The sequence below is a fragment of the Chrysemys picta genome, chromosome 5, assembly GCF_011386835.1.
Source record: "Chrysemys picta bellii isolate R12L10 chromosome 5, ASM1138683v2, whole genome shotgun sequence".
NCBI classification, from domain to species: Eukaryota; Metazoa; Chordata; order Testudines; family Emydidae; genus Chrysemys; species Chrysemys picta.
Window position 1 is genome coordinate 70,585,370 of NC_088795.1, and position 117,706 is coordinate 70,703,075.

A 117,706-nucleotide genomic window follows, 5' to 3' on the forward strand; every position below is an offset into this window, starting at 1 on the left:
AAACCATGTGTAATATTTACAAAGGTACACTCACCAGAGGTCTCCTGTGTGCCCTCAGGGTCTTGGGTGAGTTCGGGGGTTACTGGTTCCAGGTCCAGGGTGACAAACATATCCTGGCTGTTGGGGATACCAGTTTCTCCACTTCCTTGCTGCTGTGAGCTACCTACATTACCTCCATCCTCATCTTCCTCGTTCTCCAAACCCTCTTCCCTGTGTGTTTCTCCATTGACGGAGTCATAGCACACGGTTGGGGTAGTGGTGGCTGCACCCCCTAGAATGGCATGCAGCTCCGTGTAGAAGCGGCAAGTTTGCGGCTCTGCCCCGGACCTTCCATTTGCTTCTCTGGCTTTGTGGTAGGCTTGCCGTAGCTCCTTAATTTTCACGCGGCACTGCTGTGTGTCCCTGTTATGGCCTCGGTCCTTCATGGCCTTGGAGACCTTTTCTAATACTTTGCCATTTCTTTTACTGCTACGGAGTTCAGCTAGCACTGATTCATCTCCCCATATGGCGAGCAGATCCCGTACCTCCCGTTCGGTCCATGCTGGAGCTCTTTTGCGATCCTGGGACTCCATCGCGGTTACCTGTGCTGATGAGCTCTGCGTGGTTACCTGTGCTCTCCACACTGGGCAAACAGGAAATGAAATTCAAAAGTTCGTGGGGCTTTTCCTGTCTACCTGGTCAGTGCATCTGAGTTGAGAGTGCTGTCCAGAGCGGTCACAATGAAGCACTGTGGGATAGCTCCCGGAGGCCAATAACGTCGAATTCCATCCACACTACCCCAATTCCGACCCGCAAAGGCCGATTTTATCGCTAATCCCCTCGTCGAAGGTGGTGTAAAGAAACCGGTTTAAAGGGCCCTTTAAGTTGAAAGAAAGGGCTTCGTTGTGTGAACGTGTCCAGGCTTAATTCGATTTAATGCTGCTAAAGTCGACCTAAACCCGTAGTGTAGACCAGGCCAGTCTTCCTGGGAAGGGGATCCAGGGCCGGCTTTAGGCCGATTCGGCTGAATTGGGCCCCGCGCCAAGAGGGCCCCGCGCTGCAGCTGTCCACCCCGCCCCCAGCTCACTTCCCCCTCCTCCCCTCCCCTGAACGCTCCGCCCCCTCCCCTGCTTCCCGCGAATCAGAGATTCGCGGGAAGTCTGAGACGAAGCAGGGGCGGGCCGGCAGCACAAGGTAAGCTGGGGTGGTGGGGGCGGGAGAAGGGCTCCGGGGAGGCGCGGCCCGTTCCCGCAGGCCCCAGCGGCTCTGGCCCGGCTTGGCTCCAGCCCGGCCCCCGCGGACCGGCTCCGGCTTGGCTCGGCCCCCGCGGCGCGGCGCGGCGCGGCTCGGGTCCCCCCCCGCGGCGCGGCTCGGGTCTCCCCGTCCCCCCGCGGCGCGGGTCCCCCCGTCCCCCGTCCCCCCCCCCGCGGCCTGGCTCTGGTCTCCCCCCCCCCCCCCCGCGGCGCGGGTCTCCCCGTTCCCCCCGCGGTGCGGCTCGGGTCTCCCCCCCCCCACGGCGCGGGTCTCCCCATCCCCCCCCCCGCTGCGCGGCTCGGATCCCCCCGCCCCCCCGCGGCGCGGCGCGGGTCTCCCCCCCCCCCCCCGCGGTGCGGCTCGGGTCCCCCCGTCCCCCCGTCCCCCCTCGCGGCGCGGCTCGGGTCTCCCCGTTTCTCATCCCCACCCGCGGCGCGGCTCGGGTCTCCCCGTCCGCCGTCCCCCCCGCGGCGCGGCTCGGGTCTCCCCAGGAATCGGGCCCCGCTCTTGCTAAAGCTGGCCCTGAGGGGATCTAGTAATTAAAAGAGAAACAGTCTCCAGCCTGCCAGACCTATTAGCACAAACTGAAACTGTTAAAGAGCCATTCAAGGGGTAATGAAGACATTTAACAGGCATTTGCCAACCCCCAGGTATCTACTGTCAGTTTCTGAATGTACTGACAAAAACAGTTGTGCATGACTGTAATATTTACTCAGAACATCCGAAGAAGTGGGCTGTAGCCCACGAAAACTTATGCTCTAATAAATTTGTTAGTCTCTAAGGTGCCGCAAGTACTCCTGTTCTTTTTGCGGATACAGACTAACACGGCTGCTACTCTGAAATTACTCAGAACATGTCAGTCTACAGGACCTTAGTGCAAAATTTGCTTTAAAAATATTTCATTAATGAGTTGGTGAAGATTATAAAAATCACATCTCTAAAATATCCTTGCATAGATTTTTAGATGCACAATCATCTTTAGCCTTAAATGCTTGGATCTTCAGACATATGGTTTTTTAAATAAATTCTTCAAAAGACCACCCTTATCTAAAATACACATTTTAATTACTATAGTAAAAAAACTTACTTCCAAAGTCTTCCTGTCCTTTCTGTCCATCCATTTCTCCCTTCATCTCCTCTTCCCCCTCCCCCCTCATTGAAGGAAGCAACAGCCCTTTGCTTCCAGCTAGCTGGACAGAGTTTCTCTTTCTTTACTTCTGACTATCTGATGAACTAGTTTTCAGCAAAATCAGTACCTTAGTAAGATATAAAATCCTTTGTTATGCCTAAAATCTTTGGAAACATATTTTTTAAAGTTGGTGAAATTTCATAAACATGTGTATTGTTATGGAGATCACACACAGTAAATTAGTGTTCCCTTTTTCTAAAAGCAATGAACATTGTTATGAACACACTAAACCTCTGTGACTTATTAATTTAAAATAATGTCTGTTTCAGTGAGTTAAATATGTAGTAATCTGGAATGATTACTTTATGAAGGCTTACGAGTACATTTAAAATATAAAATCAGCTTAGAAATACTGATTAAGAAAATATAAAACAGAGAAGAGCTACATCATGTATTCCATAATATTTAATGTTGTATTCAGCTGCTACTCTGAAACAAGACAGCTGACTCACCCTTACTACAAAGTTCTTGCAAATAAATGTCTGACAAACTTCAGGGCATATCAAAAAACCTGCGACTGACATTTTTTATTCCCAAGTTTAGTGCTTTTAATTAGGTACGTTCTGCATGTACATTCTGAGTGAGGGAGAGAGTACAGGGGTCTCTGTGGAGAACTGTGACTCTCTGCCACCATGAGGCAGGCCAGGCGTCTTGTTGTTCTTTCTGCCTTGTCTCCCTGCCCCCGCTCGGCTGCAAGCTCAGGCTGCCTTCGGGCATAGGGGCACCAGTTTAATAATACTGCATAGGGCTTGCGGGGGCGGTGAGCCCTAGCCATGGAGGAGCCGGTGCGGTGCAGGGGGGCAGGAGCCCTGCAAAGTTGGCGTCGCTGCTAACGGGGAGCAGCTGTGCCCCCCCATCCATCCTGCCCAGGCTGCGGCCTGGCACCCCCCGGGTGCCCCTTCAGACTGCAGCAGATGCATGCAGGCAGAGGCCCCCGTGGGCTCCCCTCCCCCCGTCCCTCTTCGCCACGCTCAGGCTCTGTGGCTCCTGGGCACGTGAGCCACTGCCGGGGCGTGAGGCCCTGAGACTGCTCGGGGAGGGGCAGCTCACACTCCTGGGAGCCGCAGAGCCCAAGCGCGGTGAGGTGGGAGCTGGGGGAGGTGCACAGGGGCCTCTACCCACATGCATCTGCTGCAGGAGCCCCCAGAAGGCAGCTCCTCCCTGCTGAGTTGCTGCAGTGGCCCAAGCCTGGCAAAGCCAGTGAGTGGACTCAGGGCAGCTTGGGGAGGGCTCACGGGGAGGGGGGCTGTGCATCCTCCAGGGGAGGTGGGGGGGGGGCGGGGAACCTGGTCTGGGGAGCAGCCCCTGGGTATGGCTGGCCCCTGAGGTCTATAAAGGCTCGCTGGGATTTGCCCCTCAATGAACCAATGTTACCGGGGGGGAGACGCAAGGTGGAAGTTTCGCCTAGGGTACAAAATATCCTTGCACGGGCCCTGCCTATAGACACTAGGATGTGAGAGTCATAGGGAACCTACACCAATTAATTATTGCTCAGGCACTCTACACAGGTACACTCCCTGCCCTTCAGAGATCACAAGACATAGGGCTTTGGTTGTGATTTTTCAGCACATAAACACCCCTGCTTGCGGTGCAGCTCACAGCCATTCCGCGCTGCCTGTCCGCTCACTTCGGGGAGCGAGGCGCCCCCCCGAGTACAGGGCCTGCAGCTCTTCCAGGCCCTTATACAGGAGAAGGACGCTCCTGATTTCCTCCCCAACCCCCCCTGTGCCCGGCCACACACCGGTAGGGCCAGGCAAAAGCCCAGCTAGTTGCGCCATGGGGGGGACCCTTTAGCAGTGGGCTTACGCCCGCCCACTTCCTGAAGCCCAATAGGTAGTTGCGCCACCCACCCAGATCTCGCGCTTCCGCTGGAGCTGCTACACAGGCTACAGCTCGCGCGCGCCACCAGCCCGTGAGAAACCGTCGCTGCCACAGCCCAGCGTCCCAGTTCAAACCTCCTACTGGGCAGGGCTGCTTTTGTCCCGCCCCTTTCATTGTGATACGATTGGTGTTTCCCCTAGCCCTATGTTTAGCGTTGTCAATCTCCTACCTTCCTCCAATCACAGCCGCCCCCCGCCCCGAAGTTCCGCAGCCGCTCTTCCCAACCTCGTCCAGGCTGGAGCGCGAGGCAGGCGGTTGAAGTTTAGGGGGCTGCCGTGCCCGGCCGGGGCGAGCGCGTAGCTGGCCGCGAGTTGCTCCGCCGGGGGCGAGCTCCGTGGGAGCTGGCCGCAGCGTGGCGGCTCTAGCCCCCGTGGGAGCGGGTCTCTGCGGCCCGCCGCGCCGCCGGCTTGGCCTCGATGGAGGCCAGCCTGACCTGCGCCGTCTGCCTCGGCCTCTTTGAGGATCCGGTCACATTGCCGCTCTGCTCCCACAACTTCTGCAAGGGCTGCGTGCTGGAGTGTCTGGCCTCCGGGGAGCCCGGCGCGCTCCCCTCGCCCCGCCTGGGCCAGGGCCAGCGCTTCTCCTGCCCGCTCTGCAGGAAGCTCTGCCCGCTGCCGCGCGGCGGCTACTCGGCGCTGCCCGTCAACACCACGCTGGCGGAGGTGGTGAAGTTGTACAGGGCCAGCGGGGGCAAGGCGGGGCCGGGGCGCGGCGAGGCGGGGGCGCTGAGCCCCCCGCCGGCGTTCGGAGCAGCCTGCGAGAAGCACCCGGCCCGGCTGGTGCAGCTGTATTGCCGGATGTGCCGCCAGGCGGGCTGCGGCCAGTGCGTGTCTGAGGCGCACCAGGGCATCTTCCACGCCGTCAACCTCCTCGACACCGTGTACCAGGAGGAGAAAGTAAGCCCCGCGACCCCTGCCAGCCGCCTGTGCCCATTGCGGGGTGAAATGGGGACCTGCCTATCCAGCCAGTGCCTCTTTTGGACTTAGCCCAGACCACCCAGCAATTCAAGCCTGGTTGGCGAACACAATAAGCTAGTCTGCCTCCTGAGAACCTGTTAGAGCCAAATGGGTCCAGTGTTGTAATAAGTCAGAGCATTCCTGTGAAAGCTGCAGGGCCAGGATGCTGCAAACAAGTTCTGGTCTTTCCTGTTTAGTGCTGCATACCTAATGCCAAGCCTTGTAGTAACATGGCAGTGCCCTGACTTAATTATCACAGTGCCCTGACAAGTGCACACTCTTCCCCACATAGATAGTTTTATGAATTTAACTGAATAGACTGTAGACTGGTTCCAGATGTTGAAGCTGATAATCTTAGGCCTGGTCTAAACCTAAAACTGTGGTTGATCTAGCTCTTGCTCAGGGTTGTGAAAAACTCTCACCCCCAGAAGATGTAGTTAAGCCAACCTGAGCCCTAGGATAGACTGCAATAGATCAACACAGAAATTATTCTGTCAACCTATCCACAGCTCCTTGAGGGAATGTATTAGCTACGACAGTGGGAGGGGGGAAAAACACTTTCTGTCATTATAGCAAGTGTCTACTGTAGACAGGCCCTTAATGTCTTGTATGTTAACCTTGTTTCCCCAAGACCAAGAATGTGCTAGTCCAGTCATCCCTACAGTCACTTACAGGTAGTCACGTTACCTATCTGCTTTTTGGCCTGATACCTTTAGATTTGGATAGTTGATGAAGGAAAAGCAATTAAGATGAAATAGACAGCTCCAGGAATATTTTAGTATGAAGAAAGCATGTCCCTCTTTTAATACTTTATCTGCAATGGATTTTTGCCAAGATAGTGGACATTCAACCACTTTTCCAAGCTCCATCTCAAATAGAAGCTGGATAGTACATTATTAAGCAGTCCTTTTATGCTTCAGTTTAAATGCACTTGCAGAATGTCCCTGGTACACGGGATGGGTATGGGGCATAGTAGAGCACATGGCACTGTGGCTGTTCTATACTGATTTTGTAACCAATACAGTGGGAACGCAGGCTGGAAGTGGGGAGGGGCAAAGGTAGCTTGTTCCCTCAGCACAGGAAAAGAGGAACAGGAAAAGAGGAACGCACAATCTGGTCCAGGGTTTAACTATACTGGTATAGTTAAAGCAGCAAAACTTTCTAGTGTAGACAAGCCTAAAGAATGCTTTTTTGAGAGAGAAAAATACCAAATGCAAGTTTCTTCATTGTCCTAAAGCATAGAGTCTTTTTATACACCTCTACCCCAATATAACGCTGTCCTCGGGAGCCAAAAAATCTTACCCCGTTATAGGTGAAACCACGTTATATTTAACTTGCTTTGATCCACCGGAGCGCACAGCCTTGCCCCCCTGGAGTGCTGCTTTACCACGTTATATCCGAATTCGTGTTCTATCGGGTTGCGTTATATTGGGGTAGAGGTGTATAAGTAATGTCTTAATAGTCTAGTTAAACTCTGTGCAGTCTGTAGATATGATTAAAGATTATAATGTAGATTTTTTTTAATTAAAAAAAAAAGTAGATTAAGCGGTTATAAACTTATGTCCTGCAGTTAACCTTCTTTAGCAGCCTGAAGAAACTGAGAGCAATAAATGAGAACTTGGTGAAGGAACTATCAAGTCATCCAAAAGATACTGAGGTGAGTTAGACATAATGACATCTGTAGAGAGAGGTGGAGCCCTGTGTTTTTTGCAGATGCGAGATAACACAAAATAAAATGACAACCTATAAACAAAACAAAATGAAAAATGTACCCTGCAGCGCCTATACTGCTGGCCCAGCCCTGTGTGGCGGGAGCCACTGCTGCAGGGTGAATATAGGGCAGGCTCATTCTGCAATGCCACCCCATTCCCACCTCCACAGAGGTGGGGAAGGATCTGATACCTTCCCTCCTCCCCACCTGGGCAAAGGTTCCCCCCCCCACACACACACACACACACCCCTCTCAAGGCTTCCTCATCCAGAGCAGCATCATAAGAAAGGCTGTATTGGGTCAGACCATGGTCCATCTCTAGCCCATCTTCTGACAGTGGCCAATGTTGGGTGCCTCAGAGGGAAAACAGAACAGGCAATCTTTGAGCTATCCACTCCCAGCTTCTGGCAGTCAGATGGTAGGGACACCCACAGCATGGGTTGTATCCCTGACCATCGAACATAAGAATGGTCATATTGGGTCAGACCAAAGGTCCATCTTGCCCAGTATCCTGTCTTCCGACCATGGCAAATGCCAGGTGCCCCAGAGGGAATGAACAGAACAGGTAATCATCAAGTGATCCATCCCCTGTCACCCATTCCCAGCTTCTGGCAAACAGATGCTAGGGACACCACCCTGGCCCATCCTGGCTAATAGCCATTGATGGACGTATCCTCCATGAATTTATCTAGTTCTTTTTTGAACCGTGTTATAGTTTTGGCCTTCACAACATCCCCTAGCAGTGAGTTCCACAGATTGGCTCTGCACTGTGTGAAGAAATATTTCCTTTTGTTTGTTTTAAACCTGCTCCCTATTAATTTCATATGGTGACCTCTGGTTCTTGTGTTATCTGGAGGTGTAAATAACAGTTTGGTATTCACTTTCTCCAAGCCATTCATGATTTTATAGACTTCTGTTGTATCCCACTTAGTCATCTCTTTCCCAAGTTGAAAAATGTCCGTGTTTTTAATCTATCTTTGTATGGAAACTGTTCCATACCCTTAATTATTTTTGTTGCCTTTCTCCTTATCCCATCTCAAAAAAGATGTATTAGAACAGGAAAAGGTAACCAGAACTGCACATTGTATTCAAGCTGTGGGTAATTTATATAGTGGCATTATGATATTTAGTGTCTTATTATCTATCCCTTGCTTAAAGGTTCATAATATTGTTCACTTTTTTTTTTGAATGCTGCTGCATATTGAGTAGATGTTTTCAGACAACTATCCATGATGACTCCAAGATCTTTCTTGAGTGGTAACATCTAATTCAGACTCTATCATTTTATATGTATAATTGGGATTATGTTTTCTAGTGTGCATTACTTTGCATTTATCAACATTGAATTTCATCTGCCATTTTGTTGCCCAGTCTCCTAGTTTTGAGAGATCCTTTTGAAGCTCTTCGCAGACTGCCTAGGACTTAATTATCTTGAATAGTTTTGTATCATCTGCAAATTTTGCAACCTCACTGTTTACCCCTTTTTCCAGATCATTTATGAATATGTTGAATAGGACTGGGTCCAGCACAGAGCCGTGGGGGACACCACTAATTACCTCTCTCCATTCTGAAAACTGACCATTTATTCCTACCCTTTTAACCTACCCTACCCTTTTAACCAGTTACCAGTCCATGAGAGGACCTTCCCTCTTAGTCCATGACAGTTTACTTTGCTTAAGAGCCTTTTGTGAGGGAACTTGTCAAAGGCTTTCTGAAAATCTAAGTATACTATATCCACTGGATCCCCTTGTCCACATGCTTGTTGACCCCCTCAAAGAGTTCTAGTACATTGGTGAGGCATGATTTCCCTTTGCAAACACTATGTTGATTCTTCCCCAACAAATTATGTTAATCTATGTGCCTGACAATTTTATTCTTAACTATATTTTCAACCAGTTTGCCCAGTACTGAAGTCAGGCTTACTGGCCTGTAATTGCTGGGATCACCTCTGGAGCCCTTTTTAAAAATTGGAGTCACATTAGCTATCCTCCAGTACAGAAGCTGAGTTAAAAGATGATAGGTTACAGACTACAGTTAATAGTTCTGCAATTTCACACTTGAGTTTCTTCAGAACTTTTGGGTGAATACCATCTGGTCCTGGTGACTTACTACTGTTTAGTTTATCAGTTTGTTCCAAAACCACCTCTGACACCTCAATCTGGAACAGTTCCTCAGATTTGTCACCTAAAAAGAATGGCTCAGGTTTGGGAATGTCCCTTACCTCCTCAGCCATGAAGACCGATGCAAAGAATTCATTTAGTTTCTCCACAATGGCCTTATCGTTCTTGAGTGCTCCTTTAGCATCTCGATCGTCCAGTGGCCCCACTGGTTATTTAGCAGGCTTCCTGCTTCTGATGTACTTTTTTTTTTCTTTTTAATTGCTATTACTTTCTGAGTCTTTGGCTAGCTGTTCTTCAAATTCTTTTTTGGCCTTTCTAGTTATATTTTTACGCTTCATTTGCCAGAGTTTATGCTCCTTGCTATTTTCCTCACTAGGATTTAACTTCCACTTTTTAAAGGGTGCCTTTTTGCCTGTCACTGCTTCTTTTACTTTGTTGTTTAGCCACGGTTGCACTTTTTTTCTGTTACTGTGTTTTTTAATTTGGGATATACATTTAAATTGAGCCTCTCTTATGGTGTCTTTAAAAAGTTGCCATGCAGCTTGCAGGGATGACGCAGTGTAAAGACTTACTGTTATCAGATCTTTGTGCAAAATACTTTGTTTCTAGATCTTGAACAAAGAAGCAGAGATAATTATGTTGGAATTTGAAGAAATTTTCAAAACTCTGGAAATGAGAAAAAAGGAATTGCTAGAAGATATTGAAAGTCAGAGAAGTAAGAAAGAGAAAGAATATCAAATTTGGAAGAAAATGAAGGAAACTCACAAGAAAACCATTGAGAGTTTCCTGAAGGATTGTGAAAAGCTTGTTGATGAATGTGATCCTGAGTGTTTCCTGGAGGTGATAACTTTTATGTTACTATTTGATAGCAAAACATTGTATGTGCATGTAACACCACCACCCCCCCGTGTTTGGGACATCCCTTGAGATACTTACTCTCAAGGTGAATTCTGTTTACATGTTACAGTGTAATCTGCTTCTCTGAACGTGTAATTCTGACAGGATTCTCACTTACTTCCCTTCAGAGTGTAGAAGAGAACATTATTTTGATTTGGCGGAGGATTTTTTTCCCCCTCTTGTATTGCGCAACCTGTTTTGAGGCACTAATTTCTAATTCACTTGAATTTTTGTGATTGACTTATCTTCTTCATTTCCAACTTAATCAGGAACTTATTGGAAAGTTCCGAGAGACTTGGTTAAAATCCTGTGAGGCACGTACTCAAAAGTAGTAGGGTGGGGCAAGTAACTGCATTATAAAACACCATAAGGCACCCTCAGTGACCAAAATTTTTACCATTTTGGGAACTCTGTCTGGACTTTATGGAGTGTGATTTCCAGTGCCCACTACCATGTTGAACATTAATTGCTTTGTATAGATGCCTTTGGTGTGCTTTAACATAGTTAGTTATTTTATAGCTGTTTTATGTTGAAGTGCCCTGGGGAGCCTTTCTTGTGCGCACCAGCAGGGTCTACATGAGGGGTGGGCAAACTATGGCCCGCAGGCCGTATTTGGCCCATCAGGGCTTTGGATCCAGCCCACGGGATTGCCCCCCCCATGGCACCGCGGGGCTAAGGCAGGTTCCCTGCCTACCCTGGCCCCACACCGCTCCCAGAAGCTCCACATGCTGCCCTCACCTGTGGGTACCTCCCCCAAAGCTCCCATTGGCCGCAGTTCCCTGTTCCTGGCCAATGGGAGCTGCGGGGGGCCTGCACGCCGAACCCTTCCTGCACCCCAACTCCCTGCTCTGAGCCCTATGCTGCACCCCTCCTGCAGCCCAGCCCTTCTGCGCCCCTGGCCCTGAGCCCCCTCTGCACCCTAGTCCCCTGCCGCACCCCATCTGCACTCCAGCCCACTGTCCTGAGCCCCTTTGTACACCCCGCACCCCCTCCTGCACCCTAACCCCTTGCCCATAGTCCCTTCCTGCACACCGCACCCCAACCACGTGCCATGGCCCTGCATACAATTTCCCCACCCAGATGTGGCCCTTGGGCCAAAAGGTTTGTCCACCCCGGTCTACATGGACCAGTTAGTGCACTCTAGAAATCACTCCCCTGTAGAGAGTGCATTACCTTACCATGTAGAAAAAGTCCCTTAGGGCTGATGAACACTAGCAGATTAGATCGACCTAGCTATGTCACTTGGGGTATGAAAAACTCACAGTCCTAAGCGCCATAGTTAGGCTGATTTAGGTCCCTGTGTAAACAGTGCTGGGTTGACAGAAGAATTCTTCCATTGACCTAAATACCACATTTCAAGTGTAGACCGACTCTTAGTCTTGCACTAAGGAGCACAAGTCCATGGTTTGAAAATCCTGCCAAAATATTTTCAAGTACATTTTGATCTCAAAGACTGCCATATGGCTTTTGCCTCATGCACAGTGTCTTGGATTTAACTTTTAGGAAAGATTTCCCCTTTGGCCTCAGAACAAAATATTACAGGGTAAGTAGTTTTCCCAGATATACACACTCCCTGTGTGTGATTATTGCTCTTTTACTTCTGTGAGTGCTAAAAGTTCTGATTATGTCTTGGTGAAATGAAGAGTTGTTTTTTAACTAGTTAATTTCTGTCAGATATTCTGGTAAAGTAATTTTGTTTGATTTTTAAATGACATCCTTAACTCTAATGCAGTTTTATTTTAATTACAGGTGGCATGTGGCTTGAATAAAAGGTACATACATTTCATGAGTTCTAGTTTCTGTGGTTTGCTAGTGTATAGTTGAGTAAAGTAATAAGATGCAACACAGTAAGTTTAGTTAATATTCATATCATGATTGTGGGGAGGGGATTCAGAGAGGAGTGTCCAGGGCATGTAGTGGATTAGTTAATATGGAGAGATACACAGAACACTTTTGAACAGTGGTAGAAGTTCTATGAATATTTGACATTTAATTTTAAAATTCTTCTAGAGTTGTTGGAATTACTATATCACTTTCACAGATTTATTATTGAACAGATACAAGTGGAGCTTAAAATAATCACTTAGGATATTAATGTTTTTCTGTTGCAGTACATGAGGTAAACACTGTCCTAAAAAAGCCTTAATACTGTCTTTTTGCTTTGTCCCAGAAAATAATAAGAACATGAGACTGGCTATAGTGGGTCAGACCAGTGGTCCATCTAGCCCAGTATTCTGTCTTCTGATAGTGGCCAATGGCAGATGCTTCAGAGGAAATGAACAGAACAGGGCAATCAAGTGATTCATTCCCTGTCTTCCAGTCCCAGTGTCCATCAGCCAGAGGCTTAGGGACAGCCTGCTGCATGGGGTTGCATCCCTGATCATCTTGGCTAATAGCCATTGATGGACCTATTCTCCATTAACTTATCTAATTCCGTTTTGAATCCAGTTATAGTTTTTTGCCTTTACAACATTCCATGGCAACCAGTTCTGCAGATTGACTGCGTTGTATGAAGAAGTACTTCCTTTTGTTTGTTTTAAACCTGCTACCTATTCATTTCATTGGGCAACCTCAGGTTCTTGCGTTATGAGAAGTGGTAAATAACACTTTGTTATTCACTTTCTCTACACCATTCATGATTTCATGGACCTCTATCATATCCTCCCTGAATCGTCTCTTTTCCAAGCTGAATAGTCTGTCTTTTTAATCTCTCCTCCTCTCGAAGCTGTTCCATACCCTTAATCATTTTTGTAGCCCTTCTCTGTACGTTTTCCGTTTCTAGTATCTTTTTTGGGATGGGGTGACTGCACACAGTATTTAAGCTGTGGGTGAATCATGGATTTATATAGTGGCATTATGTTTTTGGTCTTATCTATCCCTTTCTTAATGGTTCCTAACATGGTTAGGTTTTCGGTGGTGGTGTGTGTGGGGTTTTTTTTTCTTTTTTTTTCTGCAACTGCACATTGTGCAGATGTTGTCAGAGAACTAATCACAATGACTCCAAGATCCCTTTCTTAAGTGGTAATGGCTAATTTAGACCCCATTATTCTGTATGAGTAGTTGGGATTATGTTTGCCAATGTGCATTACTTTGCATTTATCAACATTTAATTTTATCTGCCATTTTGTTGCCCAGTCACACAGTTTTGTGAGATACCTTTGTAACCCTTGGCAGTCTGCTTTGGACTTAACTGTCTTGAGTGATTTTTTTTGTATCATCTGCAAACTTTTCCCCCTCACTGTTCACCCCTTTTTCCAGATCACTTATGAATATGTTGAACAGCGCTGGTCCCAGTACTGATCCCTGGGGAACACAGCTGTTTACCTCTCTTCGTTCTGAAAACTGACCCTTTGAATATCTTAGTCTCTTTCTGACTTAAGTTTGTGCGTTAGTTCAGTGGTTCTCAAAGCTGGTCCGCCGCTTGTTCAGGGAAAGCTCCTGGCGGGCCGGGCCAGTTTGTTTACCTGCCGCGTCCGCAGGTTCGGCCAATCGCCGCTCCAGGCCAATGGGGCCGCAGGAAGCGGCGTGGCCTGAGGGATGCGCTGGCCGCCCTTCCCGTAGCCCCCATTGGTCTGGAGCGGCAAACCGCGGCCAGTGGGAGCCAAACCTGCGGACGCGGCAGGTAAACAAACCGGCCCGGCCTTGTTTCCCTGAACAAGCGGCGGACCAGCTTTGAGAACCACTGCTTTAGTTTACCAGATGCTATACTGCTGTGGGACTGTAAAAAATCTAGTTTTTGTGGGAGTATTAAAGAAGGTTTCAGGAATTATGCTTATAGGTTCTGCTAACATAAATAGATAAAATAGCTTCTTTCCGTATGAAATGTTACTGAGACACATTATAAATTTGGTGATTTAAATTTTATATTAAATTGAATATAATTAATTTACTATATGTTGAACTGTATATTCTTGTACAGTAACTCCCCACTTAATGTCCTCTCGCTTAACGTTGTTTCGATCTTATGTCCCTGCTCAATTACAGAACATGCTCCATTTAAAGTTATGCAGTGCAGCCCCCCATCAGCTCCCCTATGGCTCCTTCTCCCCCCCCCCCTCCCCAACCCCCCACACACACAGTGCCTCCCTCCCGCCCCCGGCAGACCCCGCAGATCAGCGCCTTCCACCTCCTCCCCCCGCCTCCTGCCTGTGGCAGTCAGGAGGGAGCGGGGAGGAGCGAGAACTCGGCGCGCAGGCTCCCCCTTCCTCCCCTGCCTCCCGAACACCACAAACCAGCTGATTGCCACAGGCAGGAGAAGGAGCGGGGAGCCTGTGCACAGAGTCCTGCCCCCTGAATGTCGCAAGCCAGCTGATTCCCGTGGGCAGGAGGGAGGAGCGAGGACGCGGTGCACCTCCCACCTATCTCCCCTGCCTCCTCAGCTGGCTTGCGGTGTTCAGGAGGGATGGGGAGGCTGCGCGCCATGTCCTCGCTCCTCCCCTCTCCCTCCTGAATGCTGCAAGCCAGCTGATTGCCACGGGCAGGAGGGAGGGGGGAGGAGCGAGGACGCAGCATGCGGAGTAAAGGGGGAAGTGGGGGGAGAAGAGGCAGGTTAAGGGTGGAGGCTTGGAGGAAGGGGTGGCGTGGGTGGGCCAAGGGTTGAGCCCCCCGCCCCTGGTGCTTGCAGAGTAGGGGAAGCTGCCGCTGCTGCTGCACAACATGCTTCTAGCCTACAGCACCTTTAGCCTCCTTACCTGCCTCATTGTCTCCAATGCCAGTGGGCTGTGCCCGTGTGGGGTAAGGCGAGGGCACCTCCCAACTATAGTACTGTACTGTATGGCAAAAAAAAATTTCCTTGGACCATAACTCCTCCCCCCGCTCTCCCCAATTTTCATTCATTCTTATGGGGAAATTGGATTCGCTTAACATCGTTTCAGTTAGTCGCATTTTTCAGGAACATAACTACAACATTAAGTGAGGAGTTACTCTAATTTTCACTGAGCAAAGGAAATGCTCCAATTCACGAGTATCACATGTTTTCAAAACTATTTTTTGGATACTTTAATGAATTAGAATCAATGTTTGAGCACATACAAATTGGTTCAGTCAGCTCTAATATAATAATGGAATTAAACTTCGTATGCAAACTTTCTATAAAAAGTTTGCAAGGTTTTTTGTTTTATTTTTTGTTTAAGTAATGGAGTACAGTACCTTCTCTTGCTGATTTTAAATGTTTGCTGTGGGATACACAAAATTTCATATTTGGCTTTTTTATGGTTTTGCACTTTCATGTCTATACTTAATTGGTCTGTGTGTGTGTGTGTGTGTGTGTGTGTGTATATATATATATATAATTTATTTATTTATTTTAAAGGCTGTTACAGTAAGTGAGAACAGAACTTTAAAATTCTGTTTCACAACTGAGGCTTTTAGGAATGACCCCTGAAGAAAAAGGTGTAATTCGGGTTCAGACATAGTGTACTAACAATACCATATATACTCGTTCATAAGCTGACTATTTTTGGTAAAAAAGTGACGCACCAAAGAGCAGGGGTCAACTTATAAACAGGTCTACACCAAAATTTGATGATTTTAAACTCCTATGGAATCATTGATTTGAATATCTAATACGTTGTCATTTTGTTTACCTGGAGCGTTCACAGCCATGGAGCCCCTTAGCTCCCCGTGGCCGCGGTTTGCTGTTCCAGGTAAACACAACATCCTGGACCGCTAGAGGCTTACCCTAACTGGCCAGGAGCCAAAGTTTGCCAACCCCTGAAATATAAGGTCGGCTTATGAAAGGGGTCATGCAGTTTTTGCTAGTTTTACCTAACCAACTTGGGGGGTTGGCTTATAAACGAACGGGCTAATGAACAAGTATATACGGTACTTTATTTCTTATTACTGAAGAATATCTTTGGCAATGGTATTTCAGCACATCTCTTATATTTTCATAGTGCACGTATTAACCCTTTTCTGCTTGACTAGTTAATTATTGCAAAAACTTGTACAGGAGAGATGAAGAATTCTGGACAATAAAACTTGCAGTTTCTTCAAATTCACTTATTGCATATTTAAAATTTCTCAATGGAATGATTTGCCTCTTTGCGGATTGGTGGTTTGACAAAATTAATTGTTCCATAAGAATAAGGTGCCTTGATGTTGAATGCCTACTTCTTGTTTAAATTTCATCATGCTGGATTATGAGTCTTTAAATTTAGGGCAAACTAAACAAATGCTTAAATAACAATATCAGTTCTTCCACTCCCACCCCTCCCACGGCTTTTCCCTTCTCCCACCTCCCCAAAAAAACCTTCCTTACTGAAACGTCTTTTACTATTCATACAGCTAGAAGGGGTTAACTCTCTTTTAGGCCATAAAATACAGCTTCTTTGCCGGACAGAGATGCCTCTTGGAAGAAGAAATAGCAAACAAATCCTCAAGTGGTCTTTTCTAAGAAAGGAAATTAGAAAATTCTAAATAGAGGAAGATCAATCTCTTCAAATATTTTCTGCTATCTACTGAGTTCCTTTTTTTTAATGTAATTTTTTTATTAACTAGATATAACTTTTTTTTCCTGTTTTGAGCCCAGAGAAACACAAATAATTGTCTAAAAGATTTGTTCACCTTTTTTTCCAGAATGAAGACTCAGCTTGACCTGATGCACATAGCATCTAGCTATGAAAAAGCACCAGAGTCTACCCAAAAGCAAATGGATATCAAATCTGTGGTTAATGAAATCCTGGCCTTACAGCTGACTTCAGTTGATTCATGCATTGTTAAAGGTAGAAAAAAGATGCATATATTTTGAACACAGTGCACAGTTTATTATTTTTAACACATATATTTTGAAAATAATTCTGTTATAGTACCACAATAAACTTTACATTAAAGCAGTACTCAGTTTTCAAAATGGAAATTATTTTAGCTGCCCCGGTTTCATAACTTTGTAAGTTTACATCTGATGAGTCAAGTGTTCTTTATAAATTATTGTATTTTTTTTTTAAATAAATCAGTCTTATTTTATTCCTCTTTTCTCACAGAACTTTCTTTTGGAGGAAATGAAGGTTTAACTGGAAAGTATGCATGTACAAATAGTGCAAAACAATGGAAAGATCAGAAAAACATACACAACACATATTATGTAAGTTCTCGTTTACAAGACTTACTAAATTTTTTTTATGGTTAAGTATGTTCCTTTGGCTTTGTAAAATCCAAAATGGACAATGTCTGATGTAACTTTTTTCAGCCTGCAGTGGGACATGAGGAAACTTTGACTGACGGTAGTAAAATCTGTACTCGCTTAATGTCAATATCAGAAATGTCAACATTTCAAAACATGAGTCATGAGGTAAGAATGCATTTTGGTGTAAGTATTGCTCAGCTGCTAATAGTGTTTGGGAAAACAAGTTACTGTTTTATATCATCACAATCTTTTACTTCTCTTGGGTTTTACAACAGGCTTCCCTTTTTTTTTTTTGTTCATTATGCTTGGGGCCCTACCAAATTCACAGTCCATTATGGTCAATTTCATGGCCATAGGATTTGAAAATTGGTAAATTTCACATTTGCAGATGTTTAAATCTGAAATTTCAAGGTGATGTAGTTGGGGGTCCCAACCCAAAAGGGGATTGTGGGGGGGGTCGCAAACCTGTTTGTAGGGGGGTCATGGGATTGCTACCCTCACTTCTGTGAGAGCTGCAGAGCTTCCTGCAGCCACAGGAGGTTCCCGGAGGCTCTCTTCCCCCCCCCCCCCCCCCCCTCCCCACACTCCTCCTCAGTGCAGGGGATGGACTGGGGCGCTCCTAGGAACAAGGGAAGATCAGATCCAACTCCTCTAGCTGCAGGAACCTCTGGGACTGCTGCCCAGTCCCAGAGCATCCTACAGCACGGGGAGGCACCCGGAGGTGGGTCTGGTTCCTCCTCCCCACCACCCCCCATGCACCTGTGCAGGGCATGGACAAGTCCTGTCCCTACCCAGCCGGAGCTAGGAGCCCCCTTTTCTGGGACACTCTGAGAAACAAGAGGACATTGGCTTTCATGGGGAAGGGCTTATTTCACCGTCCATGACGTGTTTTTCACGGCCGTGAAATTGGTAGGGCCCCAATTATGCTAAACTGATACTCTTGACGGGTCAGTTACCTACTTTTAGTTAGGCTACTGCGCACTAACCTTTTTCTTAAATTCTTAAATTAAATGTAGAACTCCAACTACAACCTATTCGAAAGCTTATGCTCTAATAAATTTGTTAGTCTCTAAAGTGCCACAAGTACTCCTGTTCTTTTTGCAACTACAACCTAGTTGCTTTTATAAAAAAGGGTTAGCTGCTGTGGATTGTTTACTGTTACAAATGCAAGTGGATTATTTTTAAACTTATTTGAGAAGTTAACATTTTTTTGGCCACACTAAGTAGTCCATACTTAAAGAGAAGGTAAGGCCCAGTTTCAGTGGGAATGATATTATGATCAAACTGAAGTATGAATGAATGCCACACCTTTTCCTGAGAAATAGTTAATAGTCTGTGTTGATTTTGGGCCTATGCTTCTGTGTGCATTTAAGGTGGTAACTCATGCTAAAAATTTTAAACAGTTAGTCCCAGTAGGTTGCATGTCACAATTTCTGCAATGATGGCTTGTGTGTGTCCCCTAGTATTCCAAATTCCAGTTTCTTTTGACTGCAGTCAGTGAAGGAATATCTGAGTTGCTGCATCAAGCTTTATCAGTTGCATTGCATCATGCCTATCTATCTTCTTCCTCTAGCAGAAAATGGCTTAAAATATCTTCCCTCTGTAGTCATTTGACAGCTGTTTTGGCCTTCCATAACTAGTGCCTCTCCAGTTCCATACTCTTGAGAGTTAGAGACATTTGAGTATTATAGACATAAAATGAATCATCTTTTGCCTTGTTACCATAGATAACAGGTTTGACTGCTGTGTATCTTAATGTGACTAAGAAAAATATGAATTTAAAAATTAATTGGCCCTGGATAAAAAAGTACTACATTGGATTTAGATTTTCATTATTCTCAGAAGAAAATATTCTCTTGCATCTTAAACTGATCAATTCTGACTTTTAGCAATAATTGTTTATTAACTTAGTAGTTATAAAGATATTACTTCTGTGTAGTCTTAGACTACGTCCTCACTACGGGGGGGGTGTCGATTTAAGATACGCAAATTCAGCTACGCGAGTAGCTGAATTCGACATATCGGAGCCAACTTACCCCGCTGTGAGGACAGCGGCAAATCGACCTCCGCGGCTCCCCCATCGACGGCGCTTGCTCCTACCTCCGCTGGTGGAGTAGAAGCGTCGATTCGGGGATCGATTGTCGCTTCCCGACGAGATGCGATAATTCGATCCCCGAGAGATCGATTTCTACCCGCCGATTCAGGCGGGTAGTGTAGACCCGCCCTCAGTCTTTGATACTTATGCCATTGGATTTTGGGTTTATTTGGGTCACTTACATATTTGACTTTTTAAAAAGTAATAGATTTCTTCTAATCTGAACAGTGTGTGTATTTTTTTTCTGTTGCCTTTTAACAGTGTCAGCAAAATATTCTAAGTAAGTAAAGTAGTCTTGTATCAGAGGGGTAGCCGTGTTAGTCTGAATCTGTAAAAAAGCAACAGAGGGTCCTGTGGCACCTTTGACACTAACAGAAGTATTGGGAGCATAAGCTTTCGTGGGTAAGAACCTCACTTCTTCAGATGACTTGCATGTGAAGAAGTGAGGTTCTTACCCACGAAAGCTTATGCTCCCAATACTTCTGTTAGTCTCAAAGGTGCCACAGGACCCTCTGTTGCTTTTTAAAGTAGTCTTAGATCATATAAGCACAACAAATTAATAATTTTCCTTCACATAATATTTAAAGAACTTGCAACTTTGATGACTGACTACTTTCCCTTGTACTAAATAATTTGGTGATTTTCTACAATTGTAGGAGGTACGTTATAATTATTATATGGGTCATCGGACATCAGATCAATTGAAGATGCAGACTTCACCTGCAAATACGAAGCATACATTTGTGATAACTGATTCTTCAAAGAATACGTTCTCAGCAGTTCCCCTTCTGTCCTCACCTCCCAAAGTGAAAGATGCACAGAGAATAAGAACACAAAAATTACAAAAAGGAAGTTTTAGTAACACTAGTTTTTCCAGTTCCAGTAGTTACAGATTCAGCTTTCCACCTGTGAACTGGAATTTCTCTGAATTGAACAGTGACTTGAAGTTATTTAATGGAACAAGATCTCCGGAAGTAAGCAAACTAACCTCCCCATCAGAAAATTTCAATGGCTTGGTAATAAAAAACAAAGTAAAAATGGCTCAATCATCACCGGTTCCCATTTCTGCAAAAACACTAGCAAGTCCTAGCACTTCAACTGGCTTACCAGAATCCTCAACAAAACCTGTTCCTGTTTTAAAACCCACCTTTTTAGGTGCTCCCACACAGAGCCTTTCTGCTCCACATTTTATCCCCAATTTGGGTAATAACTCAACATTACCCAATTTAAATAAGGCTGCAGCTACATTTTTCTTCAAAAAAGAGAAGAATAATTCGGTTTTCCCCACTTTTTACGTCGGAAGGTGTGATACTCAAGATGAAATGGGCAATCAACATGGAAATTGTACAAAGTTTAACTCTTCAGCTTTAACTGAGGCTAAAGCTTCTGCTGCCTCTACAAGTCCTAAACTAGAGTCATCAGAAAGTGGAAAGCCAGTTTTTTCATTTACCTTTAGCAATTCGGAAAGAGATTGTTTTACAGTATCCAAACTCAGCAATTCATTGAAGATTTCACCATTTTCTAGCCTATCTGAGAAGCCAGCTGAACAAAGTACAATATTTCAAACCGGAAAAGAGAGCGTTTCTGTAAGCAAAGACGTAGAATATAACTGGCTAAAATCTCCTACAGTAGTCCCTCAGGAGCAGAGTGCCAGTACCCCAGATTCCACTGCTACTATAGCCTGCACTACATCTAGTAGTGACACCGGAAAAAAAGATGTTTCCAAGACCCAGCCTCTCTCCTGTAATAACACATTTTCCTTCTCATCCAATAATTGTATTCTGGAATGTAAATCTTCACCTGTAATCTCATTTGAAGGCACCGTCAAAAGTACTTCCAACTCACTATCTTCCTCCTCGATGCTGTTTTTATCTAATAATAATAAAAAAAGTGAAAGTGAAAAAATGAAAATAGAATCAATTGACAAAGCACATCTAGTTGTAGAAAAATCTACACCTCCAATATGTACAGTGGCCATATCTGAACTTACAAGTCCAAAGCGTAGCAATTCCTTTTTTTCTTTTGACCTATCTATGAACACTGAAACTGAAGACACTCTTGCTCAACAGAATTCTTTGTGTGGTCCAGCTGTAGTCAGCTCTCTATTTTCAACAGGCCTTCCTAGTAAAGAAAGCAATGTATTTTCCACTCATCCTAGTGTTGCATCAACTAAACCTCATATAGATGTGAAAGTTGAAGATAATGTAAATATTGGTGAAACCTATAAGTCACACCAAGATTTAGAAGAGATTTCTAGGAAAGAAGATGAACTTGACACTCTGCAGTTACAGAATGCAACTTGTCTTACTCCAGTGACATGTGGTGATACATTTTTGGGAGGCTCGGCACATGCAGTAGATAAAGAATGTGAAACACTAAATCATTCAGATTCTGATATAGAAGAGCTAAGTCAAGCATCAGTGTCTAGTGACTGGAGCAGTGCATCAGAATATTTTTTGGTTGCAGAAGACAAAATAACAGCTTGTGAAAAACCGGGTACATGCACCGTAGAGAATGAAACGGAAGAGAATTCCCTTCAAGGTAAATAATACTCAGATATCTGTTTAGATATGTTGGAACTAGGTAAATGTTTCTACTGAAATACATAACCAGTTTAAAAAGAGGTGATCTCCTGGGTTTTTTTTTGTTTTTTCTCCAGAGCTCTTTGTTTGCCATGAATCTTAAATGGGGTCTATCTGTAATAGGAACAACTATCACAATCAACTCGAATTCAAAAGAAAGTAGAGATACTATTTTTATGGTACAAACTGACAAAACTGAATATCAACCTCCAAAATGTCTTCCATTGTTAGAAACTATGTTTAACCCTAAATTCTATTTCCTTACGAAGGTTGAAGCTGGAACTCTAGTTTCTTGCCTCTCCACCAGTTACCCAAAATTTGGGCCTCAATCACTCATATACTGGCCTGCCTATAACCATAAACCAATTTTTAATTTGTTCTATCTCAATGGGTAATAAAGAGGTGGCTTGCCCTAGAGGAAATGCCAGACAATGTGTTTGTCTCTGGCCCGAAGAGGACTCCCCAGAGCAGACTAATTCTGCTAACCCTTGGGAGGACACGGGTACAGCCTTCTGCTCAAAGGATTGACATACAAGCAGCAATTCTTCAAAAACAGTGTCATTTATTGAAAGGAAAATAAGCAGTTACAATACATTCAGTAAAGCAAGAAAGAATATAATCTATTAAGACCTAGTAAACCACTATTAAATCTTAATTAGAAATCATACATTAAAGTGGCAAAATAAAATAAGACACAGACAGCACAGAACATATAGCATACATAGATCATGTAGCAGTTATAATGTAATATTCACGGTACATGGAGACCCCTTGTACACATGCATAAAGCCCCAACACAATTAGCAAACAGAACGTATATGTACAGGGAAGCATTACAATGTTGCATATTAAAACACATGGAGACTTCCAATTCATATGTATGAAGCCTATATGTAACATTACAGTATAATCCTAAATTTGATACAATATAGTGTACAAAGTTTCAATATATAGACATAAGAGAACATCACAGTATTACCTATTAATGAAATAGTTACTAGTTAACACTAACATCCTATCAGCATTGGCCAAATGGTTGCAGGATGGGTGTGTTGGCTCTCACAAATGCAGGCATCCAACTTTATTTACAGACACACCCAGTTATTCCTTAAGATAAAGTATAAAAATCAGATTTACACTCCTTCACTATAAAACCCCTCTGTATTGTCTTTGCTCCTTCTGCTCTATCTGAAAAAGGCGACTGTTGGCGCTGCTGCTGCTCCTCCAGTTGCTGCCTCGGAGTGCTGCTTCAGGCAGTTGCTTGCTCTCTAGAACCTTCTTTTTCTGCCTTCTCTGTTCTTATTCATCTGGCTTCTCTCTCTCACACACACCAGCCTGCTGGCTGTCAGCCTTATATTCAGTTTATGAGGCTTAACAGCACTTCCAAAATCATATTAACTATGATAATTCTGGATATTCTTGATATCCCTATACATGGCCAATTCCTTTTTTGAATCTTGTCAAATTCTTGGCCTCAACCATTTCTTGTGGCAAAGTTGTTATAAAAAATTATTTCCTTTGATCAGGTTTTAATTAGCCACCTTTTCAGTTTCGATTAATCTCTCCTTGTGTATTGAGCTGGAGAGTATAGAATTTCCTGTTCGATCTATCTTTTCTATACCATTTATTATTTTATATATTTATCACATGCCCTCTATTAATCTTTCTAAGATAAAATCCCAGTCTTTTCGGTCTCTTATGAGTTTTTCCCATACCCTGGATTATTCTTGTCATCCTTTTCTGAACCCCCTCTTATTCTGCAATATCCTTTTTTGGTGACCAGTATTACACCCCATCTGCTGACCTTGTTTGCGGAAAGCTGCAAACTGAAATTGCCACAGGATAAGAGCTGATCATGGAGCTAAAGGACTGAGCATGGATGGACTGGGGCATGTATATATGGAGGGTGCTGGCTGAGGCCCCTATTTTGTACAGGGCTCCTCAAATCATAGAAACGGCCATGTCACTAAAACTTCATATAACTGCAACCTATATGATTTATAGACCTAAATGTTTACTAGGTAGATCAATCTAGTTTATAGCAGAAACATTCTGAAGAGTTAATATGTACATTCAAAAAATTAAATATGTATTGTATGTCTCTCTTCACAGGACAGGAAATTAAGTCTACATCCATACAGAACAGTTGGTCAGAAATGTAAATGAATTTTCTAGAAACATTGGTCTTGGGAAAATCTCTTGTTCAGTTTACAGTAACATATTTATCATGGTCTGTTGAATCTATGCTGTGTATATATATATGCATCTCCAGATGTTTCGATTAGTGAAATGTTCCTTTTACTCTCTGAAAAGGTACATTCTAAAACCAGCAGCCAGCTAAAATAAAGTATGCCTTTTAGTAAAGATAAACATCTAGATTTGAAAGGCTGTTCTTTCTGACCTTGAGCGATATATTGAATATAATCAAGTGTGGCAAGTTATTTTCTGTAATAGTTCCTAGGTGACCAGAAGGTGGTGTCTTTGCATGAAATGTTTATACTTATAAAATTTTAGACAGTAAACAGGATATCTAAACAAATATGTCTTATCAGAATACATAGTTAATGGCTGAAGTGATGACATTTCTTCTTGTGATTTAATCTTTTGATCAGTTTCCCCAGGTTCAGTTATTGATCTTTACTGACCTCTATAGAGGAAGCAAGTATTGAATGCATTGTTAAAGGCAAAATTTTAGTTATGGTAGTTGTCACTAATTAAGAAACATAACTTTTGATATTCTCTGCTATGTAAAAATGGTACCAAAACTCTTCCCAATAGGTATATTTAATATCTTCCGTACCACCACTGCTTTTATCCAAGTTTTATGCTGAATTAGGTCCAACAAAGCAGTGACTTTTGTAGTAATGTCTTCAATACCATTGACATGGTTTTTCTGTGGCAGAGTTCTTGGCTCATCCATCATCCTGATACTAATATAATGCTGTTCTCATTGTCTTCATCAATAATTAGAATTCTAATGCCAGCGGGCTGATGCTGTTAAGAGGTTGGGATTCTTAATTATTAGTGTTATTCTTAACTTGTACACAGTGTATAGGAAAGAACATTGGAAATAATTTTCTATCTAATCTTTATAGCATTGTGGATTTATTTGCTTATCTATTAGCACCAGTGTCAGTTGCTTAGTATATCACCACCTAATATATTAAAATATTTAAAACCATTAGTAGTAAATTGTTCCAGTCTGTTTTTTGTCTTGTAATTTAATTACACTCAAGTGATTTGATTATTTGAGTTTCTAACTTTTTAACAGTAACATGCCATTTCTCATTTAGTTTATATATAGGCCAATAAGTATGGGTCCCCATTAATGAAACCAAAGACTTTTTGTATGTGAAGATAGTTCTAGAAATTTGAATTTTATTTTTTGCCATTGCAGTAGTGCTACTGGAAGTTAAAGTAGACATTTAATAAACAGCAGGTGCGCTTCTAAACAAAAATGATCCCTGAGTTGCAAAGCATCTTTTAACAAACTGCCTCTGAGACCCAGCAGGGAGCGTGATCCATGTGAATGGCTCCTGAAAGTACATGGTTAGCTAGAGTATGAAGCAGTCCTAAATGTGCTTGGAACAGCATTCTAGCCATGACAATAGGTTTTTTCCCTTTTAAGTCTTCAGAGTATGAGATACTGGTAGACAATGAAGCTGAATTATAGGGAGAAGCATCCATACTGTACTAGAAAGAAGAACTCTGAATTCTGATTCTTAGGAGCCAATTGGGTGCCATTGATCTGAAGTCAATGACAGTTCTTTTTGACTTCAGTGGTATAGGCTCACACGGAGAATAAATTGCAGGATTGGACTATAAGCAAGCAGATCCTCTGACTTCAAACTACTCCACAAGGTCTTAATCATCATTTCATTCTCTCAAATGAATAACCCTCTCTGCCTGGATGCTACTATTGAAATGAAAGTAATCTTTTGTGAGAACATAGCAAAAACCTAAATATGCTAGAGGAGAAATTTCACAGCAGCACCTGAACATTAATTCTATAGAATGATTTTATTGGTGACAACATACTGAATTCCTCTTCCATGCTTTCTCCTTTTATTTTGTAATACTACCAACTTTTCTGCAGATCTAATAGATTTGTGTAGTGGTGTTGGAGAAGCTTTCTCATTGATCTTAGTCAAGAGCTACATGGGTGATTTCTCCCCTAAACCAGAAGAGCATGCTCATATGATAGCATTCCATATGAACATTCAAATGGTTGGCTATGGTAAAAGGACCAGTCGGCCGTCCACTCTGTGTATTCTAATACACTAGTAAAATACTATTTCTCTTCAGAAAAGTCACTGTTACAGGATTGAAGCAGTAGCATTTGGACGTCTGTTAGGGCTGGTGTATGTTGAGAACGTATACTGGCGCAGCTACTTCTCCTGGGGCTGAGAAAAATCCACACCCCTGAAAGACCTAACTATACTCACCTTAACCCTGGTTACTCGCAGAGAGATGGATTACCTGTGCTGATGGGAGAACCCTTCCCATTGGCATAGGTAGTATCTACACTGAAGAACTACAGCTATTGTGCTGCTGTAACATTTCAAGTGTAGACCAGCCCTTAGAGTTTATTTCTAAGTTAGGGAAAATATGATTTCAGCCACTCTGTCAGACTTAAATGGGGTATTAAGTACTTTATCTGGTATGGATGAGCTAGATAAATTGAACTTTGCACAAGCTAGCTGGTGCCAAGCAGCTATTTTCATAGTCAGACACCAGTTGTCTTTTACTACACTGTGTGCATGAGCAGTAATTGGTCATGTGCTAGCTGTATCTGTCTTCATTTTTTTTTTCCAGTTCACATCTTTAGTGTGGATTTTTCAAATCAGTCAAGAGTGAACTAACTGCTACCCTTGCAGCTAATGGGGGTTGTATCATTTATTCTAAGGGTTGCAGTAACAGGCCATTACTGAGCCCTTTTGAAAATCCCACACTAAAGTGAGATTTATTAATTATTAATGAGAACTAGGCATCCACATCCCTAGATGCCTTTAAAAATCTCAGCCTAAAGCTTTAATAATATTTCCACTTCCTTGTACTCTAGGCTACAAACCATTCTCTGTAGTAATTTTAAAGAGCGCAAGACTACTAGAGTGATTGCTAAAGCTTTGTTTCACTATCCTTCCCTGAAATTTGTTACAAGCTTGGTTCCACTTTGCTATAATTATTCATAATCAGACAAGAACTTATTTAGGATCCACTGCCAAGGGTGATAGGCTCCAACTTTATGTATTTTAAAAAAATCATTGGATTAAGACAATATGGGACTTCTCAAAATCATCCAATAGCAAAAAAATAAAATCATGTATTCTTTTGAGGGACCCTCCCACTGTCTAGCCTTGTCTTTAGACAAACATAAGAATGATCGTACTGGGTCAGACCAAAGGTCCATCCAGCCCAGTATCCTGTCTACCGACAGTAGCCAATGCCAGGTGCCCCAGAGGGAGTGAATCTAACAGGTAATGATCAAGTGATCTCTCTCCTGCTGTCCATCACCACCTTCTGACAAACAGAGGCTAGAGCAGTGGTTCTCAAACTTTTGTAGTGGTGACCCCTTTCGCACAGCAAGCCATGGAGGGCGAACCCCCCCCTTATAAATTAAAAACACTTTTTAAAATAGTTAACACTATTATAAATGCTGGAGGTGAGGCAGGGTTTTGGGTGGAGGCTGACAGCTTGCAACCCCCCAGGTAATATCTCGTGACCCCTGAGAGGTCACAACTCCCAGTTTGAGAACCCCTGGGCTAGAGCCACCATTGCTTACCTATCCTGGCTAATAGCCATTAATGGAGTTAACCTCCATGAATTTATCCAGTTCTTTTTTAAACCCTGTTATAGTCCTAGCCTTCACAACCTTCTTAGGCAAGGAGTTCCACAAGTTGACTGTGTGCTGTGTGAAGAACTTCCTTTTATTTGTTTTAAACCTGCTGCCCATTAATTTCATTTGGTGGCCCCTAGTTCTTCTATTATGGGAACAAGTAAATAACTTTGCGTTATTCACTTTTTCCACATCACTCCTGATTTTATATACCTCTATCATATCCCTCCTTAATCTCCTCTTTTCCAAGCTGAAATGTCCTAGCTCTTTAATCTCTCCTCATATGGTATCCGTTCCAAATCCCTAATCATTTTAGTTGCCCTTCTCTTAAATTTTTTCTAATGCCAGTATAGCTTTTTTGAGATGAGACCACATCTGTACGCAGTATTCAAGATGTGGGCGTACCATGGATTTATATAAGGGCAATAAGATACTCAGTCTTATTCTCTATCCCCTTTCTAACAATTCCTAACATCCTGTTTGCTTTTTTGACTGCTGCTGCACACTGCGTGGACATTTTCAGAGAACTATCCACGGTGACTCCAAGCTTGTTTTCCTGATTAGTTGTAGCTAAATAAGCCCCCATCATATTGTATGTAGAGTTAGTGTTATTTTTCCCAATGTGCATTACTTTACATTTATTCACATTAAATTTCATTTGCCATTTTGTTGCCCAATCACCTGGTTTTGTGAGATCTTTTTTAAGTTCTTCACATTCCACTTTGGTCTTAACTATCTCGAGCAGTTTAGTATCTACAAACCTTGCCACCTCACTTTTTACCCCTTTCTCCAAATCATTTATGAATAAGTTGAATAGGATTGGTCGTAGGATTGACCCTTGGGGAACACCACTAGTTACCCCTCTCCATTCTGAAAATTTATCATATTCCTACCCTTTGTTCCTTATCTTTTAACCAGTCCTCAATCCATGAAAGGATCTTCCCTCTTATCCCATGACAACTTAGTTTATGTAAGAGCTTTTGATAGGGGACCTTGTCAAAGGCTTTCTGGAAATCTAAGTACACTATGTCCACTGGATTCCCCCTTGTCCACATGTTTGTTGACCCTGTCAAAGAATTCTAATAGATTAGTAAGACATGATTTCCCTTTACAGAAACCATGCTGACTTTTGCCCAACAATTTATGTTCTGTGTGTCTGACAATTTTATTCTTTATGATTGTTTCAAGTAATTTGCTGGTCTGTAATTGCCGGGATCACCTCTAGAGCCCCTTTTAAATATTGGTGTTATATTAGCTATCTTCCTGTCATTGGGTACAGAAGCTGATTTAAAGGACAGGTTACAGTTTAGTTAACTGGTGTAAATCTCTAGTTGGATATTCTGAAATTAAGTATTTCCATAAAGGGCTATGTACCACTTAAGTGGCTGCAACTATTTGCATATGTGTGTGTAGATATGGCCAAAGTCTACTTGCTGACACACAGCACAAGCCTGTGTGAATAATTTGCTACTAGCTTTAGTGCTGCCTACTTTTAAGATATCTTGCAGCTGTCATGCATGATCTTTTTGGAGAATAGGGATGCTCCAGCATTGTCCTAGGGTTGTGTCTACAAGGTCATAGGTCAGATAAGGAAGGCAAATCAGATACAAGTGTGAAGTCAGTGTACATAAATTAAAGGCCATGCCACTTGACTCCTGTGTGAGAGCATCCTCACAGCAGTTTAACATGCTTTCATTTAATGTACAATGACTTGTGGCCTCTGTAGCCATCTGTTAATGACAGATAGTGAGCTACAAATAGCTGTCCCTAGAAACTTCCAAGTGTAAAGGGCATTGACTTTTTTTTTTTAATAGACGCTTCAAAAAACTCTGGTTAAAACATACATTTTAATTTGAAAAATGATACAATTGTCTAGTTACATCCTTTGTTACAAAAACACTAACAGTTCAATATTAAGCTTAACACATCTGTTTTAAATTAAACATCCCAAGTATAGTACAAGCTTTAAAATGAATAATTTGTATTTATAATTAAAAGAAAATGGGCCAATTCCTTAATGACTAAAACCCAATAGATTTATTGTAATTTTTATTCCAAGTGTGTTTGAGAATGAAAAGTGAATAGAGGCTAATCACTCAACTTAAATTAGCTGCTAAAACTATTTTTTGTCCAGGTCTTCTGTCCAGAAGACTGTTACTGCAGGGGTCGGCAACCTTTCAGAAGTGGTGTGCCGAATCTTCATTTATTCACTCTAATTTAAGGTTTTGCATGCCCATAATACATTAACGTTTTTAGAAGGTCTCTTTCTATAAGACTATAACATATTACTAAACTATTGTTGTATGTAAAGTAAATAAGGTTTTTAAAATGTTTAAGAAGCTTCATTTAAAATTAAATTAAAATGCAGAGCCCCCCAGACTGGTGGTCAGGACCCGGGCAGTGTGAATGCCATTGAATATCAGCTCGCGTGCAGCCTTTGGCTCGCGTGCAGCCTTTGGCACGCGTGCCATAGGTTGCCAACCCCTGTGTTACTGTAATTTCTTCAAACTTTACAGAGTATGTGATGCTCAGACTACAGTTTTGCACTGTAGCTTTCACTCAGTTGTTGAAATGCAAGTACAACATTGTCATTTGGATCATCACAAAGTTCACCTAAGGATGTTCTGTTTGGGGAAGAAAAAAAAAACAAAATTGCTTGGGAGACATAAAAAGATACACATTAAAATTCTGTTTTGTTAGTACATATGTATATCATACCCAATTGCTTTAATAAGAAGTGAAAAATCTTTGAGTAGATTGTAAGCATCTCCTTCATTTAGCCTAGTAAAGGAAAAAAATCTCAAATTATTTTAAAACGTTATTAAAAAGAAACTTGTTACACTACTCTATAAATCTTCTCTTGTTGCTCCCAGCTGGTAGGCAAAGTCCAGAGTAAACAGACACCCCTTACACCAGGCCACAAAGATCAACAAAGTCTAACTTTGATTAATAGAAAATTAATTTCAAAATTGAGAGTTCATAATTCAGGCAAAACAAAGTTGCTGTTCTGAGTGTAAGATTATACATATTTACATAATCATGTTTAGCCTATTAAAATATTCAAAACAGTCACATTGGAAAAGAGTAAAAATATATCTGGGGAAAGTAGTTATTTAATGCATGTGTTAACTTTTTATTAGATAGAAAACAGCTATTAGAACAGCATGCAAAAGCAAAGCAATCTAACTGTAATGGAAAGTGGAATTCAGACCAATATGTTGTCTACATGAGAAACAGGAAGAGATCAAAAACTAGCTGTTTTGTCTATAGGCAAATAAACTGAATTCTGCAGAAAAGCCCTCAGGTTATTAGTGCAATACTCCATGCAGTGGGCTAGAAATTTTGCAGCAGCTTCAGGTAAATTAACATTTATGATGTTTCAGTACATCTTTCTTCATTTCTGTTGTTCTAAACTCAACTAGTTGTATTGCCCCATATTTCCATTTTATTGTGTTTTAGAATTTTGTATAGAAAACATTACGAATACTACCATAAACAATGTACTAATTATTTGTCAAACATTTGAAGATGGATGATCTCTAAGGAGCTAGCAATCAAAAGACAGACAAGTATACACAGTTTAGGGGAAAAACAGGTAATTTTTGTACAAGTTAACTAGATTCACTAAAGGCAGCAGGGGAGAAAAGCCTATCAGAGCAATTTAGAACTAGTCGACATGGTAAGTTAGTGTGTGTGGCAAGTCAGGGTGTGAATCTACAGCATGTGAGCTTGCTGTGCAGTCAAGTCCCATGTTAGCTCTGGTACAGTGCTCTAAAAGTTCCATAGTGTGCTGTAGCAGAGCCCACACAGGTTACTACTACAAGTGTGCTGTCGCGTCACACCTTGGCTTAACACTTTAACTCTGTGTAGACCTTAAAGATGGAGAAGAGAGATGAGCTTAGAATAGTTGTACTATATCTGTGGGGCTGCATGACAAAGTATGAAAGTGACTGAATGAGAAGCTGGGAACAAGGCAGAGAATGGATCGGGCAGGAGACTTTGCAAAGCTTGACCAATGAGGATAAGTTGAGAGAGGTAAACCAAACTTTGAAGGCAATGACAAGAAACTTTGACGTGATAGAAGAGCAGACAGAGCCAATGGAAGGATTCAAAAATATTCAGAGGCAAGTAATCTGATCAAACTCACAGGTAAGGAAGATGAGTTTAGCAAATATGTGTTGAATGCACTGATGTGGGCTGTGTGTGTGTTTGTTAGGCCAGAAAGAGTGTAGCAGCAGCTGAGGAAGAAAACAGTGAGGGCCTGAAAGAAATTTGGCTCTGGGCAGTGGAGTTGAAAATGGTGACCAGAGAGATCACAGTGTGCATTGTGTGACAGCTCCTGGAGACCAGTTAAGGTGGTGTAAGCAATACAGCGTCTACACGTTGATTTAGCAGACAACTTATGTCAGTGGAAGGAACACTCTAGTATAGAAGCTGACATTGTTAAGTTGACGTAAGCTGCCTTACATCAACATAACTCTGTAGTGTGTACCAGGTCTCAGTTGTCAGGGGAAGCTGGAAATCTTAGCAGTCTGAGAGGAGATAGAGATAGTAGGAGCATTGGGTGCTTGGTCACACTGGGAGGTGGTGTGCATTTGTAGGCTAAGTACATTAGCTACAATGATTGGAATTGAAGTTGTCATTGGGAGTTGACATTTAAATTGCCTTTTTAGGTTTTACAGCTAAAATGCTTAAATGAAGAGGGCTGTTCACGCTGCTGACATTGTCTGCAGACTCAGCAAGTCACACTGTTCACATTTGGAAGTTTGTAACTATAAATACCAGAAACCTAATCTTTTAATAAGGAAAAATTCTATGCTACTGGATAATTATGACAAGGGATCCTGTCCTATATTTTGTGGGTGTGCAATTGCAGGCAGTTAACTTATATCCCAATAGATATTCAGCCATTACGACTGTGCAGCAAAATATTCAAATTAAACAAGAAGAACGTACCAATTATCTGTTGTCAGTGCAATCAAGGAGCCATGTTTAAAAAAGTCAAGGGCATAAGCATTCAGTGGCATTCTTCTTCCTTGATTATCATATTTCTCCAACCAACACAGAGGAGCATTTCTGACATTAACACCAATTGTACGCAAGACAGCCTGAGAAAATACAACACATCAATTGTTTTTCAAATGTTTGTATTTTTATACTTTTGGTGTGTCACTAATTACAGTATGCAATCTAGGATTTTAGACCTATTGCTAAAAGGATTTGCATGGCTATAATCCATGCCACTCTGAAAATTTAGGATCATGTTGTCTGTGGGTTGATGTAGCAGACCCTTTGTACTTGCAGAGTTTCAATTTTCATTTTCTATGTTGAAGTAGCTGGAGGTTTGGCCTGTAATTGATAGATCTTCTGAGCTTTATAGATGGCCACAAAGGCCCTGTGTTGTTGCAGTAGCTTACATGGCAGCGTGACTCTGGTCTGCCCCAGACTGCTTCCTCAACATTCAGCACTACCTTATCCATGATATGTTTCTGAATTTCATGCTACCCATTTCAGGAGCGTTAGGAGGTGGGGATTTACTTTAGTCTATTATAGAAATAGGGGTCCTGATGTAGCCCTGGGATGGTCTTTGCAGTGGGCTGCATACTAAAGGGAGACAGCTTGCACTTCCTATATGTTGGGATTGGGTAGGGTTGCTGTGACAGTAGACCTAATTTACACCGTGACTGCCATAGCCTATAAACTTCATAGCTTATGCAAGAATACCCCCAGCTAATGCCTCTTTCCACCCCCAACTTACTCTGTAACACCCTCTTTACTGGAGGTCTTCACTAAGAGTCTTTGTCTGCTTCATAATTGGTGCAAAGGGGCCACAGAAGAGTTAAGAATTCCCCCTCCCCCAGAATGAAATTCAGATGCAGAACATAAGAACGGCCATACTGCATCAGACTAAAGGTCTATTGAGCCAAGTATCCTGTCTTCCAACAGTGGCCAATGTCAGGTGCTTGAGGGAATGAACAGAACAGGTAATCATCAAGTGATCCATCCCCTTCTGATTTTGAGGCCCTCTACCAAAAAAAAAAAAAAAAAAAAAACTAACTTACTTCATTAACATTCTCAGCATCAAATAAATCCTGGTCAATGGTTCCAGACAGGCATGTGAAGGGTGACACAGAAGCTATGCTTTTGGTGCTATTCATCAAATGAGATGTCAGTTCAGAGTTATCACATTCTTTATGTGTAAAATCTAATAAGAACAAATTTTAAAATGTGAATGTAATAAAATCTTCACATGCTCAAGTGCCCTTTAATAATCAGTGCATTTTAAAAGCAGTTAATTTTTTTCATTAAAATCTCAATGAGGGTGGAGTTGTGTGCAAAGTATAAATCTCCCTAATGTTTCAAAAATTAAACTTAAGGTATCCTGTGTCTTGCTAAAACTGATTAAGACTTACCATATGGTTGATTTTTTTTTAAACTAAAATTAACCACCTCCACTTAAATCTTTTTTCCTGCTACCTTAAAAAAACCCTTTAACCTAGGGTCAAAATAATAGTGGACATTAAACACACTGAAATATTGAGAAAATGGTTGTACTATGGGCTCACTGAAATACCTTTAAAGAGATATGATTGCAGTTCCTCTAGCAAAAAGGGGGTGCCAAGGAACAGCTGTTCCTGAGATGATTAAAGAGAAGCCTGGGGAAGGTATCAACTACAAGTGTCAGGAAGAGGACAGCAACAGCAAAAAGGGAGGAGAGGATCAGCAACAAGGGGGGGGGGGTGGACTGGAGAAATGAAACCTACAGAGGGTGGCACTTAAGCACTAATCCATGGGTGTGATCCTGCATTCCTTGCACATCAAAAATAATCCTTAATGTAAATGCCCAGTGTATTATGAAAGAGGCTGTCTTATAAAGCCACAATTTTCTCTGTGTGTTTTGTTGTACACACAAACCAGTCCAAGCTTCATTTACACGACCCCCCTCTAATTTACAATTACTTGTGCCCTAAATAAATATTTGCCAATTAATAAATCAGTATTTGGATTTCTCCCACAGTGCAAAGCAGTTCCTTAATTATTAAAATAAATAATTACAATATGAACATGACAAAACTGGTATGTCACATCCTTGTTGCAGATATAACACTAATGCTGCACTTCATAACTGGACTTTGGAAGGCTCAGTGGGTCGCACCCAACTGCCTGAGAGCTGCAACGTTCCATGGTTGTTAGGAATCAGCAGGAGCCTAGATGGAAAGGAAGGAGCAGCCCATCTAGAGTTGTATGGTGGTTCCTGCTGCTGCCGCCACCATCTTCTCCCTGCTCTGCCTCTTTCTTAAGTCTGTGACCCGCTCACACTGGAAGTCTGTTGTGATCCTGCTATCCATCCAGAGGAGCATAGACCTGATGATGGTGGTGAGGCCAGGCAGCTTTCTCCCAGCTCTAGTGGCTGCTTGTCATCCCTCTGTGGGAAACTGTCTGCAGAACCAGGCAGTCATCACTGGATCAATGACATTTGGGTCACATTTTCAGCCTTATCTTTCCCATCATTGGGGCTAGACCCTTTTTCTTTAAAAGAAAGCTGAGACTCTGATGTCAACACATGACTGACAGCTAGGCCCAAGGGATGTGGGCATTATGTATTTGCCTTAAACTTGCCCTGCCCAGAGCTATGTTGGAATCCTGCTGAGAAGGAGGCAAAGCTGAGGCAACAGTAGGAGCCTATCAAAGCATGTGATCACATTTTAAACATTAGCCCAGTGTATTGTGAGTGACCTCTCACTTGAACATCTCAGATAGGAAGAGTGGTTTGTAGGTGGAACCTGGAAGAGTACCTACTATTTTTTTCTTCCCAATTTGAGCCCTGGCCAGCAGTATCAGCTCCCTCCCCTTACAGGCTCTCACATCAAGACCACAAGTCCCCCTCACCTAGATGACTCTCCCAACTCAGAAACACCATTCTCTTCTCTTCTCCTCTCCCCATCCTCAAAAGCATCAGCACACTCTCCCAGAAGCCCCACCCACATCTTTTTTGGTCTGCAATCCACAAAATGGCTAAAAAAAAACCTATCCTTCTGTGACACTAACAGACTGCTCAACTTGGATATGACCCATAACAATTAAACAAGAGTCACTGAAATGTAACCAAGACAATCTACTTGTATATGGATTTCAAAGATATGTCCCAGACCAGCACTCATAAACCCATTTATTTGTAGGAATAGAAATCAAGGGTAGATGTGAAGTGTATTTGTCTGTATTTACCTATAGCTTGTTAGACGTTTAACAAATGTAATAAGATCAGCTTGTAGATGCTAATTCCTTTTCATGTCTTAATGGCCCTATATTATATATGCAGATGATTCAGTTAACCTTAAAATTAAAGATATAAGATACTGCAGGAACTAAAATTATTATTTACATTATTTTCAGCTTAATTATCTATGCTATAATGAACTGTCTTGATAGTTTGAATGGCTAATTGCCCTATGTTAATGAATGAAACTAATCTACCTGTGTAAGCACAGGAAATAGAAGTTTAGCTTCAAAGCAACAATATGCACTGCTATTCTTCATTCGAGGAAGGTCCTGCTGTGACAATTGCTGTCAAGAGGCTTATCAGCTTGTAGAGAACTATAAAGAAAACTTCGGGACTGATCCTTTTTATCTCAGGTCTGCTTCAACTTTAACAGAGAAGGTCTAAGCCACAACACTAAGGTCTTCAGGTTTATTCTGGATTTACCCAGGAATGCTCATGGAAGAATTTGAACAAACTCTACACCTGGACTACCTATTGCATTATAACTTTTTTAATTGATTCCAGACAGACTTTTACAAGTCACCAGCCTCAGCATCTATGCTATGAAACTAACATGAGGACTTTTCACATCTCTGTACATATACTGATCTCTTAACCACTGCAACACTTTTCCTTCTTTTTCCTTTTATTATTAAAACCTTTAGTTTTAATTACTGGCATCTGAGTGATTATTAGGCAAGATCTGAGACTCATATTAACCTGGGGATCAGTGTCCAGTCCCTTGGGATTGATGAACCTCACATATGGTGAATCAGATTTTCTATAACCTCTCACTAAATTAGACTTCGCTGTCTAGAGGGGATGGGGGAGGGGGCATTGAGGGCTGGAATGCTTAAAAGGGACTGTATTTGGCTTCTTGGTAACTAGTGTGGTATTACAGAAGCTGTTTTCTTATTGGCTTGGTGAATCTAACTATAGAATAAACCACCAGTTTTGGGGATTGTCTGCCCTATTCTTTGCAGTCTTCCCTGAGTATAGCATCCTCAATGTGGCCCATGTAGGCACCCGGTCACACCTTTGTACCCATATCATGGGATATGATGGGCTGTAGGATGATTTTGTTGACCATCTTGTTTGTTATAGATCAAAAGAAGCTGAGAACCATTACACTAATGTGAAAAGGGATTAGACATATAGAATGAATACAGTTTAATCTACAATTCATGTGCTGCCTCATCTAAAAAAATATCTCCACTTGTACCCCATAGGGCTATCTTAGCCTTTATTATATTCAGCTTTAATGCAAGGAACCTACAGGCCTATATCCTGTAAGACATTAGCTTAAGCAAGTTAACATAAGTATAGTAGGCATGTGACATTTGGCAGAGATAAATGGTTTAACAGTTACTCTTTGGAGAACTAAAGATAGCTTACGTAATGGTCGTAGTTGGAACTTAATGGTAAATGGCAACTGCAGGAACACCATAAGAATTGGAAGTAATAACTGTAAACCAGTTTAAGCAAGAAGCAACACAATGGATAATGAGCTAAATGACATTCATATGTATTAATATGTTAACTTATAGAATAAGTACACCTCAGTATTATGTGGGTGAGGAAGTTAGATTTGGGCATGGAAGGTTGAGCACTATCATGAATATTCATGATGGTGCTCAGGCCCTATAAGAGGGCAAACCACCAAGTACAGTTAGCTTGGCTTCTCCATCATTATTAGTTTTTTCGATCATTTGACTCTTCAGCTCTACCATCAATCTGGGGCATTGAGGAACCTGGACCACCTGCCTCATTTGGCATGCCAGAGACAGGGCTGGTACTTTGTCTCTTACCACCAGCTCCTCAAGGAACAGTGTAAGTATGCAAAACTAAGAGACTATGCAAAGAATGATACCACAGATATCCCCAATACTGTATTACTCCTATCTTTCTATTTGGCATGGAGGGTCCTGGCCATACACCCTGAGGGTTCCTGCAAGATATTGAACTCATTGGTTTTAGTTCTGTGTAGCCTGATTCTTGTACCAGAACCTTCTGATCAATTGAAAATTAATACAAATATTAATCTTTTAAAAGGGTTAGGCAACACCCTAAAATACTAAATTTTTTGGGAGGGTTATAAGGTAAAATATCCATCCTTGTCAAACAAGGCAACATTTACAACAAGGAGTCTGGTGGCACCTTAAAGACTAACAGATTTATTTGGGCATAAGCTTTCGTGAGTAAAAACCTCACTTCTTCGGCATCCGAAGAAGTGAGGTTTTTACTCACGAAAGCTTATGCCCAAATAAATCTGTTAGTCTTTAAGGTGCCACCACACTCCTTGTTGTTTTTGTAGATACAGACTAACACGGCTACCCCCTGATACAAGGCAACATTTAATTAGTCCACCTCGCAACTTTCTTTCCAGGAAGCCATATGATAATATAATATGCCAGTCAAGCAATTTGACTAGGTGAAAATCTAGTGCTTTGTAATCTTATGATGATGTCTTTTCATATTGCTTTCTGATTGCCAAAGCTTGCTTATTGGCTTATGAGGAACTCAATTGTTTTACTCCTGATACAATGCTCATCTATAATGGGTTACCTATCTATTTCATTACGACGATGTGAGGATTAACTTTTGTAGTACACCCTGAAAACAATTATTGTATCACAACATGCCTCAGAAGTTCTGACTGGATTTTTGAGCTGACAGATAATTGCCTCTTTAGCTCTTTTCAGCACAAGACAAGGAAAAAAGTGCCAGAACCCCAATTTGCCTTTCATAAAGGAGTACCTTTGATTTAATTCTTACTCCCTGAATCCTGAAAGGATAGCAGCTAACCCATGTGCCACGTCCCTGCACCCCATAACACCTCCAATATCTCAATATAATCTACAACTACAGTACCTACTGTAGAATGAAAGAAGCAATGCAATTTATATCTCTATATTAGCTTGGCTGAATTCACTAGCCTTTAGTTGCATAACATTTCACTCACCTATGTCCCCATTATCAAAACTATCAGTCATTCACAATATAGCTTGGATCCACATTAATAAGCATATGTGTTCCCAGTGCCTACCTATCCTTGATAAAGGAAGTTGGTATTCTTGTTCCATGTCAGCCAGCTTGGCAACTGTTAGAAGAAAACAACCAAAATTCTTCTTTATTTTGCAGTTGTATTCATGAACAGCAGCAGCAAACTCTTCTGGGAGATCTTCTAGAAACACCTGAAATAACATATAGCTTATTAAATTATTTAGGTAAACTATTTCTGTGTATCTGAGGAGCATTAGTCCTACCTTGATGCATACACACAACATTTGTGAAGATTACAAGCACACACTGGAAAGACTATAGTGCCAAATACCTTGGCCCAAATCTTCAAAATGCCCAACTTTAGACAGCTAGAGTTGGTCTACAACGAACAAAACTTAAAGCTGAATATGGCTTTCAAGCAACAATGTCTGGAATTTCCTGAGCTTCTACTCAGAGAGAGCTCAACATATAATTCAATTTGATATGAGGGATTCCTGCTGGTGCAAATGGGGTGACTGCACATAGCTCAAGAACCCACAGGAAATCCCTATGCCAGCCCTGCACATCTCAGTGCCTGACCTTCCACAGGCACCCTAGCAACATGAATGCTTCTGCTACTTTGCTGCCACTGGTCACAGCTGTCCAATAACATCTCCTATGAGGTTAGAAGCTATAAACTGAAAATTAAAAATGTTCTTTTCCAGCTTGGATATTAAAAAATTGGCTAGAGGAGTAGCTCCACATACACTTGCTGCTCTCCAGTTCTGTCCTTTTATCCCATCCCCAGCTGGTTTAATCCAAAATCACTTGGCGTCCCAAATACATATTGTTTGTGTGGAAGAGTACCAGTGACTACATTCTATATAGGCTCCCCTCTTCTGCCCTCCCCCCGGGCATAATCATTGTTATTGCCCATCTTATCACACTTCTAAAAGGTTTGACCCTAAGTTTGGATCTAGGTGTACCAAAGAAAAGGTTAAAACCTCTATAGCCAATGCTCTGCTAGTCAATTTTTAAATTTCACAGATGATAGCACTTTAGACTGGAGGTCAAAATTAGAATGTGGGGAAAGATATACATGAACAGTGTTTGGAATTTTTAGTAAAGAACGATTTAATCAACACACTTAAAAGATAAAATACCAGCATGACAAGAACTGTGTAAGCAACTGTGTCATCTCTGAAAGAATGCTTGGATAGTTTGATATTATTCACATAAGCCAGGAACCCACTGGCCCTTTTTTGGTTAATTACTACTGCTTTATAGTCCTTAGTCATTAGATCTTTCAAAAACGAATTGTCTTTTCACTATATGTATGTACAGTCTTTAGAATAATGGACCATGATCCCTAATTGGGGCTTCTAAGCATTATCACAATGCAAATAATAAATTATTAGTTAATTAAATTAATTTGTTTTTTCCCTTTACCTTTGACTGGCAAGATGTTCTTCTAAATTTCGTAGCACAGGCTGGTAGATATCTCCTTCCAAATAAGTTTGCTAGCACTAGCACTAATTTTTCCATCACATCTTCAGAAAAAACAGTCGAGCCTATTTCAGACAGAAAGTACAATAAATATGCAAAATAAGAAAATTCTCTTCAACCTTTAAAACACACACTTCCAGCTTGAAGTCTAGTCATTTTAAAAATTAATTCAATGTATTTTCCTGTTCTATACCGGTCCATGAGTTTCTCTACCAATTGTGATAATTTTTACAGACACTTTTCCTGTTTTTAAAAATTGTTTTTCTCTTCATGTTGCCGTGTGAACTACCCACACAAATAACAAAGGAAACTGACCAACTCATTTACTATTACATACAAAAAGCTACATTAAGCAGAACATTAAGGTTGCAAAGTTAAGTACTCAAAAATTAGAAAAGGCTAGATTTAAAGTTGTCTGTGCAACCTTAATTCACCCCCTTATATACTCATAAACTAAGGTCAAGGGACCATTATGATCATCTAGTCTGACCTTCTGCACATTGCAGGCCACAGAACCTCACCCACCCCCTTCTGTAATAGATCCATAACCTTAGGCTGAGTTACTGAAGTCCTCACATCATGATTTAAAGTCTTCAAGTTACAGAGAATCCATCATTTACTCTCATTTAAACCAGCAAGTGCCCATGCTCCGTGCTGCAGAGGAAGGCAAACATTCATTTATTTTCACAAAACCCCAGTGAGATGAGGGGGTGGTATTATTCCTTTTATACATATGGGGAACTGAGGCAAAAAGAATAGGGTCAAAAGTATCCACTAATTTGGGGTGTCAGTTTGAGAAGACTAGGTCCAGATTTTTCAGATTATTTAGCATTATATAGCATTTCATATATTCAAGCACAGCTCTCATTGTTACTTGAGCTACCTGAATAACAGAGCAATAGTAGGCTGCCATTCTCTCTGTGGACCAGCACTAGAGGAGTATGATGCACACACTTTGTGGGTTTCACACAATTTGCTGACAGCAGAGGAATGGTGAGACTCAGGAATCTGGGGGTCCATTGCAGGCTCTAGAAAGGAATGTGCTCTAGTGGGCACAGGCTTTTCTACACTTTGACTCCCTTCTACTCTGTCCCCGCCAATCTGTCCCAGTCCTTTCTCTTTCCCACTCCCATTCACCTCTCAGTTCAGGTGTCCTGACCTCACACAGACTGCAGGAGCCCAGAGTTTTAATTGCAGGAAAAGTCCTGCTTAGCCCCCTGCAACTCTGGACGGGAGCATGCTCAGTGCGAACAGATTGTTCTGAGATTTTAGCTGTTAAGGTCTAGCACGTTTCTACCGAGCATATGCAAACCACAATTTTTCAAAGACTTATACCATAGCCAAATTTGGACTGATTTTCATGATGCCACCAAAAGGCACATCCATGACACAAAGACCACCCTCCGCCAGATTTCAAGTCCCTGCTCCAAAGCATGGGAGTGCTAGAGCATTTCAAAGAAAAAGGTTGCCAGAATGTTTTAACATGAGCAAAACAATGAATATTTTCCCAGCCTAATTCTTGGAAACAGCTGACCACTTTGGCTGAAATTTTCCAAACCTGTTCAGACAGAGGCAGGCCTCATCATGAAAAATGTCAGCCCAAATGGTTATCATTTGGCAAAAGTATGACTGTGGTGTGTTTGGCAAACTTAATAATAGGTGGTGCTACCAACCTCACCTGTAATACAGGAGAATTAGTGAAACTGAGTATACAAAAAGTGCTGTCAAATGCAATAACACACTGAAAGCAAAAAGTTTTTTTCCTCTAAACTCTTTCAACTTTGTTAAGCTTTGTCATTACTTGTAACAGTAGACAAACATTCAGACAAATCGGTCATTTTTAAGATGAAGGCATCGTTTAAACTAAACAAATCTACAGTTTGAAAATGTTAAACATCTACCTACTTCCCATATTAATTACGTACCAGAACCATATTGTAATATGGACTGAAAATCAATGGAAACTAGAAGTTTGTGTAAAAATTCTAAGGCCCCATCCATGTTTGCAGGATGAAGGCCTTTACTTTTTCTTCACTCACCTCTGTTTTTGTCTGTATGTTTCGGTACAGATGATACACATGACAGCTTCAGTATAGAACAACAGGGTTAATCAAAGACAAACTGGGTTTAAAAAAAATCTTAATACATTTTCATTTTTGACTGGGGTGATATAAGGGACTTCAGCAATAGAGGTCTATTGAATAGGGATTCAAAATGGACCTTATAATGAAACCCAGTTGCAGCCTTAACTATAGTGTATCTGCTGTAACTCCATAGTTACAATGAAGTTTTACATGATATCTTCTTAATTTTTTTTTTTTTTTTTTTTTTATACACATCACCAATTACTAAATTTGAAAACAACTTATATTTACCTGTCTAGAGTGGGAGCTGCAAATGCTTTAGACTTGAAACTTAGTGAACATATAACAATAGAAAGGTTCTATTAACATTACATGGAAGGAAGTACATGTCACATTTGTTTTGTAATTGTCTAAGATAATTACAGATCATTAACTTTAGAGCACATAATAAAATACGAGCATGATTTAGACAGTCATTCACAAAAATGCAGTTACATTAATTAAAAAGTATGAAATATTAACTTACCATTCTCAACTGGCTGGCACAGTTTGTGAAATAAACCTTTCACAAGAAAGCTAACTAGGATAAAATTTGAAGGTTCATGATAATATAAATGGGTCACAAGTCCAGTAAATCCCATAGCGTTACCTTCTTGATCCAAGTAGCCCTAGTTAATAAAATATGTTAAGTTAGTTCAAGTGTGCAAGATACAAAGTGCTTGACATTGTGAAGTCTCGTGAACTGGGGCTTGATAGAAGCACAATTATTAACATGCTGTCTTTGGGAAAATTCTGTCCTCCAATGCATTTTATGTATATGCATCTTAAAATATCATATGGATGGATACCTCAGTTCATATTTTGCCCTGTGTGCCATCCTTGATCATACTTATACATGCAGCAGGATTAGCACTCTCTCTATTGTCTTTGCATCACAAAAAATGAACAGTCTTCAATTAAATGTAGGATTGGAACACTGGTTGTATTTTAAAAATTGGGCTAAATGTCTCTTTCTTTATCTGGTTTTCTTCACCTAGTTAAGAAACTAACTAATGCCTGAATGGTGCTATATAACGTAAGATGAGTGGTACAATAATTATATGAAAGAAACAATACAGTTTGTAAGATTTCTGGCTTTGTTTCCAGTAATGTTTGAAAAAATATATATAAGAGTGCAATGCTGGATATATGCTCTTAACCTAACAGAATTAAAATTTACCTCTTTGACAAGAAACTGCAAGGAAAAGATAAAGTATACTTTTAACATTTCAGTATTCTGTTTTTGTTTGAAGGACAGCAGTGAGTGCTTCAACACTGACAGCACCTGAGTAAAAAGAGAGACAAATTTAGGAATTGCAATGTTTTAATGTTCCAAACAAACAAAGAAACTAGGACCCAACTCCTATAGATTATTTTTAACTTTAATTGGGAGTTGGGTACCTAACTCTTTCAGGTGCTTTTGAAAATACCATCCCTATGACCTGATCCTGCAAAGATTTAGGCTTGTGCTTAACTTTATGCAATGGGTTAAGCATATGCCTAAATCTTTGCAGGATCAGGGCATTAATATGTATTTGAATATTTAAACTAAAATGTGCATTGTTTTAATATTGAACATATTACACACACTGCTAAGGGCTATGTTCAGTATTTTAATAAAATAATAAAGTAAATATGCTTAAGTAGTTAATCCAGATTTTCCTGTAAATGAATTTAAATTAGTGCTTTATTTTCCTTCTATTTTAGGCCTTTTATTTTTCCTCCGAGACCAGATTTATGTTCAGTTATTTCCCACCCTCATCCCCTTTTACTCATTTTCCTCACTTTTAATTGAAATCCTGGATCCCACAGGATCTTCTGATTCTCTATGTATAATTAACATGAACAAATGGAAAAGTAGACAGAATGGACACACACCAAGCTCCATGCAGCATTCACCAGCCAAGAGTTCAGGGGAGGCAGAGCAAACTCCCAGAGGAAAATCCATTCCCAGAAGCTCTAAGACAGTGATCCTCAACCAGGGGTACGCATACCCCTGGGGATATGCAAAAGTCTTCCACGGAGTACATCAACTCATCTAGATATTTGCCTACTTTTACAACAGGCTACATAAAAAGCGCTAGTGAAGTCAGTACAAACTAGAATTTCATATAGACAATGACTTGTTTATACTACTCTATATACTATTCACTGAAACATAAGTACAATATTTATATATAAATTGATTCACTTTATAATTATATGGTAAAAATGAGAAAGTAAGCAATTTTCAGTAATAATGTGCTGTGACACTTTTGTATTTTTATGTCTGATTTTGTAAGCAAGCAGTTTTTAAGTGAGGTGGAACTTGTGGGTATGCAAGACAAATCAGACTCCTGACAGGGGTACAGTAATCTGGAAAGGCTGAGAGTCACTGCTCAAAGGGCTTGTCTACACTACCCACCAGATCGGCAGGCAACAATCGATCCAGCGGGGAGTCGATTTATCGCGTCTAGTATAGATGCGATAAATCGACTGCTGAGCACTCTCCCGTCGACTCCACCAGACGAGAAATGCAAGCAGAGTTGATGGGAGAGCGTCAGCTGTCAACTTACCGCAGTGAAGACACCGCGGTAAGTAGATCTAAGTACGTTGACTTCAGCTATGCTCTTCACGTAGCTGAAGTTGCATATCTTAGATCAACCCCACGCGGTATTGTAGACAAGCCTTAAGATGTACCCCAGCAGGAGGCCAGAAGCATTCCTTCTGTAGGTTAGATTCTGGGCATTTTTCTTCTTTGCTTGTTGGCTTTTTGCTCTGACATCTTCATTCTTTCCCCTCACAATCCCTGCCAGTTTTGCTCTGTCAACCATCCTTGGTCTTCCCCATCCTCTTTATTACTCTTCCCTCATTGACCACTGTGCCCTCCTTTGTCTTTCTTGTTGCCTCTTTTCTATCTGCCTTCCTCCCTTATCCTACATCTGCTCCATAAGACATGAAAAATATAACACAAAATAAAAATGTTGAATATGATGTTTTCCAACCAACACTGATTAAGTCTGTATGTTTTTCTTTCTTTATGTTTTCTTTCTCACCCCTTTTGTCTGGCTTCTCTATTTAAACTAAAAACACGCTGTGGCAGTCTCTTACTTAGCACATTATAGCCATAATCCTGACTGGGACCCCTGATGCTACGGTTATCAAAAGGTGAAGGGAGAGAAAAGAGGAGAAAATAGAACCAGTAGAAAGAGATAAAGAGGAGACACAAACAGAGGAAGTGAAAAACAAAATCAAAACAGTGACTTCTATAAGCGAAACTAATATTTTAACACTAAAACACCTTTCTACAAGTAGCTATCTTGTGCTTCTTGAAAGACTAAATTTTGTAGCCATCTTGTTGGCAGCATCTTCTCTCTTATCAGTGAGATTTGGTGTCCTTATAGCACATGAGACTTTTAAGGTATGGCTACAATGCAAAATGAAAAAAAAAAAAAAAACCCCTCACAGTAGTGAGTCTCAGAGCCCAGGTTAACAGACTCTGGCCCCCAGGGCTTGCATTGTGGAGCTAAAAATAGCCTGAGCAGGAATGTCTACACTGCTATTTTTAAACTCAGTAGCACAAGCCCAAGTCAGTTGACCCAGGTTCTGAGACTTGCTTCCGCAGGTTTTTTTCTGCAGTAGAGATGTACCCTAAGAAGCTCTAGTAGAAAAATATACACTTTATTTGGTGTCAGACTGTTTACATTTGAAATGCATACTTTGTACTTGAGTTAGAGAGAATATATAAATATAATAAAATTAAAAGATGTTTTTAAAATAAATTAATATACCTTTGCTCTGGCATCTGCTTTGTCATCTGCTTTTGCAGCCAATAGCATGAGTCTCAGTACCAGGGAAATACTCAGAGGGAACTGGCCTTTCAGTTGGGGTACATTGGATTTTATAAGTTTTTCGACCTTAGGCAGTGGGATATCATAGAAGAACACACTTCCTATCATATCTTGTCCACGTCTTCCAGCACGTCCAGACATCTAAAGGGTTATTTATAAATTCTAAAGATTATTATTTCACAAAAATTCTGTTCTATTCTCTTTATTTAAATTGTATATGGTGCTCCTCTCCATAGTATACTAGGGTACAAAAGCATTTACACTAATGATACTAGTTTGAAAAATAATGTATGCAACACACAATTTTTTTAAGCAGATCTTAGGAAGCAATATAACCAGTTACTATGCCCTTAGGTAATACTGGTTTCCTTATCACCCCAGCTATAATTATACACAGTAGTGTAAGTATTTTCTCCTTATATTCACTAAACAGCGAAAATGATACAATTTGTATCTTTCTTGTCAAAGGATCCCAGTGTACCTCACAAACTTATGGTGTGGTGCATCTGTAAAAATGGTGCCATGGTGTTCCTCATTTAGCATCTCTAAATACATTCTACATCAAATATAGTTAGTTTACAAGTAAAGAGGTGGGCTGGGTTTTTTTTAATTTAAGTCTTTCAAACTCACCCTGGGCTCTGAACATCAGGCTGGATTCTTTCCTTCTCTCACATCACTACCTTAATAAAAGGTTCTACAGGCCGAAGTCTACTTTAATTTACACCTGTACACCCCTTTGTTTTCAAATTATGTCTTCAGTTTCACTTGTGCAACTGCATTTCCTGCAATGGGATTGCACAGGTGTAACTGACTAATTTAGTAAATAGCTCTGTTGATAATACACAAGAAAGAATACAATCCAGCTCAATCTCTGAGCAGCGTCAACTCTGTAGTGCTAACAAAAGTACCAAGCAGTAAAAACTCATTTTTGGCATTAAAGGCAGCAGATATGATTCAGAATAGGCAGAAGCAATTTGAAAAAGAAAGTATTTTCTGGGGAAAGTTGTGAGGAAAAGTATGTCTGTATATATATTCAATATAAATGAGACTTGCTGTATTTCAATACCTGTCTATAATTCAGAGCATCTAAATAGACAGAATCTTCAGTAAAGACAACAGATTTACATGGCATATTGATTCCCAAAGCAAGTGATCCAGTAGCTGTAACCACCTAGGAAAAAAGTCAAACATAAGTGCATTGATTAGCAGCAAGAAGCAATTTTTAATTTCGTTTGCTTATTTAATTTTTTTATTTTGAAACATTGGTTTATTACCATATATTTAAAATAATGTTTGCAATCCTGGCCCACTGAAATCATTGGGAATTTTACCATTAACTTCAGTGGAACCAGGATTTCACCCAAATAGATTTAACAGAATTAGAATATAACTTTAACTTTTCTTCGTTTATCTTTTTTAAAACTGTGCAAATAAAATATTTATGTAACTTTTAATATAAAATTATTTTAAAAAGTGATAATTTTAAGCATACAATAACTGCACCCTGGGAAATCTGCTTCTAATTCAGTAATGATAAAGCAAAGTAGCAGCACAGTTGGAAATAATTCAACAGCGTGAGAAACCATGATCTACATTTGATGCAAAGTACATACATTAAGTTTTAACATTATCTCATTAGTGCTTCCAAACATGCCATTACATAGTTCATTTCCCTAAATATAATCACATTTAATTTTAGAGAAACTTTCACTGGTAATTAATAAATACAGATGCTGTGATATGGAGGTACTGTATTGATACAATGTTGTGGAAATGGGCTTTGGAATCAGTACACCCATAACCATACAGTCTCATAAAAATCAAAAGGCAGATCTAGAATCAGTTTACTTATTCTTTTTGTGTGCAGAGATCTACTAAAATTTTCTGATTCGGTGCCCTAATCTTGAAGATGGTAACATTTAGTCCTGGACCAGTCAACTGATTGCTTTTAGAATTTTTAGATATTTTGTTTCTAATTTAGAAACTTTGTTTCTAATTTAGAAACTCTCCTGTCAATATATTAAAAATTAATGCTGGTAAACCAAGTGCAATATATTTTACCACAGTCAATGAAAATAAGTTTATATGTGAATTATATGGGTGAGAGTCAAGCTGTGATTTAATTAAATATAATGAGAAATTATTAAATTATTCCTTAAAAAGCAATTGTCCATAAAAATGATTATAATTTACCAACCCGGATATATCCCATCCTGAAAAGCATCTCCACGACTTGTCTTTCTTTGTATGACATTGAAGCATGATGATATCCAATACCCTTCTGTGCCAACATTCTCAGCAGGAAACTCTTCCTTTGAAACCTAATTCGATGAAAGATCTCCATCAAGGTCTACTTGTAAAGAAATGTTAAGTATTAATCACAGTCATTTAAGTGTTGTAAAACAAAGTAAGAAAATTCTTACCTGACTATTTTTTTCTGTGAGCAGCTTCTCTCCCCATTCCTCACTAATAGGTAATACAGGCCACCTGTGGAATTCAGAGGTGGTCCAACGTTGTCGCTGGAGTCCTCAAGCCCACCCATCAGCTCGTGCTACCAGAAGTGTTATTCCAAAACTGTAGCAATACTCCACCAACCAATTATTAGCATTAAGAAAACCTAACATAATATATTAATAACCTTCAGGTAAGTAAATATCTAAATCTCCCCTTAGAGAACAATTTCAATTTGTTACAGTTTGTATTCCAGTCATTTACCAGACTACCAGGGTGTGATGAATGAGGAGAGAAGCTGCTAACAGAAAAAAAAAAAAAAAAAAAAGATCATGTAAGACATTTCTCATTATGCAACACAGCTTCTCTTCTCATTAATTAGAAATATAAATTGACCAGCTGAATGAAATTTTCTGGCTGAGTTCTGTCTGGATATCAAAAAGTATGATGAGGTTAATGGAGAAATCCTGCTGAACTACACTTCTCTTCCGGTGTCCAGGCTAACTTGATCTGGATGAAGGGGTCCCTTTCTACGGGTGCAATGTAGGTTCTCTGGCTGCCTAATAAGTCTAAATTGCCTCTTTGTAATCGATGATGGTGCAGCTGTGTGAGGAATGGAGTCCTCCTGTGCCTCTCTTCTAGTCACAGTCTGCCTGAAATGTTTGTTACGCTTTAGTGTGGAGCCAGCCTGTGGAAAGAAAGACCCTTTTCCATCTGTCATACTCTTAGCCCCCTTTTCCTGGCAGACCAACAGGCTATGGGCTGAAAAACAGGCAGGCACAATCCCCATTACACTGCAGCCTGAGACAGAGCTTCACAGGAGAAATAGGCTTTTTTGCATGCCAGCCAGACTGCAGGATGATAGAAGGGCGATATGCCTTATACAGCATGTGAAAGAGCCCCTGTGAGGAGAAAGGTGCTAGCGAACACGTCCCTCAAGGTGGAAAGGCAAAATCCAAAGGGTTTAAACCCCAATTTTTTACCTCACTAGCTCGTTAAAAATACAAATTGTTATGAAGGGTACAATGACTTTTATAGTTTTGTAATCTGAAGCCTCTGTAATTTGCAAGACTTACCCTGAAGCAGACTGTGAAGGGATCTCCTCTCTGTGGCAATCCCCATGCTACTGATCAACCCTCCCATGGTGGAGTCACGGCTTTAGGCAGGAGTCAATCCTTACATACCAGTCTGACTCAAAGCCGTGCCCTAGCAGTGCAAGGGTCAGCAGCTTGTAGCTGAAGGGTATAGCTTGCCCTCTCAAGCCCCATGCCCTGGCACAGCAAAAGTCAATGCTTGTGCAGCAGAACATAGTTTGCTCGCTGAGACTCCTGAAAAGCTACCTACAGCATCTCTTGAACTTGGCTAGATGCTTGCAGGGCTTTTCTGCTGAGGCAGAGGGAGCCCATTCAAAAGTTGCTGTACTGGAGAAGCCAGAGGGTTAGTGCTTCAATACTGTGGTAATGCCTCACCACAAAAGAGGAGACAGAAATTGAAATGAGGCTGCCACTGCACAAAAACAAAATAAAAAATTATAGAACAAAATGCTCAGAAGAAACTGAACCACCAACTTTTTCTGCCACCAGAGGCAGAAAATCTGGCGGCCTAAATTGAAGGGTGGGGCTTAGTCCTGGATCTTCCAGCATCAACACCAGACCAATTCTGAATCCCACAAGTGGGAGGCATTACCCATTAGTGATGAATGAGGAAAGAAAGAAACATGCACACCAGTTAATATTTCCTTATCTTGACGGTAAAGATAAAGGCTTATATTTTCAAAAACAGCTTTCACTGTTTCAAGTGCAATATTGATTAGCTTACCAGTATCTATCAAAGGCTGGGGTTTGGATAAGAGCTAGCTGGCTAAGTCTGAACCTGTATAAGACTGAAGTGGTACTGAAGGCTTTAAGAAAGTGTCATGATTACAGGGCTAGATGCACCTCTGGCACAATTTAAAAAGGATCTTCGTCTCTTGAGAGCAAGAATATAATTGCTGTCTATCAATACATTCAGAATGTGGGGGGGCAAACACCAGGGAGGAAGAATCGCTATTTAAGCTAAGGATAATATTGGCACAAAAACAAATGAGAATAAATTGGCCATGAATAAATCTAGGCTGAAATTAGAAAAAACTTTTTAACTTCAGAGGAGTGCAAGGCCTCTATTTTCTCAGGGAGCGGGTTTACAAGGGTACAAGTGTATTGAGAGGAAAACATTTATTTCTTTGTTGTAAACTGAGACTTTTTTGTACTTTGATCCAATGTAATTGTAATGGACGTATTTCTTCCAAAAATAATGTATACATACCTAGAGGCTGATGTACATGATTTGAAGAAATTTCAACACACACACACACACACAAACGAAATATGCATTAAGACTCTGATTCCGGAAAGCATTTAAATATGTGTTTAAGCATGTGCTTAAATGGTTTCCTGAATTGGGTCCTATGAACAGACAATCAAACTGGGAGACTCCATCATCTGTTTACCTGAATGATTGGCTAATTTACTGAAATTTAACATATACAATATTTGTGGTTTTATCAAATGGAGGTGAAGGCACTCAGCATCTCTCTAGAGATGCTCTGTATCTTGCAGGACCGGGATTTCAATTTAGACAAGTTTCATGACAGATTAAGCACAGAATTATAAAGTACAGTGATATCACACATACTTATCCTATATTTAAATGTTTAAAAACAAAAGCAAAAGTTATGTTTATCAATAATGAATTACTCACTTCTTTATCCACAGCTTTAGAATTAGCATAAGTACTGTCTGGAGGGACCTTAGTAAGCTTTTCAAGTCTTTTCTTTAAATCTTGTTTTTTGTTCAAATTAAGGATCATTCTCTCAAGTTTAGTGGAAGACTCCTTTTTTAGGTTACTGTATAAAACATACAATTTTAAAAGGGTATTTTTTTTTGTAATTAAAATTGCTTACAAAGTACTCTTTTGACTTTTCAACTTTTAAATATGCATTTCCTTTTCAAGTGACTCATAAATTAAGATCTCAAAACTAATGTAAATTCACAAATCATTAAATATATATCAATTGAATTTTATATCATCGCCTTCATACAAAGCAACAAGAACATTTTAAAGTATAAGGCAGAATATAAAGTGACTTACATGGGCAAAAAGGATAATGATATACAAAATGGAGGAAACTGAAAAGAAAGCAGAAATGTAAAAGTGGAAAATATTGCCAAGAAAGTATAATATTCTTGCAAACTAAGGATAGGTACTCTATTGTACAGTAAGAGAAGAATGAAAGAATGCTACAGTAGTGTGGGAAGAGAAAGACGACAGGGGTTTTGTATCAGTTATATGCTAACATGAACTGGAAGATTTAAAGTCATGAATCTGAAAAAGGAAGAGTGACGTTGGGCCAGATATGTAAAGGTATTCAGGTGCCTAAAGATAGGAATCTACTAGGATTTTCAAAAGCACCTAGGTGCCCAACTCCCATTGAAATAAATTAAATGTCATCATGACATCAGACCCCACCCCACCCCACCCCACCCACAATGTACACTCCCAGAGGTTACAAAGATGGCACTTAGACACTTTTGAAAATCCCATTAGACACTTATATGTATCTTTAGGTGCCTAAATACCTTTAAAAATCTGGCTCTTGATGTTTGACAAAAATAAGCAAGTTCCAGGTAGACAATGGAGCAGAAATGAATGAGCTGCTCTCAACTGTAGACACATTCAGTGCAGGCAGGGAAACACACTTAAGATTCATTCACTTTGAAGTAACATACTCTTCATGGAACAATCATCACCTCAGTCCACATGAGCCCATGCTCCAGGGGTCCATCCTTTAAACTCGGGTTGTAGGAGAAGGCTGGCTATATTGGAAAGCAGCTATCAAAAGAAAAGCCCTTTTTCTGCCAAAATGCCTGGCCCATAGTTTTGGAGTGAGATTCTGTGCTCCAGTATAAGGAGCTTTTAATGGTCCATTTATGCTGCTCTGGCCCTTTTACATGGTGCAAAGGGACCAAAGCAGGGCTGAGGATCTCACATCTGACATGTACTTTTCTTGGGTTTGATGTTATGACTATATATTTAATTACACAATGTTATGTCTGCCATATCTGAATTTGAAAAGTTTGATTTTGATTTGGGGGCCTCAGACAGGAGTTGTCTGGACATCACAAAAATCACTCTGTTCTATTGATTATGTATAGTTAGGGAGATGGATATTGTTAACATTTGAAGGATGTAAATAACAAGTTTTTATATACCATATAGGTAGCCTGCCAAAGGAAATGGTGGAAACCATCATCTCTCCCTTGCCCATTTCATCTGTTTGTCTGTTATATCCACTTATTATTCCTGGTATTAAAAATATAAACTTGTTGAAGCACGAATTGTCTCATGCTATGTGTTTTTACAGCATCAAACTCAATTAGGCCCTGATCCTGATTCAGGCCTCTGAGCACTAACAGAATAAAATAATAAATATATAGTAATACTTACGCAGCCAGACATTTCCCTAGAGTTTTATTTGTTTTTCTTAGTTTGTCTGTTAAACTTTTTATTTTTTTCTCAGTATTTGGATCTCGTTCACTCCTTTGTTTTTTCATCAAATTATAAAATGTATCCTTGGCTGTTCTTTCTACTGAATGAATGTTAAACCTTAAAACAAAAATTGTAGTAAGATTAGTTAATGCTGATTGTTAAAGAGATACATATTTTTAAACAAGGTACTTATGTCATACTGTTAGAGTAATAGTCACAAGTAGGTCTTGTAATCTGTCAGTTAATTCTATAAATTAGAAATATGTCCCTATCTCTATTAAACAAATCACTTAAGCACATACTTAACTTTAAACATATGAATAGTACTATTGACATCAATGGAAATACTCAAATGCTTAAAAAGTTTAGCATATGCTTAATGCTTTGCTGAATTGGATCTTACACCTAAGCAAAGTGGGTAGGTGGATGGTAGAGTTCTATGCCTACTTTGCACAGATGTAAGTATTTATGCAAGATACAAGGCAGCTGAGAATCAGGTCCTTAATATAGTTAGCTGACTCAATTTTTCAGAATTTTCCTTTTTACTTTTGTCATTCTGTATAGACTCTGACTTATCTCTGAGCAATCCATCAGTTTCCTATATTGCTGAGGACAATTTCTTGTCTCAGATTATTTTATATCTCTCAGTTATACTTGTAATTGTTTAAAGAATTAAACAAAATGTATGTTTTTTTTTTAATCTATTCATTTAGATTTTTGTTTGAAATTGTATACACATGTGCAAACACACACATACCACCCAACAACTCCATTGTCCATTTTCTTCAGGAGACAAAGGAGAAAAAAAGAATCAAGCTTTTTTTTTATTTAAAAACATTATTGACAATACAAAATGGATTACATACCATAAATATATATACATGTGCATATACCTCTCTATATATTTATAGCTATGAACCTTAACAATTCCAATGTTGCAAGGCACTGAGCACCTTCCTGATATGCCTTTAATTATGTAGTGTGTGTGCATGTGTGTGTACATACGCACACACAGTTTAAAAGGTTCCAATTGTGGTTCAGCTAGACTTTTTAACACCTCATGGAAGCGAACAGGATGAGAGTGCTTGTGATCTACAATATGAGCATTTACTTCAAATGTTTTTAAGCAAATGGATATTCATACCTACCACAGTCTAACAAACAAAACTTAATCTCAGGAGACTCTTGTAAATAAATAGCACATTACAAAACATACCTTGCTGAGCCATGTCAGTATTAGCTCCAATATACATCATTTTAACTCTTGTAAAAAGATATACATTAAAAAAAAACAATTTGTATATTTACATAAAAAATATGGCAGGCAATTTATCCATGTCTTGTAGTTTTTCAACAAAATGTGCAAATCTGATCCGCTTTTCATTTTCTGAACAATCAACAGGGTGAGGTTTAAGGGACTCCAGCAGCTGATGCACCTAGACAAAGTAGTGTTAGTGATCTGATTTATAGTGCAAACTGTATGTTATGGAGCAGGCTATAAACTTTGTTATCTGAGGCAACTATCCTTCCTAATATCTTTGTTCAAGGAAGTCAGAAATTCCAGACACTGAATCATGTGCTTGTTACATTAGAGTACATTGCTCCCTTACCACTTACTGAATCCTAAATTCTAATTCTGGCTCAGTCACTGATTAGTCAGCTCACTTCACCTCTTTCATGATTTCCCCGTCTTGAAAATGGGGATAATACTTACAGGGCTGTTGTGATTATTCTTCAGGGCCAAATTCTGGAATACTTGCTCAGTGTAATCCCACTGGCAACAATGGGGTCACAAGGATGTAGTTTAGGACACAACCTGGCCCAGTATATTCAAAATACATATACAAGTTCTGGTAATCACAACAGATTTCAGCAAGTGTTGAGTTTATTTGTACTTAAATTCATGAATTTAATTAGCCCAAAAGATGGTATAAAGCAATGATTCCTAGTGGGTCGGTCTTAAAGGTGTGAAAACACAAAATTTGATGAGACCTGAAAAAAATCAAAGGGTGCACAATAATAATGTAAATATTGAATGTAAATCAAAGTAATTTAAAACTCCAGCTTTCTGTTTAAACTTTCTATCTATTTAGGTTTTTATAAGGTCACCCATAATTGTGGCAGCAGTATACAGCCTATGAATGGATCCTTTGAGGACTCTGTGAAACTCAGATTAATTTCAATAAGAATTCCACATATAGATTGAGGCCTTAAACTGCTGTATGAATGCTGAATTATTGCAAATGTAAGAATCATTGTACCATTAGACATTTTGTTGAAAATACCACATTTTAAAGAGATTTTGCTTTTTCATATTATTTATTGTTGTTTCCCTTGTCCTCCATCCACTGCCCGATCTTACTGCTTGTTATGGTATATCCACTGAGGTATCTTGCCTTAATTAGAGGCTGGATTCTCTTCTCACTTATACAGGTTTTACACTGGTGTGACTCCACTGATTTCAACAGAGATGCTCCTGATTTATAGAGTGAGGCCCCAGGTTGTGAGCTGCTAGGAATAGAGATCTTCTATTCGGTGCTTGTAAAGTGTTTAGGACAACCCTCTAAGTGTGAATGTAATCCAAATAATAATAATAATAATTAATATAATTAATCAGAAAAAAAAGCTTCTTCAACTGGAAACATGCCCACTACCTATAGTTTGCGCAAAGGGATTCAAGAATGCACTAAGATAAGAAGTGGACTAAAGTAAAGCAAGGCCAGTGAGAAGGCATTAAACACAAAAAGTGGGATTTTTAAAACTATCTAAGGAAGTCGGGACTCCAGCTCTCACAATGGCAGTTATATGACCCATTCACTTCGGTGCTTTTGAAAATCTCACCCAAACACATTAGAAACACCACTGATATTAGGAGCCATTGGAACTTTAGCCATAGAAAATGCTTTCAATTAACAAAAGAAACCGCAAAAAGTTAGTTTTAATAACTTAGGGGGTACTTGTACTATATTAATATTTTATTTACGCTTCAGAAGGGGATAAGCTTCTGACATTTTTAGTTACCTTCTCTCTTTGGCCAAGTATAATCCAGTTGATTAGTTCTTTCTTCAGCTCCTGTTCATAATTTTTTGCATCTGCCTTTGTGATTACTATTTTATTCTTGAAAGAGGTAAATTCCTCAGGATCTAACTCCTTGAAAACACCAGCAATAAAAATAATAGCAAACTGCTCTCTCAGTATTTTCAAAAAATATCATCCATGCACCATTGTGTATACACACCTGTAATCTTGGCCACTCTTCCCAGACTTTTGCCATCATGTCATATAGCTGGATACTCTCTCGTGGAGAGAAGGCAATGTCTAAAGGAAGGCCATAGTTCTCAATCTATATGTACATTCAACAAAAGAATCAGCAGAATGATTTTTTTGGTTAATATTGCTAATATAATATGTGATAAAACTATTTTGGCTCTGGTATTATACTTACATGACTGACTGTTAATGCAGCACATGGGTGATAGTGATCAATGATAAAATCATTATCCTTGAGAGAACACACATACTTTTCCAGATCATTGTATCTCTCTCCATGCAATACTGTATATACAAGCATAAATTTATTTATGAATTGCATCTACACTTGTTTTTTTAAAAAATTAAGGACCCCATTCTGTAAAGATTTTTACTTTGAAAGAACTATTCACAGTTCATAAACTTTAGTACATGTGTAAATCTTTGCAGGATTGGGACCACAAATGATATTTTCTATATTTAAAAATATTCTGATACAGACCTAGTCTAACTCTATATGATTTTTTTGTTTTTTGTAGTTTTTGCTTCCTTGTACATTTCCTGGCAGTTGTAGAAGAACCAGGGCTTTCTTCTATTGTACTTTCAGCAAGTTGCCAGTATCTTTTTACTGACTGTAGCCACCTAGAGTGAAAGAACAAAATACAGTAACTCCTCACTTAACGTTGTAGTTATGTTCCTGAAAAATGCAACTTTAAGTGAAACAATGTTAAATGAATCAAATTTTCCCATAAGATTTAATGTAAATGAGGGGGGTTAGGTTCCAAGGAAATTTTTGGGGGGCAGACAAAAGGCATATACTGTACAGTACTGTACTGTGGTTGGGAAGGTCCCCAGGCTTACCCCACACAGGCACAGCCCGCTGCAGGCAAGGACTCTAGGCACCTTCGCAGCAGCAGTGGCAGCTTCCCTGGAGAAGAACAGGCGCCGACTTTGCTAGGGATGCTCCAGGCCTGCCTCTTCCTGTCCCTGCTTTACTCCAGGCACACCTCTTCCCACCCACACTCCACCTCCTCTCCAGAGCAGCCTCATCCCCGCTCCTTCCCCCACCCCCAAAGTCCTAAGCTGTTTGGCGGCACTTAGGACTTTCTGGGAGGGAGGGGAGGAGCAGAGACACGGCGCTTCCCCGCTCATCCCCCTCCCTCCCAGCGCTTCCCTGCCACCAAACAGCTGTTTGGCAATGCTTAGGACTTTCTAGGAGGGAGGGGAAGGAGTGGAGACGTAGCACTTCGCCGCTCCTCCCCCGCCCTCCCAGAAAGTCCTAAGCGTTGGGAGGGAGGGGAAGGAGGCGGAGAAGAGGAACTTGTGCAATGCTCCTTTGTAAAGTCACTGCTCTTCCACAGAATCTTACAAGCAGTGGACAGAGCAGGCAGCCAAACGATGTTGTAAGGGAGCATTGCAAAACTTTAAACGAGCATGTTCACTAATTGAGCAGCGATGTAACTTTGAAACAACGTTAAGCAGGAGGACGATAAGTGAGGAGTTACTGTAAAGGTAAAGCTTCTGTAAAAGAACTGAAAGAAAATAGTTAGGTGTATTTAGAACAGGTTAAAAGGCAAAATATGTAAATATGTGGCTATGTTTTTAAAATCTGAGCCTCAGCTACATTCCTTGATTTTGTGGAAACATTGTGAAAGCAACCTTTACAACTCCCTTAACCAAACTTTTCTGCTACCTCACAATAAATAAATAAATAAATAAATAAAATCCTTGAATTTGAATTTTGTTCTTGTAATGGGAGTTGGGGGGAGAAAGTTCAGCAAGAAAAAGGAGTTCTGACTTCTGCCAAACTGAATCACCCATGACTAGATGTAGACAAGAAAACAACAAATATGGCCATCAATATAATAACAAATTACCGTTTTGTGTATAAAGAATGAGGAATACTTGTGGCACCTTAGAGACTAACAAATTTATTTGGGCATAAGCTTTCGTGGGCTAAAACCCACTTCACCGGATGCATGCAGTGGAAAATACAGTAGGAAGATATATATACACAGAGAACATGAAAAAATGGGTGTTGCCATACCAACTATAATGAGACTAATCAATTAAGGTGGGCTATTATCAGCACAAAAACTTTTGTAGTGATAATCAGGATGGCTCATTTCCAATGGTTGACAAGAAGGTGTGAGTAACAGTAGGGGAAAATCAGCATGGGGAAATAGTTTTTACTTTGTGTAATGACCCATCCACTCCCAGTCTCTTTTCAAGCCTAATTTAATGGTGTCCAATTTGCAAATTAATTCCAATTCTGCAGTTTCTCGTTGGAGTCCATTTTTGAAGTTTTTTTGTTGGAGAATTGAGACTTTTAGGTCTGTAACTGAGTGACCAGGGAGGTTGAAGTGTTCTCCGACTGGTTTTTGAATGTTATAATTCTTGACGTCTGATTTGTGTCCATTTATTCTTTTGTGTAGAGACTGTCTGGTTTGGCCAATGTACATGGCAGAGGGGTATTGCTGGCACATGATGGCATATATCACATTGGTAGATGTGCAGGTGAACGAGCCTCTGATGGTGTGGCTGATATGATTAGATCCTATAAAAATCAATTTCTGGCACTTCTCCAGGCAGAAGCAAGTAGTGGGGTGTAGCCAGAGCTCATTCCACTATCTTCTCCCTGCTCATGGCAGTGGGTATCAGGGAGGAACCTCTGCTCTCTCCACCACAGCTGGAGTCACAATGTGAGCTGGGCCAGGCAGAGGTATTGGGCCTTACCAAGTAAGAGCTGTAGCAATCCAGCTCTGAACCAGATATTTTTTAAATAAACATGAATATTTTCACCTACATTTCATGTTGTACTCTCTGAGGTAATTTTGTCCCATCCAATGTATATAATTCACATGCTCTTATAAGTAAAAAAAAGTTCATGCTTACTCAGTAAGGTGTTCAGGATTACTGATAGTTGCAGAGAGAGCCAGAAAGGGACATCGAATCATAACCAGGAGGTGCTCCCAAACTTCTGCTCCAATTTCCCCACCAAGACAATGTACCTATATATATATGGGAAAAAAATCAGCCTAAAATATGGAAATACATTGTAATGAGAAAAATAACTTACTTCACTAAATGAGTGCCAAAAATTCAGAAATTGCTGCATGTGTCATTAAGGGCCCACTCCCGCCCACTGAGTCCTTCTAATGACTACAGTGGTATTGGATCAGATCTGAAGGACTCAACACTATATTCATTTTGTACCCAAGCCTCCCACAGACTTCACTAGCAGTCTTAGATGCATAAGGAATACAGAATCTGCCCCTAAATTGTATGCTCAGTGTCAGATTTGGTGAGATTTATCATTTCAATTTTTAAAAAAAAAATTGGTAAATTTCTATGCAGTTAAATATAGAGGTATGATGAGGGTCGAGATGGAAGGGAAGAATTTATGTCTTGAAAATTAAGAAGTTTACAGCTATATTCCCAGAGATGGGCGCTGGCCAGTAATAACAGATATTTTGAAAAATGCAGTCATTGGTTCCTTCTTTCAAACATTTCATACATTAGCTAATTTGATTCCTGTTAAAAGACACCTACCTCATCAAATATAACATATCTTATTCTTTTGACCCAATCCTGGCGATGAGGGGATAGCAACAAGATTTCTAAACACTGAGGCACTGTCACAAGTATCTGAAAAGAAATGTTTGTGATGTATTACTTCTAAGCCTACTGACAAATGAAATGTAAAAAAAAATAGCTTTCATAATTGAAAAGGAGGGTAATTATAAATGTATAGTGTCAGCAATGAGGACTTGCAGCTGCACCTGCCTAGTTTCTGGGCTGCCTGTGAGCACAGCTGACCCACAGCAGGGACACTTGATTGACTACGCCACCTGTTTGGCCAAGTCAGCAAGCCGGCTCTTAAGCTCAACAGCAACGAGTGATCTCTGGCTGTCCAATGTATATGCCCACAGCTGTGATCTCACTTGTGCCTGTCTTGCTCCATCTGTTCTAGGCCTGCTTCCCTACTGATTCTGACCACTGGCTTTGGTTTCTAACTCTGGCTCCAGCCACTAGGCCTGACCATCCACATCCCATGACAAAGTTACCTGAACTCCAGATATGCAAAATATAAATAAACTTTAAGTTTAACCTGATCCACCATGCACTGATGCTATTATGTATATGAGAATCACAACATTTTGCTAGAGTAGCCACTGCACCAGGGTCCCTATGTCAGGAGCGGCACCAGGGTTTTTGCCGCCCTAGGCGACAGCTCTCCTCCTCAGTAATTGGCGGCAGCTCCTCCTCTGAAGCAGCGTTCTCAGTGGCGGGGGTCCTTCCACTCCGGGTCTTTGGGGCACTTTGGTGGCGGGTCCCAGAGCGAGTGAAGGACCCGCCGCCGAATTTCCGCCAAAGACCGGGAGCGGAAGAAACCCTTCTGGGCGGCCCTGGTTCTCGGTGACGTTTCCGCGGCCGCTTTTCTTCCCGCCCAGAGGAATCGCCGCCGAAATGCCACCCCCCACATCCTGCCGCCCTAGGCGACTGCCTAGGGTCGCCTAGTGGAAGCGCCGGCCCTGCCCTATGTACTGCATGTAGTTTATGACTTGTTTCACTTTTTCCCTGAACAAGGATGCTGCTTTGGGATTGGGCCCAATATGTGTTAGAGATAACAAAAAAGCTTTGGCCTACTTCTGTTGGAATAATTTAAAAAATGCAGTTCTATTTATTATATTTTATGTGTTTTTAAAAGTAGTGTTATTTTTGTGGAAGAACATCAGCACAGGAATAAGTCCTCAAATGCAATGCAGTGTAAATATCACTGTTGAGAAAATAATGAATATTGATGTTGTTTACTTTATGGCAAAGCTAACAGTGGTTCTAAAACTGTAATGGCCAAGGTAATAATATAGCTTAACTATCATGTTCAATAAATGTGGTCCTATCTAGATATCTTAGGGTTTTATAATGCAGCCCATCACCACTGCAGCTGAGTACCTTCCACATAAAATCAGTAGCAACAGCAAAGTCCCTAATGGACTTAATAGAGTCTCCTCCTTTTTCAGGGTGAAAACTGTGTTTGGGGGTTTGGGATCTTTAATTAGCTTAGCTATAATAGCTTAGCTTGACTTTCAGTTTAAGGCATCCACTGAAGCTGTTTTTGAACCAAGACAGCAAATCCATCCATAGTTTTTTTGCCAGGATCAATCTAAATCCTACAGTTTGCACCCTTGAAGGCCATTAGTTGTGTGACTGGAGTCATATCAAGAACCCCAGTGTGATTTTGGTGATGGATGCTGAATAGGAAAACGCTGGGTATGAAGACTGGTGAGGATATATAGCGTGGTGAGACTACTGGAAGGGAGGCTGGTGCTCGTGGGAGCCACTAGGGGTGGGAGATATTGAAGGCTCTGAAGGTGAGCAAAAGTGTGCTGGTGCTAAATGGGCTGTATTTCTCCATCCTCTCTCAATTCCACACACGGTCTTCTGTGGGCTCCACACTTTCTTGTGGAACCTCAATCTGGAGCTCAGCACTATACAGAAGGTTAGGAGTTGAGCATATGGAAGGGAGGGTTTGAGTTTGCACTGGAGTTGGGTTGTACAGCAGCAGCAGGAGAAAAGAAGGGAGCAGAGAATCTCTTTCATTTCCCTATCTTGCACCTGCTGGGTGCTAATGCTTGAAGGATTTTGATTGGTTTTCTTTCTGTATTTCTCAACTACAGCATACAATCAAGCCAAAGCCTCCTCGTGGCCAACATGTAGGTTGTGCCCTACAGGTAGAGAGTTCCTAGTAGGCAGGATGGAACCGTGGGCTCAAGTAACTCAGATTTTTTCTAATCTTTATATAGTTATGCCAACATTATTATAGTCAAAAATAAACTTTCTGAGGAGTCAATCAAAAGTGCAAAAGTCACTATTTAAATAAATATAGTATGCAGTAATACATCTAGAATACCGTACCTGACAGTTCAGGGTATCATGGCGATAATCCCTTGTGAAAGTTCCACCTACTACTAATCCATGAGGCAATGTCTTGGTGAACCGATTGTATATAGTTCCCATCACTTGGTTCACAAGAGCCTAGTCATTATTACATAAAACAGATCATAGAGTTTAGAGTACTATAACAACCCTTATTTTTTAGTTTCATTCATAACTGATATTGAAGAAACTTGATGTGTGAGCTGATGTATATATTAATATTAATTCTGTATTTTACCTCTTTCTGCAAAAGTTTAAAACATATATCACATTCTACAGTATGTTCCAGAATTTTCCAAAGTCAGACTCTAAGGGTGCAGGCAAAATTTGTGTGCACATATTCTTTACTTGAAAATGAAAATGACATTTGGATTCCTAACAATCATAACTGTGCACAACATTTGATTTCACATGTAGTATTGAAAAACTGCACATGTATTAGATGCATCACATATTCACTGAATGTTTCTGTGTGTTAATATCCAGACTTATAATAGTTAATGCTAAAAATTAGCTTTGAAAGGAATATAAAACCCCATGCTTCATGGTTTAAGACCATTTTTAACTATTTGGGATTAGGATAAGACCTTCATAAAAAAGATTATCCCACATTTGCCTATTGTGGGGTTTCTTGCTCCTTTCTCTGAAGCATCTGGTACTACCACTATCAGAGACCGGATATTTGACTAGATTGACCTTGGGTCTGATCCAGCAGGCAATTATTAGGTTTCTATGTTTTTTTATACCCTGATCAAATGCTACTTTCATCATTGACATAATACACACTTATTTAGTGCTTTCCACCTTCAAAGTGCTGTATGAATATTAACATGAACTAAATTCTGTATATCAGGTGGGATATTTCTAAACATGTTTAATTAAAGTAGATATGTCTAATTAAAACAGACATATATAATCTAAATCAATTTAAATAATCACCAAAATTGTTTTTAATCATATCGGGAAATACTATAGTCAACATACAAAATATGTAATTATATATAGCCATACCTTTGTTGGTGAAACATATACAACTACTCCTTCATTGCTCTCTTTCAGAACTTTCTCCATGCAATAAAATGATGCATAGGTTTTCCCTGATGAAGTAGGAGCAACAATCACTGCAGACTCATTATTGTCTACAACATCAAGAAGCTCTCGCTGGAGATAAAACAAGTCATTTATTTCAAGACATTTAATTATATATATAGATTCTAGATTGATATGCTTAATATCAGTATTATAAAGTTCAAAATATTTTTCTCTGCTGCTGCAGTAGTGTTATATTTTTTCCATCACACTTTGATTTTTAATTGTAAACTATTTTTTTTCCGTAATTTGGCCTGGAAACTGCACTTGGGTTTGAATTGTTGATACAAGAAAGTTTTCAGTTCAAAAGTGAACTTTTTTTTTAAAAAAAAAAAGCAAAATATGAACCAGTCAGTTCAGCAGTGTATAATTTAGAAGCAAAAAAGTCACAGTTTTCTCTGATGCAGTCATTGTTTCTTATGTTATACCAGTACTGTTTAACCACACAGCCCAGAGCTCTTCCCAGCTCCCACTACCCAGCATTTCATTATTCTTCTCCCCACCCTACCAGTGACCTTTAGAAGTTGGCCAGGGTGGAGGTTGGAGGGAGGAAGTGGCAGCACTGGCAATATCTTCCCCACTCCCAGCATATTTGCCAAGTTTTATGTTGCTCCTTGAGCAAGTGAAATTTTTGCGGGTGTGAACATGAGAAATGAGCAAGCTGTTTCTGATTCAGCCTTTCTACAATAATATAGAGAGAGCTATGTTTGCTATGTTTTCTGAGGGAACAGGCGTTCCTTCAGAACATGCAGCAGCTTGGATCAACTGTTCTTTTCCTAGAGACAGATGGATGGAGAAGGGCAGCCAATCCAACGAGGATTTATCCATAGAGTAGGAGTTTTCCCCCGACAAAAAATTGTTTCTCTGCAGTGTAAACCCAGAGATTTGACAGGTTTTCTTATCCTTGGCCCATTGGAAGCTTTGGGTGTACAAGAAATGTGGGATTGTTTCCCAGACAGTCCAATGAAATATTTAAATGTACAGCCCCATTACAGTGTATTTGTTACAGCTATTGTGTAAATAAGTAATAGCACACTAAATGCACTGAAACTATTACTCTCCACCCTGTGTAAACAAAAACAAAAAAAAGTTTGCACGTCACTGGTACATTTCTAATTGTCTTTCAATAAATAACTTAAAATTGAAACTCAGATTATGCATGAAAGTGCATCATATTACAATTTTTAATACCAATGCACACAAAGTTCCAGAGGTATTCTTTATACTTAAGAGACAGGTAAAAAATGATAGGTTCCTGCCCTGAGGAGTTTAGATTCTAAGGCCCTGATCTCGCATGGGGATCTGTGACTGTAGAGTCTTGTACCATGCAGAGTTTCACTGCCTTCCACAGGACATCACTGCATTGTCTTCTGGGACACCATATGGCCTTGGGAGTCAGCACTAGCAGATCCCAATGCAGGACTGGGGCTTAAAGTAGCATAAGACAGAAAGTAGCATAAGACAGTATATAAAGGATAAAAGGTGGTAAATGAGAGGATAAGTTACAACAGTGAGAGAAATGAAATATGTTTATTATCCTGTATGACTCTCATTCATTGCTTTTTTTAATTTTGAAAGAAAACCTTGACAGAATCTCTAACAGCACTATTTAAAAATAGTTTACATGTAACATTACCTGCCATGTATCTGGTATAAAATGCTGTACTCTGGGATCTGGATCTTTCCTCTCTTCTCTGAACAAGTAACAGCCCATATATTGTAGCTGAAAACGAGCTGCTCCCATCTCAGTAGTATATTTGGCTATCTTCTCATTGTCACTTTCTATTATCTACAAGGTCAAATTAAAATTCAAGTCAGATTTAGAATTAGGGATAGAGTAATTGAAAATGGCATCTGGCTTTTGCATTGTAGAACATTATACAAGGTTTGAAAAATTAGTTTGATGTGTGCTGAGGAGGCGAGGTGATTTTCAGACACTCCCATACAGAAGATCATACAATGCTGGCTTGAGCAATGCATGAAATCATAAAAGTCAATGGGAATTCTACATGCAGATGTAGTGAGAATGTGACCATACATTTTTAATGGATCTGATACTTATCAGCAAAGTCCATGTACTCTAAGTCAAGCTGAATATACATTTGCTTTTGTCTGCTATGGAAAGATTTGATTCCACAAGTATTATTCACTGTTAAATAGCAGACTGAAGTAATACATGAAACAAGTATAAATGGCTGCAGTTATAGCTCCCTGAGCCTGCAGAAAGCATAAAACAACAGCTCATACTGTATAAATAATTGCATATCAGCTACATTTCATGAAGGACTGAATAACTTGTATAAATTTTTGTTGAGATTCTATTTTATATCATCCTGTGAGGTTTAGAACCATCTTTTCTTGTTCTACAGTGTTACAATGCAACATTTGGATGATATAAATGGCAGTGTAAAGTAACACTTTGGGAAGTTGGCTTCAGTTGAACCAGGTTCAGGCCCAGTGGGTGTAAACTGTCAGGAAATGGGCACAAGTGCCAAAGTAATCTTTGTTGTACCACTTTTAATTTCATTAATTATGTTCTGTAAAAATTAATTGTATTCTATAAGAATTACCAGGCTAGACAAAGAGCATGCCAAATTCTCAAATCCAAGGTATTTCAGACATCTGGACAACTTTTGTACATGTGGCTTCTTTAATAGTTCCTGGTGTTTTTCAAGAAGTATGTGAATTCTCCTCATCACTTGGACAGCTATGCTTAAATCTCTTGATTTTTTGCCTAAAATAAATAAAGGAAACATTTGATATATGATCAAATCATCAGGAGTTCTTCCAATCTACTCTTCAGGTTTTGGGAACCGACCCCACTGCTCCAACCATGTGTGTGGTGTTTTTTAAATTTTATTTTATTTTATTTTTAAAAGATCCCAGGAGAGGTGGCATGGCTCTTTCCCCATGCTTGGACTATGCGATTGGACTATGTGCAGACGAAGCGCTCCTGCTGCCCATACAGCCCCAACCTGCAAGGGGCCAGAGCGTAGGACATCTGGCCTCATGGTCACTGCCGTGTTGGTGTCACCAAGTCAAGGATGGCCACAAGGCAGTAGTCTGTGAGCAGGTACCAGTGTAATTGCTACAGCTGGGCTCACTAGGCAAATGTCAGAGTCAGAGTCAAGCAAAGGTCAAAGACCAGAGGTCAGCAGTAGTTACCAGGCTGGAATAAGGAGGCGAGAGTCTAGGTCAGAGTCAAAGACCAGAGATCAGTTACCAGTCTGAAGTCAGGGTCAGAGAACAAGGCAAGGTTTAGAGCCACAGCAAGTTAGATGTCTGTTTGGTTGTTCAGACACTTTCCTAGGGCACCGTCCAGGATGGAATAGTAAGCATGGGCCAATCAGAGGGGTATAGGTTGCTATTGCTCTGGCCCCTTCAGGACGTACTTCCTGTAGCACCTAATCTCCATAATATTCTTTAGCTGCAGCTTTACATAGGCTCTTGGTAGTGTTGTGGGGATGTTAACTGCCCCAGGCTCTACAGACCAGTCCAGTCCAGTCACCTTCCATTGCACAACTCAGCTCAGTGAACAGCTTATGCAGTCTTCTAAATTTTGTACAGTGAAATCAAGATTTTATGTTAGTAATGTGTGCCTACTGTTTGGTGATATAGGAAAACAGTTACAACATAGTTTAAGTGGTTAATTTAAATCTGACTCATGGCATCCTGAATTTGCCAATATAGGGCTAAATTCTGGCCAGCAATTGAAAAGAGGCCTAATTCTCCCCAAATGGGTGTATATGCATACTTGAAAATTAGCATTAGTATGTGCCCTTATTCTAGCTGTGAAAGTCTAACGAAAGCTTTGGGGTTTGGGGAGGGGGGCTGGGGATGTAGGATGCAGAATGATCGTGGCCCAAAATGAATTCAGAAAACATACCTTGGTTTCTGCAGTGTTCCTTCCAAACTTCTAAACAGACATTCAGTCCTGCCATTTCTGCTGTGAATTTCACAGAATTACTTTGACATGTCTTGAGGAAATTCTCCAGTTTATTTATTCCACAGGTAAAATTCTCTTTAATTTCCCTTTCAATTGACACAGATAAGGCACTCCACTGTTCCTGTTCTTTCTTCTCTTCTTTAGCTTCTAGTCGCTTCTGGTTTTCCTCTGCAATTATTTCTGCTTTACTTTTCTACAAAAAAATTAATAAAGATATACAGACCTAAATACCAATGTGTGCAAGCAATATGAAAAATGTTGTAAGCCTTGAGCCCAGTCCTTGGAAGTAAATGGGAATTTTGCCTGAATAACGACTGACTGCAAATTATAGGATTTTCCCCATTTGTGTGTTGTGTTTTGCTTTGAATTTTGTTTAAAATAGTACTGAATTCTCTGCAAGTCATAATTTATTGGTAAATACTGGTACATGTTTTACAAAAAAAAGGCTTATTCAACAAATCATACTAAAAGTATATGAAATAGTTCTTTAACTTTCTAATATCTAAAGAGCCACAAACACGTAAAACGAAAAAGAGCGTTTAGGTCCCAACTTGAAGTCATTTATTTAAAGCCTGAAAAATGAAAATTCTAATTATAATTCCAGGTATTTCAGTAAATTGAAGACAATTAGGGACCTAATCAAATGCCCACTGAAGTCAATAAAAAGACTCTTGGTGACTTCAATGGGCATTTGATCAGGCCTTAAATCTATACTCCACACTGAATGATACAAAGTGGTCATGATATTTTAACTAAGAAATACAGTAATGATTACGATTGCTCATTGCTCAATCTTGCCCATAAACATCCAGGTACACTTTTTCATATATCCTGTAAAATCAGAAATGGTGCATGTATTATTCTAGTCAGCAATTTAATATGGAATAGGGCTTGCAGGATCAAATCTTTCTTGATATATAAATGCAGACATTATTTGTCACAAACGCAGAGAAATCAACATCAAAGAACTTTTAGATTTTGCATTGGTTAGGAATATTTTCTCAAAACAAATACAAACTAATGTCCTCTATTGCCATCCCTTTCACCCCAAATGTTAGTAATAGCCATGAGTCCAACTAAGACTTGAGACTTGAACCCACAAATTGTAGCTGTCATAAATATAAAGGGAAATGTAACCACCTTTCTGTATACAGTACTATAAAATCCCTCCTGGCCAGAGGCACAAAATCCTCTTACTTGTAAAGGGTTAAGAAGCTCAAGTAACCTGGCTGGCACCTGACCCAAAGGACCAATAAGGGGACAAGTATCAGGGGGTAGCCGTGTTAGTCTGTATCTACAAAAACAACAAGGAGTCTGGTGGCACCTTAAAGACTAACAGATTTATTTGGGCATAAGCTTTCGTGAGTAAAAACCTCACTTCTTTGGATGCATAGAGTGAACTTTCACTCTATGCATCCGAAGAAGTGAGGTTTTTACTCAATAAGGGGACAAGATACTTTCAAATCGGGGGGGAGGAGGGAGGCTTTGTGGCTTTGTTCTGTCTGTTCCGTGTGGCTCTTGCCGGAGACAGATCAAGAAAGCAAGCAATCCAACTCCTATAGAATTAGTAAGTACTAGCAAGGGAATGCGTTAGATGATCTTTTGTTTTGGCTTGTGATTTTTCTCTGTGCTGAGAGGAAGGTGTATTCCTGTTTTGTTTTTGTTTTTTTGTTTTTGCAACTTTAAGGTTTTGCCTAGAGAGAAAGCCTCTGTGTTTTGAATCTAATTGCCCTGTGAGATTATCTTCCATTCTAACTTTCCAGAGGTGCTTCTTTTACCTTTTTTCTTTCTAATAAAGTTCAGTTTTTTTAAGAATCTGATTGTTTTTGTGCTCATCTTGTTTATTCTCAAGCCTCCCCAGGAAAGGGGGTGTAGGGCTTGGGGCAATTTTAGGGGAAGATAGGGCTCCAAGTGGCCCTCCCTAAATGTTTGTTTGAATTACTTGGTGGTGGCAGCGTTTACCTAATCCAAGGTACAATTCCAAGGAGAATTTGTGCCTTGGGGAAGTTTTAACCTAAGCTGGTAGAAATAAGCTTAGGGGAACTTTCATGCGGGTCCCCACATCTGTACCCTAAAGTTCAGAGTGGGGAGGGAACCCTGACAGTAGCTCAGAACCAAAAGTACTGTATTCAACTGTACCTTATTGACATTAATTTGATCCACATACACTGACATAAAAGATGTGTCATACACATGTATTTTTCAATTTTGGAATATTCATATGAGCCACCTGCATCTTCCGTGTGATTGTTTCAATCTCTTACTTAATTGGCCTCTCAGAGTTGGTAAGACAACTCCCACCTTTTCATGCTCTCTGTATGTGTATATATATCTCCTCAATATATGTTCCACTCTATGCATCCGAAGAAGTGGGCTGTAGCCCACGAAAGCTTATGCTCAAATAAATTTGTTAGTCTCTAAGGTGCCACAAGTACTCCTAATCTTTTAAATGGCTATTTTGATATAGTTTTCAAGCAGCATATTTAAACAAACCTCAAGAACCTCATTCAATTTTTAAACAGATTATTTCTGAAAAGGTTCTGTAAAAAGCTAACCCTAACTAAAATTTATTTTTTCTTTCCTACTCAATCACATACTAATTGTATAGGTCTCCAAAATTAAAGCTTTCTGTTATCATTTTACTGCTCCAGCTCCAAACACAGCTACTTGTTTATATTTCTGTACAGGGATAAAAATGGGTTCACACTAATTACCAATTAAATCTAGGGTGCAAGGATGGATTTATTCTTTCAATAAAAATTACTAATGTTTGACAAATGAAAAATCCCAGGTGAGTATTCTTGACCAAAGCAATTACACCAGAAGGAAAAATCTGAGCCTGGACAACAGAAAGCATAGGTATGCTATGAAACAACTTGAATGTGCTTACATGTAATTTTTTTGTCTTTGTGACAGCAGTCTTAGTGCTGGTGGGAACCAAGGGCACATCCACCTGGGTTACAATTGTCTTTGAAATGTTGCCTTCCAACGATCTTCCATAAAGTCGATAATAAGACTGTAACTTTTGTATGCCTCTTCTTTCTTTTGGACCTTTGGACTTTGCTACAGCAAACAGAGAGAATTATTTTTGACTTATAATGTAATTGGTGGAATTCCAATATATTCATTTTTTGGCAAGAGATGAAAGCTCCAAATTTAGCCCTTGGATAAAATTTTCAAAAGTGCCCCAGGGCCAGAATTTGAAAGGTAATAGGCATTTAACTCTCTTTAACACCTTTTCAAAATCTGACCCTAGCTGACATAAGAATTTAAGTCCCAGTTTCAAAACTGATTTAGGTACTTAGGGCCTGATTCACAAAAGTACTTAGGCACTTGTGCCCAACATTTAGGCATTTTCAAAACTACTGCTCAACTGCTGCCAACTCCCGTAGGTGCCTACATCCCCACAGGTGGGCATGTGTAAAGCCACCTAAGTCCTGAACACCACCTCACAGCTAGTGAGCTGCTCAGAACCCTAGTGCAACCCAAAGTCCTGGCAGCCCTGAAGCTGAATTCTCAAACTAGGTGAGGGTACATATATCTCACCAGCACATCTACAGGCTCAGGGCCAGCACAAAAGACAGCTGTGATGGGGCCACCCATAAGGCTTTATGGAAATATGCTTATGTGTGTGTGTGTGTATATATATATATATATATATATATAATATAACTAGAATGTGTTTTATGCTACATATGCCATGTAACATATTTCTGTAAAGGTCATGATCTACTAAATCTATTAATCCTATTTGAATGCATGTATCATTTTTGTATTCTAAGTTATTAATACGGCTGCATACTTGTTTGATTCTAAGTAGGCTGTAGTGAAGCAATTGGTCAGCTTCCTGAGAAAAGACTATTCTCAGTAAGTGCCCTATCAAGAAACACTTAAGCCAGCAATAAACTTGGAGACACCAATCCACATCTGGACTTTCCCAGGAATGTGGCTTGGCTGGTAAGGAACTCAGTCATACATGGACATGTGACTTGCCCAGGTGACTCCAATACTCCATTTTGTAGCTGGACCTTACATAGGAGAGAGGAGGGGGTCTCCACCCACAAGAGAAAGTCTATTTAAGCCCAGGGGAGACCCCCTCCATTTTGTCTTCAGCTGGCTAAAGAGAGAGCCTCTCCACCCCCAAAGATACCTGAAAGAAACTGGAACAAAGGACAGTGACTGCAAGGGGTGTAAGTAATTGCTAGACCCAGACTAAAAGGAGATTAGTCTGTAAAAGGAAGCATTCTGGAACTGGTGAGGATCTTATCTGTATTCAGTTTCTTACTGTATTAGACATAGACTGACGTGTTTTATTTTATTTTACTTGGTAATTCACTTTGTTCTGTCTGTTATTACTTGAAACCACTTAAATCCTACTTTCTGTATTTAATAAAATAACTTTTTACTTATTATTTAACTCAAAGTATGTGTTAATACCTGGGTGGGCAAACAGCTGTGCATATCTCTCTATCAGTGTTATAGAGAGCGAACAATTTATGAGTTTGCCCTGCATAAGCTTTATACACGGTAAAACGGATTTATTTGGGTTTAGACCCCATTGGGAGTTGGGCATCTGAGTGTTAAAGACAAGAACACTTCTATTAGCTGCTTTCAGATAAGCTTATAGCTGTTAGGGGACGTGATTCAGACCTGGGTCTAGGTTTGCAGCAGGCTAGCGAGTCTGGTTCAAACCAGGCAGGGCACTGAAGTCCTAAGCTGACGGGGCAGGAAGGCAGGGGCAGAGGTAGTCTTTGTACATCCGGTGGCAGCTCCCAAGAGGGTTTCTGTGATCCAACCCATCACAACAGCATACCTGTGTATTTCCAAAATACTCCCATTGGATGTGGGAGACCCAAGTTTGAATCCCTACTCTGCTTGATTTGGAGCAGTGACTTGTGTCTCCAACATCCCAGCTGAGTGCCCTAATCACTAGGCTAATGGTATTCTGGGGGGACACACCTATTCTTTGTGCTGGGCCTGTACCTGTAGACATGCTGGCAAGAGAGGTATTCTCTCACCTAGTTTGAGAACCCTGCTTCAGAGCCACTGTGGCTTTGGCTGGCATTTGGGCTTTGAGCTGCTCATTTACCATGGGGTGGCATCAAGACTTAGGCAGCTTTGCATGTGCCCACCTATGGAAACTAGGTTCCATGAAGACTTAGGTCTTTACACAGCAGTTAAACAACTGTGGCTGGTCTTGCAGGGCTGTAGAATTGTGGTATAGACCTGCAGGATCAGGCTGGATTATATGTGAATAAAACATCTTATGAGGAGTTTTACAGGAATTCTGTGTGATTATTAACAGATAGTTATTCATTTATAAAATAAGCTCTGGGACCCTGTGGGTAAGAATGGTCCCAGAGCCCGCGCTCCAGCCCAAGCATCTACACGGCAGTTTTACAGCCCCACAGCCTGAGGCCTGAGAGCCTGAGTCAGCTGACCTGGGCCAGCCGGGTGTTTAACTGCTATGTAAACATACCCTATGGGGTTAGGCAGCAGCTGAGAGTAGTTTTGAGAATGTGAGTGGCACTAAAGTGTTAGACTAAAGAGGCATGTTGTTGTGAATCTGGACCCTAGACCTTGCAATGCTAAGTAAAGCAATGGATCTTTGAAAATCTAGGCATTAGGCACCTAAAGATGCAGATAGGTATCTATTGGGATTTTCAAAAACTCTTGGATGCCAGCACGTAACCTTCAAAGGAAATCCCATTCGGTCCCTTTTTGACTCTTTAGGTGCCTAAATACTTTTTAAAATCTATCTCAAAGATATTATACTGTCAGTAATAAGTCATATACCACCATGAATCATTTCATATTGACCCTTACATAAGTGTTCAAACTACAGTAGTAAAGATTTCTCATTAAGAGTGGCAATGTTAAACAGTTTACTCAAAGTTTACATTACAATAAATAATAATGAGAAGGTGTTACTTAAGCCAGGGTAGAAAGTTGGTTAAAACAACTTAATAGTAAAACTTCATAGCAGCCGAGAGGTCTCGTCATGAGAGGGATGTGGTAGTTTCTTTTGAAGTTATATTCACCAGTGCTTCTCAAGTGGCTGAACATCAAGGAGCAATGCCAAATATCTTCTCTAGACCATATATCACAGAGATTCAAATATCTTCTCTAGACCATATATCATAGAGATTCAAAGGTGTCTTTAAAGTTGGTCATTTTTTTAGAAAGCTGAATTAGAAGCCATTTTTAAGTGCTACTAATTCAATTATTTAACTTAAAAGTAAAAATATAAAGCAGCTCATCTATCTGCAGCATATAGCAACTGGGCTGGAGTGGAAAAGATGACTAATGTAATGGATTGTGGAGTTCCACCAGGAATGAATTTGTCCAAAGCTGTTAAAGAAGCACATCCAACATCAATTATAATATGGCTTGAGACACTTATTGGTCAAAGCTTTTTTTATTCTAGTTTATTCTGTTCTATTCACATTCTTATCCTATGCCCATTATCATGGCATCTGAGCATCTGGCCACTTTGTGTTTTGTGGGGATTAAATATGAATATGACACTATCACTAGACATACATACATAGCAGGTGTACATATCCATTATGTAAATAGTAAAGTGATACCAGAGATGAATCTGACGCATTGAGTTTACACTAGTTATTTTATAAATGAATAACTATCTGTTAATAATCACACAGAATTCCTGTAAAACTCCTCATAAGATGTTTTATTCACGATATAATGCTCTGGCAGATGGTAATTTTTCAACAGAGCAATAGTTTTGTATACAAGTGGCTGGTAGCCCCTCAAATGTATATTTAATTCGATAATACAAATGTGCAAATCTAAGATCAATGTCGAGTCCTGGTTTATTTTCTGGTTATGTGAAAATAGGAAAAATTGCCAGAAAATTAAAAAGTATACAAGTTATTTTGCTTTCTAATGCTATTTTCATAGGGTAAATCTAGCCTTGCCCCCATTTGCGCAGTCATCTGAACCCTTATGCATATAAACTGAGTAGCTAAATACAGTTACCCAAACTGCAATTTTAAATACCAAATTGTATGTGTACATATATATTGTCTATGTGCAAATTTCTGCACAAGGGGAAAAAAATTTGCACAAATTTTTGCAAAAGGGAGCCTCATGAAAATATGGCTTGTGGCATTGATTGTGTCATAACTCCTTGGGCTATTCAAGATAAATTAATGTAATCAGGCAAAATATATTTAATATAAAACTAATTATTGTAATACCCTTTTGAAGTATATTTATATAATATGTGGAAAATTATCTGGAATTACAGCAGTCTTTCCTCTAAAATGTGATAACCTTGACAACAGTAGAGTTTTATCCAACTAGACAAGTAGGTTTTATGTTTTTTACCATCATTGCTGCACTTCGTTCTGTCATAATCATCACTGAGAGGTTTGCCTGAATGCCAATGCCGAAGTTCATCAAATTCTGTTTGTTTAATAAGTGAAGTAACTGCAGGATTATTGCTGAAAAATACACACCGTATATACAGTGATACTTACGTATGTTTAGTTTTCTGGCACATCTTACATAACAAGCCTTATACCCACTTAATTATAAACAAAATGTTTTGGCATTCATTGTAATACATAATACTGACTAGAAGAGCATGTCATACCGAAGAGATCTTTTTGTTCACCTGATATTCTTAATTCTTCTGTGGCAGCCACCTGTTTGCTCATGACTTCATTTTGCTCTAGTGGCTTCCTGTCCTCCCCACTTAATTCTTTATGGATTAGTGAAGAATCATATAGCATAAGTCACAGAACTAATCTTTAATAGGTGCACATCTGTATTGTCTGACTTCATATTTGATGCTTAGTTTAGTACAAATCCACATTTCTTGGCCACAGAAACAAATAAGTTCCATGCACAATTTTGTCAAAGTCAGGAACTGGATTTGGGAGTCAGTACAAGAGGGGTACATCCTTTGTGTGTCACAGAACACAGCGCGGTGAGGATTCCATGGGCTGGTCCACACTAACCCCCCACTTCGAACTAAGATACGCAACTTCAGCTACGTGAATAATGTAGCTGAAGTCGAAGTAACTTAGTTCGAACTTACCGCGGGTCCACACGCGGCAGGCAGGCTCCCCCGTCGACTCCACGTACTCCTCTCGTGGAGCAGGATTACCGGCGTCGACGGCGAGCACTTCCAGGATTGATCCGGGATCGATTTATCGCGTCTAGACAAGACGCGATAAATCGATCCCAGAAGATCGATTGCTTACCGCCGGACCCGGAGGTAAGTATAGACGTACCCCATGAGTGGGAATGCACAGCAGGTGTCTGAGCAGAGCAGGGGAACTCCAAGGAAGGGACAAATGGAGAGAATCTATTGCCACAAAGATTCTCCACTCACAGCAGGGGCTCATTGGGGGGTTTAAATGGCTACTAACCCCCAGAGTGGAGCAACTCTGAAGCAATTTATTGGCCTGGGTGGAGGGAAAGATTTCCTCCCCCTGCCCCCCCAATACAGAGCCTGTTGCTAGGATTAAATTATGTTATCCATAAAATCTATGACTCTATAGTTACTTAATCTTTATTCAGGCAAAGCTCTCATTTGAATCAATTTGCATTCTGTGATTGGCTTCTCTGGGATCAGTATCTGGCTCTTCAAGTACACATTGTATGGTAAAAGTAGCTACTTGAAACTGTAGAGCAAACATTATCAGAGACTATAATGCTAATCAATAACTGCATAAAGAATACAACATGGAGTCAGGATTTAGAGTCCGAGTCATCCTTACCCTGCACCTAATGTTAATATTTACACCAGTTCAAAGTGGATATAAAATACTACCTAACTGAACAGTAGCATTTTATGCTGCTTTGCACAAGTGTAAATAATGACATAAGATGCAGGGCAGTGAAGAATCAGCCCATAGTACCTCATTTAATTAAAAAAGAAAAACCCAGACAAATGTCAAAAGAATGTACCTGCTTAAAATAGGTAAATCTGCCAAAACAGCTCCAGCATAATCTTCAACAAGGTCAGATTTCACTGGGATGAGCCCTATACTGGGAATTTCTTCCTTAGATTCTTTGCAGTGTGAATGAAAATATGATAAATACTGGTTAACTAAAACATACACTCTTATGTTACTTTCTGCAATTCCAAAGAGCAAAACGTATATACAACATCCTGCTAATTTTTGTCAAGTGTATGTTATAAATCAAATTGTAACAAGAAATACAAGTTAAGTAATAATCAGTGATGTCAAAGCAGAATTTGTAATATTATGGTATACATTTAATATAAATTATGAGCCTGATTGTATATGGCCCCTGTGATGATTCACAAGAGATGTGGGGAACACAAGAGACCTCCTTTTATATTACAAAAGTCTTCTGGAGAACACTTCAGTGTTTTAACAAAACATTTGAAAAGCTTAACCGAAGTTACCCTCAAGTATGGAAAGAATAAATGCCTGATAAAGATAAACAATGAAAGTCACAGATCTTGCAGCCCAGTCCAGAGGCGGGGGCTAAATGGTCCTTAAGCCAACTTTGCATCCTTCTGATTCTGGGCTGCTATATGGCTCCCAATGTAATTAGACAGCCCAGAGGGCATGTTTAGGTTGCAGCATCCTCACAGGGCTGCCTTATGGGCTGCAGTGCTGCCTGGAATCTCCACAGCACTGTATGTTATAGACCTACTCCTGCCATACTTGTCCCTGCTCCAGCTCTGCCCCCAGCACGCTCAACATGCCAGGGCTTGTGAGGAAGTCCTTGAGAGACAGCCTTCTTGCATCTACCACAGTGCCTGTACATTGAGAAAATTCGTCTACAGACTGAAACAGGGCTTTTAGATTATCATTTTCTTTACTCTGCTTTAGGCCTTTTGCCAGCACAAAGGGCCTGGTTTGGGGCTGAAAATCAAATCCATAGGGTGCCATCCTGGCCCCAGTGAAGTCAATAGCAAAATTTCCATTGACTTCAATGGGGCCAGGATTTCATGCATAGGGCCTAATCAGACTCCTTTTGGCATCAAATGGGAGTTTTGTCACTGACTTCAATGAACAGACCCATAAAGTCATAAATTATTAGAAGGGAAAGAATTAAAAAGCTCATAACTGTATAGCACTTTGACTATGTAAAACATTTTGTAACTGGCAATTATTATTATGCTTATACCAGTGATTTTTATACAGTTGTTAGTACCTTTAAATACCATTTGTTTCTGTTCAAGAAACAGTTGTGAAGTAGTTCTCACTGGGAAAGCATCTCCAAAATCACAGCTGGAAGCTAATTTTGTTACCGTATTCCACAGATACTGGTATTCACACTTAATTTCCTTGCCCAATTCAAAATGTAACCCTATGCACACACACACAAAAAAGAAAAATGAGATTTTACAATGAAAGTTCTCTGGAAAAGGGACTGCCTCTTTATCTGTGTTTATACAGCATCCACAACAATAGGGCCCAATTCTGACAGTGTCCTTTGGGTATTACAACAGGGCAGAAAGGGTGCATTCACAATTGTTGGTAGCCTTGGATGTATACAATGTATCTAAATATGGTCAGGAAAATATATTGGGGAGTATACAAATAGCAATTTTAGGCCTCGATTCTGCAACTGAAGCCCATGAGGCCCTGAATAAAGATGGGGGTTCTCCCCCTCAAAAAACTCATTGCAGGATCTGGGCTTTAGAAAATTCCCTTTATTCCCCAAAGAATAATGGATGGTGTTATAAATGCCAACTATTGTTATATGCCCAATTTATACTTTTTTTGAAAGTTCCTTCAAGATTGTTTGGATTAGATATATGCAGGAGAACTGAACCTTTAGACTGGATTCATTTTACTGCATAAATTGCTTTCATGGGCCCAAATTACCCTTCCCACAGAGAAACCCTTGGAAGAGGGTGTCAGGAGAGCAGGAAAGCTCTGGAAGAAGTTCCTGCGACAAAGCTGCAACCTCAACCTGTTGTGTTGCTAGCTCTCACAATTTTATTGTTAGTCTCCTGATATCAGACGGTTTTCTTAAAGCCCAAGCTCCCACATTCATGTGATTTCATGACATCTCAATTTCATTTTTTAAAGTTTCTAGCCCTCAGTTACTCTTATGAAAATTGTCATGAGATCTTTAATGTCTATACAGAGCAGACAGAACCCCAGTTTTTAAAGTTTTATTTGAAACAAAAGGATTAAAAATAAAAACTTCCTGGGATTTTAACCTGCAACTCCAGTGATTCAAGGATCAGAACCTGCTCCCTATTCTGGCTTCTTTGAGCTACTCTGGCAAAACAAAACAAGTGAGAAAGCTGGCCAAATTTAAAAGATCCCATGGGAAGCAAGTCTAAGGGAAAAAACAGTTCAAGAGCATTGGCAGTTTTTCAAAGAGACATTATTAAGGGCAGAAGAGCAAACTATCCCACTGTGTAGGAAAAATAGGAAATATGGCAAGAGACCACCTTGGCTTAACCAGGAGATCTTCAATTATCTGAAACTCAAAAAAGAGTCATACAAAAAGTGGAAACTAGGTCGAATTACAAAGGATGAATATAAACAAATACAAAAGGATGTAGTGACAAAATTAGAAAAGCCAAGGCACAAAGCAAGATTAAACTAACTAGAGATATAAAGCGTAACAAGAAAGCATTCTACAAATATATTAGAAGCAAGAGGAAGACCAAGGACAGGGTAGGCCCATTATTCAATGGGGGCGGAGGGGGGGCAATAACAGAAAGTGTGGAAATGGCTGAAGTACCAAATTACTTTTTTGTTTCAGTTTTCACTAAAAAGATTAGTAGCGATTGGATGTATAACATAGTGAATGCCAGTGAAAATGACGTAGGATCAGAGGCTAAAATAGGGAAAGAACAAGTTAAAAATTATATAGACAAGTTAGATGTCTTCAAGTCACCAGGATCAGATGAAATACATCCTAGAATACTCAAGCAGTTGACTTAGGAGATATATGAGCCATTAGTAATTATCTCTGAAAAGTCATGGAAGATGGGAGAGGTTCCAGAGGACTGGAAAAGGGCAAATACAGTGCCCATCTATGAAAAGCGAAATAAGGACAACCCAGGGTATTATAGACCAGTCAGCTTAACTTCAGTACCCAGAAATATAATGGAGCAAATAATTAAGCAATCAATTTTCAAATACCTAGAAGATAATAAAGGTGATAGGTAATAGTCAGCATGGATTTGTCAAGAACAAATCATGTCAAACCAACCTGATAGCTTTTTTTGTCAGAGTAACAAGCCCTGTGGATAGGGGAAAAGCAGTAGATCTGGTATATCTTGACTTTAGTAAAGATTTTCATACTGTCTCGCATGACCTTCTCATAAACAAACTAGGGAAATACAAACTAGAAGGAGCTACTATAAGGTGGTTGCATAACTGGTTGGAAAACTATTTCCAGACAATAGTTATCAGTGGTTCACAGCCAAGCTGAAAGGGCATATTAAGTGGGGTCTTGCAGGGATCAGTTCTGGGTCTGGTTCTGTTCGATATATTCATCAATGATTTAGATAATGGCATAGGGAGTACACTTATGAAGTTTACGGACAATACCAAGCTGGAGGGTTGCAAGTGCTTTGGAGGATAGGATTAACATTCAAAATGATCTGGACAAACTGGAGAAAGTAAACAGAATGAAATTCAATAAGGACATATGCAAAGTACTCCACTTAGGAAGGAACAATCAGTTGCATACATACAAAATGGGAAATGACTGCCTAGGAAAGAGTACGGCAGAAAGGGATCTGGGGGTTATAGTGATCACAAGCTAAATATGAGTCAACAGTGTAACACTGTTACAAAAAAAGCAAACATTATTCTGGGATGTATTAGCAGAAGTGTTGTAAGGAAGACAATTGCTGTAAGTAAATAAATTGCTGTAAGTAAGTAAAAGAGTTTCCATGCAGCTTACAGAGATCTCACCACTCAAGAAAGAGATCCTGGAGTCATTGTGTATAGTTCTCTGAAAACATCCACTCAATGTGCAGCGGCAGTCAAAAAAGTGAACAGAATGCTGGGAATAATTAAGAAAGGGATAGATAATAGGACAGAAAATATCATGTTGCTGCTATATAAATCCATGGTATGCCCACATCTTGAATACTGTGAGCAGATGTGGTCGCCCCATCTCAAAAAAAGATATATTGGAATTGGAAAAGGTTCAGAAAAGGGCAACAAAAATGATTAGCGGTATGGAATGGCTTCCGTATGAGGAGAGATTAATAAGACTGGGACTTTTCAGCTTGGAAAAGCGACGGTTAAGGGGAGATATGATTGAGGTCTATAAAATCATGACTGGTGTAGAGAAAGTAGATAAGGAAGTGTTGTTTACTACTTCTCATAACACAAGAACTAGGGGGTCACCAAATGAAATTAATAGGCAGCAGGTTTAAAACAAATAAAAGGAAGTATTTCGTCACACGATGCACAGTCAACCTGTGGAACTCCTTGCCAGAGGATGTTGTGAAGGCCAAGGCCATAACAGGGTTCAAAAAAGAACTAGATAAATTCATGGAGGATAGGTCCATCAATGGCTATTAGCCAGGATGGGCAGGAATGGTGTCCCTAGATTCTGTTTGCCAGAAGCTGGGAATAAGCAACAGGGGATGGATCACTTGATGATTACCTGTTCTGTTCATTCCCTCTGGGGCACCTGGCATTTGCCACAGTCGGAACACAGGATACTAGGCTAGATGGACCTTTGCTCTGACTAGGGCCATTCTTATGTTAAGTAATTCTTCCACTCTACTCCACGTTAATTATGCCTCAACTGGAGTATTGTATCCAGTTCCAGGCACCACATTTCAGGAAAGATGTGGACAAACTGGAGAAAGTCCAGAGAAGCACAAGAAAAATAATTACATGTCTAGACAACATGATATATGGGGGAAGATTGGAAAAATTGGGTTTTAGTCTGGAGAAGAGAAGACTGAGAGGGGACATAACAGTTTTCAAGTACATAAAAGGTTGTTACAAAGAGGAGGGAGAAAAATTGTTCTCCTTAACTTCTGAGGATAGGCCAAGAAGCAATGGACTTAAATTGTAGCAAGGGTGGTTTAGGTTGGACACTAGGAAGAACTTCCTAAGTCTCTGGGTAGTTAAGCACTGGAGTAAATTGCCCACGGAGGTTGTGGAATCTCCATCACTGGAGATTTTTAAGATTTTTAAACACCTGTCAGGGATGGTCTAGATAATACTTAGTCCTGCCATGAGTGCAGGGGACTGGACTAGATGACCACTTGAGGTCACTTCCAGTCCTACAATTCTATGAACATAAGACAATCTTCAAGTGGCACGGAGTCCTCATAGTCTAACCTATACCACCTCCCCTCCTTGCTTTTGCATATTCATAGCGGCATGGGTGTGACCAGGGAAAGTGGGTCTGAACAGATTCTTGTTAAGTGACAGGAGCTATGCATCTAATTCTCTGGATTCCATACTGAAAATGCTTTTTCCACTATTCCATAAAATAACTTTATTACTATATATAATAGTAATATAATACATACACACACACACATACTCATTAGCTAATACTTTTGCTTTTCATTTATAAACTTAATAAAATTAGATATTAAAAAAGCAAAATATTCAAGTGCAAAGATAAATACCTGAGCAGTATTCTATTTCATAGTAATGTGAAAGATTCTTTAACAGTGAATTGTCCCTTAAATCAGGCAGGTGAGTTAAATCCAATTTCCAGTCACTTTCATCATTTAGTTGCTTCAGAACAAAATAGTCACAATGTTGTTGCTATTAAAAAAATGCAGTTAATTCTTACATAGTACTTTTTATCTGAAGAGCTTAAAGCACTTTACAAAAGAAGGTATGTCGATCCAGTTTTTACAGACTGGTAAAATGAAGCAGTGAAAGGTGATGTGACTTGTCTAAGGTCACACAGAAGGCCAGTGGCAGAGCTTGGAATATAAACTCAGTCTTGTACTCCCAGACTACCTACTGGACCACTCTGCTTCAATGGCAAGCTGTTCAAACTCCACTTGCTTTTAAAAGATCTAAAGACCTTCCAGGCTGCCACTGTACTATGTACAATACATTTGTATGGTGTGGCCAGGGGCAGGGCCGGCTCCGGGGTTTTGGCCGCCCCAAGCAGCCAAACAAAAAAAAACAAAACCAAAAAAGCCGCAATCGCGATCTGCGGCGGCAATTCAGCGGGAGGTCCTTCGCTCCGAGCAGGAGTGAGGGACCGTCCGCCGAATTGCCGCCGAACAGCTGGACGTGCTGCCCCTCACCGAAGTGGCTGCCCCAAGCACCTGCTTGGTAAGCTGGTGCCTGGAGCTGGCCCTGGCCAGGGGGCTAGAGTACCCTACCAAGAAAAGGAAAACGGAGGCATTTGCTGCACCCGATGCCAGAGGAGGCAAGGCCCTGGTACACCTACCATGATTATAAATGGTAAAACTTGCTTAGTCCAGCAGGAATTGATTATCCTAATCCGAGCTCGTTGTGAAAGAGGCAAGTGGAGAAGAAAAACCACACTGAGGCACTGCAATCTACACAGGTCTGCGGCTTCTTCCAGTGTTAATGATTCACTTTTCTCCTATTGGGACATAATCAATATATGGTTCACTAAGTACCTCAATAATAAATATTAATTAGTCGTGAACATAATTCATATTAAAAATATAATTCAGTGATTTTTCACTTTGTCAGTTCAGCTAAAACTGTTACTGTTATACATTTTGTATGTTACAATCACTTCTGGCTATACTTAGTTCATCACACGCCTTTTATTGTAGCATTAGATAACTGAGGATCAATTATCACTTCCACTTTCATTATAAATCCAAGAGGGAAGTAATGTGACCATTGAAAATCATATGGAATTTAGTAAACCAATTACCAATCTGTCTGGATAGAAATTATGTTATTTTAAGATGAGAAGCTAATATTTAAATAGAGTCCTATGTGGTTTTTTTCTCTTTGTAAACCCTATTAATTAATTTTGAGATAGTTATCATAGTTATTTTTTCAATATGTTCCTATGATCTACCATATGTGCTACTCTACATATATGCTGTTACACTGCTTCCATCTTAGACTAATTAAAACATAAGACCTTTAGCATAATTATATATTAAAAAGGGATATTGATGAAGGGTTACATATGGCAAGGAAGAAATTGAGACTTTTTCCCTGAACACAAAAAATATGAAAAATTGTATTCCTCTACAGTGGTTATTATACTGTTGTGTATGAGGAACGGGAAAAAAGAGTAATAGGCAAGATTGCCTCCTAAGGTAAAACTTCTCAGGAAAGAGGCCATGGGACCCAGTTCCAAACCCCATGGATTCCTTGAGGATTCCAGTGGCTTCAGTAGGTGGCATAATGTCCTGTTCCTTCACACCAACTATGGCCCAGAGCAGCTCCATCCCTACCTATGGTGCAACTCCACTGGAGCACCACTGCCAGGGACTCTTTCTGGCTATGGCTGCCCACTTTTAAGTGGGGACCCCTTAAGTGGGGATCTCATCCACAGAGAGGATTCTGTAGAAAAGATAATACAGCCCCAATCCACATCATTTTTTCCTAGTCAGAGGGGTGGTAGTAGGATGAAGTTCACCCCCCGGGCCACTCACTCTTCTGCCAATCCGCCCAGTCGATGTTCCCTTTCCATGCAGTTCTCTGGACCAGCAGATACACAGAGGAAGCAAGACATGGTGCTGCAGAAGCCACTGGGACCCTCTTCAGCATGGGATCTTGGGGGACAATCCTCTCCAATATGACCAAAATACTTATGTTAAGAGAATGAACAGGTGATGAGAAGTTATAAAGAAATCTCACCTTTTGACTGAAATTTTTTGTTAGTTGTTCCTTTGTTTCCTCAGAGACTTTTGCATTTTCTAACATGTTACTGTACATTTTTAATCCCACTATACATGTAAGAACACAAACAATACATCTAATGTCGGCTCCTTCTGGCCACAGGTGCTTCAGCAGCAAAATAGTCCGACATACCTACAATCATAAGGTGTTAATATTATTATTTTTATAATGAAAAGATTATAAAGGAGACATATACATTTATCTTTATATAACTCAATCAATGAAGAAAAGCAGTACATCAAGATATACAGAAGGGAAAAAAAGTTAGTTAAAATAGTTTCCTTTTCTGCTCCTGGGATAGTGAGTTATTAAAAACTTGGTTTTTTAAAAGCAATTCTACTACAATCCAAAGCCCACTAAATATTTCTATTGACTTTAAGAGACTTTCAATAAGGCCCCATGTGGAAAAAGCCAGTAGTTTTGGGGGTGAATATCAGCTTCTGGAGCCTGCTGGTCTGGCTCCAACTGAAGTCAATGGGAGCTTTACTATTGTCTTCGATAGGACTATAAGAAGGTCAATGGCATAGTAGGCATATTTAATACTTTACAAATGAATGGGAAAACTAGTCATAAAAATGCACCCTCAAACTCTTGGATTTGGTGGTCCTCAACTAAGCTAGTGCCACCAATTGATTTCTGACAGGGGAATTTATACTCGGGGTCGCAGAGGGTTTGTAATTGTTGAAAATTATTGTTTAAGCTCACGAAGGAAGATTTACAATGTTTCTGTATAGCGGGGGTGGCCAACTTGTGGCTCCGAAGCCACATGCGGCCCTTCAGAAGATAATATGTGGCTCCTGCTAGGAGCCAACTCTGGGGGAAAATGGTGGGTGCTCAGCACCCACTGGCAGCACTATCAGTCCCAACTCCATCCTCCAGCATCTCCTGCCTGCTGGTGTGCCCCCAATCAGCGCCTCCTCCTCCCTCCCCCATGCCTCCTTCTTGTGAATAGTTTAGTACATAGTGAGGCCCCTGGAATTCCAAAGGAATCCATGGGATTTGGGAGTGCGTCCCAGGGCCTCTTCCACAAGACCATTATCTGACTTCTACTGCACAACTGACAGATTGCTACATGAACACACTTTTTGTTACTGAGCTGTGTAACTAGAAAAAAGATTGTAAAATAGTTAAGTTACCTCTTCTTGTATGTTTCTCAAGCTCATCTTTAAATTATACAGATAGGCTGTATTCTGGAATTTTTGTAAGTGTTTGACCATGGCTTCACAAGTATGTTGCAGATCCTTTTCATTCTAAATGAGAATAAAAGTATACAAGTCAAAGTTATACATTAAAGTCAAAGGGAAAATTTTGTTAAGTGCCTAAATCCCATTTTCAAAAGTCACATAGGCACTTTTGAAAATGGGACTTAAGTGACTAAGTCACTTCAGTGCTTTTGAAAATGTTACCCAAAGTTTATTAAGCTCAACTACTAGTGGAAAATGAGTTTAGATGGGCACTCTGCTTATGTCTAAAACTAACATCACTTGTAAAGAAAATTCCTTTGTCACAACAGGGTAAAAACCACATGCCCAAGACCTAAACTCAAGTGATATCACTTACTATATATGTTAAACAAAATCAGGGCCTGATGCACACCCACTGAAGTAAATAGAAAGGTTCCTATTGAAGTCTTTGGATCAGGCCCTAAATGAACAGTACAGGAAAAGAGACATGCTACTCATAAATTCCTGAGGCTGCCTAATAAACTGTATTTCAACAGGTGTTTGGGAAGTCCAGGCCATTAGGAACTTAAGGGTGACCATGAATATGATCTACAGTTCATCATATAAGCTTTCTTCAAGGACAAATTCATGGCAAATAGGCACCAGGGAACCAGAACTGTTTCTGTCTAAAATAAATTAAAGCTGAGGACCGGGAGTCACGAAATCTGTAATCTACACCTGGCCCATCACTAACCCACTATGTAAACTTGTGCGAGTACATTAGCCACTCTATAACCTGAGTTTATCCCCTCTGCAAAATGAGGATAACAACATAGGGCCTAATTCTCCCATCCTTACCCACAGTGAGTATAACTTAGTAGCAGTCCCATGGATTTCAATCAGATCACCCACAGAGTATGGTATTATTCAGTGTAAGGAAAGAAGGATCGGACCATTTAAGGTACTGTAATTAAGTGCCAAATCCTCAACCCAGCCTGATTAGCTGGACTAGGTTACTGCAAACTGAAGTAACATGTTGTGCCTCTCTCTCTCATCCCCTACCCTCCCCTTATTCCCATGGCAATGAGCACTGGAAGAGCCACACAGCACTGAATCCTACAGCCTAGCATGTTGCTATGGAGAAGGGCTCAAGTTTTTGCCCCAAATGAATTAATGTATGCAGAGGTCTTTAAGATCCTCAGATGAAAAGCATATAGACAAGCCAAATGTTATAACTGCATCACAATTTTAATGTATAAAAACCTGGCTTTCAAATTCATTGATTCCAAGGCCAGAAGGGACCACTGTAATAAACTAGTTTGACCTCCTGTATAACACTGGCCAACTTCGCCAAATAATTCCTTGACCATGTATTTTAGAACATCCAGTCTTGATTCAAAAATTGCCAATGAGATGTTCTAATTAAAAATACAATTCTACATATAAATGGTACATTTTTCCTAGTTAAAATCCATAAATAAGATGTATTGCAATTTACCTGCTGAAAAAATAACCTGTGTTCATACACATTCTGGACATAATATCCATAAACTGTAAAAGCATCAGACTCCAGTCCTGAAGTGAGCACAATACTGATTTTCTTTGACAAGGTATGAGCGATAAATATATGTAAATAGTCTTCTTGTAGAGAGGTCAGTCCTATGTCAGAGATTATCACAAAATATGGATAACTTTCCTTGAGGAAAATCAGCCATTCTGGTGAGAAACAGTTGGAAAACTCTGTATGAATGACAATGTCAGTGTTGCACTTCAGGTGTTGTATTAATGCAGTACGATGGAAAAGGAAATTAGGGTAACTGAAATACATCTGTTCCACGTCCTGTAGAAAGTGAAAATAATTGAGAGATTATTATTTCACATTTATATTCCAAAAGACCCTTTTCAGAACTCTTTTGACTAGTGATGTACAAACATACATAAAGACATGCTCCCTGCCCCTAAGAGAATACAATAAAGAACACTAAAATATTATATTTGTCTGCGTATCAGTGCTGTTTACTTGTATGCTATTAGTAATGTTGTACAGAATGATATATTTGTTCCTAAATATTTCATGGGATAAAAGGCAATAAAAAAATTCCACATATATAAAGATGTCATTGATACATCCATTGCATTTTTTTTTAAATATGTTAAAAGAACAGTAAGGTTGCAAAGTCAAAAGTTAGGGAATGCCAGAATAAAGGTTGCTTGTGCAATTTAATTTGGCTCCTTAGTGTATATGCATTATGATAGTCTTTAATTATGTGATCATATACTACTTTTTTCCACCTGAAAACAGGGTCTTACAATGGGAAGTGCCAGTTAACTTTAAGCATAGGCAATGCTACTAGCTCCACCCATAATTACTATAGCCCCAGTAGAAATGTAATAACTATTTCAATAGTCCAAATAAAGAAGACACAATCATCTTCTTCCTCCATCCCTACTAGGAAGCTGCAAAAGTCCCTCTACAGCAGTGGTTCTCAACCAGGTATACATGTACTCCTGGGGGTACACAGAGGTCTTCTAGGAGGTACATCAACTCATCAACATAAAAAGCACTAGTGAAGTCAGTACAAACTAAAATTTCATATGGACAGTGACTTGTTTATACTGCTTTATATACTATACACTGAAATCTAAGTACAATATTTATATTCCAATTGATTTATTTTGTAATTATATGGTAAAAATGAGAAAGTAAACAATTTTTCAGTAATAGTGTGCTATGACACTTTTGTATTTTTAAGTCTGATTTTGTAAGCATGTAGTTTTTAAGTGAGGTAAAACCTGGGGGGTACGCAAGACAAATCAGACTTCTGAAAAGGGCACAGTAGTCTGGAAAGGTTGAGATCCTCTGCTCTACAGGCACATTGTGGGCTAAGGCCTCAAGCTCTGTGTAGATATGCCAAGGATGGATGGAGCCATGGAGCAGTCACTTTGCAACATGTGCCTTCAGGACCCAGAATTTCCTCTGGGAATTACTGATCCATGGCTCCTCTATTCCCCATGAAAAAGAAGGCAGTGTACAGTCACCAGGGATTAAGAAAACAAAATAAGACTCTTAAAGGATCCAGGTTGCTATGTGGGAGAGGAGCCCTGGGAAACTGGGTGAAGTGGCAGGCCGTCTCCACTGGCAACTGAGGACCCACTCAGTTGCACCTTGTCTAAACAGCATATCTCTTCCCCATTCCATTTTTCTGTAATCCTCTGCACTTGCAGTGATGGATATGAGGAAAATTTTACAGAAGCAATTTTGCAGTTTCCAGCAGATTTTCCCCCTTCCCATGGATTTCTCCATTCTAGGGGAACATTGGGCCCACGCTGCTATTATTTTGTAGGTAAGCTTCTTTACTATAAATGATCAAGATTTATAAAATTCTAGGAATGCACTGTTAAAAATTTCATCAAAGTGAATATAGTTGTGTATCTCTAAATGGATTTTAATGATTAGCTACATGATTATACATTCATTTTAATACACTACTAAACAATTTTAATAGAAGCTTCTGCAAAACAATTCTTACAAAAAAGAAGTCAGGAAAATAAGGTTCAGATGTGTTTCCTGGGGGTTATTGTGCATCTCTTTGCACATATAACTGAAATAAACAGATTTGCCTTTCTTACACTCTGGCCCAATAACCTTGTGCTGTGGGAAAACCCACAGAGCAAAGGAAATCTCTGCAAGGTTTTCATTGTGACAATTTGTTTCCTAATCAGTCCATCAGGAGTGGCATGGCTTATCCAACCCATGGAAACAGGCTGCAGGGCCTACTCCCAAACCTCCTGCGTCCATTGAGAGCCACACAGATCATAGCACGGATGGGAAAGGAGGGCTGAAAGGCGGCCAGGATCTGCACAGGGACAACTGCACAGGGACTCTCTACTGCCTCATTCGCTCGCCATCCTCCAATGCCACAGGATAGCTACTACAGACAGAAGCCTGGGGCCAATGTCTGCAAGACCAATGAGGGAACAATGTGAATCTTTCAGAACTGCTCACTGTTTGCCTCCTCAGCAGAGTCCTGGGACAGAAAACCAACTGTTGCTGAGGGAGATGTGCCCAGGAAATGTGAGGTCTAGATAAGCAGGTCCCTTCTGCATATGGATTCGGGGTAGGGGAGCAAGATTGGGTTCGTAATTATTATAGACTGTATTTTTTTTAAATCTAGTGATGAAATCTCCTTTCTTACAATCAAACAATTCCTTTTGAAATAGTGCAGTGGTTTAAACAGTATGCAAATAAGAGTTGGTTGTTACAGTACCTTGAAGAAAACAATTACATATTTTGCTCCTTTTTGTGTGAAATCAAGTAGAAGGCATTCAACTAAGTAAAAGAAGGGCAGATACTGTCTTTTCTTGCATAAATACTTGAGAAGTACGGAATCCCCATCAATCACAAAAAAATCAGACTCTACAAAATCATTTAGTAATCTGACATACCTGAATGAAAAGAGAAATAGTATAAGCATAATCTTGCACAAATGGAAATGGAGGGGGCGGGACATTTGATTGCTAAAAGATTTAATTCACTAGAAAACTTGTTTTAAAATCTACTAAAATTGATTAGTAGAGGCCAATTCAGAAGTAAGCTATCTTTCTTGGCTCTAAAGTCAGTCATAAGCTGCCAACATTGCTCTTCATTCATTCAATGTAATGGAAATTTTCTCACTCTTCAACACTGTGAATGCTATCTAGCCCAAATCAAATTTCATGGCTGCTATCACTCATATGTATTGCTGTGGAAGCTGTTCCTGATTCTGAAAGAAAAGTGTCCCATTGGATACAACCACAGAATGTATATTGGGCACCCTCTTGCCTGAGGCCCCAGTTATAATATATAACAATTATGTTCATGCCAATAACTTCAGAGAGCTCAGGGAGTTCTTTTAACATCTTAAAAAGATGGGTTCTTTCAAGTAGGGAAGAATTTTAAAAGGAGATGAAAAGATATTGAATATTATCCCTTTCCTCAGCCCAAGAAATGTCAATGTATCCTATTAGCAAGAAGCATTCAATCATGGTGGGTCCCCTCCAGCAAACCAACAATTAGAGGGATTCTCTCTTCACTCTACCCCTAATATGGAGGCTACTTACGTCAGGAAGTTATAAGACTTGCCTTAGCCCAGCCAGAAAGAAGACTTGGAGCCAGTCCCCTTCCCACTGAAGATCACAGGGAAATGAGGAAAAGATGGCACCCGGGCACTTCTGAAAATCCCAGTAGAAGCCTTGTCACAGGGTGACTGGCCTCTTTAAGAGAGATCATGTTCAGTGCACCTGTGACTAGTCATCTGCCTGCCAACTGGCCTTAAGAGACGCCATCTGAGCTGTATAAAGAGCCAGGAAAGCAGTGGAGGAATGCTGCCTGAGAGAGATAGGAAGGGCAAGTGAGAGGTATCCAAAAAGGAAAGGAGAGCCCCAGAGACAGGTAGGCTGCGGCATAGGAGAGCTGCTGGAGACAGAGAGAAGCAGTGGAGATCAGGCAATAGCTACTGGGAGAGAGCTATAGGAGACCTGGGAGAGAGAGGGTGCTAACCGAGATGAGAACTAGTAACAAAAGCTGTTGGGAAGAATAGAAGCTGAAGAAAGATGTTGTGGGGGGACTGGCTAGAGCTGGGGAACCCTTCTGTGTTCTTTGTGTAAACCTCCCTTTGGTGTCAGTGAGCATTCTGCTATGGACTGAGGGGAGTATAGAGTCCTAAATGCCCAGCCCACTGACCATAATTAAAAGTGGAATTCAGCCTCCTTCACAGAATAAATTTGACAGCCCTGATCTCCTGATTTTCGATAAACCTGGATGAATAAGGAACACAGAGTCCTGTGGCACCTTTAAGACTAACAGATGTATTGGAGAATAAGCTTTCGTGGGTGAATGCCCACTTCATCGGATGCATGCACCCACGAAAGCTTATGCTCCAATACATCTGTTAGTCTTAAAGGTGCCACAGGACTCTCTGTTGCTTTTTACAGATCCAGACTAACACGGCTACCCCTCTGATACCTGGATGAATAGCGGACAGTCATAGTAGAAGGTATTATATTACGCTAACAATGCCATCTACTGGATTTAATGGAAACTTTTTCCTAACAAATTATTTTTACATTTATTTCAGTGAAGCTCACTGTACATACTTAGCTTGTGACAGGGATTTCCAAATGAATAAAGACAATTTCTTCAGAAATCCAAGACATTCTCTTTTTTCTAAAATAAACATATGGATTTTACTCAAACAGTTACAAGGGATTCATGTGGTAAAAGAACACTATAAAAATTAGACATTAGCATAAGCAGCTAACATCTCACCAGGATTTTGGGAATCATGTCTGTCCCTAAGTTCTCTGGAATCTTCTCTATCAGCTTTTGAAACATGTTGTGACTCTTCTTCAGCTCTCAATATATCTGAAAAATTAAGATGGCTTTTATCTTCTTCAATTTCTTTTTCTCCATCTTCTTCTCCGTCAAATGGAGAAGAATAATGCTCCAGACTACTATCCGTGGTCTCGCTCTCTTCATCAGCACTACTCTCACTCTCACTCCCATTCACACTCCCATCTTCCTCAGGATCAGTTTGTGCAGAAGCCATCAGACTTTCTTTCTGGTCTCTAAAAATAAAAATGTATTTAATCGCAAATAATTAATTTTCAGTAACTATGGTATGCTCTTAGACTTGGTTTATTAAATTGTCCACCTTTCTATTAGAGGTGGCTGGAAAATTTCCATCAAATAAAAAAGAAAACATTTTGTGAATATCCCCGTGAGAATTTTTTCCATTTTCCAACAAACTCTACTCACTATTACTTATATTCTGCAATAATTACTCAATATTTTCATATAATTCAGTTTCCTAAAATTTGTCAAATCTTTTTTCTTCTAACATCAATCTAGTCATCCTTATTCAACAAGAAAAAAATTGTGTGGCCCTTCAATGGGTGAACAAAATGGGAAGGGGAGGAAAGGTGCAAGGAACCTCTTCTAATCTTGCGCCTTTTAAAGATGTGCTGCAGTAGCTTTTCTTCTCCAGAGTGCCAGGGAACTAGGAGGCAATGTCCTCAGGCACAATATCCCACAAAACTGTTGCTGGGATGATTAATCTCTATATTGCCCTCCACAAAGGACCATGGCTTATTCACCTAAGGAAATATGGAGAAAAATAAAGCACCAAATCTTGCCTGTCTCCCACTGCAGTCAATGGGATCAGCTATGTCAAATGTACATCCAGAATAAGGGAAAGGTGGTTCTGCACCATCTTTCAGCTTTTTCAATCCTGTGCTGGTCAGGGACCATCGGGGCTCTGCATAAGAGCAGGGGTCTGCCTACATGCACTTCTTTGCAGGATTGGGGTCTTATCAACACAAATAGCTTTAAATTACTAAAACTCTCATTGTCTTTAATGGAACTACTTGTATGAGTAAGAACTGCTCCTATAAATAAGGGTTCGCAGAATATCTTCCAATTCATCCTACGCTGACACATCAGCATAGCCAACATCTCAGTGATTACATTTCATTCACACACACCAAAGACTTATCCAGCCCCATCCTATCTTACATAATTCCCTATTGACCTATCTTAATATTTATTTTAATTTTTGAAGGTTGTTACCAGAATAAGTTCCACACTACAAATATAGTAAGGAGAATATGTGGCACATTTATTACTGCAAACATTTAATGATAATACTTTTATACAAGAAAATATAACTTACAAATAAAATGCAAGGCTAACTCCAGTTATAAGAAGGAGAAGAAGAAAGAGGACAGCCAACATTTTCAATAATTGTGAAAATATAACACACTGAGATCCAGTAGCATAAGTGATGGATTCAGTGTCTGTCATATATGGTTCTCAGATAGCGGAGTACTGTATTATAAGGTTTTTTGGATTTGGTGTAGTGAATTTCTCCACAGCAAAAGAATATCACACCTTATTGATACCTAATGTGGGAGTTATTATTTTCTGATAGATGTATTTAAATTGATAAAAATAACTATAGATGCCCATCCTACTTTACAGGGTTGAAATTCACCTAGCAGGTAGGCACAAGGTATGGACCCCACTTGTTATGTGTTTGTTCAGTGTCCGCAATTTTAAAAAATTGATATCACTGTCTCTTTTATTTTAGTTACCAAAATAAAACAAAAGTGAAAGGAAAATAATCTTACAAATAATGGTTAGTAAATATAAATTTCATTTATAATGGTTTTGCATTAATAAAGCTCCCATCTCAAGACAAGATGCTCAGGGCTTCAAATAAACAATCAAATACAAGAAAACAGTACTTTCAAAACTACATGAAAGATAAAAGCAAATAAAACATATTGTATACAGTATTTGCATTGTTACAGCTATTTTAAAAATATCATACATAAGTCAAGTACTATATCTTATGTGGTTATCATAACATTAAACTTGAACTTTAATAGCTATAATCTGTACATAGAATTTGTACTGTTATAACTACTTTTAAGATATCCAAGTCAAGGACTACATTTTTATGTGGTGGTTATCAATTTTAAATATGAACTTTAACACTCATCATCTTTAGATGTACAAAGTTCATAACTAAAGAGCATAATAAAAGGCAGAAAGTAGATGAAAAGCTTTGATTTTTTTTCTTTTTTTTCATTTATGTGGAAAAGCTGTTTTTAGTGATCTTTTAAAAAAATCTTTATTATCGCCCTCTGAGGACTGATCCTCAATTCTTTGCACACCAAACTCCCACTGACTTTGCTGGAAGAACATAGGTCCCGATTCAGCAAAGCACTTAAACAAATGCATGAGTACATGAGTAGTCCCACTAACTTCAGAAAGTTTAAATACTTTGCTGATTTTTTTTTCTTACATGCAACCTTTCCTGCAAATTTCATTGTTTGTTTGTACTGTGCCTAGCACAATGGGGCCCCCATTTTGTCTAGGACTTTGTGGGCTACTGAAATACAAAATACTAGTAATTGCCCACTGAACTATGGTAACTGTGAGCAAAGCATACAATCATAGAATCATAGGATAATAGGACTGGAAGGGACCTCAAAAGGTCATCTAGTCCAGTCCCCATAACTCATGGCAGGACTAAATATTATCAAGATCATCCCTGACAGGTGTTTGTCTAACCTGCTCTTAAAAATCTCCAATGATGGAGATTCCACAACCTCCCTAGCCACTTTATTCCAGTGCTTAACCACCCGACAGGAAATTTTTCCTAATGCCCAACCTAAACCACCCTTGCTGCAATTCAAGCCCATTGCTTTTTGTCCTATCCTCAGAGGTTAAGAAGAACAATTTTTCTCCCTCCTCCTTGTAACAATCTTTTATATACACCTCTACCCCGATATAACGCTGTCCTCGGAAGCCAAAAAATTATAGGTTATAGGTGAAAATGCATTATATCGAACTTGCTTTGATCCGCCGGAGCACGCGCCCCCCCCCGCCCCTCCCCCCGGAGCGCTGCTTTACCACGTTATATTTGAATTCGTGTTATATTGGGTCGCGTTATTTCGCGGTAGAGGTGTGCTTGAAAACTGTTCTCATGTCCCTTCGCCATCTTCTCTTTTCCAGACTAAACAAACCCAATTTTGTCAATCTTCCCTCATAAGTCATGTTTTCTAGACATTTAATCATTTTTGTTGTGCTTCTCTGGACTTTCTCCAATTTGTCCACATCTTTCCTGAAATGTGGTGCCCAGAACTGGACACAATACTCCAGTTGAGGCCTAGTCAGTAGAGCGGAAGAATTACTTCTCGTGTCTTGCTTACAATACTCCTGCTAATACATCCCAGAATGATGTTCGCTTTGTTTGCAACAGTGTTACACTGTTGACCCATATTTAGCTTGTGGTCCACTATGACCTCTAGATCCCTTTCCACAGTATTCCTTCCTAGGCAGTCGTTTCCCATTTTGCATGTGTGCAACTGATTGTTCCTTCCTAAGTGAAGTACTCTGCATTTGTCCTTATTGAGTTTCTTCCTGTTTACTTCAGACTATTTCTCCAGTTTGTCCAGATCATTTTGAATGTTAACCCTATACTCCGAAGAACTTACAACCCCTCCCAGCTTGGTATCATGCACAAACTTTATAAATGTATTCTCTATGACATTATCTACATCATTGATGAATATATTGAAAAGAACTGGACCCAAAACTGATCCCTGCTGGACCCCACTCCTTATGCCCTTCCAGCGTGACTGTGAACCACTGATAACTACTCTCTGGGAATGGTTTTCCAACAGTTATGCACGCACCTTATAGTAGCTCCATTTGGTTTCCCTAGTTTTTTTATGAGAAGGTCATGCAAGTATCAAAAGCTTTGCTAAAGTCAAGATATAGCATGTCTACTGCTTCCCTCTATCCACAGGGCTTTTTACTCTGTCCAAGAAAGCTATCAGGTTGGTTTGACAAGATTTGTTCTTGACAAATTCATGCTGACTGTTACTTATTACCTTAAGCAAATTGATTGCTTAATTATTTGCTCCATTATCTTTCTGGGTACTGAAGTTAAGCTGACTGGTCTGTAATTGCCCGGATTGTCCTTATTTCCCTTTTTATAGCTAGGCATTATATTTGCCCTTTTCTAGTCTTCTGGAATCTCTCCTGTCTTCCATGACTTTTCAAAGATAATTGCTAATAGTTCAGATATCTCATCAGTCAGCTCCTTGAGTATTCTAGGATGCATTTCATTAGGCCCTGGTGACTTGAAGACATCTAACTTGTCTTCATAATTTTTAACTTGTTCTTTCCCTATTTTAGCCTCTGATCCTATCTCATTTTCACTGGCATTCACTATGTTAGACGTCCAAGCACTATTAACCTTCTTGGTGAAAACCAAAACAAAGAATATTCATCTACTCCACAAAACATTTTGACTCCATATATGTGGTCTTTTATGTATATGTCTTTAGACTGTGGGCCCACCTCCTGTTTACTCAGGAAAAACTCCTTTTGACTTGACAGTCAAATTTTGCCTGAGTATGGCATGGAGGACTGCACCCTGCACCAAGCCTTCTGAACAGGGACCACCCACTATTAAGCACCCATCTACTCACTATTCTGTCTAACTGAAAAATGATACCACACAGAGAGATTGGTGTACATCTATAAAGTTTAGCATCATGGAGCTAAAAGAATACATTTCACTGAGTATTTGTTTAAAGTGGAATAAATATAAAATTAAAAAGATGATATACAGTAATGAATAATACAGTATGACCTCAGAGTTACAAACACTAGAGTTACGAACTGACCAGTCAACCACACACCTCATTTGGAACCAGAAGTATGCAATCAGGCAGCAGAGACAAAACAAACAACGAACCAACCCCCCCCCCCAAAAAAAAAAACAAATACTGTATAGTCAGTACTGTGTTAAACGTAAGCTACTTAAAAATAAAGGGAAAGTTTAAAAAAGATTTAAAAAGGTAAGGAAACTTTCTGTGCTTGTTTCATTAAAATTAAGATGGTTAAAAGCTGCATTTTTCTTTTTCATAGTAAAGTTCAAAGCTGTATTAAGTCAATGTTCAGTTGTAAACTTTTGAAAGAATAACCATAAGGTTTTGTTCACAGTTACAAACTTTTCAGAGTTACAAACAACCTCCATTCTTGAGGTGTTTGTAACTCTGAGGTTCTACTGTAGTTTACAAATATTCCATTATGGAAAGAAGTAGTACCAAATACAGCATTGCCTGCTTGCAGATTCAAGAAACATATAACACCACGGTGTAATCTAAAAGGGGGGAAAAAAACGATTTCAAACAAATAAACAAATAAACGGTACTAATAAACTTCATATAAATAATTATCTGGACTTTTTCACAAATATAAGGTAGAAAATCAAGTGGGTCAAATAAATGTTGCATCTAGTCAACTTCAGCAAGCTTGGCAGCCTATGCATGCCAACTAGATGAGTTTGCAGAGTACCTATTGCTCTCTTAAACAAACTGCACTGAAAACAAACCAGGATATTAGGCATCGTTGTCTAATATCGTAAATAACGTCAGCCCTGACCTTCCAAAACAAAAGGCCCCTCTGTACACCCCGGGCGGGGTCTGCCTTTTACAGCGCTGAGGATGCTGCTAAACGCAACTTTAAAGAGTGAGCCACCGTGGCCCACTAATCGCAGCCCCTCTTTCAGCAAAGGCACGGGAGAGGCGAGCCCCGCCTGCCCCATGTGAGGAGCAGCAGCTGAGAATGGGCAGCGGCCGGCTCAGTTTGTGCCCAGCACCCCTCCATCGCCAGCCCGAGCTCAGGCGAGCGGTCCTGGCACCCCCGCCTCAGTCAGAGACAGGTGCGGGCATCCCCTCCCCGAGCGCAGGAGGCAGGTCCCGGCGCCCCCCGGCTCAGCCCCCGGCACAGGTCCTGCCTCTCTCAGCTGCGCTCTGTCTCCCGCCTCGCGCCCACTCCTTACACTTCTTTCTCCCCGCGACAAGCGGCTGAGGACGCGGCGAGCCCGGGCAGGGCGAACGAGCGCTCTTTATAGCCACTGCTGTCGCCGCCACCACCGAGCTGCCGCGGCCTTTGCTCCGACTCCTCTGGAAAGCACTCGGTCCGCTGACGCCGCTCCCTGCAGCTGCAGGCGCCCGCCCCGCCCTGGGAAAGCCCGCACGAGCCCCCAACTCCCCCAGCCTTGGGCAGACTCTGAACTCAGACCCAGGGCTGAGATGCTGAGCCGCTCTCCCTTTCTTTACCACAGCAGGTGGAATCAGAGCCGGATCCCCCGGACCTGCCTGGGCGTCAAAACTTGAACCAAAATTGTGCCTTATGGTTCTGTTTCTATAATATGCCCAAACAAAACATCAGAGCCCAATATTATCCGAAGTCTTGATGCGCAGTGCTGAGCCTCATGGACCAACCTATAGATTTCATGAAGTGAGTGAGTATGGTGCGTGTAAATGGCTATGTGGATTAGATAGTAGGCCTGTATGTTGCAGCTATTCCTCCACATTTCTATAATAGGCCAAACCAAAACACTGAATCCTGATTTCAGGGTGTTTCTGGTTCAGAATCTGAATTTTACGGCTCCAGACCATGTCTACCTGCCAACATTTGAGATAGGGAAATGGTGACAATTGGGGAGAAAAAACAAGAGCATGTATTTTTAATGTCATTGAAAGAGAAGACAAGCTTTCTGAAGAAAAGAGTTTAAAAAAGTATTTTTGTAACTCATATTGATTGTCACGCCTAAATACAGTAGCAACATTTAGCATATATGAGTTAAGAATTGTGGGGAAATTGCATGTCATGGAGGAACACTCTCTACACCTAAACTTTCTAAGTAATGCATGGTCTCACAGCTCCCAAGAAAAGGAAAAGAATCATGCAACTAAGGAACATCAGTCTTTCAAGCACTGATTTGGTGCCAATATAGAGATAGTGTTAGGCTCTACCCATTATGAGTTAGATAGTGTGCCCGCAAGGGGGGCCGTGATACCAGCGAAAGAATGACACTCAGGCTTGAGAGTAAAAAGAAAGGCTTTACGGAAGGAAGAACTTACACTCCAAGCTGCACGGGGAGTCCCAGGGTGCACAGAGGGGCTGCAGGGAACTCTGACCATTCAGGACAGCTGGCCAGGCAGGACTGCACTGAAGGGAGTCCACTGCAATGCTATATCCCCCCGTGCTTATCTCAAGATTACATGGGGTCAACAGCTGGCTACATTCATTGCATTCATAAATCATACATATTATATAAGCTGACTTGTTTACAGGACAAAAAAATGCTGAACTATACTAAACTACTTTTTGGCAGGATCTGCCAGACAAGGTTCATTGCACGGCCTTCAACTGCACAGCCTGCATCTTCCGCTCTCATTCAATCACATACTCGGTCCTCCACTTAGCTCCTCGCCAATTTTCCGCAACCTTTCCCCTACAGATAGTGATATCCTTCCACATATTGAATGGAATCTTACACCTATAAGGTACTGTTCAACATGTGGAAGGATATCACGATATGACCCTATAGAAATAAGGGCCGACTACAAAATTCAGGTCCAGATTGGGGTTCAGATTAAGAATCACCCCAGATCTGGGTGATTTTCAGTAGTAGAGTCTGGTTTTGGACCACCTCTATTACTAGTGCTATTAATTATTCTTCTGTGCCCTAGTAAAGATAGATAAGGACCCTGCCTTGAATAGTTTATAGTTATGTGAGTGAAGATAGCAAACAGTAGAGAAGTAATGAGGGAAGGAAGGACAAAGGTTGTAGCAATTAGATCATGGAATTTCATGGTTTTAGTCCTGCACTCTTCCTGATGGTTCAATTAAAAGTACTTTTATATAATATATTAATTATTATTGACTCATGTATTGGGATTATTGCCAAAAGGTTAGTCCTAAGGAAAAAATTTATTCCTAGTTGGCAGGTATGCCCACCTCAAGTCCTCTCCGGGTCCTGCCCAACCAGACTTTTACCTCAAAGGAAGTATTTTCTTAATAAGAATTCTCCCAAGCAGAAGTCTTTTCAGGGTTTCTGAAAACAGCTTTTTCTATGTAATGTAACTTGCAGCCTAAAACACAGAGTCTGCAGCTCTATGAAGGCATCAGGAGCCAGAGGGAGTAGTGTTGCAAGTGCCATGAAGCGTTCCTCAGAGATAGTCTGGGAGAATGCCGGAGGAGCCCCTCCGACGACCCGGGACCAGGATGCTGATCGCTGCCCTGCTGGGAGGGATGCCGCCGGAGGAGCCCCCCGACGACCCGGGACCAGGATGCTGATCGCTGCCCCACTGGGAGGGATGCCGCTGGAGGAGCCCCCCCCCCCCCCCCCCGACAACCGGCGCCCCACGGGACCAGGTTGCTGACCACCACCCTGCTGCTTCAGAGAAGGATACTTCAGAAGGAACCACCTCCTCAACCCCAGACCCGGAAACCACTTACCACCAGCCTATCCGGAGGAGGGCCGCTCAAAGGGGAATGCACTCCAGAGCCCTGGATCTCGATGCCGCATGCTGTCCTTCTGGGCAAAGAGACATCGTGGCCAGTGAGTCCAGCACCCCCCCAAGAGCGACTTCACCTACTGAAGCTTCTCTACCAGAACCAGAGGAATCACCTGCCAACTCGGCAGGCACAACAGAAGTCCGCCCCACAGAGGGTGAGGCAGGGGAAGACAACTGCATCTACCTCCAGTACCCACTCCCTACAGGTCTCCTCCTCTGCCCCTTCTGCCTCCCTGTCCATGGAGTCCAGACCCTCGGGGCCCTCAGCAAACACGTTCGTAAAACTTACAACAAACAGATTGCTTTCCAGTGTAGCCGCTGCAATGCACCATTCGAGACTCAAAAGAAATGCAAGTCCCATCACGCCACATGCAAGGGACCCTTCACAACCACGAAGGTGAACCCCACTGACATCCTGTGGGTTCCAACCCCAAACCCAACCGATGGTCCGGCTTCAGCACCCCAGCCAGCATCCCCAGAGTCACAGCAAGTAAGGGGGGACCAACCGCCAACCGAGGGAAGCGCAACCCCCGTCTCGAAGACTGACGATGCCACCAAAAGGACCAGTCCCGCCTCCAGAATCCCCACGCTGGACCCTGCTGTGAGGGGGATCACCGCCACCTCCCAGGTCAACGACCTCACCAGATGCCTCAGCGACCTCATAAAAACCATCCGGCACAACATGGATACAAGACGGTGCAGCACTCCCCCACAGGTCACCTCATGCCGCCCTGCTGTAGGAGCAACTAGCATTGTCCCCCAGGCCGCATGGTGAGACCCAGCCAGCGGAGGAGCCTCCCGCAGCCCCCGGATCCCACGGCCGGACCCTGCCCCCGGGAGACCCAACACCTCCTCCAAGATTACCCAATGAGCCTCCGACCGCCAAAAACCCCAGGCCCCACCAAAGACCCCCCAGCCAGATACCACCCTCAGAAGAACCAGAACCATCCCCAGTGCTTCCAAACACGACCGCGCCCCCACAAAGCCCAACACTGGTGTTTCCAGAACTCCATTCCCTCCTGGAAGATCCAGCGTTACCTCGGAGACACCGAGAGCTGCCCCCCCCACCGCACCAGGACCCCCACCTCAAGACCCACCTGAACACTGCCCCCCAGTCCGAGGGACAACCAGGCCACAGACTGTCTCCGCAGCACCTGAACCCGGAGAGACAACGCAGCAGGAGGAACGACGGCCACGAGCGAGGGTCCCCACGCCGTGGCAATCCGCCTGGATGGAGGAGCTGGCAAAGGCTGAGGACTTCGAGACCTTCGACACCCTGATGGACAGACTGACCGCAGAACTGTCTGCGGAAATTACAGCCAGAAGGAGGGAACACCAGGAGGCCTCACGGGCCATGCGCAGATTCCCTGTGCCAACCCATAACAACACTGCCAGAGAAGGCAGGAGAGGGGACGTTGGCCGCCGCTACAATCCGGCGGCTGCATCCTGTATTCAGAAACTATACAGGACGAACCGGACGAAAGCCATGAGGGAGATCCTCGATGGGGCCTCCTCCTACTGTGCCATCCAGCCTGAGAGACTCTACTCCTACTTCAAGGATGTGTTCGACCACGAGGCCCAGATCAACTTGCAACGCCCAGAGTGCCTTCTCCTGCTACCCCAGATCGACCTCACAGATAAACTGGAGCGAGATTTTTTCCCGCAGGAGGTGCAGGCGAGACTGACAAGGACCAAAAATACTGCCCCTGGAAAAGATGGCATCCGCTACCACTTGCTGAAGAAGCGAGACCCCGGCTGCCTGATGCTCGCTGCCATCTTCACCAAATGCAAGTAGTTTCATCGCGTTCCCTGCTCCTGGAAAAAGTCCATGACCGTGCTCATCCACAAAAAAGGCAAGCGAGACGACCCTGGCAACTGGAGGCCCATCTTCCTCTGCTCCACCATCTACAAGCTGTATGCCAGCTGCCTCGCGGCAAGGATCACAGACTGGTCAGTGTGCGGGGGTGCTGTCAGCTCAATACAGAAGGGTTTCATGTCCTGCGAGGGATGCTACGAGCACAACTTCCTCCTTCAGACCACCATCCAGGAAGCCAGGAGGTCCAAGAGGCAGTGCACCGTAGCATGGCTTGACATGACCAACGCCTTCAGGTCCATACCCCAGCATCACATCTTTGCCACCTTGGGAGAGTTCGGGATGCCAGAAACCTTCATCCAGATCCTCTGGGACCTCTACAAGGACTGCTCCACCACCATCCGCACCACGGACGGAGAGATGGACACCATCCCCATCTGCGACGGTGTGAAACAAGGGTGCCCCCTCAGCCCCATCATTTTCAACCTAGCCATGGAACCGCTCATCCGAGCCATCTCCAGCAGCCCAACCAGCTCCGACCTGCACGGCAAGAAAATCAGCATTCTGGCCTACGCGGATGATCTGGCCCTGGTCGCTGACAGCTCAGAAAGCCTCCAGCAAATGCTCAACGTCACCAGCCAAGCCGCCGAGTGGATTGGCCTCCGCTTCAACCCCAACAAGTGCGCTTCCCTCCACGTCGACGGTAGCGACAGGGCGCTGGTCCGGCCATCACGATTCCTGGTCCAGGGCGAGCCCATGGCCTCCCTCGAAGAGGGAGAGGTATACCAACATCTCGGCACACCCACAGGAGTCCGCGTCCAACAGACCCCCGAAGACACCATCGCGGAGATCCTGCGAGACGCGGCCCAAATCCACTCCTCCCTGCTTGCCCCCTGGCAAAAGATCAACAGCCTCAATACCTTCCTGGTCCCCCGTATCTCCTTTGTCCTCAGGGGATCGGCCGTAGCCACGGTGCCCCTGAACAAGGCCGACAGCACCATCAGGCAGCTGGTGAAGAAGTGGCCCTACCTTCTCCAGAGGGCCAGCACGGACATCATCTACATTTCCCACAGGCAGAGCGGCGCCAACGTACCTCGGATGGGTGACCTGTGCGAAGTGGCGGTGATGACCCACGCCTTCCGCCTCCTGACGTGCCCAGACCCGACAGTGAGGAGCATCGCGCAGGAAGCCGTACGGGCTGTGGTCAGGAAACGCATCGCCAGGGCCCCCTCCGAGCAGGACATCGCCACCTACCTCAGCGGCTCCCTGGAGGCTGAGTTCGGAAGAGAGGGGAGAGACCTGTCCTCTCTCTGGTCCCGCGCCCGCAACGCCTCAAGACACCTGGGTAAGAGGATCGGCTGCTGCTGGAAGTGGTGCGAGGAGCGCCGGGAGCTGGGATACTGGTGCTGCGCTTAAAGACCCTGGACCACACCATCGTCACCCCGACCGCCAGAGCTATGCTGGAAAGGATGCTGAAGGACACCATCCACTGCCTTTACACCGAGAACCTCAAGCGGAAGCCGACCAGGGCAAGGTGTTCGAGGTGTCCAGCTAGTAGGACGCCAGCAACCACTTCCTCCCCGGGGGCAGCTTCACCAGGTTCGCGGACTGGCGGTTCGTCCACAGGGCCCGACTCAACTGCGTCCCCCTCAACGGAGCCATCCGTCATGGCAACCAGGACAAGCGCTGCAGGAAGTGCGGCTATGCAAACGAGACCCTGCCCCACATCCTGTGTGGATGCAAACAGCACTCTGGAGCCTGGCGGCACCGCCACAACACCATCCAAAACCGGCTGGTGAAAGCCATCCCGCCATCCCTGGGGAAGATCACCCTCAACTCCACCATCCCCGGACAGACAGCATATTGCGACCCAACATCATCATGACGGATGCAGAAAAGAAGAAGGTCCTCATCGTAGACGTCACAGTGCCTTTTGAAAACCGTCTACCGGCCCTCCATGAGGCCCGAGCATGGAAGACGTCGAAGTACACCCCGCTGGCTGAGACTCTGAGAGCCCAGGGCTACGAGGTCCAGATACACTCCCTGATCGTGGGAGCCCTGGGCTCCTGGGACCTCCACAACAAGCCGGTTCTGAGAGCGTGCGGAGATGATCGACGCTACGCCTGGCTCATGAGACAGCTCATGGTGTCTGACGCCATCAGGTGGTTTAGAGACATTTATACGGAACACATCACAGGACACCGTCAATACCACACTGAGTAACCGAGACCGCCGACCAGGTAAATAACCCAATTCCTTCCCTGACAGACCAAGGGTACCCCACCCATGTACTTATCCGCTACACCGATACTGACTTGGACTCCTTATTCATTTCATGGGTGGCGTACCCGAGCCCACTTATCCACTGACTCTTTAAAAACTCTTGCACCCCAATCTGGGTCTATGCAGGTTATGCAATATGTATGTATCTTTACATCCTTGCAAACGATACCTGTAACCCCCCCATAACCCAAGCCTGACCCCAGATGTACAGTACCTTGCCTCTTAACTCATGTATATTTCATTTTAAACATTCACTCTAATAAAATTTTTAAATCTCATTGTATTGGGCAACTTAGTGATAGAAAGGTAAGAGAGGAGTCATTTGATTCGTAAAAATCTACAGAATCATAATTTCAGTGGTGTCACCCTCAGTGGTGTAATAGAGGGACTTGCTGTCCCCTCAGCTCCAGGTCCTCCGGTTGGTGGAAATTTTGATAATACAATGTCATCGAAAATGGGTTGAATTAGGGTTTTTGGATACCTTTGTCCCACGAACACAATGTACCAAATATGGCAAACCTAGAATAATTATGTGTTATATATATTTGAGAAAGTGTTTAAAAATCAACTTTTTAAGTTATTCTTTAACTCAGGAATGCATTGCTTACATAAAAACGGATTGATCTGTGGTAATCCTAGGGAAATTAACTTTGATATGTAGGACTGAAAAAATGTGTTCATCAAAGTCATCATTAGTGTCATCTCCACACATCACACTGGTCTCACACTCACACATGTCCATATAAGGCAGGCTGTCAAACATTTCTATGGTATTGAGCATTTGGTCTTTGCACACAAGCATTTGATGAGCTGAAGGACTGATATTTCCCATATAACTGGTGTGATTAGTCCGTCCTTCAAGACCCATCCATACTTGATAGAGGAGGGTAGTTTTGGATGCACTCGATCATCCCAGAGCCATTCCATTGCTTGATAATTTGTCCCATTGACAGGAAGTATAAGTGTACCCTTTGTTGATGACAATTTTTCTCTGTTTTTCTGCTTCTTGGAGAACATCCACCAACATAGCTCTGCAAGTATTGTAATACTGGTCTTCAAATGGTGAACTTGGCATATGAATGCCTCCCATCCATTTATGGCCTCATCAGTGACTGTCTCAATAGTTCGGAGCACCTTCAGATCGAGGAGAGAGTCTTTGAAGGCTGAATCAAATACTATCGCAGGGGTTGGAACCTATGGCACGCATGGCAAAGATGGCACGCGAGCCGATTTTTAATGGCACACTGCTGCCTGCCCGAGTCCCGAGGACACACAGCCAGTGAGGGGCAGAGCCTGCGCCGCCTCAGAGAAGAGCCGCCTCAGCGGCCTGCCTGTGGGCTCCCGCGTCCCCTCACTCAGCAAGGAGCCCACTCACCTGGGCTGCCTTGGTATAGCTGGCCATGGTGGCTTGGCGGCGTGCCGAGGGAGCGGGTTCGCTGCCGGACCCGGTCCTGACTCCCGGCGGCAGTAAGTGCCAGCTGCTGAGCGTACCCGGGAGGAGGCGCCCGGCCGCGGCCATGGATCGGTACTTGCTGGGAGGAGTGGAGAGCCCTGCGGCCCAGCGCCGCTGAGCACACAGCAGGTGCGGGCGAGCGGGAATCGGTGGTGGCCAGAGAGCCCTGGGACGAGGAGCTTGCATACCGCAGGGTCATGTGCCGCCCGGAGCGGCTCCTCCAGACACAGCCAGAGGGGACTGTCTCGCTGGGGGGCGCTAGTTGCACTCGTGCAGTGCGCTGCGGGGCCCCGAGTGGGTGAACCAGCTGGGGGCCGCAGGAGTGGGGGAAGCCCTCTGCCGTGACCCCCCACACGCAACCCAGCCCTCTGCCCTGAGCCCTGACCCCCCCACACACAAACACCCAGCCCTCTGCCCTGAGTCCTGAGTCCCCCCCACATACACACCCAGCCCTCTGACCTCTGCCCTGAGCCACCCCATACACCCAGCTCCCTGCCCTGAGCCCCCCTCACACACCCTCAGCCCTCTGCCCTGAGCCCTGACCCCCCCACACACACACACCCAGCCCTCTGCCCTGACCCCCGCACATACCCGACCCTCTGCCCTGAGCCCCATAGCCTCACACGTCCCACATGCCCATGGCCTGAGCCCTGTGCCCCGCACACACCCCAGGCCCCTGCCCTGAGCCCTGTACCCCCCTTACACACACCCAGCCCTCTGCTTGACTCCTTCACACCCCCCCACGACCCCAGCCCTGACTCTTGCACCCCCCACATACCCAGTGCCTCCATACCCCATGCACCCCCCACATCCCCACCCTCACCCTGAGCACCAAACGGGAGCTCCTGCACACACACACACCCCACATTCCCACCTGCACCCCTCGCACCAAATGGGAGCTTCCTAGGTAAGTGCCCCACACCCAAATCTCCTGCCCCAACCCTGAGCCCCCTCCCTCATTCTAGCTCCTGGCCAGACCCTTCACCCCCAGCCCTGTGCTCAGTGCCCTTCCACCCTCAGCTCAGTGCAGAGAGAGGAAGAGAATGGGCCAGAACCAGGGAGAAGGTAGGTACCCACTGTATGTGGGCAGGGCCGGGACCCCAGACCGGCAGTGGGCTGAGCAGGCCGGCAGCGTAAGATCAACACTTTGATTTGATTTTAAATGAAGTTTCTTAAACATTTTGAAAACCTTGTTTATTTTACAATACAACAATAGTTTAGTTATATAATCTATAGACTTATAGAGAGAGACCTTCTAAAAAACATTAAAATGTATTACCGGCACGCGAAACCTTAAATCAGAGTGAATAAATGAAGACTTGGCACACCACTTCTGAAAGGTTGCCGACCCCTGTACTATCCAGTCAACCTTCCAGTAGTGGCAGTAGTGGCAGGACAATGGCTTTTAATGGTACAAATGAAAGCAACGCATCTCTGAGGAATATACAGTAATTCTGTTTTCAAGCAACAGGCACAAAAACAGAATCTTGAGGAAGTCTTGAGTAGCATCTCACAGAAAACAGTAGAACAGCTATGTCTTGTGCAAAAATCCAAAATTTAGTAGCACGATAATTTTAGATGCAAGATAATTTTAGAGTCATGGGAACTATGAAGAAACTCCACTAAACAGTGCGAGGCAGCATCTTCATTATACCATGCAATGATGAAATTCTTTAAGAAATTCTTGGCATGCTCAAGCATTTTTCCTGTGAGGTACACAGTTAACTTGTCTTTTGTGAGAATATGAGACAATAGCTTCTTCATTGTGACATTGGAAATGTTCATGGAGCCAATGATTTTGTATTGGATAGGTGCAATACCATTGAGTCTCTTTTTTTCATGTAATATTTTAATTGATTCCTCTGCATACATGTCAAACACAAGGTGGACTTCATCTTAGCACCAGAATTTTCTCTATAGCCTCATAATAAAGTATTCTGCCAAATCTCAGTGTTAGTTTCTAGTTTGTCGAGAGTTTGAACTTCAGCCATACCATCCTTGATTATTGTGCTGAAAGGCCTCTGTTGGCCTAAGGTACTAGTCATGTTGTTAGTGCTGGCTTAGGAAGACGATCCAAGATGTGGATTTGTTTGCTTTTTGCCTGGCACATATGCATTGATCCATCGCATTTGAACATCAATCATATCTGGTATTACAGAGAACTCATACTTTCCCGAAGTCTCACATAGATCAATGTCATGCTGAGATCTGGACACAACCAGGAGCGAACAATGATCTGTCTGAAATTAGCTCTGAAATAGTCCCTGCCACCTTCACTCTGATATCTTTAGCTATCTTCCCACTGAACACTGCTTTCATCATGAGCTCCGGTCCATCATACATGAATGGGTTACCAGTGCGAGTAAGCTCATCCTGTAGCTTTAAAATTGTCCCTTCCTGGCATTTAACAGTATATAATGAGTCTAAAAGGTGTTTGGTTACTTCTAGGGAAGTCATCCCAATCATGCTTAATGTTTTGTTCAAAATTCGATTGAGCTCTGTGTTAACCAGAAACTCAGATCTTGCCTATGTATAACTGGATATGCTCTAGGTTCCACACCTTAGAGTCCCCACCCAGCAGACTCATTCCCCCAAACCACATGTATCAACGGAGAGAAAACTAAGGACAAGATTAACTATAAAGCAAATTGGTTTATTAAACAGTGACTGAATCTGGAAACAGTAACTTATCGGACCCCTAGCAAAACAATACACAAAAGGCATACAGGTACAGGTTGGCACAACAAACTGACATAAAGTCAAGGTACCAAACCCATGAGGACAAAGGGGAATGTACAGGTAAAGTACAGAGGTATACAGCATACTACACCAGGTTCAGAGGAATGGACCCACGACAAAAGACATCACGATAGCAAGATGAGAACACAGGAGTTCAGGATACAGGTAAGATAGGAATCAATCAGGAATTGATAGCCAGAACTACAGAGTTTGGATCTTCTTCTGTGGTCTTCTGTAGATCCCTTGAAGTCTTGGCTAGTGCATGCACTGCACTGCCACCAGGAAGGACAGCCTCTCCTCTCGGGTGCAGCAGTCTTTTATGCTCTCCTGTTACTAGGTAGAACACAGGCCATATGACCCTTGCTCTTTCCCACCTTAGAGAGAAAAAGGCACCAATTGTCTCAAGAAGAAGGTCACCAACATAGTGGACAAACAACATCTCCTTACAAACAAAATGGCAAAGTGCCTAAACAAAATGGAACTTGTAATTTTCCACCTACATCTGGGTTTGCCAGGTTGTGCTGGCATTTTCAACTTTTTCCCAATGCTTGATGTACTTCCTCCCCAGCCTTGCCAAATTCAGTTTTATATGTGCATTTCTTATAGCATGCAAGGTGACACTGAGCATTGTGTTTAACCAGGTCCTTTGTGTTAGGGGGCTTATTCCTTCACCCTCTCACTTCCCTGGTCCTTCTCGCATGAACAGAGAGCAACAATACCCAAAGTCCAAAGGCGCAAATAATTGGATGTTTATTGGGGTGAACTTCCAGCAAGCATGATTCCAGTTTCCTTCCTCAGTGTCCCCCTTCCCAGCTCTGACACCACGGAGCCATCCCCTGTTCCCATTCCCCCCTTAGCAAAACATGATTCCAATTTCCCCACCCTCTGTTCCCATTCCCCCCTGGCTTCCTGATTGACTGTAAACTATATAGTAAAACTTGAGGTCTGCTTCGCTATACCCTAACCAATCCTTCTACTGAAATTTAACTAACCAATCCTAACATACTGTAACATGGTTATTTAACCAATTATATTCCACCACCTTAATTGGTTTACACCCAACAAAATTAATTATACAGCAGACAGAAACAATTACAGAACCAGAGACCATGCAAATAAACATACAAAACAATACAGAAGTGAGGATTTTACAACTACATCTATACAGACATAAGGGTTCCAGCTGTGTCTATTGATACGTAAGTTCTTACCAGACAGAAAACTATCAAACTAAATTTCCTTTTACATGTTCTAGGCTCTTCCCTTTCTCTGGAGGTGACAGGAATAGCAGGACAGCCCAATAGCACCTTATTTCCATGTGACTAGTTTGGAATGTGAGGATGTGACCGTTCACTTCTCAGCTTATGGCTGCCTCTAGTGCTTAGCCAAAGGCCTTACTGAGCCTAAGAACCGAGCCTCAGACTGTCACAATACGAGAAGGCCCTTTCACAGACAGACAGTGATTTTGATGCTTTCTTTTATACCTCTATAACTAGCTAAGTGATAAGAATACACCTAAATTCTTAAAGTATAGGACTTTACAGACAGGCCTGAATATCTATATCCTAACACTTTGTGGTGGTGTTCTCCAATGTTACAGCTATTAGTCAGTACTTTTTATCTCCCCATTGATACCTAAACATTATCAAGGAATCTGTAATACATTATTTTTGGACTGTAATTAATTCTGTTATGAAATGTATGCTATGTAACTATGTTTGTGGATGGATTCCAGTAGTTTCTAGCTGGATGCTGAAGTCTTAACCAGTACTTCATTATAACTCTTATAATAAACAAAGCTTATAATCAATACCACTGAACCATGTCTTTTTTGCCAATGATGGCAGATCAACTTGAAGCACTCCTTCCATTTATAGTAGTCTGTAACATTAAAAAAATTAATCAGGAATCATGTTCTCAGCATTAACTGATAACACAGTACTGTCAGTCAAGGGTCATCATTTAACTTTCTGAAGACTGCATGTTTGACATGACTGAGTTAAAATATAATTTAAAAAATGTTGATCGTTAAACATTTTATTGAATATATATCTACGTAATTGTTCTAGGTTTGTCATGATTAATTAGTACCATCGTGTTTTTGGGAGAAAGGGTTTCTAAATGATACCCAACTCAACCCATTTCCAATGATATTATATTATCAAAATTTCCACTAACCAGAGGACCTGGAATTGGGTTAATTGGTTGCTGCATTAATCATTTAGGGCCGGGGCTAGGGACTGCTCTTGTGTACCATGTCACAGAATGTTATTTAGGTTGTAAAGTCAAGCATTCTAAAGTTAATAAATGCCAGATTTAAGGTTTCCAAATTTAAGGTTCTTACTAAATGCCAGATTTAAGGCCCACTACTCTTGGGCCTTTGAGCATACAATCTTTAAATACTTGATAGCACACAATTTTTGCTAGTTTTTGTATGTTTTTCCTAGTGAAAAAAGACCCAAAGTTCTGTTTTGTGCAGTTATAACAACCTCTCCAACAAAACATTCAGTACAGCGTCACAAACCTCTACCACTTCAGCTAAAGAACTAACTACATTAGCTGTCAATAGATCCTCTGTGAACCATCCACTAGTATGGGATTCAACACACTGAGACCGAGAGTTGCAGATGCAGAAATATCACTGTTCTATTACCAAGGATAGAGACTGGACAGACCCTGAAAGACAGGCTAAGTGGCCGAATGTTCGGTCTGCCGTATTAGAGATCTGCATTCTTTTCACAACTTGTGTGAACTGTATTAGCACAACGGAGCTTGTTTACTCTAAGGAAAAAGGTGTGTTTTACATGAAAGTTAACAGATGATTGCTGATATGTAAAATCTTAGCATAGAGAAGGCCAAGTTGTAGTTTTACCTTGATTTAGCTAATCAGGGTGAACCCTGGGCCCTTCTCCCCCCCATTTTAGATATTGCTTTAGAAAAAGTGAGTCTAGAACTCATAGGCCTGGTATACACTACAACTTTAATTCGGATTTAGCACCGTTAAATCGAATTAACCCTGCACCCGTCCACACAATGAAGCCATTTAATTTGAAATAAAGGGCTCTTTAAATCGATTTCTGTACTCCACCCCGACAAGCGGAGTAGCACCAAAATCAATTTTATCATTTCAAATTAGGGTTAGTGTGGCCGCAATTCGATGGTATTGGCCTCCGGGAGCTATCCCACAGTGCACCATTGTGACCGCTCTGGACAGCAATCTGAACTCGGATGCACTGGCCAGGTAGACAGGAAAAGCCCCGCAAACATTTGAATTTCATTTCCTGTTTGCCCAGCGTGGAGAGCACAGGTGACCACAGATAGCTCATCAGCACAGGTAACCATGCAGGCCGATAATCGAAAAAGAGCACCAGCATGGACCGTACGGGAGGTACTGGATCTGATCGCTATATGGGGAGAGGATTCAGTGCTAGCAGAACTTCGTTCAAAAAGACGAAATGCCAAAACTTTTGAAAAAATCTCCAAGGGCATGATGGAGAGAGGCCACAATAGGGACTCAGATCAGTGCCGCGTGAAAGTCAAGGAGCTCAGACAAGCCTATCAAAAAACAAAGGAGGCAAACGGTCGCTCCGGGTCAGAGCGGCGGACATGCCGCTTCTACGACGAGCTGCATGCAGTTCTAGGGGGGCCGCCCCCACTACCCCACCTCTGACCGTGGATTCCGAGGCGGGAATAATCTCATCAGCTACACCTGAGGATTCTGCAGACGGGGAAGAGGAGGAGGAGGAGGACGAGCTTGCAGAGAGCACCCAGCACTCCGTTCTCCCCAACTGCCAGGATCTTTTTCTCAGCCTGACTGAAGTACCCTCCCAACCCTCCCAACCCAGTATCCAAGACCACGACCCCATGGAAGGGACCTCAGGTGAGTTTACCTTTTAAAATATAAAACTTGTTTTAAAAGCAAGCGTTTTTAATGATTACTTTGCCCTGAGGACTTGGGATGCATTCGCAGCCAGTACAGCTACTGGAAAAGTCTGTTAACGTGTCTGGGGATGGAGCGGAAATCCTCCAGGGACATCTCCATGAAGCTCTCCTGGAGGTACTCCAAAAGCCTTGCCACAAGGTTTCTGGGCAGTGCAGCCTTATTCCGTCCTCCATGGTAGGACACTTGACCGCGCCATGCTTGCAGCAAGTAATCTGGTATCATTGCCTGACAAAGTCTGGCAGCGTATGGTCCCGGGTGTTTGCTGGCATTCAAGCAACATCCATTCTTTATCTTGCTGTGTAATCCTCAGGAGAGTGATATCACTCATGGTAACCTGGTTGAAATACGGGAATTTAATTAAGGGGACAGAGGTGGCAGTTCCTACTGGGCTGTTTGCCTGTGGCTGAAAAGAAATCCTTCCCTGCAGTTAGCCAAGCGCAGGGGGGGCAGGGGAATTGGCCCTGAGCTTTTCACGTTTGGCTAGCAGGGATCTTCCCTGATACCAGCCGCGTGGTGGGGGAAGGGGTAAAGCGATCATCCCAGAGAATTCATGGCGGGGTGCGGGGTGTTAGTTTGGTTCCTGCAGGGATCTTCCCTGATACCAGCCACACGGTGGGGGGAGGGATAAAGTGATCATCCAGAGAATTGGATGTGGGGGGGGTTAGTTTATTTTCTGCTGCTGCTGAATGTTAACAGGAAAACCGCAGCACTCAACAGGCTTTGCTTGGTATATGGGAATTGGAGGGCGCAGAAGCCGAAAGACAATGGCTTACCATGGCCGCATGCAAGCCGAATTCTGTTGCCCGGACCTGTGATCTCTAGCAGCAAAGCCACAGGCACTCAATATTAAGAGGCAAAATGCGACCTTGCACAGAAATCACATGTGCTATGTAATGTGAATAGTGTTGGTCACCGTGAAAGAGTATAAGCATTGTTCTGCAAAATGTATCTTTTTAAAAAATTCTCTCTTTTTTTCTCTCCCTACAGCAGCTGCAAATTCTTCAAGCCTCCCTCCTCCGTCCCGAAGGCTATCACAGATAAGGCATCGGAAAAAGAAGACGCGAGACGAGATGTTCACAGAAATCATGGAATCCACCCGCAGTGACAGAGCTCATCTGAATGAGTGGAAGGACACGATTTCAAAGTATAGGAAAGAAGCCAGTGAACGTGAGGACAGGAGGGACCAACGTGAGGACAGGAGGGACCAACGTGAGGAGAGGAGAGACGCTCGAGATGAGAGGTGGCGACAGGAAGATCAGAGGAGGCAGGATGCAACGCTGGGGCTGCTGCATGAGCAAACAGACATGCTCCGGCGTCTGGTGGAGCTTCAGGAACGGCAGCAAGAAAACAGAGTGCCGCTACAGCTCCTGTATAACCCCTCTCCTCCCTCCCCATGTTCCATATCCCGCTCACCCAGACGTGTAAGAACGCGGGGGGGGGGGAGGGGAGGCTCCGTACATCTTCCCATTCCACCCCAGTGGACAGCCCAAGCAAAAGCCTGTCATTTTTTTAACCTTTTTTTAGTGGCCTTTTCCTTCCCACCGATCCTCCTCCCAAACCCCATCCGGGTTCCCTCCCTCTTTTTATAATCTATTAATAAAGAATAAATGATTTTTAAACTATAGTGACTTTATTTGGTTTGAAAGCAAGCTGGGGGAAGGTGGAGGGTGGGTTCCTTACAGAGAATGAGTCAATAAAGGGGGCGGGTTTTCATGCAGGAGAAACAAACAGATATTCCACACTGTAGCCTGGCCAGTCATGAAACTGGTTTTCAAAGCTTCTCTGATGCACAGCGCTTCCTGGTGTGCTCTTCTAATCGCCCTGGTGTCTGGCTGCGCGTAATCAGCAGCCAGGCGATTTGCCTCAGCCTCCCACCCCGCCATAAAGGTCACCCCCTTACTTTCACAGAGATTGTGGAGCACACAGCGAGCAGAAATAACAATGGGGAGATTGGTTTGGCTGAGGTCTGAGCGAGTCAGTAACGATCGCCGGCGACCTTTTAAATGGCCAAATGCACATTCTACCACCATTCTGCACTTGCTCAGCCTGTAGTTGAACAGCTCCTGACTCCTGTCCAGGCTGCCTGTGTATGGCTTCATGAGCCATGGCATTAAGGGGTAGGCTGGGTCCCCAAGAATAACTATAGGCATTTCAACATCTCCAACGGTTATTTTCTGGTCTGGAAAGTAAGTCCCTTGCTGCAGCCCTTTAAACAGAGTAGTGTTCCTGAAGACGCGAGCGTCATGAACCCTTCCAGCCCACGTTGATGTTGGTGAAACGTCCCTTGTGATCCACAAGTGCTTGCAGCACCATTGAAAAGTACCCCTTGCGGTTTATGTACTGGGTACCCTGGTGCTCCGGTGCCAAGATAGGGATATGGGTTCCATCTATCGCCCCACCACAGTTAGGGAATCCCATTGCAGCAAAGCCATCCACTATGGCCTGCACATTTCCCAGAGTCACTACCTTTCGTAGCAGCACCTGAGTGATTGCTTTGGCTACTTGCATCACAGCAGCCCCCACAGTAGATTTGCCCACTCCAAATTGATTCCCGACTGACCGGTAGCTGTCTGGCATTGCAAGCTTCCACAGGGCTTCGCCACTTGCTTCTCAACTGTGAGGGCTGCTCTCATCTTGGTATTCTGGCGTTTCAGGGCAGGGGATAGCAAGTCACAAAGTTCCATGAGAGTGCCCTTACGCATGCGAAAGTTCCGCAGCCACTGGGAATCATCCCACACCTGCAACACTATGTGGTCCCACCAGTCTGTGCTTGTTTCCCTTGCCCAGAATCGGCGTTCCATGGATAGAACCTGCCCCATTAACAACATGATCTCCAAAGCACCGGGGCCCGTGGTTTGACAGAATTCTGTGTCCGTGTCCGTGTCCGTGTCCATGTCCATGTCCTCATCACGCTTGTCGCTGCGCTGCCGCCGCCACTGCCTCCTCGCCTCGTTTTTCTGGTCCTGGCTCAGCATAAACTCCACGAGAACGCGCGAGGTGTTTACAATGTTCACGACTGCTGTCTTGAGCTAAGCGGGCTCCATGCTTGCCGTGGTATGGAGTCTGCAGTGTTCACCCAGGAAAAAAGGCGCGAAATGGTTGTCTGCCGTCCGTTGCTTTCATGCAGGGAGGGAGGGAGGGGTGAGGCTGTACCCAGAACCATCTGTGACAATGTTTTTTGTCCCATCAGGCACTGGGATCTCAACCCAGAATTCCAATGGGCGCGGGAGACTGCGGGAACTATGGGATAGCTATGGGATAGCTACCCACAGTGCAACGCTCCAGAAATCGATGCTAGCCCCGGTACTTGTACGCACACCGCCGAATTAATGTGCTTAGTGTGGCCGCATACATTCGACTTTATACAATCTGTTTCCCAAATTCGAATTATATAAATTCGGATTAATCCCGTAGTGTAGACATACCCATAGTCTCCTCCTTCTCCAGCAACAGCTATTAAGGGGAGAAAGTATAAACCAGTATGACTAAAAATCCTATCTGGTTTCGATTGTTTTTAATTATAATTATATGCCTTCAGTGAAAACTTAACAATTGAATAATTAACATTTTGAATCAAGGAAGTCTTTAAGATTCAGCTACTTAATCTCTTAAAGTAAGGTGTTTAGAGCTCAGAAGAGCATATTTTAAAATGTGTTACTGGTTGTCCAACAAAATCAGGGAAGATCAGACTTTACAGTCTTGTTGTTTCTAAGATGAAAAACAAGCAAGAAAAACCTTGACAAAAAAAATCAAGCCTTCTATATGTTGGCATCCTTTTGTCTGTGAGAGAGGGTGGGAATTTCAGCCTATGATGTAGATGGTTTGCAATGTCTCATGTGACTGAATAGGCCAATCTGAGATTTGCATGATCTTTGGCAGTTATTGCAAATGTATGTATCGTGGTTCAGAGCTGCTTGCTTCCTACTGGCTCTTTTCTCCTCAAGCTGTAGGAGCCAGCTCCTGTCATGGACTTTGATACCCTGATGGAGACGATGGCGCCACTTGTTACGATCACTTGCTAAGATTTCCCATTGGTCAGGATCAACCTTAAGACCTATTTTGAGGGCTTAAGTAGGATTTAAGTGGTGCATAAGTCCTGGATGGAACTGTATAGTCTGGTCCTCTGCATAGGGATGAATTTTACTCTAAATGATAACAGTATACATAAATATTTTCTCTTCCTTACCTAACTTCTGATTGATCAAATTGTACCTTCACCATTTTTATACAAATTCTTAGATTTTAAAGCCAGAAGGGCCCAGTAGCTCATCTAATCTAATTTCTTGTGTAACACAGGCCATAGAATTTCATCTGGTTACCACTATGCTCAGCCCAATAACCTATGTTTGTCTAAAACATAGCTTCCAGAAAGGAAACCAGTCCTGATATGAAGACATCAAGAAATGGAGAATCCACCATTTCCCTTGGTAATTTGCAGGGCCGGCTCTAGGCACCAGCGCTCCAAGCATGTGCTTGGGGAGGCACTTTCGAAGGGGCGGCACTCCGGCCCTTTTTTTGCTTGAGGCGCAAAAAGCCGGGAGCCAGCCCTGGCCAGAGTCCTGCCACTGGAGAGCCAGAGCATTGTCCCCTTGAGCCGAGCCTGGGCTGCAGTGGTGAGAGGGGCTCCCGAAGAGTGTGAGGAGCTGGGGAGGGAGGGAAGCAGGCCCTGGATGCAGGGAGGGAGGAGGGGTACCGCTCCCGCTGCTCTGCTCTGAGTCTCCCCAGGGCGGTGCCAGGCTGTGCAGGACGCCGCCGGGCGGCTCGGCAGCCCGAGCTGCCAGGGAGCTGCCGCCGCCCCCTCCTGCCCCCGGACCCAGCCCGCTGCACACTTCCCCTGCCTCAGCCCCGCGCTGCTTGCCCTGGGCGGGGAGAGTCAGAGCCCGGCTCCGAGCAGGACAGCAGGGGATACTGCCCCGCCAGGGGACCCCCACGGCTCGGGCACCTGGGGGTCAGTGTCCGTCCTATTGGCTCTGCCTGCACAGGGCTGGGGAAGCAGCTGTCAGTGCCTGCCCCTCTCAGCCCTTGCACCCCCCCATCC

General features: G+C 41.8%; 2 protein-coding genes across 13 annotated transcripts; one reads left to right on the top strand and one right to left on the bottom strand.

The window, feature by feature from the left end:
• The first annotated feature begins 4,583 nt into the window (after positions 1 to 4,583).
• On the top strand, positions 4,584 to 63,672 carry LOC101941278 (serine-rich adhesin for platelets-like). Of its 4 annotated transcripts, none has more exons than XM_042846872.2 (9): positions 4,584 to 5,199; positions 6,830 to 6,916; positions 9,700 to 9,930; positions 11,737 to 11,759; positions 16,564 to 16,709; positions 16,968 to 17,068; positions 17,174 to 17,275; positions 19,862 to 21,746; positions 63,551 to 63,672. In XM_042846872.2, exons 1-9 carry the CDS (start codon positions 4,720 to 4,722, stop codon positions 63,598 to 63,600), a joined length of 3,105 nt encoding a protein of 1,034 aa, XP_042702806.2. In that variant the 5' UTR covers positions 4,584 to 4,719; the 3' UTR covers positions 63,601 to 63,672. The 4 variants fall into 4 exon arrangements, with proteins under 4 accessions (XP_042702806.2, XP_042702804.2, XP_042702805.2 ...); XM_042846870.2 differs by lacking the exon at positions 63,551 to 63,672 and adding an exon at positions 37,605 to 37,738; XM_042846871.2 differs by lacking the exon at positions 63,551 to 63,672 and adding an exon at positions 34,723 to 36,554.
• LOC101941001 (probable ATP-dependent RNA helicase DDX60) lies at positions 29,454 to 99,100 on the bottom strand. Of its 9 annotated transcripts, XR_010601396.1 has the most exons (39): positions 98,998 to 99,100; positions 91,817 to 92,115; positions 91,645 to 91,714; positions 89,778 to 89,955; positions 87,008 to 87,349; positions 85,483 to 85,596; positions 84,305 to 84,478; positions 82,902 to 83,060; positions 82,117 to 82,258; positions 77,694 to 77,849; positions 76,470 to 76,572; positions 74,880 to 74,995; positions 70,417 to 70,589; positions 67,467 to 67,719; positions 66,151 to 66,314; positions 65,217 to 65,369; positions 63,503 to 63,652; positions 62,471 to 62,590; positions 60,104 to 60,199; positions 59,447 to 59,562; positions 57,054 to 57,193; positions 56,748 to 56,857; positions 56,541 to 56,645; positions 56,324 to 56,452; positions 54,611 to 54,738; positions 53,261 to 53,419; positions 51,515 to 51,659; positions 48,522 to 48,674; positions 47,391 to 47,495; positions 46,265 to 46,465; positions 43,675 to 43,779; positions 42,982 to 43,123; positions 40,921 to 41,025; positions 40,315 to 40,436; positions 38,930 to 39,077; positions 33,686 to 33,828; positions 32,580 to 32,731; positions 30,342 to 30,404; positions 29,454 to 30,247 (listed from the first exon to the last, which is right to left on the bottom strand). XR_010601396.1 is itself a non-coding variant. In XM_042846869.2 (38 exons), the coding sequence occupies exons 2-38, from the start codon at positions 92,094 to 92,096 to the stop codon at positions 30,157 to 30,159; spliced, it is 5,400 nt and encodes a 1,799-aa protein (XP_042702803.2). In that variant the 5' UTR covers positions 92,097 to 92,115; positions 98,998 to 99,100; the 3' UTR covers positions 29,454 to 30,156. The 9 variants fall into 9 exon arrangements, 5 of the variants coding, with proteins under 5 accessions (XP_042702803.2, XP_065452605.1, XP_065452607.1 ...); XR_010601397.1 differs by lacking the exon at positions 33,686 to 33,828; XM_042846869.2 differs by lacking the exon at positions 40,921 to 41,025.
• Between the last annotated feature and the right edge of the window lie 18,606 nt (positions 99,101 to 117,706).

Bases quoted from the DNA above. Each gene is read 5' to 3' on its own strand.
- LOC101941278 (XM_042846870.2), top strand. From the start codon at position 4,720: ATGGAGGCCAGCCTGACCTGCGCCGTCTGCCTCGGCCTCTTTGAGGAT. The intron at 6,917-9,699 runs GTGAGTTAGACA...CTTTGTTTCTAG, and splicing joins GTCATCCAAAAGATACTGAG to ATCTTGAACAAAGAAGCAGA. The intron at 11,760-16,563 runs GTACATACATTT...CTTTTTTTCCAG, and splicing joins GCATGTGGCTTGAATAAAAG to AATGAAGACTCAGCTTGACC.
- LOC101941001 (XM_042846869.2), bottom strand. From the start codon at position 92,096: ATGGCTTCTGCACAAACTGATCCTGAGGAAGATGGGAGTGTGAATGGG. The intron at 56,646-56,747 runs GTAAGTATAATA...ATGTACATATAG, and splicing joins CTGCATTAACAGTCAGTCAT to ATTGAGAACTATGGCCTTCC. The intron at 30,405-32,579 runs GTACGTTCTTCT...TTCCTTTACTAG, and splicing joins GCACTGACAACAGATAATTG to GCTAAATGAAGGAGATGCTT.